Source organism: Monodelphis domestica, chromosome 8, assembly GCF_027887165.1.
Source record: "Monodelphis domestica isolate mMonDom1 chromosome 8, mMonDom1.pri, whole genome shotgun sequence".
In the NCBI taxonomy this organism is placed as follows: Eukaryota; Metazoa; Chordata; class Mammalia; order Didelphimorphia; family Didelphidae; genus Monodelphis; species Monodelphis domestica.
Window position 1 is genome coordinate 14401927 of NC_077234.1, and position 144179 is coordinate 14546105.

Genomic DNA, 144179 nt, shown 5'->3' on the forward strand with positions numbered 1-144179 from the left:
TAAATGAATTTTGTTATATTTTTCACAATTATTGAAGGACCTATAGAAATATAGACATACTATAGCACTGTTGTTGGAGCTATGAATTGGTCCAAACTTTCTGGGTAGCAATTCATATTATATCCCGATCCTCCTCCCAAAATCACTAATCTCTATCCCTTATGACATGGCAAGACAAGTACTAGGCATCTACCCAAAGGAGTAAGAAACAAGAGGAAAGGACCCATATGTACAAAGATATTGAGAGCAGAACTTGTTCCTTGAGCAAATATCTGGGAGAAACGAATATCTTTTAACCAGGGGGAGGTGATACAAATTATGATATGTGAATGTGGTAGATTATTATTGCTCTTTAAGCAATGATGAAATGTATGAATTCTGAGAAATACAGAAAGAGAGTGAATTGATGTTAAGTGAAGTAAGCAGAACTAGATCAATAATAGAAAATTTTACTAAAACATTAGGAAAAAATCAATGTTGAAAGACTTAGGCATGCAGATCTACCTAATGACTAAATAAAACTCCAGAGAGTTTATTATGGAAAGGATAGAGATAGAGACAAAAACAAAGAAGGACAGAAAGAAGTAAAGAAAGAAGAGAAAAGAAGAGAGAAATATGAAGAAAACATTTAAAATAAACAAAGAAGAACAGAGCAAAGTTCAGAAAGGGAGACAGACAAGTGAGGTAAAGTTGGTATTACCATGTTAAATGTATAATAAACATGCATTAAAATGAGCTATATATAACAGATTAATTGTTTTATATGGAATTTATTTTTCTGATGTTCTTTGGATATAGAAATATTCATGCTTGATGATTTTTTTGTCTATAATAATGGCAACAACACAGTAATAATTTTAAATCAGTCTCTTTTTAACCTACTCATCATCCTAGAGGGGTGGGTATAAAAGGGTGATCATGCTTTCTAAAGAGAATGAATACCAAGTAAACCTACTAGAATCAGTAAAATGAAAAAATATGTCTTTCAATTTGGAATAAACAAAGCATTTTAAAAGAAATTTTCTCTAAAAATTCATAATTCACGACATGTATTACTGCCAAGAATTATATGATTACTTTCTTGACTTAGAATTGGTTCATTTCAATAACTGTAGAAACGTGATAACTAAAGTGAAAAGACACTGGGACATAAAGCACTCTCTTTGTGAAATTCAATCACCCATATTAACAGAACTGAAAATGTGCCATAAAAGGAAACAAATTGTAGGAACTGTACCTTTTATTTTTATTCATTTCTGGAAGATGTTGGCATAGAAAACGTACCATGGGCAATTTGTTTTCTGAAATGCCAAAGTAGCTCTCTGGCAGACTAAGATAATAAATCTTCTCAGTGTAATATTTTATTTGAATGTACAGAATTTTTGTTGCATTTAAACTTAGTAATGCTCCATGTTCCCAACTCAGTTGGTGGTATGTACTTTGAGATATACAACTGAAGAATCCAATTATACACCTCAGGGAAAGGGCATAATGAACAACACAGAAATTGGCTTTATTTAGAAATACAGTGCACACTATTTTTACCTCTGAGAAACCGGCCCACAGTTGTGGATTAATGAGCCATATGTAAAACTTGGTGAATCATTTATTGGGGAAAATATAGGGAGCACTTGGAAAAGGCACGTGAAAAATCCATTCTGTCACATTTCCTTATTGCTTAATGCCTGCAGAGAGCTTCAAATACAAAGGGTGCTTTAGGTTTGGTGAGATGGACAGTTGGATCAGTAGAAGATAATGAGCCAAAGAGTTTGATGAGTTTTTGATAATACCAGGCTGTCAAGAGCATACCAAAGTATATTAAGAAACCCACTGGAATGAATATTCATTTGGCACAGTAAGATAAAATACATATAGACACATGCATGCAGTTACATATATATTAATATATATTTATACATTACATAATATACATACATGCATATATTTCTATATGGCAGCCATACTCACAGACATAAACACATACACACACACACACACACACACACACACACACATATACGCACTTTTGGCAGGTAGGTGCCAAATGGATACAATACTGGATTGAAAGTCCCAACGATGAGTTTAAATTTGGATTTGGACACTAACTTTGGAATCCTGGGTAAGTCACTTAAACTAGTTTGCCTCATTTTCCTTCTCTGTAAAATAATCTAGAGAAGGAAATGGTAGATGACTCATATTTTTGCCAAGAAAATGCTAAATAAATAGTCATGAAGTGTTGGATACGACTGAAAACAACGAAACAAAAGCAAAATGTATATACATATATTGTGTCGATGGGAAACTCTCTCCTGCCCATTTTCAGATTTAATCACCAGAAGCATATACACCCCACTTACACTTGAGTGGAGGAGGTCTGTGACTCACAAGTGTTAAGGTGGGTGATGAATCAGAAACCTTTGACTGCACCCTGAACAGTCCTAAGCAAAACTATAGACTATCATTTGTTTATTTTAAAAATAGAAGGCACAGGAAGTGATGCAAAGAAGCATCTTTAAAAAGGAGTTACACTTCCTGTGAGGGAATTCTTCCTTCTTCAAAACTCTGAGTTTGAGCTGGAGGCTGGTGAGAAATCTGCATATTGGACCTGAGACCTTGGACTTGGTGAGACAGTTCTTAAATCTCTCCCTTTGAATTACCACGAGGGTGAGTGAAAAAGGTTAACTCCTTCCCTGGTTTTCCTGGAGGTACCCCTCATTTTGGAGGAGGCCTCTTAGCTAAAACTTTTGTTAATTGACCCTTAGGCCCTCCGGCTAGGGCTTCTGGAGTACTTCCAGAGTTAAGCCAGGGCTTGAGCAATAGTCTAATTCTTTATGCTAGATTTCTTATTCTTTCTCAGGCTTCCAACGCCGAGAGAGTGGGGCTGTCTCTGTGCATTGGCTTTTCCACTTAAATCTCTTTCACGCACAAGTATCTTTGTGCACACTCATCTATCCTAACCCCGTCCACCCTTTTCAAGACCTGCGGCGATGGAGGAGTGACAACGCAACAGGTGGAGGTGACCACTGGCAATTGTAGTCATGATCCTGCACGTAGGCGGCCCACGGACCACTGTTCGCTCGGCCCTGTGGGCAGCAGGGATGTTTTGCAGCATCCTGGGTGACTGAGCAGCCCTCTCTAGGACAGCACTGCTCACCCTAATCAAGGGAGGGGATGAGAAAAGGTGTCCCAAACATTGCCTGCCCTACAAACACCAGGTCAGCACACTGCGGCTGGCGGGTCATCCCTTTAAGTGGTCAAAATCAAAAGAAACATAATACAAAGAAACTCCTACTAGGAGCATGGAACATCAGAACATTACTTGACAGAGAGAATACCCCAAGACCTGAGAGAAGAACAGCTCTAATCGGTAAAGAACTGGCGCGATATAACATCGACATCGCAGCCCTAAGCGAGACACGCTTACCAGAAGAGGGATCACTCAGCGAACCCACCACTGGATACACCTTCTTCTGGAAAGGTAGAGCATCAAATGAAGACAGAATCCACGGTGTTGGCCTGGCAATCAAGACCAGTTTGCTCAAACAGCTGCCAGACTTGCCTGTGGGCATCAGCGAGAGGCTCATGAAGATCCGTCTGCCTCTCAGCAAAGACCGGTATGCCACAATCATCAGCGCATATGCCCCAACACTGACCAGCACAGAGGAGACCATCGAGCAGTTCTACTCTGACCTGAGTGCCGTCCTGCACTCAGTGCCCACAAATGACAAGCTGATACTACTGGGAGACTTCAACGCCCGCGTTGGCCAGGACCATGAAAGATGGAAAGGAGTGCTCAGCAAACACGGCGTGGGCAAAATGAACACCAACAGCCTACTGCTACTCAGCAAATGCTCAGAGTTCGAACTCACCATCACGAACACTTTGTTCAGACAGGCAAACAAATATAAAACAACATGGATGCACCCACGATCAAAACAGTGGCATCTCATTGACTACATCATTGTACGCAGGCGAGACATCCAGGATGTACAGATCACCAGAGCCATGAGAGGAGCTGGATGTTGGACAGACCATCAATTGGTTAGAGTGACTCTTCAAAGGCTCATTGCGCCTCGCCATCCAAAATGCAACCACCAGTACTGGTTCGACGAGAACAACACTGCTATTGAAGACCTATTGAGCAAAAAGAACAAAGCCTTTATGGAGTGGCAAAATAACCCAAAGTCTGCTCCTAAAAAGGACAGATTCAAGTCTCTCCAAGCCACAGCGCAGTGTGAGATCAGGAAAATGCAAGACTGATGGTGGGAAAAGAGGCAGAAGAAATCCAGTGTTTTGCTGATATGAAAAACTACAAACAATTTTTCAGTGCCCTCAAGACTGTCTATGGGCCATTAAAACCCACCATCACTCCCTTGCTATACTCTGATGGTGACACTCTCATAAAAGATAAAAAAGACATCAGCAACAGGTGGAAAGAACACTTCAGTCAGCTTCTCAACCGACCCTCTTCAGTCGACCAAAGTGCCCTTGACCAGATCCCCCCAAACTGCACCATTAAAGAACTTGATGTCCCTCCTTCAATAGAGGAAGTCCAAAAAGCCATTAAACAAATGAGTGCAGGCAAGGCACCCAGTAAAGATGGGATCCCAACCAAGGTGTACAAGACCTTAAATGGAAAGGCGCTCCAGGCATTCCACATAGTGCTGACCAGCATATGGGAAGAGGAAGACATGACCCCAGAACTCAGAGATACTTCCATCTTAGCCCTATACAAGAATAAAGGCGCACGAGCAGCCTGTGACAACTACAGAGTGTAAGTCTTGAAATTTCTCAGACTTGTGAATGTTAAAAAATTTCCACATTGAGGAATCCTCCATTGGAAAAAATTCCCTACTGGAAACATTCCCCATTTTGATGTGAGAACTCGCCAGGATCAGAAATGGGAGGACCTCTACTCCACCTGTACTTAAGACTGCTTTAGAGGAGAAAACTCCTTGCTAAACAATGAAAGTACTTGGACACATGCTTATAATAAGGCAAGGAGTTCTTTGATCCATGACTGTTTTTTAGAATTGATACAATGGGATGCTAGGTACCTAAAAGGGTTGGGCAAGTTTTCTCTTAATGAGATTAGTTGACTCAGCTGTGTTTTCTCTGGTTCAGATTTACTGAGGGGATTAGTCGACATAGCAGCATTTTCTCTGGTTCAGACTTACTGAGGAGGTTAGTCAACTTAGCAGGAATTCAGATGGGCTGTCTTTTAGAAAACATCCACAGTGAGTGGTAGATGGAAGAACTTAGGGGAGGTGACAGGAAAAAACCTCCTATATAAGAAAAGGAATCTCTTGAGCAAGGGATCCTTGGAGGGTTGGAGAGGCTTGGAGATGCTTGGAGATAGATCCTTGGAGGCTTGGAGATCCTTGGATCCTTGGAGATAGATCCTTTTTGAGGAAGCCCTTTGAAGATCTCTTGAGAAGAAGTCCCTTGGGAGGCTGACTCTGGCTGGAACTCCCTCTGGGGATACTCTGTTCCCCAGACATGCTTGCTTAAGACAAATCTTGTGGTGAGTGATAACTGACTGGTTTCTCTCTTAAGGCTTAGGCCTGGGTTGGCCAGGCCTGCCCTGGGCCGACCTATTCTTTTCTCATTAATTCCTTTTCTCTCTCCTTCTCTTTTTCTTTAATTCCTCATTGTAGTATTAATTAAATTCTCTAAAAAACCCAGTTGACTTGGGCATATTCATAATTTGGGAATATATTCCCTGGTGACCACCTCATATTTGATTTAAAAACCAAGACACTGTAGTGAAACATATTTTCTATGATCAAATTTACTCACCCTCTCTTATATCTATCACAACTCATATCTTCCACCATTTTAACTCACTATCATTTACAACTTCAATCATTTTAATTATAACAAGAGGCATCTCACTATTCTCCACTGCTGGAAAGATCCTTGTCCGTGTTATACTCAACAGACTCCTGTCATCTGTTTTAGAGCAGAACCTGCCTGAATCACAATGTGGCTCCCAACCAGATCGCAGCACCATCGACATGGTCTTCACGGTGAGGCAAATGCAGGAAAAATGCCTTGAGCAGAACCTGAGTCTCTACATTGTCTTCATAGACCTGACAAAGGTGTTTGACACAGCGAACAGGGATGCATTGTGGGTGATCCTCAGCAAGCTCGGTTGCCCAGCAAAATTTGTCAAACTGATCCAACTCTTTCATGTCAACATGACAGGGGAAGTCCTATCTGGTGGAGAGACTTCCTATCGCTTCAACATTTCCAATGGCGTGAAACAAGGCTGTGTCCTCACTCCGGTACTATTCAACCTATTTTTCACCCAAGTATTATGACATGCTGTGATGGATCTAGACCTGGGCGTCTACATCAAATACCGACTGGATGGCTCACTATTTGACCTTCGCCGCCTGACTGCACAAACAAAGACAACAGAGACTCATCCTGGAAGCTCTCTTTGCAGATGACTGTGCTCTCATGGCCCACCCAGAAAATCATCTCCAAACCATTGTGGACAGGTTCTCCACCGCAACAAAACTGTTTGGCCTGACGATCAGCCTCTGCAAAACAGAGGTGCTGTTCCAACCCGCACCAGGGAGGCCAACTAACCAGCCGTGCATTACAATCGATGGCACGCAGCTTTCTAACATCAACACTTTCAAGTACCTGGGCAGCACCATCGCCAACGATGGGTCCCTAGATCATGAGATCAATGCCAGGATCCAAAAGGCCAGCCAGGCACTTGGGCGGCTGCGCTGCAAAGTCCTCCAGCACAGAGGTGTAAGCACTGTGACGAAGCTCAAAGTGTACAACGCAGTGGTGCTCAGCTCGCTCCTGTACGGTTGTGAGACATGGACACTGTACTGGAAGCACATGAAATAGCTGGAGCAATTCCACCAACGCTCTCTCCGGTCAATCATGAGGATCCAATGGCAGGACCGAATCACCAACCAGGAAGTCCTCGACAGAGCCAACTCCACCAGCATCGAAGTCCTGGTCCTCAAAACCCAGCTACGATGGTCTGGACACGTCATCCACATGGACCCACAGCGAATACCAAGAGAAGTATTCTATGGTGAACTGTCAGCTGGACTCAGGAAACAAGGCCGACCAAAGAAAAGATTCAAGGATCAGCTAAAGTCAAACTTGAAGTGGGCTGGCATGACACCAAAGCAACTAGAACTCGCTGCCTCTGTCAGAAGCAGCTGGCGAGCCCACATTCACCATGCCGCCGCCACCTTTGAAGATGAGCGACATCGACATCTTGCCACTGCGCAATGCCGACACCAGGCCACAACCGCACCTCCCCTAACAACTGGTGTGCCAGAAACTCTGCACCTCAGCCTTTGGACTCCAAAGCCACATGAGGGTACATCAGTAGATGATAATGCACAAAGACAATTGTCATTCTCGGTCACTGAGAGACTACCACTACCCTCTTTCTCATTTCTCTACTTTCACGCTTTCCCTCTATTTTATAAATAAATGGCTAAAAAATCATTTGGAATTGATGAAATCCCTGGTGTCCATACTCTTACATAATTTAGTCAAAACCTTTTTATTTTTCCCCCTTACAAAATTTATATAAATGATATGTGTATGTACATATATACCATAGTATATATACTCATATACATATAGTGTATATTTGTGAAATATCATAGATAATATAAGGAAACATGTATATAATTTATAGATTTCTATTATCCCAAAAATCTATTTAAAAATGATACTCAGTAATTTTTGGACCCATCAGGAATACTGTATGATTAAGATTATATGTGCCCTCCTTTTATTGTTCTTTTTTTTGTGTGTACTAGCCTTATAATTTTATTAGTAACAGGAATTTCCAGTGAGGAAGCTGCCCCTGCCAATGGCATTTTCCCTTCCAATTAGAGTCTTGGAGAGTTGCCTCGAGGCACTGAGAGTTTAAGTGACCTACCCAGTGTCATAGATTTGGTATGCAACAGAGAAAGAAAGAAGTTGTCTTCCTGATTCAATACTGGCTCTATCTACTACACAATACTTTCTCTCCATGATTAGATAAGATTCAGAAAAGCCATGAAAATGGTGCTCCACTTTTAGGCAAAAGATATGGGTTCATAACCTTGATTTGGCATTCATAGGTCCATTTGACCTAGGATAATCACGTCATCTCTCTGGATTTAGTTTCTTCATATATAAAAAGAGGTTGAACTAGATGACTGCTGTGGTCCCAGTTTGAAGTCTATGATGCTTTGTAGAAGGCTTTTTTGAATATCTATTTACCTGTTGGGCTTTCTGTTTCCATCATATCCCTTGTTAACACCAGTGTTAAAGTAGAAATTAATTGGGGGATCAAGTCTGGACAATAAGAATTAGACATTAAAATGGCTACATGTGGTTTAAATCTGTTTTATTAATACTCATAATTTCCAAGAGACCAGTTAGCGAAGTGAGTAGTCAAGAGCCATGCCCCTTGCAAATTCATTAAGAAAATTCTGTCTTCCTTCAGTAAAAGAACTGATAATTACTCCCTAGACATAGCTTTTGTTTGGAACTTCCAGACTTCCAATACACTGATCTAAGATCCTCTGCTCCTGGCCATCTAGTTTCTTCTGCTTCTCAGTCACACTAAAACTGCTCTTGGCTGCCATCATGACTTCTGTTACCTCAGCCTCCTCTGTTTACTTTCTTTTCGATTAACTTGATTCAGTTCACAATAATAACTCATTAGCCACCACCATAGAAGCTTCTAGCTCCTTAATCTTTCCATGACTTCAACCTGCTAATTGAATCAGGAATACACTCATCATGACATCTTAATTCAAGACTTCTCAGTGTCATTAGTAAAACAAAAGTCATTAAATTATTTGTATTTCACCCACTGTTAATTGTTATTTGTAATCCCAAATTGAAACTCACTAGTCTTTGACAAATTTCCCACTAAGCATTCCTTGATTTTTTTTTACAATTTTTCAAACATTTATCTCTTTCCTAATTACCTCAGACTATCCTAGGCCAGCCAGATAATCATACTGAGATTAATAGATAGCCCATGTATCCTTTTTCGTGAATATATTGCAAAAAGATTTCTAGGTATAGGTTCATTGATGACTCCCTTGTAGGAGAGATATGAATTGAATACGGACTAATTTAGAATAAGGTGAGCAGACATGGATGGGTTTATATAGTGGAAATAATGTTGAAATTGGACTCAAATCCTGAGTGTAGAACCTGCAATCAAATTCTGATATTACCCGTCACTTAAAATACCCTTGTCTCAGTTTTGTGATCTATAAAATGAGGGAGTCTATGATGTGGTCTATGTAGTCTATGATGCCCCTTCCAATTCTAGATAGGTAAAGATCATTATAAGTCCTAGGGGAGATTGTTTATATCTCAAGTAACTTTGACATGACAAAGAAGATGGTTCTTCAACATTAAAAATATAAAAGTATTATATTAGTATCAATTAGGATGATTAAATAATGGTAATAATAGAACCAAAAGCAATTATTGTAGCCTGATTATTTTAATAAGTCTTTTCCTAATCTACTGCCTTTCTGCATCTCCTCTACCATGTTCAATTTCCAGAATTTTCTATTCAATTTTTAGAATGCCTATCTTTGCTTATAAATTAATGAGATTTTATACCTGGATATCATTAAAGAAATGCATTAAAATGGAGGCAGTTATGATACAGCCATTACGGAAGGCAATTTGAAACTATATTCAAAGGGTTTTAAAAGAATGCCTGCCCTTTGACTCAGCCATGCCATAGCTAAGTTTATACCCCAAAGAGATAATAAGGAAAAAGACCTGTACAAGAATATTCATAGCTGTACTCTTTGTGGTGGCCAAAAAATTGGAAAAAGAGGGGATGCCCTTCAATTGGGGAATGGCTGAACAAATTGTGTTGTTCAACCAAACAAATATGTTGGTGATGGAATACTATTGTGCTGAAAGGAATGATGAACTGGAGTGATTCCTTGTGAACTGGAACAAACTCCAGGAAGTGATGCAGAGTGAAAGGAACAAAACTAGGAGAACATTTTACAGAGAAACAGATACATTATGGCACAAAAGAATGTAACTGACTTTTCTGCTAGCAGCAATGAAATGATACAGGAAAATTCAGAGGAACTTAGAGAGAATGCTGTCCACATCCAGAGAAAGAACTGTGGAAATGGAAACACATTATAAAAATATGTGATCAATCATGTAGTGCAATAGGGATATAATTAGGGATTTGATGTTAAAAGGTTACTCTACTGCAGATATGAATAACACAGAAAGAGGTTCTGAACAATGATACATGTATAACTCAATGGAACTGTTTGTCAGATTTCAGAGTGGGGAAGAAAAAGTGGGGGATAGAAGATCATGAATCATGTAACCATGGAAATATTCTAAATAAACAAAAGGATATAATAACTTGGTGCATAAAATATATCTACAGTTCATGCTAAAAAATCAAATAACTAGAATATCCCCTTTCTCCAGCCACTCCAAAGAACTGAAATATTTTAATTTTACTGTATTTGTTCACTTATCTTCTCCTTTCCTGTCATGCCTTCCAAAAGTCCCAATTTTAAAATTGAGTTTATTTTCCCAATTAATGTTTTTATTTTTTTCTCACTTCTCTGTAATAGGAAAAATATAATGTTATAATAAATATACTTGTCTTGTTTAAAAAATCATTCTGCATCTTGAGTTCATCATCTCTCTAATAGGAGGAACCTTCTCTAATTTGACAAGACAATGATTATTTTCCCCATCTCGATTACTTTTATTGTTGGCAGTTCTCTTTAGTTGTCAGTATTAATGAGTGGCTCAAGAACCTTGAGGAACAAACTGAGTGGTCACGTTTATTGATAGTAAGAGGTATCATGCTTAACCAAAGTTTGATCAAGTTTTAAACATCTCTTTCTTGGGGAACTTTTCTCTCCAATATGGAATTTCTATACCTATAATAGATCTGTCAATTTTATAAAAGCAATTCCTTCCTATAATCCTCCCTTGATCTCTTTTTCAGCTCTAAATTTAGCTATGACAAAGATAGGAGTAAGGAGGGAGGAATTAAAAACAATCTTAAACATAAGAATGGCATTTTTAGTGAAGAAATGGAAGACATCAAAAAAGCATTCAACAAAGAAAAAAATGAAATGATGGGAATATTAACCAGTATGGTGACCAACTCAGGTTCATGGCATGGTGAGAACTGGTTGAAGGAATAGGATGTTACCCTGTTAAAATTATTTGGACTAAGAGTTGTCTTCATGCATTTGATGGACTGCCATATAGAATAGTGGTTAGATTTACTTATTCTTGTCCAAATATGCAGAGCCAAGAGTGAATGTGCAAGTTTCAGGGAACCAATTTAGCCTCACTGTAAAACAGAAACCCCTCAAAATAGTCATTGCAGAGTAGAACAAGTGGCCTTAGGAAACAGTGGGAATGTTGACTGTCTTCAAGCAAAGGCTGTACACCTGTAAAGCATGTTGTTGAAGGGATTTCTTTTTTAGTACATGGTGGAACTACTTGGCTGATCAGGTTCCTGCCCACTCAGACACTGTGAATTTTGTGTGATCGCTTTTTTTGTAATGCTCATAAAGTTTCCTCCTCCCTCAAAAGAGAAAAGAAAAAGAAAAGCTAGAAAAAAGCATTGTATGTGACTTTCAATCTGCTGGCTTACTTTACAAACTGCCAATTATTGCCTTCTTTCCATGACTCCTCGGTTTTACAATAAAAATACCTGCTGGGTGTTACATGTGTAGTCTAACATTTTCTTTGCAACCCGTGTTGAAATACTTTCCAATTTTCTGTCCTCTCAAATCCAATAAAGGATGTGCCTACACAAGTCTTTCTTGCAATACTGACTACGTTTGTTATAACCCCAACTCTCCCACTCATCTGCTGACACAGTCACTGAACAAGGTTCTATCTGCAGATGTCCCTATTCAGATGTTTTAATTTATGTCGAGCTGGCTCCAAATAGAACCTCCAATGGGAATGCTCTGGATGGGGGGAGAAGTAGGAGAGAAAAGATCCTTTATTCTGGAGAGGTTTGTCCTCACCTATGTCCCCTCAATTAGGAAGGCTCGCAGGGAGAACTACCGAGTCATGAATATAGATTTGGCCTTGAAGACCATGGCATAACAGCCCATGCTGTTTCTAGTCAATATGATTCTTCTAGGAAGGGTTCATATTTTTCATCTTTCAACTCAACTGCTTAGAATGCAGCCTCAGGGCAGCAGATGGTAAGTGGGTGAACAAGACTCAAATTATAATTCCATAATTATTTTACCAAACTAAGCCTTAGACATGAGTTTTTGTAATACTTCTCAACTTGTTCACTCGTAAGGTATTCTAGAATTACTGGACTATGTTCAGATTTGGAAACTGCAATGAAAAAGGTAGCAATAATGATTATCCCTAACATACTTCATTCAAACAAATAAGCACAAATTGCCAACTCATTCTTCTTTCAGAATGGAAATATGTTTCTTGTACTAAATCACTAAAGAATTGTTTGAAGGTTTCAGAGTCAGACTACAAGGTCCATTTCGTTTTCTCCAAATGAAGGTTCCACCAAGTGGTACCTAGTGAGGGTTCAACAAATTCCAGAGTTTCGTGTTCTTTTGTCATGGAGTCATATTCAGAATAATGCCCTTAAATGAAGGAAAGAAAAAAGAAAAGAAAAAAAATTACATAGAAATATAGTTATATAAGTACTAAAATATCAAATTTAGGTCCATCAGACTGAAAACCATTAGTTCTGAGGATGCAGTGAGATTTAGAGGATGATTAATTAATTCAATGTGGGTAGTATAAAAACAGAGACAGAAAAGAATGAGGAGAAAGAAATGTCAAGGATATTTGAGTAACTTGTGAAAATGGTATTGTTTGGGGCAAACTTAGTAGTCTACCCTATGCGGTAGGAATTTGGAAAATGAAGTAAAACCAATGAACATTATAAAGTACATACATTATGCCCAGCATTGCTATAGAAGTCGAGGATGCAAAAATAACAAAATGGGCCTTACTCACAAAGCAATAATAATTCAGTAGGGTAGGAATCACTCAATAATATTAATCTGTGCTATACACATAAACAAATATCCTTTCCTGGAGTATATAATGGACCAGAATTCTTATTGATAGGAACACAAATCCCCCAGTTTGAAGGGATCTTGATTCTGAGAGGTAGGTTAGTCCAACCAGCATCTGAGTTGGAATCCTTCAAAAAATATCTCCATCAGGACTTTGTGGTGGTGTAGTTGCCTGAGTTTTGGGATTCCTGACTTCCCAAGTAGTAGTCTTTTTCTCAGTCAAGGTATATCCTGAGGTATATAATCCTTCAGTCAAGGAGGTTCCCCCAAAACTGCTTAAGCACTTAAACAATCTATGGAAAACATCATTTTGGATTCTTAAAGCAAAGCCACAATCGGGTAAGAGTTCTCTGGACTTTTATACCCTCTATAGAAGATTAGACTATCCTGAATGAACATACAGAAGTGATTTGTTTCCTACTGAGAGTTCAAAACTCTGAACAAAAGAATGTCTCCAGAAGTGTGTCTTAGAAGATTTCAATAGTTTTATTCAAAATACACAGTCACTTTTTCTTAGGCCTAAAAATGCAATGGATTACAAGATCAGACAACCATAGAATTATATCTGAAAAGAGACTTCAGAAACTATTGAGCCAAAATCCATTTTACAAATTGAGAAATTGATTCCTGAAAAGGTTGTGATCTACATAGGGTCATACAATTAATAAATGAGAGATGAGTCTTTAAATCAGATCACTTGAGTTCCCATCTTGAACCTGCTGCTCATTTCTTGTGTAATTTTGGACTTATCTTTATGCTTTTTTGGTTCTCAGTTTCCTCATCTGTAAAAGTGGGGAGCTCACATATTTCTAAGACCCTTCAACTCCCACAACTATGTTTCAGTTATTTTAATTTTCAAGGAAATTCAGTGAGTCCTTATTTCTTATACTTTCTGATGCACTTAGAATGTGTTACCCACCCTTTCTTCTAAACCTTCCAAGTATTTGACAGTATTGTAGACAAAGAAAAAAATGTGTGTGTGTGTGTGTGTGTGTGTGTGTGTGTGTGTGTGTGTGTGTGTAGGGGGTGCTTTTGTGTATGTATGCATGTGTGTACATACACACTGTAGACAACGTTTGAAAATTGTTGCCATGTGTTATTTGCTAGAGGTTTGAGCCTTGGGCAAAGTTTTCTGGCATTTAAAAATATAGGCATTTATAAAAAGAAATATTTTTAAGTGTTTCTTGAGGCACTTTTCTCTCTCCCCAGAATGTACTCTAGAACATCATCTTTCTTACCGTCCTTTAAATCTGTCTTTGAGGAGCAGCCTGTCTGTCGGGTTACATATCCCTGGATGAGGAAAGGGGAGGAAAAGAGATAGTGGCTGAGCAGACAACAGCCAGAGCATCTATGGGGGGAGAAAGGAAATGGGGCACCACTGCTGCAAGCATTACTGAGCTGTAGGTGTTTATGATAGCTGTCTATGGCTAGACATAGAGCCTGACAAGAGCAGATTCATCTGACTGCAGCCAATACAAACCTCTTGAATGTGGGAGGAACTCAGAGCAAGCCCAAACACAAGAGTTTCATAATGGGAAACACCTCACCTTATTTGTCTTCCAATGTCTCCTTACCATTCTCTTCCCTACTCCCACCATGCAACATTCCCAAGGGTTAAAAGGTGTCCAGTAATAGTTGGATGATATGGTACTGGTTGGTACAGAATGAATGGAAGCCCTGGTACAAATCCCCAAGTATAATGGCAGAATACACCAACATTGGAGCCAAGAGAACTAGGTTCAAAATTTAGCTTTGTGTTAAAATGGTCAAGCCATTTTATCTCTCTGGCTGTTTCCTCCTGTATAAAACAAGAAGATTTCTAAAGTTGATATCCATCCTAAATTTGTAATTCTCTTTTGTTCAATATATTTCTATTTGTTTTCTTTACCTATTTTGCTAATCAGATTTAATTAGTTATAAAACACATTCATTTTTTCAAGATGAATAATGGCAAAAATTAGAAGAAAATTAATGTAAATAATTAGAAGAATTAGTGAAAAGTCATATCTATAAAAGTTGAAAGAAAATTCAGTTTGATCATTTTCAAGTTCATCCCAGATCTAGAAGTAGGCTGACCAACTGTTGTTTAAATCCTTTTCAAAGGACAGGCAAGAAAGATGTATAATTAGCATCTCCAGGCATCTTCCAAGGCAGATTGCAGGTTTTTCACACTTTAGTAAAAGGTTTTTGGAGTCATTTTGACAGATGTTGGTATGATAGCATTGACCCATCAAACTTTCCTTTAGGGACAAGCAATATCCACCACAAGAATAGTTTTTGGTATGCTCATGGCTCTTCAGCCTTAGAAGAAAGAAAGAAAGAAAGGAAGAAAGAAAGAAAGGAAGAAAGAAAGAAAGAAAGAAAGAAAGAAAGAAAGAAAGAAAGAAAGAAAGAAAGAAAGAAAGAAAGAAAGAAAGAAAGAAAGAAAGAAAGAAAGAAAGAAAGAAAGAAAGAAAGAAAGAAAGAAAGAAAGAAAGAAAGAAAGAAAGAAAGAAAGAAAGAAAGAAAGAAAGAAAGAAAGAAAGAAAGAAAGAAAGAAAGGAAGAAAGGAAGAAAGAAAGAAAGAAAGAAAGAAAGGAAGGAAGAAAGGAAGAAAGAAAGGAAGGAAGGAAGGAAGGAAGGAAGGAAGGAAGGAAGGAAGGAAGGAAGGAAGGAAGGAAGGAAGGAAGGAAGGAAGGAGAGGGAAGGAGGGAAGGAAAGAAGGAAGGAAGGAAGGAGAGGGAAGGAGGGAAGTAAGGAAGGAAGGAAGGAAAGAAGGAAGGAAGGAAGGAAGGAAAGAATAAAGGAAGAAAAGGGGGGAGGAAGGAAAGGAGGGATCAAGGAAAGGAGGGAGGGAGAAAAAAAGAAAATTTTCCATCCTGCAATTTCTCTACTCTAAATTACCTTTTATTTTCTTTTATACATTTATCTCTTCTACCACATTTTCTCTCCATAACAGTATATTAAACAAAATGGGTAGTTGTATGAAAAGGGGTAAAAGGAAGAATCTTTTTTCATAAAAATTACCTTTACAGTTGAATAATTATCTTCTGTTTCAACTTTTTAACTCTTTCTGGTTCCCCATATATCAATCAATTGACTGATCTTGTGGCTTCTATCACTGCAACATTTCTTGAATTCCTTCCCTTGTTTTTAAAAGCATCAAAAGGCTACCAACCTAGTCCAGGGTCTCATCCATTCTTGCTTTGCCTTTTTCTTTAGACCCCCTATCTTTTCTCCTTAACTTGTCTTTTCAATCCATACCCTGTACAACTTTTAAAGGGCCATTAACAAAAGAGAAATGACTATTTAATCAACTTTTTTGGAAACTTCAGAAGCTCCTATTGTATGTAAGTTAAAACATGAATTCTTTTGTTTAGTACTTACAGAACCTTAACAGTTTATCCCCAACCAATATATTCAGATTAATTTTACCTTCTTCACCTCATTCATTCTACTCTAAAGAGGAAACTCTCCCTGATCTATGATATTCCTTCTCTCTCCTCTATGTATTTTCACAAGCTATCACTTGGTCCATATTTATTGGAATCTTTAGCTCCATTTAAAGTTAATTCAAATGCATTCTTGGAAATTAGACCATTTTGACCACTCCAGCCCCATTTTAGTGTTCTTTTCTCTAAATTTTGTTTGCTTTTTTATTCCTAAATACATATTGATCCAATACCTGTGCCTTATAAAGACAACTCTTGTTTATATAAGTAGAATATTCCACAGACTTCTAAGTAAATTGATTTTAACATAATATACTATTCGCCCTACCTATCCATATGACCAACATATGGGAAGAAGAAGACATGCCCCCAGAACTCAGAGATGCCTCCATCATAGCCCTATACAGGAACAAAGGCGCACAAGTAGCCTGTGACAACTACAGAGGCATCTCACTACTCTCCACTGCTGGAAAGATCCTCATCCGTGTTATACTCAACAGACTCCTGTCATCTGTTTCAGAGCAGAACCTGCCTGAATCACAATGTGGCTTCTGACCAGATCGCAGCACCATTGACATGGTCTTCACAGTGAGGCAAATGCAGGAAAAATGCCTTGAGCAGAACCTGAGTCTCTACATTGTCTTCAAAGACCTGACAAAGGCGTTCGACACAGTGAACAGGGACGCATTGTGGGTGATCCTCAGCAAGCTCGGTTGCCCAGCAAAATTCGTCAAACTGATCCAGCTCTTTCATGTGGACATGACAGGGGAAGTCCTATCTGGTGGAGAGACTTCCTATCGCTTCAACATCTCCAATGGCGTGAAAGAAGGCTTTGTCCTCGCACGGGTACTATTCAACCTATCCTTCACCTAAGTATTACGACATGCTGTAATGGATCTAGACCTGGGCATCTACTTCAAATAACGACTGGATGGCTCACTATTTGACCTTTGCTGCCTGACTGCAAAAACACAGACAACAGAGAGACTCATCCTGGAAGCTCTCTTCGCAGATGACTGTGCTCTCATGGCCCACCCAGAAAATCATCTCCAAACCATTGTGGACAGGTTCTCCACTGCAACAAAACTGTTTGGTCTGACTATCAGCCTCAGCAAAAGAGAGGTGCTGTTCCAACCTGCACCAGGGAGGCCAACTAGCCAACCATCAAATCTAATAAAAAAACCTAAAACTAAAAAGATAAGTTAAAGAGGTGAATGAAATCTTAGACAATTTAGATTTAATAGGTCTCTGAAGAAAATTGAATGGGAATAGGAAAGAATATACATTTTTTTTTATCAGACATGAAAAATTTCCCAACAAACGCAGAAAAGGAAAAATATTAAATTCATCCTTCTTAGATCAGAGTGAAATAAAAATTATAATCAATAATGGTTCATAGAAAGTACAACTAAAAATTAATTGAAAACTGAATAATATAATTCAAAAGGGGGGCAGAGAACAAATTATCTAATTAATAATTTCATAAAGAAAAATGGCAACAAGGAGATAACATATCCAAATTAATGGAATATTTCTAAAGTGTTACTTTGGAAGAAATTTATATCTCAAAATGCTTACATCAATAAAATAGGGAAAAATTAGAACAATGAATTGGATATATAACTAGAAACACTTAGAAAAAGAACAAAATAAAATTCTCCAATTAAAGACAAAATTGGAAATCCTGAAAATCAAAGGAGAAATTAATAAAATTGAAAGTAAGAGAACCATTAAACTAATAAATAATACTAAGAAAAATAAAAACAGATAGAGCACTAGATAATTCAATTTAAAAAGTAAAGAAGATCAAATTACCAGTATCAAAAATGAAAATGGTGAATTCAGCACCAATGAAGAGGAAATTAAAACAATCATTAGGAAGTATTTCACCCAATCATATGGCAATAAATCTGACAATTTAGGTGAAATTGATGAATATTTACATAATGTAAATTTCACAGATTAACAAATGATTTAATAGAATAGTTAAATTATTCCATGGCAGGGAAATAAATTAAATAAACCATGATAAAACCCCTTAAGAAAAAACTCCAGGTGCCAGATGGATTCACAAGTGAATTCTATTATACATTTAAAGAACAATTAATCCTAATATTATATAAATTATTTTAAAAATAGGCAAAGATGAAATACAACCAAAATTCTTTCATGGCAGAAGGATAGTGCTGATACCTAAGCCAGGAAAAGCAAAAACAGAAAAAGAAAGTTACAGAACAATTTCCTAATGAACATAGATGTAAAAATTTTTTAATTAAATACTAGCAAGCAGACTATAGCAATATATTGAAAGGATCATTCACTATATGTAGGTGGGATTTATATCAGTAAGGCAGGGTTGGTTTATTATTGGGAAAACTGTAAGCATAAATGACCATATCAATAAAAAATAAACTAACAGAAATCACATGATTATCTCAACAAATGCATTAAAAGTCTTTGACAAAATGCACTATCCGTTCATATTAAAAATAGTAGAAAGCACAAAAATAAATGGGCCTTTCATTAATATGAGTAATATATATCTAAAATAATCAACAATTATCATCTGCAATGAAGATAAGCTAGAATCCTTTTCTCATTAACATCTTGGGTGAAACAAGTATGCTTTTTATCACCACTACAATTTAATACTGTGCCAGAAATGCTAGCTTTATGAATGAGAGAAGAAATAAAGGAAATTAACATAGGCAAAGAGGAAACTAAACTATCACTCTTTGTAGATGATATGATGGTATATTTAGACAATCAGATAAAAAATCTTAATTGTACCAAAGTTACAGGATACAAAATAAACCCACATGAATCATCATCATTTCTATATATTACCAACAAAGTCCAGCAACAAAATAGAAGGAGAAATTCCATTTAAAATAACTCTAGACAGTGTAACATATTTGGGAATCTACTTGTCATAACAAACCCAGGAATTCTATGAACACAATTACAAAACACTTCACACAAATAAAGTCAGTTTTAAATAATTTGAAAAATATTAATTGCTCATGGATAGGCCAAGATTACACAATAAAATATCAATTTTATCCAATTTAATTTACTCAATCTTTGCCATGGCAATCAAACTACCAAAAATGATTTTTATAGGACTAGAAAAAGTAACAAAATTCACCAAGAAGAACAGAAAATCATGAATATCAAGAGAATTAATAAAAATGTGAAGGAAAGGGGTATAGCAGTAAATCCAATTCAAAATGTTTTATAAAGGCATAATTTTCAAAAGAAGCTTCTTCTGGTTAAGAAATAGAATGGTGGATCAAAGGAATAGATTAGATACATGCTAAATAGGTTAAATGACCATAACAATCTATTGTTTGGTAAACCAAACTATCCTAGATTTTATGATAAGAACTCATTATTTGATAAAAACTGCTGGGAAAACAAAAAGAGTGTGGCAGAAACCAGATATAGACCATTCTATATATCTCACACTCTAAACCAGTGATGGCAAAACTTTTAGAGACCAATTGCCCAAAACATAATCCTCATGTGCATTTGAGCCACTCCTTTACCCCAAACAGGTAGGGAGGAAAGGTTCCTATTGGACTCCTGGGCAGAGGGCTGGGTTATGGGAAAAATGTCCTCAGGCACAGTGGAGAGGGGAAGGAGAGCAATCCCCTTCAGCAGGTGTTTCCACAGGTTGCCAACACAGCTCTATATCAAGATAAGGTCAAAATGGGTATTTAGACATAAAGGATGACACCACATGCAAATTAGAGGATCATAGAACAGGGTGAGAAACACAGTTCCTTTCAGCATTCATACATTCACCTACACATTTAGCTTCTGCTACTACCTGGGGAACATCTGTCCTCAGGGCTCATTAATAGTCCATCAACCTAATCTAGTCAATCAGCAGAGCAGAGAAGAAGCCCCTTCAGGATAGAATAGCCCAAACCCACAGATCCTGCAAATAATCAGAGGAGCCTGATTACAGCCAATGACAAAGGGGAAAGAAGGAAAAAAAAGAAAAGGAAAAAAAAGTATGATCAAAAGTTTCTATCCAGGTAATGAACAAAGAACAAATGGAAAAGAGGGAGACCAAGGAACACCAAGCAAAAATGCATAAACTCCAGCAAATTGGACACCGCTTTGGAAGAACTCAAAACAAAACTCAAAAAAAATTAAGAAAGGCTGAAGACAATTAGGAAAAGAACTTGAAAAGCAAAATGAGTTATCTGGAAACAGAGGTGGATGAATTAAAATGAGAAAATAGTGTCCTAAAATATAGAATTGAACAGCTTGAAAATGATGCAAACAAAGATGACCTACAAAGAAAAAGAGGCCAGAAGGAGAAGGATGACCAAAAAGCCAGGCATGAAATTTAATCTTTAAAAATTAGAATACAACAACTAGAAACAAAGGCAGCAGGAGTCTACATAAAAAATCAAAAGAATTAAAAAATTGGGGAAAATATGAAACACCTTTTTGTTAAAACTACAGACATGGAAAATAGATCTGGAAGAGACAATTTAAGAATTACTGGACTACCAGAAAATCATGACAAAAGAAAAACCCTGCACACCGTTCTACAGAAAATTATCCAAGAAAACTGCTCTGACATTCTTGAACAAGAGGGAAAAGTGGAGATTGAAGGAATCCATAGATCACCTCCTGCATTTAATCCCCAATTGACAATGCCCAGGAATGTTATAGCCAAATTCATGAACTACCAGACCAAGGAAAATATACTTAAAGCTGCTAAGAAGAAACCATTCAGATATCATGGAACCACAGTTAGGATAATACACTGAAGGACCTGAAGGCATGGAATAAGATATTCTGGAAAGCCAGGGAACTGGGTCTACAACTAAAATCAACTAACCAACAAAATTGACTATATTCTTGCAAGGGAAAGTATGGTCATTTAATAAAATAGAAGACTTCCAAGCATTCCTAAAGAAAAGACCGGACTTTTCAAAAAACAGAAATTTTTATGCCCACACATAAAATTCAACAGAATCACCAAAAGGTAATTAAGAAAGGGAAAAAAATTAAGAAACCCATTAAGTTCAAATGATTTATATTCCTATAAGAAAAGAGAGGATGATATTGGTAATTCTTAAAAATTGTTATTATTATCAGGGTAGCTAGAAGAATTATACTTAGAAGGAACTGTAACAAACTGTATAGGATGAAATGCCAATATATATGTTTATATATATTTTAATACACACACATATATATATAAACTAGGGTTTAAAAAGAGGATAATACTAAGAAAAATAGGGAAAGAAATAAAATGAAGTAATTTTATATTTCATAAAGAAACTCATGGGGAGGGGGAGAAGATCAATATAATGGAAGGGTGAAAAAGGTTAGAGAAAATCTGAAAGAAAATTTTTATCATTACTCTGATAAGGGTCAGAAGGTTCAAATGGAATGAAAACCACCAACTCCATCATTATCATCATCAAAACCATCAACAATGACATCATCAACGTTAACATCATCATCAACATGAACATCCACATCATCATTATCAACATCTTCAATGTCATCAACATCATCAGAGTAATCATCATCATCACCAACAATATCATCATCAACATCATCAACAACACCATCAAATATATCATCATCAATGTCATCAACATCAACATCAACATCAACATCTAATTATCCATCTTTTCCTGACCCAGGAAATATTTTTGCTGTGTGGCCTAACCTAATAATATACTATGTAGAATGTTCAATGAGAGTCAAAAAACCTAAACTTTAGGTTTGAGTGCCACTATGTTTCCTCTGGGCATAAAAAGAAAACCTTCTTTTTCCTGAAATCAGTTTCCTCATTTATGTATTATTGAAGCTTACCTGGACTCTGCATTAAGTTATTCAATTAATTCAAAGAATAAACCAAGTGTAAACAAGAAAAAATAAGTTTTTTTTTGATGGAAAAAGGACTTATTTTAAGCAGTTCCTTCTTTTTTTTAGTTGAATTAATTTTTTAAAAAATTATATAAAGTAACAAATTTCCACATAAGTTTCTGAAGTTATATGACCCAAATTGTCTCCTTCTCAGAACTGGGAAGCAATTCTATCTGTGTAATGCATGTATTGTCATGCAAAACATATTTCCATGTTGTTCATTTTTGTAAGTGACTAATGTTATAAAACCACAACCCACAAACATATATCCAAATAAATAAATGAAAAATTATATGCTTTCATATAAGTTCTTCCTCTGGAGGCAGATGGCATTCTTTGTCAGAAGTTCAGGAACTTGTGAGAAAGAACACTGTCCATATCCAGAGGGGGATGTGGGAGTAGAAACACAGAAGAAAAACATTTGCTTGATCATATGGTTTGATGGGGATGTGACTGGGAATGTAGACTCTAAATAATCACTCTATTGCAAATATTAATAATATGGAAGTAAGTCTTGATCAGTGACACATGTAAAACCCACTGGAATTGCTCATTGGCTAAGTGAGGAGGGAAGGAAGAAGGGAGGGAAAGAACATGAATCACATAACCATGGAAAAATGTTCTAAAATAAATAAATAAATAGATTTAAAGATTAAAAAAAGAAAAAAAATGTTATCCACCTCCAGAAGCCATGCTGTTGGAATTAGAATGCAGATAAAAGAATACTACTTTTCACTTTACTTTGTTTGCTTGTTTTTAATTTTGAGATTTTGGTTTTAGATGATTATGCTCTTCCAACAATGATCAATATTAGGTTTGTTTTTCATGATAATATATTTATAATCAAGATCAAATTGCTTACCATCAGAGCAGGGAAGAGAGAGGGAAACAATTTAGTACTTAGATTTCAGAAAATTTATGTTGAAAATTTTTATTACATGCGGTTTGGAAAATAAAATTTATAAATAAACATTTTTTAGAATGTTGGAAACTTTTTACATGTAATTGAAGGAAAATGTTTTTGCTTGTAATTGGGGAGAAATAAAATTAACATTTAAAAGAAAGAATGGGTGATTGCATAGAGAACAGTTTAATTTGGGTGATAGAATGAAGTAAAAATTGAGTTGGTATATCATGAAGCGAAAGAAGCTTATGTAGCATTTTTCCCCCTTAGAAGTATAGAGGTAAAAGAGAAGAGAGTTATTTGATGATACCTTTGGGGATGACAGTTGAATGTGAATGGATAGTCATCTAATATATATTTGCAAGGATGGACATCTGATCTGGGATCACATACTCTATCTCCAAGGAAGACTATGATATTTCCTTTGTGGGAAGCAAGGGGAGGTCATTGACTATATGTTCACTCTTCACTTGCCATTTTTCTCAAAGTGCATCAGGCCAGAATTATATTTCTCTTGCCCCTCAAATATATGTGTATTACTGATATGCTGTTTTCTTTTAAAGGATTATAATAAGAAGTCCCTTTCCCTCATTACTCTAAAGTTAACCCTAACCCTAATATTTCTTATCTCCCTCCCACCAAATACCTTAGATAAAATAATCATAAAAATAATAAAGTAAGACCAATTTATTTACGCAAAAAAGTTATACTGAATTAAGTGGGTGAAATAATATAAACTACTCTGAGAATTCTTTGGGAGCAAGGTGAAAAAATCTCAGCTCAGTTAAAGAGGTAGCAGTCTTAACTAGGGAATCTGCTCTTAACAGCCTCTATGATGTCAGCAGAAATCAAGTCAAATGTTGGCCAGTCATATTCCCCACATATTTCTAGCTTCTGCGAGACTTCTTGTTCTCCATTAAAACATGTTCATTTTTCCTTCCCCTTTACCAACTTGCTGTATTTTACTCCCCCAAATCTCAACCTTCTCTAGTGACCTGGTCCAGAGTTCTCACTGCCAATAAGAGAGATTTTCCATGTATTCAAGTTAAAACTAATTAAAATTTAGTTTTACCTTTTTTTTAATAACCTGTAGCAGTCTATGAAGAGTATAATGATGTGTTAATGTATAGCAATCTAATAATAACTCTAATCTGGTCCTTCCAACCATAATCACTAAAAACAAAGTCTCTATAGTTTGATACTCACCAGGCTAAGTGGTTCTGATTAATAGGATGACACGATTTCAGGGGTAAATACCAGAGCCCAGGTGGAGGCTTCTGTTTATCATCTATGCAATATTCAATATTAAAAATCTATCTTTCTTACAGCAAATGTTTTTGGTTTGCCAACTTGTATTTGTATCCCCAGAACTTAGCACAGTACCGGGCACATATTCCACATTTAATAACTGTTTGCTGATTGATCTCCTTTTTTCCCTAGAATGGGTCAATTTCACCATGTTCAGAGGCTGCAGAGAAGGAAAGAATGAGAAGTTTAGAGCAAGGGGATAATCAAAGAAGTAATCTCCTAAGAAGGGTATATGATCACAGGCAGAAATGTAGGGGTATGCGGTGGAGGTGGGGGGGAAGAACCAGAAAAAAGACCACCATATCCTCTGAGATTAGAACAGAGGAGGAAAAGATGAAGGTCATGTAGAGGGGAGACTAAACTACAGAACTGACACTAAGATGCTGCTCTGTTGGTCTTTTGTCCAAGTACTAACTCAACAAAGTTGGATGGTCAGAGACTGTTTGGTCTTCAGGTCAGGCAAATGAAGTCACAGAGAAGTTACAATCTATATATGTGGGGTAAGTTTTCATAGAAATGAAATCCCAATTTTTGAAGTATTTAGAACTATAAGAATATAGAAAATGTGCTCTTCTCGTATGTGGACAGCTGCATCTCAGTGACCAGCATTTTTTAACATCAGACAAAAGAACTGTTTCAGTGAGAATTATCATTTCAAATCTCTTAATAATGTCATGTGATCTGAATTCATATTCCTTATAATATGATCCAAATTGCCTCAAATCTTCCACTATAATTGTGCCTTTTTAGCCTCTTATTTGAGAAAAAAGAAATGATCTGCTTGAGGTCTTTGTTTCTTTTGCGTGTTCTATTTGCATGCTTTTAAACAATGGTGTAATCATTTGTTATGAGCATGCTAATAGCACATCATACAAAACACATTGCAATAGAGGTCATTTTGGAGGCTGCATGAAGGAAGCCAATAAGGAATGGCTTTTAATGGACAGACAAACAAAGGCATGAGCAAAACATCCTCTGAAAGACATGGATCTGGGCTTTCCTTTACTTAACAGGACAGTGTTTATTTTGAACACCGACCGTATATTGTCTAAAGGCTATATTGAAAATCTGAGAAAAACAGCTCTGTGCAATGGATGATTTCATGTGTCTTATCTTCCTAGGATCGCAGAATTTAAGAGTCATATGCCTGTGTCAATCTGAAAGGAATGCACCTCTAACCTTTCAGACAGCCCTTGCTTGAAGACCATCAATTTGAGGTCTCCAGCTATCCATTTCCTTAAACCTCTATTTTCTATATTAGTAACAATGTTAAGAGAGAAGAACAAATCCTAAGCCAACAGGGGTCAGTGACTTGGCCAGGGTCACATAGCTAGGAAGTGTCTGAGGCTGGACTTAAACCCAGCTCTAGGCCTGGTACTCTATTCCCTGAGCCACCTATCTGCCTTCCAGCTACCTTTTTAGTCAGTCCATTTTACTTTGAAACATATCTAAATTAATTTTAAATTTTAGAATTTAGATTTAGAACTTTAGAAAGAAATTTTTTCTCCTGACCTTAATTCTAAATTTGTATTGTTTCAATTTCCCTCCATTGCTTGTAGTTTTTCCCCCCCTTTGGGGGCAAAGCCAACTGAGAGCTCTAAATACTTGAAGACAGCTATAATGCCCTTGTGTTCTCTTCCCCAGAATAAACATCACCAGTCCTTTGAACCAAAATTAAGACTTTATGATCCTTTTACCACTTTGATTGGCCCTCCTGTGGATACATTCAAGCTTACAAATATCCTTCCTAAACTATGATGCCCAGTACTGAATGCAATAATAATCTAGATGTGGGATAACCAGGACAGAGTTCAAAAGAACATCTTTATTTCTGGAAGCTACTTCTTTCATGAGAGATAGCTTGGAATAGTGGATAGAGATTTGGCTTTAGAACAAAGAAGACTTGGTTCAAATCCCACCTCTGACACTTCCTGCTTATGTACCATTAGACAAGTTACTTTCACTCTAAATTACTCTCTGCCAGCTGTCTCTGACTCTAATATTCCAGTTTGTACTGATATTGGAAGTTCCCTCATCTGGGAAATGGCTATTCAGTCACAACTCCAATGCCAATTCCTATGTTTCTCTTTAAAATTTCAAGATTTAGTATTGTCCTTTAAGAAATGAACAAGAGAATCACAAAAACACCAAAATAAACCCTGGACATTCTTTTATCAAATGATGCAAAGTGAAGGGAGAAGAACCAGGAGAACACTGTACATAGTAACAGCAATGATGTACAACGATCAGCTATCTGTATTACTCTAATAGCTACCATTACTCCCTGGACAACTCCAAGGGACTAATGATAGAAAAAAGCTATCCACTATTATAGAAGGAATTGATGATATGTGAATGCAAATGGGAGTGTGCCATACTTTATTTTTCCCTGAATTTTTCTCTATTGTAAGCAATATTTGACATCTTTCAGAATGTTTCATATGACAACATATGTACCACATATATTACCTACCAATTTGGGGAGACTGGAGAGTGGGAGAGGAGAGAAAATAGATTGTAAAATGTCAGAAAACAACTATTCAAAATTATATTGATGTGTAAAAATTAAATTTTAATTTTAAAATGTTCAAGATTGCATTAGTTATTATTTTTAATGCTACATCATATTGATGACTCATACAGAGCTTTCAGTCTATGAAGTCCCTTGGGCCTTTTATATTTTTTTCTCTCTCTCTCTTTTTAAAAAACCTTACCTTTTGTCTTAGAATTAATATTAAGTATTTGTTCCAAGGCAGAAGAGGTATAACAGCTGGGTAACTGGAGATGAGTGCCTTGCCCAAGATCACACAACCGGGAAGTTTCTGAAGTCAGATTTGAACCTAGGATCTTTTGACTCCAGCCCTGGCTCTCTATCCATTGGGCCATTTAGTTGCCCTAAGATTTTTGGATTTTTGAGAATTTTCTTTTCTGGGATTATGGAGGAGGTAGTGATTATAGTACCTGAAGAGGAATTCGATAAGTTGCTTCTATATGGAAGTTATTCTTCCAGATGATTAAAGAATATAGGAGAAGGTGAGAAACGCTGCCAGGAAGTGGGAAATCCTCCTATTTTCAGGCTATGGTGTACAGGGTCCTGGGTTGTTTCCACTGCAACTATGAAGAGGACTGATTATTGGAGTAATGGGTTTGGTTTGGCTTGGCTTGTCAATACCACCTTTTGTTGTTTCCTCAAGGTACCTTGATGATCTCACTAGGCTGGTATGACAGGAGCATTCTTCCCCAGGGACTTGCTGAACAGACTGAGATAGCATTTCCTAATGTCCTGTAACATGGGCTAGTTCTTTTCCTTAAAACATTAACCTTTGCTTCAGGGGATGCACTCAGGTTATTGGCATGGCTTCCCCTCACTTGATTCAACAGGCTTCTAGATTCTCCAGCTCCTTCTGGGACTTGTGATCATGAACTAACAGTATGACCTACTTGGGAAAATCTATGTCCAAATGATGTGTTTTCTTCCCTGAATATCCCTGCTGAAAATCTTTTCCCTAATAGGACTAAGTAAGCCTCCTTTGTATTAAATGTTGAATGACTTATCAATATTTTATTTCCTACTAGTACTAAATGACCAGGGGATTGGCCTGGGTCAAGCCCTGTAAATGCCAGCTGGTTTGCCTATGGATTATGATAAATTATACTTTAATGTTCCAATGGAATGGAGACTCCTTGAGGGCAAGGACTATTTGGTTTATGTTTTCAGTTAGGCTAGACTTGAACACAGAATGTGCATACAATTAGTGCTAAAATATGCTTGTTGAATGTCTGATGACATGACAAGAAAACACAAGGTACGAAATCCATAAAATATTTTTTTCCTTTGGATAAACTCATTCTCTCCTGTTAGGAAGAATGTAATGGCAATAATTGAGTCTGGCATTATGTGTTGTTGGATTTTTCCCATATCTAATGTAAGTATGTTTTTGATAAGAAAACAATTTGGATCTGTGACTTCATAGAGAAAAAAGCTGTCCTTGGCATTTGTCTAATTGACTACCTTGGAAAAAATAATCTATTCATGCCTTTTCTGGTATCTCTATTCAATCTTTGTTGGTACCCAGTTTCTTCTTACCTTTTGGCCAATAACTCTTATAATGTCTCAGACAGTGCTTGAGAAAGAAAGAGAGAATGCAATTTATATAGGCCAGTATTACTACATTTAAGGGGAGAAAAGAAAAAAAAAGTTGCCAAAAAAGAAAGACATTTTTGAATTACAATCTTTATAATGTGAAGAAATGCATTACCTTATATGTAACTATATGTAGACTCCGAATCAGTTTTGGGAATTTTCTATCGATTTCAATTATTTATACAATCCTTGTTTACCATTAGAGAATTGGTTGTTGTCATAAGCTGCCCTTTGTAGTTACTGAAATTATATCTTGGCATTCCAACTGCCTTCTGAAAGCATATTCTCTTGACAGTGATCCTGGCATTTTATTGATATCAGATGAACTCTGTTCCAAAAAGATGGATGTCTTCCTTGCACAGTCCAATGTGTTGGTGTCAAAAGTTAGTCAATTGACTTCAGCACAAGCACAGTACTTTATAAGAAATCAAGATGATTGTCAATCTCTCCTATGAGGAACCTGGATGCTACTAATCTTTAATTATTCATTATCATCTCAAAAGAGAAAGCAGAGTCTCCCATTGCAGAATTGTGGGAAATTAGACCCAGTCCATAAAGTACAAGGAAAATTCTATTTTGTCCTGTAGCATTATTGTCTGATAATTTATCTTTAAAATCCTACTCCAATAAGTCAGAATCTCCAGGGAGAAACATTTACAGTGGCATCAGTCATCTAAGGTATGATTTACTCCATGTTCGTTCCTGTTTGGGACAAAGGAAAAAATGAGACATGTAGGCATTCCGATTAAAAAAAAATCTTCTGAAAAAATATAGCTCACTGTATAAATTACTCTTGTATTCTCTTGCCTCCCCCATTGACTAAACCTTAGAGACTAACCTTGTGCCCATGAGCCCAAATTTCACCAGCAACAGAAGTAGAATCAGAATTGCTTGTATAATTGTTTATTTTTCAAATGGAATGTCTTTGTGGAACTCTTGTTATGGCTCATTAGATTCATCTTCTTAGCCTACTGACCCTTAGGGCAAAAGGTACAAGAGTGGATAAGCCAGACTTGATTCAATTTTATTGCATTTTTTTATTTATGGACAAATTTTGTTTGCAGATTTTATAGGTAAATTACATTTATGGCCTTTTACAATTTAGTTTAGATTAAAAAGCCATTCATTAAACAATACATAAAAATTTGTGAGAAAAAATAGAATTCTCACTTTTATACTTTCAGTATTGATAAATTAATTTTTATGAGTTCTTTCTGCATTGGCAAAGAGGGCAGGATGTTACAATAGAAGAATCACTGTATTGAAAGTCAGAAAATCTAGTTTCAGAATTTCCATTCTACTAGATACCACTTGGGAGATATAACAACAGTAATATGAACTGATCTAATCTCTGGAACAAAAGTGTGGCTCTAGATCATCTCTAAAGTCCACTCCAACTCTAAATGCTTGGATCACATGGTCCTTCCCACTCCAGCTTTCACACAGCTTCCAAAATAACCTTCCTAAGCCCAATGGAACCTTCAAAAGCAACCAGTAAATCCCTAGTGCCACAGTGATAATATATATGTACATACATATATATATATATATTTATACTTATTACATAGGCATTTAAGGCTGTCTGCAATCTGGTTAATAGCTTTCTTTCTAGATTTATTACACATTAATCCCTTTCAGAGATTTTATATTCTAGACCAATTGCTCAATCATTTGTCCTTCCCCTGAGGAGTGCTAAAAAATTAGTATTTTGTTTGTAACATTAAAATACTTAGGTAACTCTTCCCCCTCCCCATCCCTGGGGGAGTCATTTGACAAAAAAATTTATGTATATATAAAACTATGTCTTTTTGTTTCTATTTATCAGTTCTTTCTCTGGGTGTAGATATATACATGAAGTCATTCTTCAAGCAATATTTCTTTTTCTGTATATAATGTACTTTTGGTTCTGCAAATTTTATTCTTCATAATTTTACATAAGTATTTTCATGGATTTCCCCCCAAAATTAACCTGTTCATTATGTCTTACAGTGCAGTAGTATTCCATTATAATTATATACCAAATTTTTTTTGCCATTCCCCAGTTGATGGGCATCTTCTCAATTTCCAGTTCTTTGCCACCATAAAGAAAGATGCTTTAAATATTTTGGAACATACAGGTTCTTTTCATTTTTCTTTGATCAGCTTAGAAAATAAAGGATTAGTCTTTTGATAGGGGTATATTTTCTTACAGGTTATTGCCTGTAGGCAGTCTTTGAATATGTCTTTGTTCACCACCAACATTCAGAACTCCTGTCTTCCTTGGAGGCTCAAATCATGTGTCAATGAATCTCAGGATCATAGATAGGAGCAAAAAGGGGGCTCAGAGGCCATCTAGTTCTACCCCCTTCTTTTCACAGGATAGTAAACTGAGACCCTGAGAGAGACTAACCAATCTGACTAAGGTTGCAAGGCACAGAAATCAGAATTAGAAACTGAGATTTGAACCCAGATACTGTGACTTCAAACCATTTTTTTAACATTGTACTATGCTTATGTAATGTACATTATATATTTGGGTATTGATTGATCTAAGTGCTCATGACATGATGGTAGAAGTGAAATAGTGTCTGCCCTCAAGGAGCTTATATTCTATTAGAGGAAGAGCGTGCATATATTTAAAAGCTTCCTTCAGTTAGCCTTCTCTCTTCTCAATCCTGCTAAAAGTGTTCTTTCTTTTATTTCTTTGATATCCCTTGAACATTCAGGCTGAATTTTTCATTGCCCCACTCCTTTTACTCCTTACCTTATTTATTGACATTCCATACCTCACTTCCCTGGGTAGTAATAATAATAACTGTAATTTTTTATAACTTTAAAATATTTTACATGTTATTTAACTTGATTTTCATAACACTATAATAAAAATTACTGGTATTATTATTTCTATTTGATGAATGATACAGACTGGAAAGGATAAATTTATTACTCACGTAACTAGCAAGAAAAAGCCTTAAGATTTTTTTAAAGTTCATTTATTTTTTTAAAGCACAGAGATTTATTATTTTTTTCTCAAATCCAGAATCCCTTTCTTCACCTCCCCATTGAGAAGGCAAGGGAAACAAAGCCCATTATAAATTTGTATAGTCATGCAAAACAGATTTCCATATTAGCTATGCTAAAAATGAAAGAATAATGAAGACAGAGAACAAATATGAGCCAATTAGTGCTCTGGGTCTTCTTTCTATTTGGAGGTGGATGGCATTTTTTATCAGGAGTCCTTTGGAGCTGTGGTGAGTCATGGTGATAATCAAAATTATGGTCTTTCACACCTAATTACTAATGACAATACTGCTGTTGCTACGTTGTTTTCCGGGTTTTGCTTACTTTATTTTGCATCAGTTCCTATGTCTTCCCAGGTATTCTGATACCATCCCCTTTTTATTTCATATAGGATAGTAGTTTTCTATCACATTCATAATCTAGAACTTGTTTAACCCTTCCTTAATTGATAAGCATCCCCTCAGTTTCCGATTCCTTGCCACCACACAAAGAACTACTAGAAATATTTTTTTTTTATATATGCTTTGGTCCTTTCCCTCTTTCTTTGATCTCTTCAAAGTATAGCCATATTTTGCAACAATATTGCTGGGTCCAAGGGTATATAAAGATGACTACATTAGTGCACAGAGTTCCAAATTGTACTCCAGAAGTTGTGAACTGATCTGAACATTCTTGAAGACAATTTGGAACTGTGCTCAAAGGGCAATAAACAATGTATATGCTTTGATTCAGTAATACCACTGCTAGGTCTGTATTTCAAAGAAATAATTTTAAAAAGCAGAGGGAGAAGGACCTATTTGTACATACTATTTATAGATCCTTTTTTTTTGGTGGCAAAGAAATTATGCCAGTGATAGAATATTATTGTGCTGTAAGAAATAATGAACAGGATGATTTCAGAAAAAGCTGGAAAGACCTACATGAACTGATGCAGAGTAAAATAAGCAAAACCAGGAGAACATTATCCACAACAACAGCAATATTGTGGAATAATGGACTGTGATAGACTTAACTACTCTCATCAATATAATGATCTGGGACAATTCTGAGGGACTTATGTAAAAGAATGTTATATGTTTTTATTTTAGAGTTTTTGTTTTATATGATTATTCTTTTAAAAATTAACATTATGGAAATATGTTTCACATATAATACATATCTAAACAAGATCTAATTGCTTGTCAGCTCCCAAAAGGGGGAGAGAAGGGAAGAAGGGAGACAATTTGAAACATAATACCTCAGAAAACCTATGGTAAAAATTTTTATTACATGTAATTGAGAAAATCAAATATCTTTATAATAAAAAAAAAACAACAAACTGTCCTCAAGAAAGGTTGGATTAAATCACAGATATGCCAACAGTGTATTAGTGTACATGTTTTCCATCAACTTCTCTATCATTTATCATTAGAAATAGCATTAAGCTTTGAACCAATCTCTTCCTTTACCCAGTCTTGTGTGCATTCTATCAGATAATTTTGCCTTGGACAAGAATTTCATTTTTTTATATATGTTTTATCTCCAGCCACTATCACAGTTCCTTGCATTTATTTGGCTTTGAATAGATGCTTTTTGGATTAAATTGATTTATATTGCAACTCTCACTAGTATTAGGAGATTATTGGCCCTCATGAGTAGTGGGACTCAAAAGACAAATGAAAACCTGGGGACCAATTCCTTTTTAATTTTAATTTTAATATTTTACATTTTCTAAATTGCTTATAATAATCATTTTTAATATTTGTTTTCCATAATTTTGAGCTTTAAAATCTCTTCTTCCTTCTCTCTCTCCAAATATCTCTCCTGAGATATCAAAGAATTTAATAGAGGCTACCCATGTGTGATCATCCAAAACATAGTTCCATTTTGGTCATATTGTGGAACAAGACTCATATTTTTAAAAATACAGTGAAAATAGTATGCTTTTATCTTCATTCAGACTGTATCAGTTCTATCTCTGATAGCGGATACAATTTTTCATCATGAGTCTTTGGGAATTGCCTTGGATCTGGGAGTTGAATGCATTTGTTTTGAATGTATACTCATGCCAAAGGGGACTGCCCACACGACTTTTTGTCAATAAACCTAACACTGGTTTTGTTCTTTTTCTCTTTTGTTTTTCTTTATCCCCATACTATTGTAATTTCCCTTTAAAAACTGTGATAGTTGTATATACCTCTAGTTAAAGTTATTAGTTAGTTATGTTTCAATGATAAATTTGGGGAGACTGGTGTCTCAAAGGATCACATAGGGGAATGTGATATTAGAAAATTTTGTACACTTGGACTTCACCTCCCAGCATCCCTTTCCCTTTTGTCTGCATGTTAATGTTCGTTACATGTGTATATAGTTGGATGGTTTTCCCTACCCTCTCTCTCTTTTTCCCATGTGTGTGGCTGGGTGAACTCTTGCTGGTTCTGCAACCTTTTATTTTTCATTTTTGCTTCAAGTTATTATTTAATAAATCTTATGAAATATAATACTTGTAGTATTTTGGATATTAATTTTTAATCTACATAGATCATTGTATTGCTGAGAATAGCTGTCATTCATTGTTAATTATCATATAATATTGCTATGGCTGTGTATAACACTCCCTTGGTTCTATTCACTTCAATTTGCAACAGTTTATCTAGGTCTTCCAATTTTGGTTTGTTTTTTTGGTAATCATTTTGCTTGTCATTTCTTATAGTACGATATTATTCCATTATAATCACATACACCAACTTTTTCAGCAATTCCTCTTTTGATATACATCCCTCAGTTTCCAATTCTTTCCTACTATAAGAAAAGCTGTATGAATATTTTTGCACAAATATGCCCTTTTTTCTTTTTAAAAAATCTCTTTTAGGATACCGCTCTAGTAGTAGTTTTGCTGGATCAAAAGATATGTACAATTTTATACCACATTGGGGATAGTTCTAAATTGTCCACTACAGAGGTTGGGTCACAATTTCACCAACACTGTTTTAGTGTCCCAATTTTCCTCACACCCCTCCAACATTTGTCATGTTCTTTCTCTGTCATCTTAGATAATCTGATGCGTATGTGGTGGTACCTCAGAGTTGTTAATATTTGCATTTATCTAATCAATAATGACTTAGAACATTTTTCTATGTGACTATAGATAGCTTTAATTTCTTAATATGAAAACTGCCTGTTTATATCTTTTGGGAAATTACTTGTATTTCATATATTTGATTCAGTTCTCTGTATTTTTGAGAAATGAAGCCTTAGAGACATTTTCTATAATTCCTTCTTCCCCCTCCAGCTTTCTGCTTTCCTTCTAATCTTGATTGCATTAAATCTGTGCAAACCTTTTTTAATTTAATATAATCAAAATTATCAATTTCCTCTTATAATTCTCTCTTTTTATTCATAAATTCTTCCCCTATTCATAGATCTCAAAAGTAAATGATTCCTTGCTCCCCTAATGTGTTTATGGTATCACCTTTTATTTCTAACTAATGTGCCCATTTGGAATTTCTTGATATATGGTGTGATATGTTTGTCTATATCTAGTTTCTGCCATGCTGTTTTCCTTGCAGTTTTTGTCAAATAGTGAGTTCTCCCAAAAACTTGGATCTTGTTTTTCTCAAACACTAGATTACTATGGATTTACTACTGGGTACTGTATGCCTAATCTATTCCAGTGGTCTACTATCCTGTTTCTTAGCTAGAGATAGATGGTTTTAATGAATACTGCCTTATGACACAGACTGAGCTCTGGTATGGCTTGGCCACCATCCTTCACATTTTTTAATTAATTCCTTGACATTCTTAACTTTTTCTTCTTCCAGATCAATTTTACTATTATTTTGTTCTGTGAAATAATGTTAGGTAGTTTGGTATGGAACTGAAGAAATAAATTAATTCAGGAGAATTGTCATTTTTATTATATTGGTTTGGCCTACCTGTGAGCACTTAACATTTTTTCAGTTGTTTAGATCTACGTTATTGTTCTGAAAAGTGTTTTATAATTGTGTTCATCTAGTTCCTGGGTTTGTCTTGGCATATGGACCCCTGCATAGTTTATGTTATCTAGAGTTATTTTAAATGGAATTTCTTTTTTTTCCTGCTGGACTTTGTTGGTACTCTATAGAATTCTCATGATTTGTGTGGTTTTTTTTGTATCCTGCAACTTTGGGACCCATTCCTTGTTGACAAAGTTCCCTTCATTTAGCTCAGCTGGTCCTCAGGTAAAAGATGATATTTAACCAGACTGTTTCTAGAAAACTTTCCAGCCTGCTAGAACCTGCCAAAGCTTTCCATCCTTCTCCACACAATGGGTAGGCATTAGAGTGGGAGCATTCAGGCAGACAAACAACATTTCTTAGTAAATAAATGGATGCTTACTGTGTGCCTGTCAGCCTGTTGTCTGTCATTCAATTAATAAAAATGAGACAACCAGTTAGAATAGGGAACATTCTGTCATTGGGCAGCCTGAGACTAAGGCGAGTTTAGTGCTTCAATTTTCTCTGGGTAATAAAAGAAACTAAGGAGAAAATGCATTTCATGTTCTGCTTTAAGGTAGTGCTGCGGAAAAAGTTTTTAGTCATTCCACTCTGCATATGATGCTTTTTCTGTTTTCACCACAAGGGAATAAGATGTCCTGGAACCAGGTACCCTCTGGCATCTCCCTATTTTCCTGGCTCCCCTTGTGTATTGTAGGCTTCTGGGGCCTTGATTGACTACCTTGTTCAAGGGTTAAGGGGGAAAAACAGTCAATAAGCAACAAAAAAAGTTAAATATGCAAAAGTTCCTTGCAGGACAGAAATTCACATATAAATGACCAACTGCCCTAACTTCTCAGAGCTCACCTTCCTCATCTATAAAATGAGTTCTGGAGTGGCTTTATGATTCATCCAGGATCCTGTCCAAGGCTAATGTTCTTACTCTGCTTGGCCATTTGTTTCATTGCTGTTACCTTCATTTCTGGGCCACCCAATCCTTGTTGTCCAGTTGTTTTCAGTTATTTTTGACTTTGGGGGGAAATTTTCTTGGCAAAGACACTGAAGTGGTTTGCCATTTCTTACTCCAGCTCATTTTACAGTTGAAAAAACGGAGGCAATCAGGAATAAGTGTCTTGATAAGGATCAAACAATTGAGGAATTTGAACTCAAGTCTTCTTGACTCCAGACTTCATATTTTATTGACTGTTCCATGTAGCTGTCCCAAGTCTCTGCTTACATCCTATGCTTCATAGTTGGGTTACATCATATAGTCCTTTCCATGCCTTAGTTACTTCATCAGATAATTAGATTACTTCTATATGATCTATCTACATATGCATGTATATGTGTGCAAATCATGGACACATTCATATACTCTAATTTCTTGGCTCCGTATTGAGAAAATCTTCCTTAAAGGAAGGGGGAACCTAGTAAAGGATTTGCCTTATGCACTGAAATCCCCTACCATGCTCGAAATAGCTCTTTTCTTGTATAAAAAAGATATGATTACGTTCCTGCCTATTAAGGCTGGAAAGTATGTTTGTGATCTCTTCTTGTGTCCAGCAAGTGGGTCAACAGGTGAGGCATTTCAGAGGGGCGTGGCATTGAGGTTATTGGAGGTACCGGCCACCTCGCTGAAGTCCCAGAGCCTGGAAATGTTGATGTAAATACGGTCGTTTTGATGTTATTTCTGGGCCCCACATCATGACTCTTCAATTTTTTTAATGAATGAATGAATGGACATTCCATTCCATTAATGTTAGAGAATCTACTTTTGCTACATATATTACCGAATGCTTTGCCTCTTCAGAGGGATTCCCTGAGAGAATGGGGTAGTATTTAGTGGGGAAGGATCTTGCCCAGAGTCCTTGTTTTTTTCTTTGGCCAGAAAGTGTTCTAGTTCTTCCTCAGAAGCCATTTTGCAATCCAATAATTCTACTCTGCCTCTATTTTTCATACGAGTGTATATAGATATAGGTCAATAAATAGACACATAGATAGATACATAGATATGTGTATATATGTATGCATAGAGTATGAACAGATGTATATATGCATGCATGTATATGCATACAGATACATGCAAACACACACATGTACACATGCATGTATATGTATGCATGTATCTATCCAAAGAATAATGATATCTAAAGTCTTGTTTGACTCTCTCCAAAGAAAGCGACTTTTCAAATAATTCAGTTCTGTCAAGAAAGGGCTCCAAGTCTGAAAAATGAGGTGGGTGCCTTGGATAAACTCGAACACAGCTTCCAGATATCTATGATTCCGTGCCTTGTACTTGTGTACTTGTGTCGGTGTACTTGTAAAGTGTTTCTGTTTCCAAATGCAGCCCCCCTTCTACAACAAGATGCAAACGTTTTCCCGAAGTCCCCAAAATGTTATCCTTTCTTCCATGTTGCCGAGAGGGGACATGGAGGCTGAGACTCTTGTAAATAAATTCTTTGAATAAAAAAAAGAAATAAAAATGAAGCAGCAAGAACAAAAGAGTTGTCCTTTATTGCTCTAAAATGCAAGTCATGTTTCTATGGTACTTTAAAGTAGACAAATCCCCTTCTTTTCATGAAGCCCAAGAAGTAGGTAGTCAAGTATCTTTTTTTTTTTCAACTGATCATTGGACAAGATTTCAGATTTCCACGGTTTAGGTAACTTTTGGTGAAGGAAAGTTCCATCAGCCCTTTGATCCAAGTCATCTGCTGTGGAACTGACATCCTGAGAAGTGCCCTGAGGTTCCAAGGGGGACCCCCAAATCCCAGTGTTAGTACGTTTCAAAGGGAGCTCTTGGACCCAACTCCTTGTCCTTCCCAGTCAGGACCCAGCAGGCTGTTCCAGGCTTTCTAATATTACTCTCTTTTATACCTTGGCTACCTTACTATCCCATACTATTCCCCATACGTAGTGTTCCATTTCTTAACTCTGCCTGTGCAGAAATGTGTTCCCCACCTCCATTTCTGGCATTCATCCCCCACTTACTTCTGGCTCATAGAATGCTTGCTTTCCTTCAAGGTTCAACTCATATGGCACCGCCAGAAAAAGCTTATTCTGAGCCCCTCAACTACTAGGATGTTCTCTAGAAATAACTTCATATGGATTTTGCATTAAAATTTGTGTCTATAATTTCTATCACACTGAACTTTATTTACATCTGCTGCTCTATCTGGTTTAACCTCCATGGAACATGATGGCTGATTTATCCCACTTTAGAGTATAAGGTCCTTCCAGGCAGGGATTGTCTCTTTTCTTAATTATATCCCTGGTGCTTATTGTAATTTTTAATTTTATTTTGATTATCAAGAAAAACCCTTCCATATTGGTCATTGTTGTAGGAGCACACTCATGCAACACCCAAACCCCCAAATCAAACAATAAATACAGTCATAAAAGATGGTTATATTATATTATCGATTGTATTGGGTGGTTTTCTACCAATAGAATGTATGATCCCTGAAGCTAGGGAAAGCTTCATTTGGGTCTTTTCCTTCTGGAATGCCTGATACATTACAGGTATTTAATAAACACTCATTGTTAATAATAAATTAATTTATTATTAATTTATTATTAATTTATTAATTAAGTTAATAAACACTCAATTGCCCAACGAACAAGAGACCAATTTGCTTTAGGGATGGAGATCGAGCTCGTTGGCTCTCTGTTCTGATTTGTCAGTGGGAGAACAGAAGAGTCGACTAGTTACTGAAAGAAAAGTTTAAAGAAAAAATGATGTGGGACTCTGAGAATTGATCAGATTGTTTGGGATTAAAATATATTTATTCCATCTGCCTGCCATTCTGTGGCATGGTCAGAGAACATGCAGGCCTGGGTAGGAGATGCAGCTGCCACTCCTGCCAGGATCTAGTTCCTGCCAAGTTCCAAAACTGGAGATAAAGCAAAGCTGGAGCTATCTCCCCTGGGGATTGCTCATCACTTTCCTCCTGAGGAATCTGCAATCTGTGGTTCAGCACTTTTGGACCTGTGTAATTTGGAGACAGCAAAGATGGTCCTTGGGAAATTGAAAGCACAAAAAGGAATGTGGCCACTCTGGAGGGCTGACTATGGAGGTGAGTATCAGAGCATTCTTTGATGTATAACCACAGGTGAATCATCTGCTCCCTATTCTATTTCTGGGCTAGAATGTATTCAGAGTTTCCTAAGCATGACAGATGAATGAACGGACAAAGGACAGATCACAGAGGCCCCCGCACAGAAGGAGCCCTCATCCTGGGCTTTTACTGTTCAGGGTTTGCTCAGGGAATAGGAAGCAAGGCCTGTTCTGTCTAACCTTTTGTTTAAAAAATCAAATTAAATTCTTCATCTTTCAGTTGGTTCAGGCTGAGCATTGCTTTTTCAAAGCAATGAAAGAAAACCAACATGATTTTCCATGAAGTGATGTAGATCCTTTGGGAGCTGGGTCAGTTTGGGGCACAGAAAAAAAAAATCAGCATAGACCAGACAGGCAGGTGTGATGATTTTCAACAGAAAGACATTCTTCAAGTTATAGACTGAACAGGGAGGGAACAAAGGGTTCCTGAAAATCTAAAGATGTATAAAGTGAATCCAATTTCAATGGAACAAAGGAAAATGAGAGCATGTTTGTAAAATTCTACACAGACTTTAAAGAGTTCTGTAAATATCAATTAATGATCATCATAATAAAATTATGATTAATAACAATTTTAAGTTAATTAAAAATAAAATAAAATTAGTAATATAATTTAAAAAAAACATCCTATCAGGAATCTTCTATTCTGCACAGTGAAGAATATTTTCCTGATATAAATAATCACTTCCTGAGATGTATGATTTATGCATGTGGGCATAGCAAGTTGTTAGGATTTTCTTTTTAGGAGAGAGGGCAGGATAGGGTTAAATAATTTACCCAGGATCATACAGTTTGCAAATATCTGAGGCAAAACTGGAAATCAGGTCCTTCTGATTCCATGCCTGACATTCTATCCACCGTACCACCTGGTTGCCCCCATAGCGAGTATATATACAAATTTGATTGAGAAGCATTTCTTTTTATTTTTTTTATTTCTTTTCTTCTATTTAATTTAATTTTGTCAATTTAGACCATCATTCCTTGGTTACAAGAATCATATACTTTCCCTCCCTCCCCTTCTCCAACCCTTCCCATAGCTGACAATTTTATTGGGCATTACATGTGTCCTTGATCAAAACCTACTTCCATGTTGGTGTTTGCATTAAGATGTTCATTTAGAGACTACATCCACAGTTATGTTCCCTCGACCCATGTAATCAAGCAGTTGTTTTTCCTCTGAGTTTCTATTCCACAGTTCTTCCTCTGGATGTGGATAGTGTTTTTTCTCTTAGATCCCTCCAAGTTGTTCAGGATCACTGCATTGCCACTAATGGAGAAGTCTATTATGTTCGATTGTACCATAGTGTATCCGTCTCTGTGTACAATGTTCTCCTGGTTCTGCTCCTCTTGCTCTGCATCACTTCCTGGAGTTCATTCCATTTCCCATGGAATTCCTCCAGTTTATTATTCCTTTTAGCACAATAGTACTCCATCACCAACATATGTTCAGCCATTCCCCAATTGAAGGGCATCCCCTCATTTTCCAATTTTTTGCCACCACAAAGAGCACAGCTATGAATATTCTTGTACATGTCTTTTCCTTATTATCTCTTTGGGGTACAAACCCAGCAGTGCTATGGCTGGATCAAAGGACAGACAGTCCTTTAGTGCTCTTTGGGCATAATTCCAAATTGACCTCCAGAATGGTTGGATCAATTCACAACAGTGCATTAATGTCCCCACTTTGCCACATCCCCTCTAACATTCATCACTTGACTTTGTTGTCATGTTAGCCAATCTGCTAGGTATAGGATGATACCTCAGAGTTGTTTTGATTTGCATCTCTCTGATTATAAGAGATTTAAAGCACTTTTTCATGTGCTTATTAAGAGTTTTTATTTCTTTAACTGAAAATTGCCTATTCATGTCCCTTGCCCATTTATCAGTTGGAGAATGGCTTGATTTTTTATACAATTGATTTAGCTCTTTATAAATTTGAGTAATTAGACCTTTGTCAGAGGTTTTTGTTATCAATATTGTTTCCCAATTTGTTGCTTCCCTTCTAATTTTGGTTGCATTGATTTTGTCTGTACAAAAAATGTTTTAATTTAATGTAATCAAAATTATTTATTTTACATCTTGTGATTTTTTTCTAACTCTTGCTTGGTCTTAAAATCCTTCCCTTCCCAAAAGTCTGTCATGGTACCATTCTGTGTTAACATAATTTACTTATAGTTTCCTTCTTTATATTCATATCATTCACCTATTCTGAATTTATCTTGGTGTAGGATGTGAGAAGTTGATCCAAATCTAAACTCTCCCACACTGTCTTCCAATTTTCCCAGCAGTTTTTATAAAATAGTGGATTTTTGTCCCCAAAGCTGGGATCTTTGGGTTTATCATAGAATGTCTTGTTGAGGTCTCTTACTCCAAGTCTATTCCACTGATCCTCCTTTCTGTTTCTCAGCCAGTACCATATTGTCTTGATGACCACTGCTTTATAGTATAGTTTGAGATCTGGTACTGCAAGCCCACCTTCCTTAACATTTTTTTCATGATTTCCCTGGATATCCTTGATCTTTTCTTCCTCCAAATGAACCTTGTTATGTTTTTTTTTTCCTAATTCAGAAAAAAAAAGTTTTTTGGTAGTTCGATGGGTATGGCACTAAATAAGTAAATAAGTTTGGGTAGGATGGTCATTTTTATTATGTTATCTTGTCCTACCCAAGAGCAATTAATATTTTTTCCATTGTTCAGATCCAGTTTTAATTGTGTGGAAAGTGTTTTGTAGTTGTGCTCATATAGTTGCTGTGTTTGTTTTGGCAGATAGATTCCTAAGTATTACATATTGTCTAGGGTTATTTTAAATAGAACTTTTTTCTAATTCTTGATGCTGAAAGAAGCATTTATTTTTCAAAATAAAGTCTTTTCTTGACTACATAGTAGTGAGAACATTGGACTTATGGAGCCCTGAGGTCAAAATTCACTTTTACCATTTGTTAATCAGATGACCCTGGTCAAGTCACTTGAATCCTCTGAGCCTCAGTTTTCTCATTTGTAAATTAGATATTTATTACCTGATAAGTGTTATAGCATAGATCAAGGGAGAGCTTGGGGAAACTAGGTGTCACAGGAATAGAGTTCTGGACCTGGAGTCGGGAAGACTTATTTTCCTGAATTCAGATCTGGCCTCAGACACTTACTTAGCTGTGTGACTTGGGGCAAGTCACTTAACCCTGTCTGTCTCAAATTTCTCATCTGTAAAAATGAGTTAGAGAAGGGAATGGAAAGTCACTCTAGTATCTTTGCCAAGAAAGCCTCAAGTGGGGTTGAGCATGATTGAGAAAGGACTGAAAAACAAGTGAGATATTATATACAAAGAACATTGAAAAACTTAACAATATTAAGCAAATATCAGATATTGGCATTATCATTATCTCTGATGTTGCCATGCTACTTCTGACACTAAATTAAGTCTAATTAATTTGTGGTGGCCTTTGATAGAGGGGTGGATTGTTGTGGAAGGATCAATAACCAAAGTCAGTATCGCTCTGTGTCATTATTTTGAAGTTGAGTGTATGTGCCAGCTTTGATATTAATTATTGCTTTTGAATTGTGTTTGTTAGGAATATCTGTGCTAATCCATTGACCAATTTTAATGAACAGTGCTGCCATTTCAGAATATGAAATCTTTTTAAAAGACAAAGATTTGAGATATTTGAAATTTTATCCTGATAATGATTAAAGAACTCAAATAGATCATTCCTTCCCTCTCACACTGCTCTGAGATATTACAATCAGAATTCATTTCTAATGATCATAAATATTTGCCACCTGTTGGCTCAAAACTTTGTGAATTATAGACTCTGAGTTGGAGGAGTTTCCCTTTGAGGAAATTTATGGAGTCTCTTGGCCACTGCAGCAATCATTTCAGAACATCAATCTATCAGCCAGTATTTATTAAATACTTACTATATATCACAAATGCTGGGAATTCAAAGGAAGGTTTTTTTAAGAACCTGCTCTCAAGCAATTTATATTCTAAAGGGGGACAACAAATGTAGAGAAGAAGATAGATAAAAACACACATGGAGAAGAAAAGTCTTTGAGAGGAAGATTCTAGGATATGGGGAAACCTGGGAAAACCTGCAGAAGAGAACAGAGTGTGGGGGGAAGCCAGAGGTCTTCGATTATATGTTTGAACACTTTAAGTGACAGGGCAAGCCTTTCATTTGGGGGCATCTCTATGTTAGGAAATCCCTTCTGCCCCCGACCTGAATCTACCTTTTTCTTAACTTTTTCTCATTAGAGACTATTTCTGACCTCTGGAGGTACATCTCTCCCTTTTTGGTGATAGATATATTCTCTCTCTCTCTCTCTCTCTCTCTCTCTCTCTCTCTCTCTCTCTCTCTCTCTCTATTTCTTTCTTTCTCTCTCTCTCTCTATTTCTTTCTCTCTCTCTCTCTCTCTCTCTCTCTCTCTCTCTCTCTCTCTCTCTCTCTCTCTCTCTCTCTCTCTCTCTCTCTCTCTCTCTCTCTCTCTTTCTCTCTCTCTTTCTCTCCCCGTCTCTCTGAAAACTAATTTGCTTTATTATAGATATGTTTTGAAATTTCTTATTTATATACACATTATATCCTCACCTTATTCCCCCTTAGTGGTAGATGATAATCTCCCAAATCAGAGGTTGATATTGTTTGAATGTGCATTCATGTTTTAGAGCCTTCTTTTAAGCAGATAATTAGGCAATATAATTAAACCATTATAATATATACTAAGAAATATTAATCCATTGGAATAACAAATAATATAATTGTAGTAATCACAAATTATTACAATATTAGTATAGTTGTATATGTATATACTATTAATAGATACTTAACAAATGAGCTAACAAGTGAGTTGACAGCTGTCATGTGCCCCACTAACTCCTAGCTTCTGGATATCCACTATAAGTTCTCTCAATAAATCCTTACTGAACAATACAACTTGAAGTGCCCTCAGTATCTTCAGAAACAGTCTAGTTACTCATTGTTCTTTTTAAATTCTGACAAAGACAACTAAAGCTACCTCCAATCAACATCTAATAATTAAGTGCCTGTCATATGTGCTTTGCTAGGTGCAAAGGATCTAAGATATGAACATGAAATAGAATTTTACATTCTACTATTGGAGATAACAAAGGAATCACTGAATTATATAATAGATATAAAAGATGAAACTTAAGGGCCATAAGAAATTGAAAAAAGTGAAAATTACTTTTGGCAAAGGGGACTGAAGTTAAAGTTGCTCAGAGAGCAAGAATGATTTTATGGGGGCATTTAAGGCACTCAGTGGAGTCAGCCGAGAGACGGAAGTTCCTGGGTTCAAATCTAGACAGGAAAAATCCTAACTGTGTGATCCTGGATGAGTCACTTAAGCCCAATTGCTTAGTCCTTTCCTTTCATTCGAATTGATACTTAACATCAATTTGAAGATATAAGGTAAACGTTTAAAAAAAATGGTTCATAAAGGAGCTGCTTTGCCCTTGAAGGATGGATGGGATTTCAATGGGGAGAAATATTAGGCTCTATAGTCTGAGAACTGAACAGGCATCAAAATATACAGACGTAGAAAAGGTCAGAATCAGTTCAGGGAAAGATGGGTAGCCTCAATGAGCAGTGCTCTAGATGAAGTTGGACTAATGTAATTTGATAGGAATTATTGCCTCTCTTGTCCTGCACAACATATTTCTATTAGGGCAGTCTAAGAGAACATCAGCTTTTCTAACAGCAAAGTTCCATTTTTGATTCTTCTTTTACATGAGTTAATAATGATTCCTTTCATCTGTGATCCTCTCTAGATGCAGAAATCACAGAAAGAAAGGAAAAGGAAAAAGGACTGCCCTCTGTGACCCCTTCCTCCCAAAGAGCTAGGAATGGAAAATGATGTTGTGAGGAAGGGCTGTTCCCATGGCTACCCTAGTCTTTCTGCTCTAGCTATAATGCTCTGGCAAAAATGTCCAATTATGGAAGAAAGAGATGAGAGAAACAGAGAGGTTCCTTTAGAGATCAACATTCAGAAGAGAAGATTTCCCACTTCTATTCTGTCCTGATTAGAGCAGACCCAGAGATGAGGAAGAGGCACAGGTGGGGTGGACCAGTTGGAGTGCAGTCCCGGCTGATAAGTGCTCCACCCACACACTACCACTTCTTTCTGTCTGGTGAATGTATGAACAAAGGAAGAAGGCATTTAGTAAACACCTTCTATATACAAAGCACTGTGCAAAGTATGGGTGATACAAGTACAAAAGTGAGTAGGTTATGTCTTCAAAGAGCTTTGATCTAATGAGGGAAGGAAGGTTTCATCTTGGAGGAAAATCAGGGGTCTTTTGCAGAGGCAATGGTAGTGTTGATTTGATGACAGGTGTGAGGGCAGGAGGATGATGTGGGACTTAGGAGTGGGGGAGATGGGAGGAATGGTAAGCACAAAAGCTAAAGGAGTAAGAAGCAGGACTTCAGGGGGCAGGTCAGAGATGACTAGTTCAGCTCCTACTAAGCATGGTATCCAGAGGGTCTGTTTGGAGAACGGAACAATCAGTGTCAGGACAGAAAGGAAACTGACTTTTTCTGGCTGAATCTGGCTGAATCTATTGTAGTTCAGTTGTTTTTCAGTCATGTCTGAGTCTTTGTGACCTATCTGGAGTTTTCTTGGCAAAGATACTAGAGTGGTTTGCCATTTTTTTAATCCTGATTTTACAGATGAGGAAACTGCAGCAAAAAGGGGAAAATGATCTGCCCATGGTCACACAGCCACTTAATGTGTGAGGACAGATTTGAACTCAGGAAATATCTTCCTGACCCCAGTCTGGGCACTCTATCCATTGTGTGACCTTGTGCAGATCATAAAACAAATCTTGAGGAATGTCCTCAGCAGTCTCTACATTAAGTAAGTCATAACAATACTTAAAAAAACCCTTTATCTTCCATCTTAGAATCAATGCTGTGTATTGGTTCCAAAGCAGAAGAGCAGTAAGGGCTAGGCAATGGGAGTTAAGTGATTTGCCCAGGGTCACACAGCTAGGAGCATCTGAAGTGAGATTTGAACCCTGGACTTACCATCGCTAGACCTGACTCTCTATCTACTGTGCCACCCAGATTCTCTCCCCCATTTTTTTTTCTTTCATAGTTTTATGCTTTTTGTTTTTCACTTTGCTTGGTCAACCTAAATTTGCAGTCAGAAGACTGGAGTTCTAGTCTTGGCTCTTAACCTTCTGTAACTGTTTAATCATAGACAAGTTGTTTGTCCTCTCATCAGCTCAGTTTCCCCATCTGTTAAATGAAGATGGACAAGTTTTGTTTTTTTTTTCTATTACATTCCTTCTATGACAAAGTAAATCCTATGGCTAGGTAAACTTGGGCCCTGGTTCTCTGAGAGAAATGAGGGTGAAGAGTTATTGGAAGTGGCATATAATGGGATGTGTGCTCCAGAAGTGGAGGCTCATCACGGTGGAACATTGTACATATTGATGGATTGTTGGAGATGCCACTAATTTTTCTAAACTGCTTTTTCATTCTTAATTCTCTCTTACAAGGGATGGATCTCTAGTAAAGGGATGCTGAGAGGTATATTTGGAAATGGAAGTGATAGTAAAACAAAAGATTTCAGTAAAATGAAAAAGATATATCAAGTATTGACAATTTGAGCTTTATTTAGCCAACACTCTCTGCAGTACAAATTACATACAATACTAGAGGAGTTACTACTTTCAAATATATGTATACACATATACAGATTATGTATGTAGATATTCATCTTTATCTATAGAGATATATAGACATCTCTCCCTATGGTGATATCTATGTAGATAGAAAGATAGAGAGATAAATAGATAGATCTCCATATGTATAAATTGATTCCATTGTGGTTATTGAAGAAATTCACTTAAAATCATTACTGAATTATTATTCTTTTGTTATGTATTTTCTCAATTAATGTACTTTACCATCAATACAATCTCTATTGTACTAAATTCTTTGACAAGTTTTTGACATTAAAATGGTGCTCTCCTACTTGAAAAGGGTGGAGATTACTCTTCTAAAATGGCTAGCACAAGAATGGTGAATTGTTTCAAGAATTGCTGAATTTTGAGATAACGCTATAGATTCCTTAAATGCCTTCTCAGGTTCTATTATATCGATTTCCAGTGTAAGATGGGAAGATTAGCTCTATGATTAGGAGTTGGTGCCAAAGCAAAATTAGCTTTTTTCTGTCTTCTCTTTCTTGTCTGCATGTGTCAAATTCTGGACTATAATAGCAACATACCTTACAAGTTTCAAATAGCAACCTTGATATTATACCAATTTTTCTTCCTTTGCTCTTGTCTCTGATGAAAATGTGACATTCTCTTCACTAAGATCAAATTTTCTACTTGTACCCATCAACAATTATCCCTTGCCATCTCCTATCTGAGTTTGCTGATTTGATCATCCCATCTCTCTTCTCCTCTCCTTTATATTTGGAAGAGAATTTCATATATATATATATATATATATATATATATATATATATATATATATATATAATGTATCTTTTTGATCCTTCCATGTTGTCTACAAGACTCTTTCCTTTAAAAAAAATCACTGGATTTGCTATCTCTTCAAATTACTAGACTATTTCCACTGTCCATTTCCTGGCTCAACTCCAAGAAGAAAAATAAAAAAGAAAAATTCATGAATGGCAGTTCCTTGTCTCCCAGAGATCTCAGACTCTGAATGCCTGGCTTTTCATTCCACCACTGGACTACCCTCTCCAAGACCATAAATATCACCTCAATGGCTAAATTCAAAGAAATTTATCAATTTTGATCTTTTTCAATTTTTTCCCCTTTTGACATCTCTGAATACTCTTTCCTATCATTTATTCCTTAACTCCGAGGACACTCATCTCTCTTTATTCTCCTCCTACCCATCTACTTTTTTTTCTTTGCCTGATTTTCTGGACCATCTTGTATGGTTTTATTTTGAACTACAGGTGTCTTTCCCACCAAGTTTATATTTCTGAATTTAACTCCTGTTCACTAACATGTACCAATGTTGCATTTCCTATTAGAAGGTCTGATCCTTGAGGGAAGGGTCCTAAATTATTTTTGTTTTTATATGCCCAGCATCTACAAGACTGATTTGAACATAGTTGGCAAGTAATAAATATTCTGTTAAATTGCTTATGGAATAGAATTTAAAGGAAAACCTATGAATCTAAGTATTATTGGATATTTATTTTGTTTTCTGTGTTGGGCTTATTTTCATGCAATCATGCTAATTAGGATGTCTCCCACAACTGAGTGAAATCAGAGAGTATGATTAAAGCAATTCAATACACCCTGTGCGGCTGTTTTTGGCAAAATTGCTTAAATAGTAAATAAAGTAAAGATCTGAGAAGATATATGGTCAAAAAGAACTAAATGCACTACCCTTCATGGTTTTTTTCAGAATGATTTTAGTTTCCTCATCTGTAAAATGAGGGAGACTATACAATTTTGCTTCTGGCTTTAGATCCAATTGCCAATCATTATCTACATATATAAATTCTTAGAATTCTGGTCTTATGACAAATCTCTTATCTAAATCAATTTTAGGTAAAATAATAAAATAAAAAATAAAATAATAAAATAAAAAATAAAAAAATAAAAAAAAAAATAAAAAAAAATAAAATAAAAAACAAGGGGGCTTGTTTTTTTAAATGTTTATCTAAGTCAATAATATTTTGGCATCATCCTGTTGGTTACTGAACTTCCAAGCTTTATAGGAAATAATGTATTATTTTCATAAGACTATTTGATTCTTTCTGCAGTGGATAGAGTGCTGGGTCTGAAGTCAGGAAAACTTATCTTTCTGAATTCTAATCCAGACTCAGACATTTATTAGCTGTGTGACCTTTGGCAAGTCATTTAACCATGCTGATCTCTGTTCCTCATCTACAAAATGAGCTGGAGAAGAAAATGGCAAACCACTCTAGGACTTTTGCCTAGACAGCCCAAATAGGGTTATGAAGAATCAGACTTGACTGAAATGGCACAAAAGAAAAATTTACTCTTTAAAATGAAACAAAATAATTCCTTTTAAATGGGACACACGTTTTAGAGCTAAATGGTACCTAAATGACTATTTGGAACTATTATCTAATTTTAGAGATTAGATACAGGAGGATTTCTTGGAATGAAAGGAAGTTTCAAAAGTTTGAGAGGGGCTTAGTCTCTCTTGCCCTGTCTCCTACATTTAGCAATACTTTCTAAGTAGATTGCCATGTGGTTAGAGTTATGACTTTGTTTCTAAAAAGCAAAAGCAAAAAAAAAAAAACCTGTGAAGCTTATGTATCCCAAAATGGGAAGTATTGAAGAACAGCACTGCCAGTCAACTGTCAAGATGATGGAGAATGGCGCTAAAACATGAATATTTGCAGTGACCTCATGATGGAGCAGATTTGGAGTTGGAGGAACAGCACAATTTAAGGCAGAAATATTGGGAGAGAACTTCTTTTGAAAGGGGGTGCCTCATTTGAAATTTCTTCCCATCGTTATGACCGTGAAGGTTTGAGAATGTTCATTGACATAGCTGAGCTTGCAAACAATTATTCTGAATTCATGATCGATATTTTAGGCAGCTTGGAGTTGGTTCACATTCAAGACCCAGTGGCCTTAGACACTTAGGTGGCTATTATCAGAGTGGGAGGCCTGCAATGTGCAAGTTCTCATAATTAGCCTAAGGATGACACACATTAGCAGTCTTAGAAGGTGGTTTTTATCTTACTGTTGGCAACCTGCCTTGTGCAGGTGCTAAGAATTATACTGCAAATGGTCTTGGAAGAAGCTGTCATTATCTTAAGAGTGTGTATGTGTTGGAGGTAAAAGGGGACCCTGAGAACGGGGAGAGGAGCACAGTAAGCTTCCTCCCAAGTGAAACAGAGAAGACTAGGAGAACTTTGAACAGGACAGTTAAGAGGTTATGAGCAGTTTTGATCTGATGCAAAGAAAGTGATCTATCTCAGCAAGCAAACAGAAAGGGTTATGGTATGCTAAATGTATGGCAAAGTTTTTTACACAAGTAGGTGTCTCCCCAAAGGTGCTATAATAATGGTTTTGGAATATAGCAAGCAAGAAATAGATCCCACTCACTGCACAAAGGATTGCAGTCCATGATGAGTTCATTTCCTTTAGTCAGAAATTTCTGTGGTTCATAGCACCTTGGGCCTGCAGTGGGCTGCCACAGTTGCTGCATAGGGCACCAGCCAATAAAAGATCTCTGAGAACACTGGCCCAGCCAGAGGAACGGGACTTTCTTCAGTTCACACAACTACTTGATGGCAGATCGGAGATACTCAAACATGGATCTGCCAGGTTTTAGCAAGATTCCCTTTGCAGTAATAGATTTATAAACTACAGGGAGGGAAGGAGCTGGGAGAGAAAAGATGGGGAAGGAGAAATAGATATAGAGACACAGAGACAGAAAGCTAGAGACAGAGATAGACAGAAGCTGAAAGTAGAAAGAGACATAGAAAGCTATCCCATTAGTAGCAGTGACTTGCCATATTATCCCCAGTTTCCTGTTCCTCTCCAATCTTTTTTCCCAGGCATTTCTGTACCTAGTTATTGCCTGAGAATTCTTTGTTCTTGTACTTTGACCTTGGGGTACTTAATTTCCCTCCTCAATCTCCCCAGAGAAGCATTTGGGATGGGATCTGACTTACATCTGGGTTTGTAACCAACCCTTTCTGGCTTCTACCCCCCTGGCCTCCAGGGTACTCATGGGGTAAGCTGGAGGTGATGTATGTCTTTGGGGATGCCATTACTCATCCCTGGGTTTGTAATAAAATCCTTCCTCTCTCTCTTTGGGGGAATTTAGCAAAATGCTGAAGCAAAAAGGGGCAAAAGAAAGAAATAGGGAAGAAACACAATTTTGCCATGAGTGGAAAGTTGTTAAAATGTTAACAAGATATACCATTTTCTGTTAACAAATTAATTTGGTTGATTGGAGTCTAATATTGGGCTCAGTTTTGAGCACCTTATCATTCTTTCTCCATGGCCGCTCCCAGGGATATTTGTATTAACTGGGTCACTACATTACCTTCCAGCTGCAGTATGTAGGAGGTGTGGATCACATTTGCATGTTTGTGCAAATATCAGTTATTCTCCCTCCCCTGATCCAAATGAAGTATAATTTTTAGCTTTTGCCTCTAATTTCTATGGTTCCATTTCTGATACAGAAGGAACAAAAGATTGGTATTTAGAAAGAAGACAAAAATATGTATTGAAAACACTCATGCTAGTTAACATTTTTGAAATTCTCCAGCATGTTAACTCTTTCTAATATTCTTATTTCAAAAATAATAATAGTAAGGAAGAGGATGATGATGATGATGAAAGAAAATTATGAGGCTATTTTTAAAGAGGAAAATGATTTGGATATCACCAATAACAATGGCAATTTTTACGATAATCAATATTATTATGGCATGTTAAAAACTTCAGTGTTTTACATATGTTATTTTATTTGATCAGACTTAGAAATGATTATTCTGTAGTATAGGAATTTGAAAGAATGGGGCCAATTAGGAATTGGTACTCTAAGTGCAATCACAGTTCATCAAATTGAAATAAACACCCATCATTCCCATGTGTTCTTAGAGACATCAAGTCAATCAAAATCCAATGGGAAGGAAAACATTTCTTAACATTAATCAAAGTATACCAACAGTGACAGGTGTGTGCTTCTAAAATAAAAACACACATGTTAATGGGAAAACAAGCTGAGATGCAAAACTCTAGAATTCTTCAGATAATTAATGTACCAAATAATAAACACTGCCACTTCAGCATACATAATTTTGTAGTTTGATTATCATACAATTGCCTGATTGCATGCATTTTTTCTTTCCTTTTAGTGTCTGGGCCAAATGGAATTACATGTGCAATAGTGGATCTCCTTCCTACTTGAGGATAAATCTCCAGTTCATGGTACTCATCATCCACTCATTTCTTCTAATATTGGGCAATTCTCATGCATGTCATTTTATAAATCCTTCTTAGAAGACCTATCCAATGAGCTTTCAGAAAGCCTTCTCATGTTATTTGTACACTGATCATTGGATATACTGATAATGTTTAGGTTTACAAAATGTATTTCACTCTCTCATATCTGACTACCCCTATGCCTCTTGTAATCAAGTATCCTTAATATTGTCTTTCACTATATTTATTGATCAAATATTTAGAGGTAAGCATGGGAAAACTAGTCCAATACCTTCATTTTACATAAAGGGAAACTGAGAACTGTAGAGATTGTAACTTGACCCCAAATTCACACAAGTAGTAAGCATCATAGATACGATTTGCCATCTAGACCTCTTATTCCAGAACCATTGTTTTTTCACTAGTTATAGGCCACTCAAATCAATCATATGATTCTTTTGTTGTCCTTGGGGCTCTGTTAGATTCAGTTAAATTTGCATTTATTAGGTTCCCATGAGAATGACAATTCATTAGTTACTTGGATGGTGTGATGACAAAAGAGAAATGGTTCCTTCCTTCCTGGCAATGAATGGATATAATGTATACACAAATAGCTAAGTACAATGGAAGATGGGAAAATACAACAGAATGAGTGAAGGTTTCAGATCTGAGACAGTCTAAGAACTAAGTCTTGCAGGGAATTCAAGATGTAGAGATGGATGAAGGTGTGTGCATCTGCACAGAGATGAGAAATCCTGACAAATTTGTGGCATGATTTTGAATGCAATTTAACTAGAAATTATTGAACGTAAAAAAGAATAATATGAAATGACACTGGAAAGGTAGGCTGAACCAGATTGTAGAGTTTTAGCATTAGAGAAAATAATTTTTATTTTATTCTATAGGCATTAGGATGTCACCCAAAGCCTCAGTTATTTTTGTTTGTTTGTTTTTTACCTAGATGAAGGATAGATCAGAGAAGTAAATGACTGAAGACAACAGTTAGGAATGTGTTGTACTTTTCCAGGAAAGAAGTAATGAGTGTTGAATTAGAATGATAAAATTGAGAATAGAAAGGAAAGTATAGGGGCAAAAACTGGTACAATTTATGAAAGCTGACAACTGATAGGAATGGGGAAATGAAGGAGAGGGAAGGATAAGAGGTAACTTGAATACATCAATTCCGAGCATTTGGAAAGTTTGTATTGACAAAATAGGGAAATGGAGTGAAGAAGAATGTTAAGGGATAAGGGTGGGTAATATAATCAATTACATGTTGGACATGTTGAATTTGAGATGCTTACAGAAAGTCAAAGGGACATGCTTAGCAGGTAACTTGGATGTAGAAGAGGAGTTCTGGGCAATTGTTAGGGCTGGATATATAGATATAGTAATCATCTGCCTTGAGATGTTCGTTGAACCTATGAAAATTGATGAAATAACTAAGAGAGAGAATATATTCACTGGAAGTCACAGGACAGAATACTGACCGACACTGATTGGTATTAAGCCTAAGGAATGGATGATTCTCCAGAGAAGAGTGAGAAGGGGTCAGAGAGGGAAGAAAACCAGGTGTTAGGAAAAAGCAAATATTTGGGAATGGCCTATTGTTTCGAAACATGCAGAGAACTCAAGGAAGATAAGAACAAAAAAGGCCACTGTTTGACTAGGATATGTTCCAGCTCCTAGTCCTAGCAGTCAAGAATAAGAGAGAATATCCAATTAGAAGAATCAGTTTATATGTAATAATAAATGAGCTCAGTAAAATTAAGGCAGTCAAGGAATTCAATATAATCCTTTCAAAGGCAAAAGTAATCTAACCAAAAAAAAAAGACAAAGAAAATAGAAATAAGGTAAGCACTTGAACATAATTTTAGGAAAGTTATGGAATGATTTTGAATGCAATTTAACTAGAAATTATTGAACGTAAAAAAGAATAATATGAATAAATGAGATATTTCTAGCATCTAATGAATGAAAATAGGAATATGTATACTTATGCTTAGCTGTGAAGGGTACTTTTATAAAATATGAGCATGGATTGGGGCATGTGCAGAAAAGTGACAATAGTAAATCTATATTTTGCAGACAAAATGCTATAAAATGCATAATTAATAAAGAAATTTGAAGAAAGAATTAAACATTAATTGGGGATTTAATACCTGAATCTTGAGCATAGAAATGACAGAAAAGTTATTTAAAGATGATAACACTGAGGCAACACACCAGCATTTGAGGCATATAGCTAAAAAAGTCCTTAGTGGAAATTTTCAGTTTCTAAATACTTTTATTAACAAGAGAGAAAGAATAGATTCAACCAACTGGCCATGTAACTAAAAACAAAACCAACAAAATTTTAAAATCCAAGTCAAATACATTATAACATAATGCATAAATATTATAACTAAACATAAAAATAGAAATCCTGAAAATAAAAGTAGAGATTGACCAAACTGGAAGAAGAACTGCATTAGTAAATGAAACTAGGAGCTCCTAAAAATTAATGGTAAAACCTTTGACTAATCTGGCTTTTATAAAGACAAGAAAATTACCTCTAAAAAGGAAAATAATTCACAACAAATGAATAAGAAATAAAGAATGTTATTAGAAATGATTTTGCCTAACTAAATGCCAGTATTGCTAATGGCACATGAAATGAATAAACATTTATATATATATATATATATATATATATATATATATATATATATATATATATATATATATAAAGAAATAAATAGATAAATAACCACTCCACTCCACATCTATAGTTCTGCCTAATTTCAACTCTGAACAAAATAAATGCTTTCTGCAGGTTAAGTTCATCATGAACCATGCTGTTATCCAATCTTGATCCGCACCCTCTTCCTGAGCTTCTTCTCCTAATTAGAAAGCTTGAGGGTAGAGTGTCAAATCCATCTCAAAGACTTCTTTTATAGTGGGCAGAAATTAAACTTTGCTGCTCTGTATCTGCTGCTGTACCTAGTTTCAACTCCATAAACCAAGATGACCCATAGTGTCACCCCTCCTTACTTCTACCAACTGTCCTGCTTCCTTTCATGTTTGGTCTTTATATTAATTGCATCCATAAGGCTTAGCACAGTGCCTGGAACATATTAGGCATTTAATAATATGTTTGTTGGATTGGACTGGAAAAATGCATGCATGTATCTCTCCTCCCACAAAAAGAGGATCAGATAAATTTAGAAGAATTCTATCAAATATACATAGAATAATTAATTCTAATATTTTTAAACCCTTACCTTCTGTCTTGGAATCAATACTGTGTATTGGTTCCAAGGCAGACGAGTGGTAAGGGCTAGGCAATGGGGGTGAAATGACTTGCCCAGGGTCACACAGTTGGAAAGTGGCTGAGGCCATATTTGAACCCAGGACTTCCCATCTCTAGGCCTGATTCAATCCACTGAGCTTCCCAGATTCCCCCAATTAATTCTAACATTAAAACATTTTCAACAACCAATTAAGGAAGTCTATAAAATTCTTTTTTTGAACCAAAATCTTAAAATAAGATATTATTAACAGCGGAGTTGGAAGAACATATGAGGATTATTACCTCTGACTCAGGTTTATTCCAGAAATGCATCATTCACTGATATTAGGAAATATAAATATAATTGACCACATTAATCTTTTAAAGCATGTGATCATATCAGTAGATATAGAAAAAGTCTTATAACACATTCCAATATCCATTTCTGATAAAAGAAACAAACTAGAAAACATAGGATTAAATGGATCTTTTCTTGTTATAGAATAAATGGGTTTCTAAAACCAAAGCCAAATATCAGATATGCATAAAAAGTAAACTCTAGGAACAATTATATGAGGAAACAATAATTCATCATAATTTAATTCAACATCCCACACTTAGCATATGGTTTTTTGAATGAATAATTTTTTCTTGTGCTCTAAAGCCTAACTCTGTTGCTGCCTACTGTATAACGTCTTCCCTGCTCCCTACTGTTTTTTTTTAATTATGCTCCCCCATTTATGTCTCCCAATGCATTTTTTATCTTTCCCATGCACTTACAAGTTATGATTGTGTATTATGGTAATTTGTACTTGCCAACCTGTTACCAAATATCTATTCATTCCCTACTATGTGCCAGGCACTGTGCTGATCATTGGGAAAGTGAAGAAAGATAAAATATATTCCCTGACCTCAAAGAACTGAAAACAGCATGCAAATAACTCTAAAACTATAAAGAGGAAAAATTGGAAATGATTAACAGAGGGAAGGCACTTTCAATAATGCCTATAAATAATCCAGGACTTTCCTGAGGGACCAATGAGAAAGAATTCTATTCCCATGGAGAGAAATAACTTTGGGAGTAAAAACTCAAAAGAAAAAGTTATGGACGACGACTTATCACTTGCTTATATGGGAATATGACTGGGGGTTTTGACTTTCAAAGATTACTCTATGATAAAAATGAATAATGCGGAAATAGGTATCAAACGATAACATTGGTACCACCCAGTGGAATTGCTTGTCATCTCTGGGAGTGGGAAGGGGAAGAAAAGAAAATGAATCATGTAAACATGGAAAAATATTTTTAAAAAGTAAAACTTAAATTAAAACAACTTAAATGCCTGTAAAATGACTGTGAAAGCTGGTATTACAAAGGATTTTTATAAAAAAATGTCCATTGACCACAATTGAGAAGGAACTTTTCAGTTAGAAAGATACCATATTTCAGCAAGGAAGTCTATAATGGCTGCCAAAAAATATGGCTTCATTCCAGTTGCTGGGAAGGAGATCTTGTCAAACTGTAAAATAACACTCGATCAATAGGAAGCAAAAGGTGTCCATCCACATTGCTAGCAATCAATTGGACCTTTAAGCAAAACAGAAACTGTTCAATAGAAGCAATTCCCTAGAGAGTGAAGGGCAAAACAAGTGCTGTTATTTTGCTGCCAACTTATAAAGTGTGATTGAATACTCGTCTGTAGCCAATAAAAAAAAGTAACATAAAGACTGCCATCAAATCATGGTACAAAAAGTCAGATTAGCTTGCCAAGGCTCTCTGAAGGGATCACCATTTCCTTTGCATGCTTGAGAGCTCTGGTTAGAATTGGATGCATTTTTTAGAGCAGAAGATAATTTGGTAAGTGTCTTTTCTTCTATAGTTAGTTGCACTGGCATCGCCTTCCCACCTCAGCTGTTAAATTAGCTTTGAGGACAAGGAGTAGGCTTTATTCATTGCTGTATCTTCTCAGTTCTAGTAGAGTGCCATATATAATACATTCACAATAAAAGCAAAATAACATGTAATTGAATGTGGATTTTCATTAAATTATTCATAACATCTTCTTTTAAATTTCTCATGTCACCAAGAAGAATGTGATGGAAAAAAGAAAAAAATACAAATGTAGTCTAATTAGTAAACCAGCTACAATAAGAACAACAATAAAGCTATCCTTTACTGGGAAAAAATATTTTTTATACTTTTCTAACTCATTCTAGCTAGATCATTTGCATTTTGTGATTTAGTTGGGTAAAATGCTAGGAAATACAGAAATTTTCTCATCTTCATTATGATAGTCATGAAATATAGATTAAACATGAAAGAAATATAACTTTGTCTTAATCTAGGGAGAAATGTGCTCCGTTGTTATTGTCCTTCTTATAGAGGGAACATCTCATTTTCATTCATTTATCGTACTGGCATTGTCTCTGGTGTTTATTTAGAACTTTTTCCTAAAATTTTGAAGTGCATTTCTTTGGATGTAACTATTGTTTTACTAAGAATCTTTTTGTCATTGTCAACAAAAAAAGAAAAATAACTGTATGGAAAGGTTAGTAAATAGTTTTTGTATATGCAATTAAAATTCATCAATTCAGCTTCCATCCAGTTTCAGGCATCACATTTAATGTTTCATTTCCTCAATGTAGTAGAAGCATGTCCTTCAACTGGTCTATGGGATTTTTCAATTTTTCTTTTTAACAAAAATCAGAAACATATTCCTGGAATGGATTGATTTGATGAAATAGAGAAAAACATATATATGACATACACATCATATATATGTAATCTAATATATTAAGAACCAATCTTGAAAGTAATAACAAGTAGAAAGGAACCACTGAGCACTAGAAGTCCATATAGATCGATCCACTAAGTCCAAATCATGCCAAATCCATTCTAAGGAACCAAGAAATCAATCAACAAACTTTTATTGAGCAGCAATGATGCACGAGGCATGTAGCAAAACTATAGTCTCTATCTTGGGGAACTTTAATAAGTTTGTGTTCAGATGTTAGAGGTAAGATATGCATGCATGACTCAATGTGCCAACATTCCAGGTATGGATGATTCCTTTGAGTTCATAAATATGTACAAAAAAGAAAGTGAGAGACGTAGAATGGGATTATTTGTTGATCCATTCAGAGCATTTTCTTGCCAAGCTCACTTGATACTAGTTGTACAAACAGAATGGAGTGGGTGACAGGTAATTTAGGAGCATGGGACCCTTAAGGTATAGGGTAGGTCTGGGTAGCCGATCACAGTAAGGGTCTGAAGCCACCTGCTTCAAGGACCCAAGATTCCCATTTTTACTGTTAATGTAAAATGCAATACTATTATGAGTTTGATAGTTTTATGAGCTTACCTGAGAACCAAACCACCCTCGAAACCTTCTTCATATGGGTCAAAGTTGCAAATTCCAAATGACTTGTGAATGGTCTTTCGGAACAAAGCCCAAAGGAATTCTTGTGCACATGAAGAGAAGGTCAACCCTACAAGGAGTGGACATGCTAAGGACCAATGGAGTCATACAGATAATGCACTGCTCCTACAATGCAAAGGGGGACAAGCATATAGCCGGAGGGTTGGTTTTCTGTATTTGCCAAATGCTCTTCCTAGATAATAAGGACCAAGATAGACCTTGTTTTATTCAGGGAATACTCCATATATAAAATGTGGGAGCTAGACCTGTGATTTCTTTGGTGCAAGGAACTCCTCAGTGATCAGACTCCTTCTATCAGTGTAGGTCAGCACCTTTTCTGTTACTTATAGTCTTACAGAGTTGCTGAGATCCATGAATCAGTCAATCAGTGAATCAATAAACATTTAAGTGTCTACTGTGTTCTAGGCATTGTGTTAAATACTGAAGATACATACAAAGGCAAGACAATCTCTACTTCCAATATGAAGCTAGCATTCTAATGAAGGCAATCAACATGCAAAGAATTATGTACAAATAAGTTATACCAAGATAAACTTGGGTACAATAAACAAAGGGAGGAACTAGAAGTAATTGGGATTGAGAATATCTTCTCATTGGAAGTATTATTTTAGCAAGGACTAGAAAGAAGCCAGGGAAGATGGAAGATGGTTAATGCTGAAGAATTAAATGACTGTTAGCCCAGAGGAACATAGACAATATGTATCATAAGCAGGATTTGAACCCAAGTCATTCATTCCAATTCTATGTCCAGCTCTATAGTATTAAAGGTTTATAAAAAATGGAATATTTTAGGATGGAGAAAAAAAGATTAAAATGAAAAACACTAACTTTCTGCAAGAACATTAATTCAATTAATCCAAGTGCAATAATTCCATAAAATAATTAATTATCTGAGAGGATAAATTATTAGAGTTCCCTCTGATTGGCAAAAAGACTAAGGATTATGACAGCAGGATGTTGCATACATTTTCAGGGCCAGTCATTGCATGGTTAGTTTGATTAGCAGTTTCCTTTCTGCACAGGTTCCTTTTGGGGTAGCAGAAAGAACTAGAAAGAACTATGTATGCTGTTTACTCAAAAAGCATCACTAAAACTTACATTTAAAATGATAGTCAATACAGCAGTTTCACAAATATTTAGTAAGTATCTACTGTTATGTAGGAAATAAGGAGCCAAAAATTTAAATAAAAGATGCTCATTTTCCATATGAAGAATTGAGTTGATTTAGGTGATGAATTAAATAAAATAACTGTAATACAAAATGTTATATGATAAATACTTGAGAGCTGTGAGCTCCAATTTTAGGGGCAGAATCAAGAGAGACCTCCTGGAGCCTCTGCCATTTATATTGAGATTTAAAGGATAAGAGAGAATTCAATTTGGGGAGAGATAAAGAAAGAAGAAAATTGTGATTAAAGGCAAAAAGGGTAGGAAGTGTGGTGGAAAGAATAGAGGAAAGCAAAGGATCCATTTGGGTCAGAGTCAATTAAGATGAGAATAGTATAAGATGGGAAGGTTTTGGAAAGGGTGAAGGGGAGAAGCAATTACAAAGCAATTATTATTTGTGAGACATAATGTTAAGTGCTGTACAGATATCATGTTATTTGATCCTCAAAATATCCTGAAAGCTTGGTGATGACACTGTCTTCATTTGAAGGGGAAGAAGCTAAAGCAAGCAAAGTTTAAGTGACTTAGCCAGGGTTAATAAGTATCTGAACCTGGGTTCAAACTCAGGTCTTCTTTATTCCAGACCCAATGCTCTATCCACAAAAAGGAAAGATGGTGGTATATAGTCAAAGGTTGTGAAATGAAATTAGAGGAGCTGATCTTTCAATATAGATCCTGGGTATTTTTTCAGTGCTTTATTTCGCAACCCAATCATACCTTCTCATCCTTTAGAAGATTTCCCTATGCCCTCCCATAAATCTTCTTATGAAGAAGACAAACCAAATATGCTAGAAGCCCTCCTTTTAGTTATGTTAACATTTTGAGGTTCCAGTATAATACCTAGGCTGTCTATTTCTTAGCTCTCACTCTAAATGTGTGACTTGTATTCCACTTTCTCAGAAAATTTTCCAAGATGATATGCTAGTCTTGAAGGCAAGTCATTAACAGTAATATGTTTCAATCTGATCTATTCTTCCATGGGTCTCTCTATGACCCTTTGGGTCATGTACAATTTGAATCTTTCACAGATTATGGTACTTGTGATTCCATGATTCTATTCTCTCCCAACTCAAAAACTATCAATAGCTCAGTAATGCCTATTGAGCAAGAAGCTATTTACTCATCAACTCTTGGTAGTTAAGGGCCTTTAAACTCTGACTCCAACAAATTTTCCAGACTCACTTTACATCATTATCTTCTACATCCTCTATATTACAGTCAATTGAACCCTAAGCTATTACCCCAACTGGCCAGGCTACCTTCTGCCTTCGTTCACTCATAGAGTTCCTCCTTGCAACATATCAAATTTCTTATCATCCTTCAAGGTTCAGTTCAAGTGTCCTGATTTCCTTGGTATAGTTTTTCCTCACCCCTGAAACTGTAAGTACAGGTATCCTTTCAGCATCATGACTTTCCCCATAAGTTTCAATATATTACAGGTCAACAAATTAAATGAGAATTCTGGAGGAGTTTTCCAGAAGCCAAAGATCTCATGCAAAGGCCAATAGACAGAACAGAAAAAGTTTAGAAATTCAGAAATGCATAAAATACAGGTTTGATATCATATAATATCAACACACTATATTTTATACCACAAACATATACAATTTCTTTTTAAAAATTGAAATAAGGAAAAAGTTAAAGTTTGCAAAAAGAACACAAAAGCCAGCATATGACACATAAAGGCTAGAAATGTTAACATTGATTTATAGATAGTCTTTAACCAAATACATAAACCAAATTTTGTAAGAAGATACTATAAACACCCCATAAAAGAAAAAAAATCAGACTTCTTCTTTGGTTTAAAAGGAAGGCCATAAATTTTAAACAGATTTTCCAGATCACAGCAAAAGTGGATCCCTTAGGAGTGGATCCCTCCCACTCCTAACCCTTGAAATGTGGAAGAGATATCTGTATATTTCCTCTCCCCAGATATTTCTAAAACAACATATCTGACCTTTCCTTTGATATTTCCACTGTTCTCCTTCAATTATATCTCTATATATGCTGTATTTCTTGAGTGGACTAAAAGCTTCTTGAACATAGAAATCATTTCTTTTGTTTTTGTCTATATCCACCTAGATTCTCCAAGCAGATTCCATCTATCAAACCCCTAATAAATATGAGCTGAATTAAGCTGAAATGAAATCTGGTTATCTATTGCATCACTGGAAGAATGTGCTTTCTAATTCTTGAATTGGTTATTAGAGCACCAAGGAGTCTGGATTTTACTTAATTCAGTAATGAAATATTGGAGATCCTTGAGTAGAAAGGTGATTGGACCAGACCTAAGTCTAAGAATAGGTGTAATGGAATACCATAAGTATAATGGGGAGACAGTGAGAGAGGAAGGGGACCAGAATAAGTGATTGCCATAGTTCAAATGGCTAGAAAGAAGGACTCATCATGATCCTAATAAACAACTAACTCATTATCCAGTAAGATGGAAGATAGAGAGGAGGAACAGTGCAATAGATAGTACTAATTTGAGAGTTGCTTGGATATGAGAAGTGAGAGAAAACATACTGTTTCCATGCCAACATTTCATACATGTGCCCTGCTAAGAGACTGATCTTATCATTTAACCTCCTCATAAAAATCTTGATTAGCACCATTTTTTCTAGTCTTGATAACTGATGTCAACAATTCAGATATTTGTCACAAATGGTCTATTTCCCTTCATACAGCCCAACATCTTGTCTTAAAATCTGCCCTCCTCTTCCTCTTGATCTCTCCCAATATTATAATGAATTTAATGTCAATAAGGGAATAGCTAGTTCCTCTCCACAGTCACCCCCCCAAAAAAAAGCATTCCTCTATCACAGAAGCTGCATGATAATGTGTGGCACGCTTACTTCCCCAGGGATACATGCTTCCTTACCTAATCTGCCTCAAAGGTGTAGGACAGAATTTTTAAGACCAACATCTCACACTGCTCAAAGTGAACCCACGTCAGTTCCATGAGAGTGAGCTCTAGCATATAACTGAACATTACTGGTGTAAAGCTGGGCAAAGTTATCTGGAAGGGCCATTTTGTTGCTACTCCAGTTTGTCTATCACTTACACTTCCTGTTCCACAGTTATTGGGGAAAGCAAATGCAATGTTATTTCTTTAACACTTATGTGATTGCCCATAATTAGGTGATGGAAAGTGGGAGAGAGGGAATCTCAGCAATGGAGGATGAAATACATGATGCTTGGTCTGAATGAGAGGGACACAGCTCATGACTACTCCTTTTTAGTATACTTGATATACCTGGCTCCTCTCCAATGGTACAAGGTGGGTCCCCTTCCCTCTGCCATCGTAAGCCAACATACTGCTCAAAAGTAGGGACGCCAGACCATATAAGACACCAGAGAAGACAGAAAAGAAAAGCTGTAGACACAGACAGCTGAATTTTGAAAAATGTTTATTATCCAGCCTACTATCTACTTCTCAACTTTCTCATTCACCCAATCAATCACTTGTCCAAAGTCTGAGTCTGTCTAGCCAAGGTACACCATCATTGAAAATAATTCAAAACCTCTCAGAGCATGGTTCTTGCTCTTCTGCATTTGCACAGATCCCTGGGTACCCATTTCTTTTTTTTAAACCACCCTTACCTTATGCCTTGGAATCAATAGTGTATTGGTTCCAAGGCAGAAGAGTGGTAAAGGCTAGGCAATGGGGGTCAAGTGACTTGCCCAGGGTCATACAGCTAGGAAGTATGTGAGGCCAGATTTAAACCTAGGACCTCCTGTCTCTAGGCACGGTTCTCAATCCACTGAGCCAATCAGCTGCCCCCCCCCACACACACACACCCCTGTACTCATTTCTGGTATAACCTTCAACTAAACTTCATTTACAAATCTGCTATTTATCAGTTAGGAACAGCTATCTAGGTGGTACAGCAGATAGAGTACCCAACCTGGAATCAAAAAGAGTCATATTCTTGAGTTAAAATCTGGCCTCAGCCTCTCACTAGCCTTTGAGCAAGTTGCTTGCCCTTGTTTGCCTCAGTTTCTTCAATTGCAAAATGAGCTGGAGAAGGAAATGGCAAACCAAGTCAGTATCTTTGCTAAGAAAACCCCAAATGGGGTATTATAAGGATATAGGGATTAGCTCCTTGCTACAAAGCCAGAGCAGAAATCTTTTAGGCAGAAGAGCAAGATTCTGGAATTCTGAAGAAGATACAGACAGTTTCTGCTCAGGGAGAAACAGTTACTCAACCAGGAGCTGAGTCTGAGGCTAGTCTTTCTATAGATTGGACCTAGATAGCTAGATCCTCACTATCCTTTGGCTTTTCCTTGTGATCCAGTCCATCCCTGTGAATCCCACTGAAGCTGAGAGTGTTTTTCCAACAGAGCTGTTCAAGGCTTCAAGAGGACACCTGTCAGTGAGACTTCCTTTGACCTTTGTTCTTGCTACCTTCAAGTCCTTCCCAATTTTATATTAACTAAGGAGGGGGTCTTAATTGAGTAGTTGTAGGAAATAGATTTGTAGGTAGAAAAATATTAGATAGAGTGGGTAAACAACTAGGTTTTTTGGGTTTTAGATAGATCATCCCAATTCCCTTCCCTTCCTTCCCTTAACCCAAATTAAACTGTTACTTAGTTATATTCATAGTTTATACCCATTATTTAATATACATATTTCAGGGGTCACAAAAATCATATATAACTGAAAAAAAGAACTGAATAGCAAATAATCAGTTAAACTGAATAGGCAGGACAGAGCAAGAAAGCATAAGGAATGTGCCAGGAATAATGACTAAACTAGTTTGACTAGAGGGGAAGATACATGTCATCAGTATATTTTGGGCAGAAAGATTTGGGCCAGACTGTGAGGAGCTTTGAGTACCCGACTAAAGACTGTTCCTGTTTGACAAAACTATGCTTCAGAGAACAGATGATGCCTGAGACACTAACAACTTGACATATGAAATGAGAATTCTTGGTTAGAAGACGATTTACAAAAGAAAATATAAATGGGATGATCATCACACTACAGGTGTCTCTTTCTCTTCTACCTTGCAGGGCTTGGGGACTCTGGGCCCTTCTGATCGGAAAAATGCACATCAAAATTTTTGATCCTCCCTTTGTCCCAGAGGAGTCAGAATTTTTGTTTTCCTTTTGTGGAGTGTTTATAGAATCTTATGTGCATTCATGAGTTATGAAACTTTATAAACTATCTTTCCATTCCTACCCTTTGTGTATCATCTGTTGGCTTTCCTGTTCCTCTCACAAACATTAACTTTGTGATTAATTTAATTTAAAAAAAGAAATTATGTATATTTATGTCATTAAAAGATATGTTGATATTATACAATACTAAATATATTTTTATATATTCCTGAGTTTCTAAACTTTTTCTGTGTCATCTGTTGGCCTTCCCAAGCTTTGTCGCTTCTGAAAAACTCCCTCCAAATTTCCATTTCATTTCTTATGCCAAATTGAGACATATGAAAAACTAAATAAGGAAAGTCACACTGTGGAAGTAATACTTGTATATTTTTATTATTAGCATTAAATAAATTGAAAAGTTTTTTCTCTGCCCCCAACTTCCATAATCAAAGTATTTCCTATACACTGTGGTTCAATAGCTCAAATAGAAAGGTCTCATATTAACTTAGAAAACCACAAATTAACATCATCTATGTCGTATTCTATTTTTTTATCTCATTAAACATTCCACAATAACAATTTGATGTAGTTTCTGGCACTTTGGAGACTTGCTGGTGGCAAGTTTGACGCTTCTGCTATAAACCATTTAAAAAAATAAGGAAAACCAATTCCATTCAATGGTGCCTTTTGAAAATATAACATATATTATACTGTTATCACAGTTCATTGATTTTAAATATTCTAATATATATAATTTAATTATATATTTATTATATATATAAATAATTAATAATATAATATAATAATAATTTAATAATATAAAAATAAATATTCTAAAGATTTAATTTTTCAGGTTCTCATGAATTAAGGTACAAATAAAAAAATTAGGTATAAAATGTCAATTAGTCAGGTGATGATAAGCCCACCCAAAGTAAAGACAATGATATATAGAAGAAAGAACATTGGATGTGGAGGTAGAGGTATGGGACTCCAATCCTGGATTTACCTTCTCTGGAAAATGAGGAGGTTGGGTTTATTTACCTCCAGGGTTCCTTCTAAGTCTAAATCTATGATCCTAGGAGCCTATGTATAAAAGTTTACATATCTATTTTAATTCCTATGAACAATAAAATGGTTAAAGTCCCATAGTTTCATGGAAAAGAAAATTGCCCAAGAAAATGAGGCTATATATGCATATATGTAATATAATATAGATTTCTATTTTTATGTTTGTCTTTAAAAATGTAACCTACCAATTTGAGGATTTGAATGCTTGATTCTTCAATTGTGCTGTTTACCACACATTTAATCTCAATTCAAAGCCAGAAGGAATCAGTTTGTGAATCATATTAATTTTGCTTATAAAAAAAATTCTTTGCAGAAGCCAAATTGTGAGTGGGATGAATTAAAGTCATGTATATCTAAGCTTTGTGAGATGACTCTTTAAACCATGCAAAACTCATTTTCTTTTGTGGTTCAGGCATGCATTAAATTTTTTTAAGGTTTCCTTTCATACATTTTCAAGAGGAAGTAAGAAACAAACAATTTTGAGCTTAGCTAAGTTCTAAACCAACTTTTCTTTCTTTGAATTAGAATGAAGCCTTTCTGAAAGCTCCTATTTAAATTTAAGGAAGAGGATTTTAGATGCTGGAAAAATGCTCATTGTTGAGAATTTCAAGTTATAATATATTGCACATTGAGGAAAGTTTGAAAATATTTAAGAGCTTTAAAAGAGTAAGAGAAACATGAAACTGCAAGAATTTCTCAGTACTGAAAAGAAAGGAGCCTGGGTAATTGATGCTTTGTCCTAGGACACAGAAATTTAGAGGACCCAAAACTTTTGTATATGCATAGGTTAAGGAATTATGATGATCCCAATTTTTAGGTAAAGATAATTGATCTGTAAATTTTTTTTTCTAACATGGTTGGAAGACTGAGGAAAGTCCTATTAAAATTCTCCATGGTTCCATGAGCAACAAAATGGTGGCTATTTATTCCTTGCTATGCTGTATTTATGATTTCACAGATTTTAGAGTTAGAAGAAATCTTAGAGAACATAAGTTATTAGGATCATAGATTTATATCTAAATGTATCATCTTGTCCAACCTCTGTTTTACAAACGAAGTTAACTGAGGCTCAAAAAAGAGTAGTAAATTGGTCAAGGTTACACAAGTAGAGGGGGATAGTTAGATGGCACAGGGAAGAGAACACTGGGTTTGAAGTCCAAATCTACCCACAAACACTTACTGATTCGGTGATCCACACAGGCAAGTCACTTAGGATTGTTTCAAGTTCCTCATCTCTAAAATTATCTGGAGATAGAAATGGCAAATCTTTCCAGTTTCTTAGCCAAGAAAACCTCAAATGGGGTGACAGGGAGTCATGCAAAACTGAAAATATTAACACCACCACAAAATGAGAAAGAAACAAAGTCAATATTTGAACCCAAGTCTAGTGATTATAGATTTAATATGCTCTCCTTAATACCATGTTCCCTTGAAATTCTGCATCCCATAGCTTTTCCAATACTTCTTGGTTTCCATCTCTTGTCAGTTACCAATGCAAAGCCATAACCACTAGTTGTTTAATGAAGGGCAAGTACCAGGAACTACATCTGCAATAAGGCTTCTTCAACATGAGTTGAAGAAGAATTGAAAGAGAATCAAGGACATTGATGAGACTACTACTGGGGAGGTAAATCTAGGTGTAGAACAGAATGGGATCAAATAAGGCACTGTTCAAAACACCATATGGTCATCTAGTCTTTGGGTTGCTTTATATTTACTGAATTATTCTTATCAGCTAGGAGCTTAGTTCTACTGTTTCTATACTCCTGAAGAATTAAAAATATAATAACATCATTATCTAAGTACCCTGAAGCTAAACCTTAGTCACTCTACCCTTGTTATAATTTTGTTTTGTCTCTCTCTGTAAGTAGTAATATTTGGGTATGAAGAGGACTAAAAAGAAATTCTGCCTTCTCTCTTTTGACCTATATAGGTGGGAACCTCATGGATATCTCCCTGATGAATGAAAAGGGATATAGGCACCCTTTTAAACCTACTTCTCCTACCCACTGTCCATAACATTACTTTCTGTTTCCTAGGGTTCTATCCATCTTGCTTTTCCTGTTATACAATCCTATAATTCCAAGATTTTGCACTTGTTTTAGAGTACCAAAAATTCCTTCCCCCATATCTCTGCCTCTGCTCTCCCTCATTATCAATCCCAAGTGCCACATAGGACATGAAGTCTTTTCTCATCCTCCCAACTTCTACTGTCTTCTTCCCAAATCATCTGGCTACCTGGCATTGATTTTGTATATATCTACATATTCACATGTTGTCTACCGATTCAAAAATATAAGCAATTTAATGGTAAGACTGCTTCATTTTTGCCTCTGTATCTCCAAAGCCTAATCCAAACTTTAGATAAAATTTGTGCTTAATAAATGTTTGTTTACAGGTTATATGATTGACTGGTTGGAGGAAATAATAGCCATGTTCCCATACCACTTTATGAAATTTTATCTAAATAATTCTTCCTCTGCTGAACTGAATTCTTCTCAATTATTTTTTCCATTAGAGTTATTTTGTGAACCCCAGTGTTGTTTTGGGAGTTTATTTTGCTCTCCTTGCCCCTAGTGTTGGGCTCAGTCCTCCTTCTGTCCAGAGTTGTGTCTAAATGACAATTGAAACACCCTTTGAGATCATGGAATTTTTTTTGTTTCATCTGAATATGATCTGCATATGAATATTGCTTCTTTTGAAAATGGGTGTGGATGATTTTTCATTGGTGGAAATGAGTGGTAATAATCCTTCAGAAATGTGACAATTTTTTTTACATGGAGAAAATTCAAATGCATTGAAGCATTGATAATTTTTATTGATTACTGGCTTCTCTTCCATATTGTCTTAAAATCAGAATAATATATTTTTTCTTAGCATATAGGTTCACAAGATTATAGATTTCGAGCTAGAGGGGATCTTAGAAGTTACATAAGCAAATCTACTCATTGCATATACTTGATCGAGATTACAAGGTTATGGGCAACAGTAGTAGATAGAGTGCTAAGCCTGGAGCCAGGAAGACTCATTTTTGTGAGTTCAAATATGGCTTCAGACACTTACAAACTCTATGACCGTGTGCAAGTCACTTAACCCTGTTTGCCTCAGTTTCCTTATCTATAAAATGAGTTAGAGGAGGAAATGGTAAATCACTCCTGTGTCTTTGCAAAAAAACCTCAAATGGAATCATGAAGAGTTGGGCATGACTGAATAACCACTGGAAAATGACACAAAACTAGCGAATGAGTATGGACTTGTGCTAGCTAAAACTGCTCCCTTACTTATGAGAAAGAACACTATTCATATCCAAAGAAAGAAGAGGGGGAGCAGAAACATAGAAGAAAAACAATTGCTTAATCACATGGGTCAATGGGGACATGATTGGGGGTGTAGACTCCAAATGATCACCCTGGTACAAATGTCAATAATACGAAAATAGGTCTTGATCAATACCACATGTAAAACCCAATGGAATTGCTCTTTGCCTATGGGAGGGGGTGAAGGGAAGGGAGGGAAAGAACATGAATCTTGTAACCATGGGAAAATATTTAAAATTAATTAATTAAATAAAATTTTCAAATCTAAAAAAAGTGAAATAAAATAAAATTGTTCCCTTAAAGTTATGCTGAAAGGGTGGAAGCAACTAGGTGACTAAATGAATTGATCCCTGCAAGGCTGTAAATACTGGTGCTCAGGGTATCAGGCCCTGAGGCTCGCCAAAGTGATATTTATAATGAAAATGTTCTATTTAGTATTAGTCTGAAACTCTGAAGGGTCTGGAACTGACATGGGCAGCCTTCCCCTTGGGTTCAGCAAATCTGTGAAATTTGTGGTGGCTTCCCAGATAGCCATTAGCAGTTGGGAGCCTCTAATCTTCCCATTTCCAACTTGTATCTAGTGATGTACTGTGAAGAGCAACACCTGATGAGTTGTACTTGAATTCAGAAATTCACCCTTGTGGATGCTGTGATTGCTTGTATTCTTAGACTAATTTCTTTCGAGGTTGGGTCCTGCCGACCCTTGCTAATTGGTATGGCAGTGATTAAGTGTTTGAAATCAATTCCATTTCCTATAATAGTTTCAAAGCAGCATTTGAGTGGTGCTCCAAATAATAACTATCTGAGACCCACAATCCATTTGTTGATTTGAGTTAGTTGAGCATCATTTTTTTGTATGTGGGTTCAAACAATGGGTGTTCAGAAGATGATAGAGCTAGAGGAGATTTCACAAAAAATCTAATCCTCCTTCTTAATGAGGAAATTGAGATTCATAAGAGTAAAGTGGCTCACCAAAGTCATAAACTAGGAGGGAACAGAGGTAGGATCTGAACCCAGATTATCTGACTCAAAAGCTAGTATTTTTCCCCTGTGCTAAGTAACTAGGTGGCACACTGGATAGAGTGCCAGGTCTGGAGTCAGGAAGACCAGAGTTCAAATCAGACCTCATCAGTTACTATATCTGTGACCTCAAACATGCAACTAGATTTCTGTTTGCCTCAGTTTCCCCTTCTCTAAAATATGGATAATAGAAGCACTTACCTCTCAGGGTTTGAATTAAGCTTACTGCAATGCCTAGAACACAGAGTAGGTATTATATAAATGTTTTCTACGATGATGATGGTGTCTTTAATTTTCCTTTAAATCAAAGAATCCTTCATAGAAACAGAAATAGAATTGAACTCATAATTGAACATTTGCTTCTAGTTCACACATCACACTTGTTTAATAGGAGGGAAATTTATGTTCCCACATTTTGGGAAGCAAAAGGAAAGGGCCAACACATTCTAGTGGGAGAGTAAGAGAATTCAAGAATTTTGGTGTCTTCCCAACCTTCAGAGTGATATTCCAAAGCAACATGAAGGTGAGCCTGAAATAGATATTTAGGTCCTACTAGTTTGTCCACAAATGATCGCAGTGCTTGAAACATATAGCACTCACTTTACAGAGAGAACACGCGGCATTTTGGACTGAGGAAGTTTTAATTGGCTGTCTGCAGAGGCAATTTACACATATTATCATAAATGCTAGTCTACATTTTTCGTCTACAGTTTATGTTGTCTAACCCTGTAGGTTATTACTTGATAAATTCATTATCTTGTCAAGCAATCACTTTGCCGATGACAAAAAGCAATCACTGTGGTCGAGCCTTGCTGGTTCAGGTTTTGACAAGAACATTGTCACATCTAGTAATGAGACCGGCTTGAGAACATCATTCCTGTTTAGACCAGTTAAATATTTAATCTTCTGGCTTACTGTTTACATGGCATGAATTCCTTCCTTCCTTCTTTCTTTCTTTTCTTTCTTTTCTTTCTTTTTTTCTTTCTTTCTTCCTTTCTTTCTTCTTTTCTTCCTTTCTTCCTTTCTTCCTTTCTTCCTTTCTTCCTTTCTTTCTTTCTTCCTTTCTTTCTTTCTTTCTTTCTTTCTTTCTTTCTTTCTTTCTTTCTTTCTTTCTTTCTTTCTTTCTTTCTTTCTTTCTTTCTTTCTTTCTTTCTTTCTTTCTTTCTTCCTTCCTTCCTTCCTTCCTTTCTTTCTTTCTTTCCTTCTTTCTTTCTTCCTTCCTTCCTTCCTTCCTTCCTTCCTTCCTTTCTCTTTCTTTCTTTCTTTCTTTCTTTCTTTCTTTCTTTCTTTCTTTCTTTCTTTCCTTCTTTCCTTCTTTCCTTCTTTCTTTCTTTCTTTCTTTCTTTCTTTCTTTCTTTCTTTCTTTCTTTCTTTCTTTCTTTCTTTCTTTCTTTCTTTCTTTCTTTCTTTCTTTCTTTCTTTCTTTCTTTCTTTCTTTCTTTCTTTCCTTCTTTCTTTCTTTCCTAAAATTCATCTCTCTGAGATGGTGACTTAAAAAAAAAACAGTCTCTTGGTCTAAGCAATGCCTTTGTAACATTTGCTTTCTTTGCCTGCCTGGGCTTTAGGGGAAAATAATATCTCACCTATTTGTCATTGCCTCATAGTTAGAATATTTCCATTAGACAGAGGATTAAGTTTCAATGTTTGGCTACAGACACCAAAATGTCTGGGAACTGGAAAACCATATTGAGCTCAATTATTATTATGGAGAACTTCTTTTATTAACTAAACTTTATACTGTATTTGCTTTGGTTTATTTTTATAGAAAGGACATGTTAAATTTTAGTATTTATATTTAACTACAAGTGGATTTCCCCAGAGTTACTGCCATTCCACTTTTTCCTTCAGTTACAGAGGGACAATGAAAAGATTTGTATCTGGACCCCTTACTACAGCCCTTGGAATGTAACAGGTGTTTATATAATGCCTGCTGATTGATTGCCTTCTGCTGCATTTGTTGAATCTGGTATCCCTAATGAATATTGACTACACCAAACAAAGCCTCTATTTCTTGTGCTTTCTTTTCCAGAAGGGGAAAAGGCTTTACCCAAACAATGGAAGCCCAACAAGAATTTGTTGCCCTTTCTTATTTGTCAGTACTATCTCTGTAGCTATTGCCAGGAAGTAGGGATTCAACAATATTGTCTAATGTTTATCCCAAACAAACTATGTCCCTCTAGCAGTTCAGATAACAGGTGAGTTCCTTATATTCTTCCACTCTGCAAGTTGGATACCTAGGACCTTAGAAGACCAGTGTCTTAGAGTAAGAGTTGAGAGCAGATCTACAAAGAAATAGCTATAGTTTGGGAAGAACATTTTCAGGAATTTGGGTCATTTGTGCTATATAAGTGAATATAGTGAGATCTTTTGGGAAGAGGAGAGGTTTTCTCATATTCCTTCACTGGTTGGGCAGAGGACCTTCCAAGGTTCCTGATCCAATAGAAATTCTTCACTGAGCTAGAAAAATTTAAACTATAAAGGAAAGGGCTGGTTCTCTACAAAAATATATACTGCCCAAATTAACAAACAATAATATAAAGATCTTATGCAATGGAATCTCAAAAAGTAAAGTAAAACATTATATAACTGAATTATTAAAAGAAACTAATTCCTGGTCCAAAAGAATCTGTAAATGAATGTTTTCAAAAGCTTGAAGAGTGATGAATATTTTTGAAAAAATATTTTCATCAATTAGATCCCTACCAGTTGCCTTTAATGATGAATATAAACGTAAAAACTCAAGCACAAAGGATAAATCAGAAAAAGAAACACAAACAAAAAGCACAGCATTTTAGATTTTGAAGCTATCTCAGCCAGCATGTACTGAAAGAAATCCCTGCTAAGCATTTGGTGCTCAAAGACCACTAATGAAAGGTTGCAGCATATGGTAGCTTATTCCAATTTTAGACAGCTCTAATGCTAAATCTTTTCTTTTTTCATGAAATAACATTTCTTTTTGACAATTTCCATTACTTGATTCCTGGTTTTGTCCTTTGAAATTGGATAGGGCACCTCTAATTCCTCCAGTTTGAATTTTCATTATAATTAAGGAGTTATTCTGTAGCCCTTTAAGATATGCAAATCTCTTTACCTGCATGATCTCCTTTCTAGAATATGCTTTCCCTAAATCCTCCACCTAATCTTATCTCCATGAATATCATCTATAATTTCTTAAGTTGGCAATGATATGATATGGGCACCGGGCTTTTCATCATCCTGATTTCATTTCAGTGGAACTGAGTTTCACCACAGTTTTTCTAGATTCTACAGGAAGATTGCAGAAACAGACACATTGCTTCAAAGGGTGCTTACAGCAACACTAAGGGAGATTGACATGAAAAAATACAACCTAGGGGGCAGCTGGGTAGCTCAGTGGATTGAGAGCCAGCCCTAGAGACTGGAGGTCCTAGTTTCAAATCTGACCTCAGACATTTCCGAGCTGTGTGACCCTGGGCAAGTCACTTGACCCCCATTGCCTAGCCCTTACCACTCTTCTGCCTTGGAGCCAATACACAGTATTGACTCCAAGACAGAAGGTAAGGGTTTAAAAAAAATACAACCTGAGTCTCAAAATATTGAAATATAATTCTAAGATCATTCCCCATAACAAAGACAAATTTATACAGATGATGAATGGACAGAAAAGTATATACAAAGCAATGAAAAAACAAACAAACTAAAAAAAAAGACATGATTTTGCAAATAGGATTAAGAAGAGTTATTTGATATAAAACTTTTTTTAAAAAGCATTTAATTTACAGCAGATGATTTTTTATCTGATAATGTTCCACATTTAAATCTCAAAATATAACCATATTTGTAAAGGAGAGATGATAGAAGATTTCAAAATAAATATTTAGGAGAATCAATATTAATAAATAAAGCAAAAGATAATGAAATTAATGGTAGGTCCACTAACAAAGAGGATGCAAAGATTGTTTCTATTTGCAAAGGATATGACTATGTAGAAATTTCAAGAGAATATGAAAACAAGCAAAAGGTTTGAGGTGCTCAAAAGCTTTAGTAAAAGTTACAGAATGCAAAATAGATCAACTCTCTCCTCTAACTCAGAAGTATTTCTATATACCAATAATAAAAACCAGGAATAAATAAGAGGTGTCCCATTCAAAATAACAACCAAATTCATAATCTATCTGGGAGGCAATCCTCCAAGTCATACTGAAGGTGTATATAAAACAACTTTAAAATACTTTTTTTTTTAACCCTTACCTTTTGTCTTAAAATAAATATTGGGGATTGGTTTCAAGGCAGAAGATCTGAAAGGGTTAAGCAATGGGGGTTATGGGACTTAGCCAGGGTCATAGTTAGGAAGTATCTGAGGCCAAATTTGAACTCAGGATTTCCTCTATCTAGGCTTGGCTCACCTAGCTTCTCCCTTAAATATTCTTCATAAACATAAAGGAAGATAGATATTTTGAGGTACATTCATTGCTCATGGTTATATCATACAAATTTAAACAATGATGATACTGTTGAAATTAATCTAGAAATGTAGTTTTATGCCAAGCAAAGTACCATAGGGACATGCAATAATCCTAGATGAAACAAATGCAAAATTCATTTGAAATAGCAAGAGGTCTGAATATCAAGGGAAATAATGACAAATTATCCAAAAAATGAAATAGCATTTCCAGGTCTTAAATTATAATGAAATATTAATTATCAAAACAATTTAGAGCTGGTTAAAAATAGAAAATCATATCCATAGGATAACAGGAAGTTTTCAATGGATACTCTACCTAAATATAAAAAGGCACATCAAGTAGACAGAGATGATGTTTTCATCAACAATCCATCATCAGGGCCATGCTTGACCCTAAACAACAATTACACTGCCTTCTTTTCTTCATCAGCACAGAAGGGCTACAGCTTTGAATGACTGCTTATACCGCTGGATGAGTTTGTGCTGAACTTTATTCTTTTTCCCCCCTTTGTCTAAAGGGATGATTTTCTGCATGAGGAAAAGATAAAAGATTTACTTGGATTGTGAGATAGATGCATATCCAGGACCCTCTGTTAGAAGGTTTACAGACTGCCAAGGAGCTCTGACATTATCTCTACCATTGGTTAATAGAAGTTTTGTTGGGTTTTCTTAAGGCTGAATATCCCCATTTCCAAATAGCAGTGGTCCTAATATTTAAAAACAAATAATATTAATGATAAATTGTTTGCTTAAGAATAGGTCTAGTTGGACTAGGATCATAGATATAATGGAGAAAAGAATGCCATCTAACCCTTTATATTACAGACGAGAACTCAGGCCACTGAAAGAAAAAAAAATGAATCACTCAAGATCACACAAGTATTAAGTAACAGCATTAAGAATTGAATCCAGGTCATCTGATTCTAAATATAGTATGATATTCACTAAATTGCTGCTGTCCATCATTTAATTTCCTTCAGGATTCTGACTAATAGGTCAACAGAACTGTATAAGAATGATCTACATTTTATAAAAAAATGAAAAAATAGTTTTTGCTTTTCTTGCCAAAGTAATGTAGACAAGATGATAGATAGCCCAACTGTTCAGTTATAATATTATCTAAAGAGATAGGTATAAAGAGTTATCATTAAAATCAGGTGCCATCTTGGTAGATAATCTTTTATAGCATTCAGAGATCAGTGCTTTGTTTTGGGATATATTTTTAAATGATGTGAATAGAGGAATGGTGATATGATTGGGGGCAGTGTGGTATGTTTACCAAATTACCAAATAATATTAAACTGGAGGTATAACTAGTATCTTGATTGACAGATCCAAGATCCCCTGAGATCTCAATAGTCTAGAATTTCCAGGAAAATTCAATGAAATGAATGCTGATGGGGGTCAATCTTTTCTTTAAAAAAATAGCCACCTCACCTTCCATCAATATTAAGTATGAGTTCCAAGACAGAAGAGAGTAAGCATTACACAATTGGAGTTGTTACTTGTCCAGGGTCACACAAAATCCAAGATAAAACTTGAACCCAGGGTCTCCCATTTCCAGATCTGACTCTCTATCTGCTGATCCACCTAACCTCCCTTGGATCAATGTAGTCTTACACTTGTGCTTGAGAAATCAGCTTCAGAAAGACAATATGGTAGAGTCATGGTTAGACATCCATTTATCTGAAACCGATCTTGGTGCTTTGAGTACAACCAACTCAATCAGTATTAGCTGGCAATGTCTTTTGGAAGGCACAAAAAGAGAATGCCAATTCATGCTGTAATAAGAATGACAGTGTCAAAGATTTAAAACATAATAGTTTGCCTCTCCTCAGCCCTGGCCAGTATTTTTTTTTTAATTCTACATATAATATCTGAGAGAGAAAATTCACAGGATGGAGATCATTCTAAGCCATAGAACTACAGAAAAACTTGAACATCTTAAGTTCATTACTCAGTTGACAAGCATCCCCAGTTCCCTAGCATTATCTATCCTTTGGTCTGAAATTTGCTACCTCTTCCTACCCTCTCTGAACTCCTCCTTCCCCTAAACATGAGCAATCTCCAAATATACCCAAGGTTCAGTAAACTATTGATCAAGGGAGAAGCACCTACTATGTGCCAGGTACTGAGCTAGGCACTTAGCATAAAAATTCAACAAATGAAATAATTCCTACTCAATATCTATACAAACAGGCTTACAGAACTGGAGGTGTTTATCTAGAGGAGAGAAGCTTGAAGGGTTGGAGGAGCTACATTCAAGTATTTGTCATATAGTAGAATTAGAAGTGTTTTGCTTGACTCCAAAAGGTCGATCTAAGAGTAACAAATGGGTTAACTTTCTTGTGTATAGTGGATCTCTTTGAAAACTCTAGTGAGCAGGGGTTTTTGACCTGGTATTTCTGAGCTTTCATGGAGTCCATGGATAGATTTCAGGAATTCTATAAACTTGGATGGGGAGAAAAAGCATCTTTAATTTCACTGCTTTGGCCTTCCTTTCCATTATACATGTGGTCAGCAGCTTTTCCAGATTGCCAAAGACGCCTATGATGCACAAAGACCTGCTATTGACCTAGATTTAGGCTTCATGTAAGGGAAAATATCCTAGCAATTAGAAATCTGAAAGTAGAAGGCACTGCCCTAGAAGATGCTCGGGTTTCTCTTACTGAACATTTATGTGAAGACTGGTCATAGAAGCCATTGTGGGGGATTCTTTTTTTTTTTTTAATTTTAATATTATTTTATTTGGTCGTTTTCATACATTATTCACTGGAAACAAAGATCGTTTTCTTTTCCTCCCCTCCACTCCCCCCCCCCCCCCGCCTTTCCCTCTCCCATAGCCGACGCATGATTCCACTGGTTATCACATGTGTTCTTGACTCGAACCCATTTCCCTGTTGTTGGAGTTTGCATTATAGTGTTCATTTAGAGTCTCTCCTCAGTCTTATCTCCTCCAACCCTGTAGTCAAGCAGTTGCTTTTCAGCGGTGTTTTTACTCCCACAGTTTATCCTCTGCTTGTGGGTAGTATTTTTTTTTTAGATCCCTGCAGATTGTTCAGGGATTGCATTGATACTAATGGAGAAGTCCATCACCTTCGATTGTACCACAATGTATCAGTCTCTGTGTACAATGTTTTCCTGGTTCTGCTCCTCTCGCTCTGCATTACTTCCTGGAGGTTGTTCCAGTCTCCATGGAACTTCTCCACTTTATTATTCCTTTTAGCACAATAGTAGTCCATCACCAACATATACCACAATTTGTTCAGCCATTCCCCAATTGAGGGGCATCCCCTCGTTTTCCAATTTTTGGCCACCACAAAGAGCGCAGCTATGAATATTTTTGTACAAGTCTTTTTGTCCATTATCTCTTTGGGGTAGAAGCCCAGCAGTGCTATGGCTGGATCAAAGGGCAGACAGTCTTTTATCGCCCTTTGGACATAGTTCCAAATTGCCCTCCAGAATGGTTGGATCAATTCACAACTCCACCAGCAATGAATTAATGTCCCCACTTTGCCACATCCCCTCCAGCATTCATTACTTTGCATAGCTGTCATGTTAGCCAATCTGCTAGGTGTGAGATGATACCTCAGAGTTGTTTTGATTTGCATCTCTCTGATTATAAGAGATGTAGAGCACTTTTTCATGTGCTTATTAATAGTTTTGATTTCTTTGGCTGAGAATTGCCTGTTCATGTCCCTTGCCCATTTGTCAATTGGAGAATGGCTTGATTTTTTGTACAATTGATTTAGTTCTTTATAAATTTTAGTAATTAAACCCTTGTCAGAGGTTTTTATGAAGATTGTTTCCCAATTTGTTGCTACCCTTCTGATTTTGGTTACATTGGTTTTGTTTGTACAAAAACTTTTTAATTTGATGTAATCCAGATTATTTATTTTGCATTTTGTAATTCTTTCTAATTCTTGCTTGGTTTTGAAGTATTTCCCTTCCCAAAGGTCTGACATGTATACTATTCTGTGTTCGCCTAATTTTCTTATAGTTTCCTTCTTTATGTTCAAGTCATTCATCCATTTTGAATTTATCTTGGTGTAGGGTGTGAGGTGTTGATCTAAGCCTAATCTTTCCCACACTGTCCTCCAATTTTCCCAACAGTTTTTATGAAATAGTGGATTTTTGTCCCAAAAGCTGGGATCTTTGGGTTTGTCATATACTGTCTTGCTGAGGTTGCTTGCCCCCAGTCTATTCCACTGATCCTCCTTTCTGTCTCTTAGCCAGTACCAAATTGTTTTGATGACTGCTGCTTTATAATATAGTCTGAGATCTGGGACTGCAAGACCCCATTGTGGGGGATTCTTGCCCAGATTTGGCTTAGTCTGGATAGCCACTGAGCTCCCCTTCAGCTTAGAGCTTCTGTGATGTTCCTGATTGCTAAGAATTTGAACTAACAATAACTGGCTGGGCTTTAGCTTTGTAAACTACCTGAATTAGGTATCTTTTTTTTTCCTTTTTCCCATCCAAATTCTATGCTCTGCTATACTGTTTCACCACATATCCCCTGGACAAGGTATGTTGTTGTCTAAGAACATAGAAAATGGAAAGAAAATTACTGCAGTCTTCCACCTTGGGGAAAGAAGACACTCAATTCTGGGAGTTCTACTAAGAGGATGAGATGGAGCAGCTAGAAAGCTAAAGGAGGAACCATTCAAACAAGACCTGGACTTGCAAGGGGTAAGGAAAAAGAAAATGGTGTTATAGGCCCTGAGAGACCAAAAACCAGAGATACAAAGAATCTGAGATGAAAATAGAGACGGGAAAATACAAAGTAAAGAAAAGATAAAAATGGGGGGAGGGGGAGGAGAGAAATACAGAGAGTTGCAGAGAAACCTAAGGAAAACGAGACAGACAATGGGAAAGACAGAGGAATGAGAAGAAACAGGAAGTAAAAGAAAGGCAGATAGAAAAATAGAGGTAGAGAAAGGAAAGACAATAGAGTCAACAGAGAGGGATGGCCAAGAAAAAGAGAGAGTGAGAGACAATGGGAGAGTCTGAGAAACAGAGAAAAAGGCAAAACAGAGAAAAAAGAAAGAGAGATAGAGACAGTGAAACAGTGAGTGATAGACAGAAAATGAAGAAAGACAGAGAGATATAGACAGAGCAAAGGTAGAAAAAATATAGACAAGGAGGCAGAGAGACAGAGACAGAAAAAAACAAAAAGGTACACAGAAGGGAGAAGCTATTCAGGCCTAGAGATGGGAGATCCTGGGTTCAAATCTAGCCTCAAACACTTCCTAACTGGACAATTCACTTAACCCCCATTGCCTAGCCCTTACCACTCTTCTACCTTGGAACCAACATACAGTGTTTGTTCTAAGACAGAAGGCAAGGTGTTTTTTTTTTCTTTAAAGAAAGACATTCAGAAAAAATAGACAGACTGACAGAGGAAGAGAAAGAAACAGAGAGAAAGAGAGAGCGAGAGAGAGAGACAGAGAGAGACAGAGAGAGAGAGATTTACTTGGTTTGATAATAAAATCTCCAAACTCATTAAAAATGAGTAACTATAGCAACTCTAACATCACATCCCACACAGTTATCTGAAAAAGAAACAATGGATAAAGTACATTTGAATTAAGGCAAAAGGAAACAAGATGAGAAGTCACACTGTGCTTTAGCGTGCTCCAGTTTGTTCTATAATTCTGATCCATGGTATAAAGTCAAAAGTGTACGTGGGGCCTAAGCCGAACTCCTTTTGTCACTGGCTTTATTTTTTCTCTAAAGTACCATTATGGAATCCTCTCAACACACACACACTCTTTCTTGGAACTGTAAAGCCTTCTTGACCAATCCTTTTTTCTCCACTGTGAACATGGCCTTAGTACAACCTCAGGAAAAAGCCCTCTCAAATAACTTACCAGCACCCTCACTTCTACTTCCTTATCTTAAAAATAGACCAGTTTCATCTTCCATCTATGGCAGAAAAAGTGAGAGAAAGAAATGTGCTATTCTCATTCCACGTCCTGCTTGAAGACTTCACCTGATCAGGCAGAAGGCATCATATATTGTTCCCAAATCCAGGAGATGCTGCCACCTCCCCATTCTGTTCCCAGAGTGAAATGACAATCTTCCAACTTACCTGGAACCTTCCAAGGTCCTGAGTGTGGTGATGTCCTCCACCTCTCTCTCCCTGCTTTGAGAACTGCACCACTCAACTCTGAGGCAGATTGTGTCTTAAAAACCCAACCTATCCCTTTATGAATCTTCTCCCAGGGTTTCTTCTAAGATCCCATTCTGAAAGTCCTGAAAAAGATGGCTCACCCCATCTTCCTGGACATCTTAACGGCAAATCACTCCTTCCTTTCCTCCCCAATCACATTCTATTTCATGTCAATCTCATTTGTAAACATTTCTCATCATCTCCCATGATAGTGTAAGTTGCTCAAGGGCAGAGATCACCATCCTTATGCAGAATGATATCCCCAACATTTGTAACTTGCATACAGTTAACACCTAATATCATTATTTTTGGTTATTTTCAATTGGGTTTGACATTTCATGACTCTATTTGGGGTTTCCATGGCAAATATCCTTGAGTGATGTGTTATTTCCTTCTCTAGTTCATTTTACGCATGAGGAAACTGAGACAAAGGGGATTAAGTGACTTGACCAAGGTCACACAGCTCGTGTCCGAGGCTAAATTTGAACTTGAGTCTTCCTGACAACAGTCTTTGGTTATTCATTGTGCCATCTAACTGCTTTGAAACTTCATGTGAAATAATTCATCGAATTAAATCTTTTGTGGGAATGTAGTTTCTCATTCATGACAATTTGGAGATTCCTTTTTAAATAGCCTCCTTTTCTCCGGGTATCTTCTTTGAGCTTTTACCAAGCTTCTTGTTTCCACAAACTGTCTAAATCTTCCACATTCCAAGAACAGCGATAGAGGGGATGGGATATGACGATTTCTATAAGACTATCTAATAAAGAGCCCAAAGCCTGAATGAGAGGACCAATGTCTCTGCCCACGTCAGGCAGAACCTGAGGAGGACACCCAGGAGTGCCACAGTGCTGGGCACCTTTGATATGCTTCCCTCCCATTTCAGGAGCAGGATTGCTGGGCACATCCTTAGGAAGGATTTCTAGACATCCAGATCTGTACTATGTAGTGAGGGAGCATCTATGCAGGGCTTTGCACTCGCTGAGAGACAGTCTTCAAATGCCACCTATTGTGTCTTCATTTTTCCAAGTATTTTCATTTTGAAGATTATCGCTTGTCTTTGTAGATAACATTACGTTGACGTCAGAAATGAATCAATGAATGAAAATGTTTCCTTAAGTACCTGCCATATGCTGAGTACCGAGTTGGACCCCAGAGATACCAAGACAAACATGAAGCAGGCTTGTCCTCAGGGAGCTCACATTCTAGTGGGGACAGGGGAAGATAGCCTATGAAGGAAAGAATGGAGAAGGAACGAGTGTATCAAGAAGCCAGTCACTGGCATGTCCTTATAAGAGTCAACAGTAGCATTGCATGGATTATAGTAGCAAACCAAGCTCCAGAAGGGAGCCGGGCATGACCCACACACAGCAGTAGGACAGACGGCAAGATGTCCAGGGTAGATACATCATGGAGTCTGACACATTGGTCTGTAACCAGCCAGATAAACTAGAGTCATTTGTTCAAAAGAATTCATCTGAGCTCTCATGGAAAATGGACGCAGAATGTTGATTGTCCAGAGTATCATTGGCAGCAGAATACACAGACCACTGAACTGCTCTATTACTATATACACTTATCATTGGATCATAAGGTCAAGGATTTCTAGCCATAAGGGACCTTAGGGATCATTCAACTTAACCCTTACATTGCCATTATTATTATTAATATTTAATTTATAATTAACAACATCGATGACAATGGTGATGATGATTATATTAATTTAGACCCCTGGGTGAAAAAGTGGAAACAGAACTGAATCTGAAACCAGACAGAACCGAGTTCAAATTCTGCACCAAACACTATGTATGACACATAGGCAACTCACTCATTCTTTCTGTGTGCCAATTTCCTCATCTGTAAAATGGGTCGATTCGTGACACCTACTTCCAAGAGTTGTGGTGAGGATAAAATGAGATAATAATAATGAAGAATTTCACAAAATGTAAATATTATATAATAATTAGTGGAGACAAAAAAGGAAAAGACGATGACCCAGTTCCACAACCAGAGGGAAGGATAACTGTTGGAGAAGCATCATGCTTCATTAACATCCATGGCATGAGAGGAGAATTAGAGGAAGACCTCAAGTATGTCAAATGCATGCTTTATGGCTATGGGAGGGAGGTGGGTGGAGGGGATGGAAAGAACAGGATTCTGGTAACCATGGAAAAATATTTTAAATTAATTAATTAAATAAAATTTTCCAAAACTTAAAAAACAACAAATAGATGCTTTATGGCGAAATATATAGGGGCCAAGAATGATGGATGCATGGGCCATGAAGGTGTTTTTTGCTTATGACCTCCCTACATCACAGGAGATGGCAGGTAGGAGTACCCACACCAGTGAAGCCACACTCATCATGGCAATAAAATAAGTTCTTTGAAGCCTACCTAAGTATAGTTTAATTTGGAGGATCATAAAAGGTGATTAGGTTGGAGTCTAACTCGCCACAGACTGAGATGTAGAATTAATCAACTTTGCTATCGACTTCAACTCTTACTCTTGGCCAGAGAAACTGAAGTGAATTTAAGAGATTTCCTCGAGCTCATTCAGTGAACCTGTGATAGAGACAGAGTTTGTTAGTTGTGTTTCTGTAGAACAATCTGATGCTATAGTTAGCGCACACAGTTCACCAAAGGTTGATCTTAGCTGCAGTTTAGATGGGCCGTCACCAATACGCTGTTATTTGGCAGATTCTGGAAATCCTCATCCCATAACCAAAAAAATAGCCACCAGAAGCCTCCTCCCCTTATAGCATATGGAGAATTATACTATTAGAGACCAATACTTGGGGGTTACGGCCACATTGTTAAGGGTCTAATGTATGTAAAAATTCCAAAAAGAACCTGAACAAAAAGTTTCTAAAGAAGTCCTTGGTGCAGTCTGGAGTTGAGGGTAGATTTATCAGATTAATCATTTTGAAGTTCCAATGCTTGTAGAAAAACACATTTTGTTTAGCCACCACATGAGTCTCTTCAGCCTACTCTAAAAAGAGAATAGCTTCTTTCTTTGGGATAAAGAATTAAGTGATTGGTGGCAGGAGGGGGAGAAAGAAGGAGAAGAAAGAGACATGAAAGACTACCAACGTCTCTCTAGGTCTCAAAATGACCGAAGTATATTTATCTGATCTGGGGGCATTCCTCCTCTTTTGTAAAGTAGCTAGATTCCTTTATAGTCTCCTGAAGGTTTTACTGCCGGACCACTATGAGAGAATTCTGTTGGAAAGAAACAACAGAGAAAAGAAGTAATCTTGGAATCAAAACAACTGGGGAAAATCACCTTTGATGGTGGCAACAGCATTCTGAATGAGATCTTTGGAAGGAAAGATATTAGAGATGAAAATATTCACTGCAGCTGTTTAGGTGACAACAACCAACAGGCGAGAAAATGGGTACGTACTAATTGTGGAAAGGTTGAACACATCATTGGATTTTATTCGAACTGGAAATTCTTATGCACTTACAATCAGCAAATATGAAGACCAAAGAAACTTGGGAAAATTCCTATGAACTAATGCAATGCAATGTAAGGAGAAACAAGAGTCCAATATGCACAACGAAAACAATAAAATAAGAGGAAGGGTACCAAAGGGCCCTAGAATTCAGATCACTATAAAAGGCAAGAAGATCCAGAGGCCAGATGATGAGTATCTCTTGGGAAAAGAACGATGGGTTTGCGTGTGCAATGAGGCATAGATTGTCAGACACTGGCTTTCTTCTGGTTCTATATTCCATAGTTGTACTTTGGTACAAAGGAGCCTTTGTGCCCATGATTAGCAAATGATGATAAAGTAAAAGGAATTACTTTAACATTCTGCTCTTGGTAAACAGAGAAAACAGGAAGCAGTCCTGGGAGCACTGTCGTGGTGATGTTTCTTCCTACCATTTCCTTGTGGACGCAGGCAAATGGAATTTGTATGTGGAAAAATCAGTATAATAGTGTGACATAATAAGAAAAGCTCTCTAATAGAAGTTGAGACTCTATTCTCAGCTCTGCCACCAACTAGTTTTCTGAAGTTGAAGAAGTTAGTTGATTACACTGGATCTTAACTTTTTTATCTTTCAAATAAAGGCATTGGGTGTCATGATTTTTAAGGTACTTTACACCTCTAAAATGTACATTTTAATTTAACTAATTTGATTATGAAAGGTCATACACAACAATATTTGAACATTAATTTAATTAATTTAACATTTAATTTTATTTTAACAAAGAATTTTCCTCAGAATAACTTAGGAACAAGGTAGGGGAGGGTTTATGACTACCAACCAGAGATGAAAAAATAGTCAGTACAATTATAGACTTGCTTCAGAACTTGGAACTCAGAATTCTCAACTAGGTTTCCTGCTTCCAAATCCCTGGTTTTCTTTCCATGATGCCAAATGCCCTTTGCTGTTAGCAGTAATTTATGACTTGATAATAATTCATTAGAAATTTAATGATAGCTAATGATTTTATATCACATTAGGATTTGCCCAGTGGTTTACAAATATTTCATTTTAGTATCAAATAAATTGTGAGATGGAGATACTACTGTAATATCGTTTTACTGATAAGAAAACCATTTGAGAAATTTTAAGTGATTTGCCCAGAGTTACATGGCTAGAAAGAATCCAAACCCAATTAGAACTCGGGTCCTCCTGTCTTCAGTTGTGCCACCACAAAATGAAAAGAAATGGATGACACAAGTAAATTTACATTAATGTAGAAGTGAGGGAACATGCCTCACTGTCCCAGGAGGTTTATAATTGTATGGAATACCAATGGGGTCCTCAAAATGCCAAGGAGCCAAGGAAGAACAATGGACTCTCAATGAGGGCGTGGAGCAAAGAGGGAGGAAAAAGGAAGTGTGAAAGCTCTAAGGATAAATTTTGCTGACTTCATAGTTTAGCCTTGGGCCCACTTTGCCTTCATGTGGGAGAAGGAAGCTAAACTGAATCTATTTAAAGATCTCAGAGAAGTAATCTAATTACTAATGTCCCACCTGGGAACATAGTAGTGTGGATGATAAATGGGACATGGTTAAATATTAGCACATGAAAGTATGGAGTGTCACTGTGTAGAGGACAAAGATTTTCCATTTGATTTACAACTAATTGGTTGGCAAATTAATGTAATGTTAAAACAGCAATCCCATGATGATAAATAATAGAGGATGTACAGAGCTTGGCTGCTAATTCATGTTCTTGTGGGAGATACAGAAGATAGCAGCAAAGATGATTATATATTAACTCTCACATTTTATTGGGTACCACCCAAGACATGTGGGAAATTGTGCTTGTCTTTGACAAATATTTCATACTGAAGACTGGGCAGGAGCATCTTGTCGAAGTACAAACCCACAACTCTGCTGGGTGTTCTGCTTCTCCCTATACTTCATTGAGGAAATGTAAGATTTTCTAATATGGAAAACATCACTTAACGTCCAAGTTGGACTCTGGGCAAAAGACCGAAAAGACCAAGTGAGCATGGAATACATTTGATCCAAAACTGACTGTTGTGAGTTAGGGCTAAGCAGGTGAGAAGAGAGCATGCAGCTTACATACCCCTCAGATTGCATATCTGCTCACTGGCTTAAAAATTGAGCGAAACACTCTACTTGGCAAAACGTGTTTTGGGTTTTCCCTAAATGGTTGAGAAATGATCTAAAATTCTTGATTAATTCAAAACACAGCTGTTAATACCTCATCGTATGCATTCGTAATCTGGCCTTATTTTTATGATTGTTAACATGTATTTACATAGCACTCCAAGTGAAGTTACTCTACTGGAGGTGAAATGGGAGCAGAGCAGATGGTGAGTGAATCCATGCGAAACAAGCCAAACTGAAGTCATCTCTGAGCCCCACCCCAAACCACCTGTCCTAGGCTATCAAGTCCTTCATTCTCATGGCTCGCCATGTCTTAGATGGCTTCACACCATCAAAGATTTGGAGCTACAAGGAACCTTAGAAGTCAACAACTCTGATGCTTTCAGTTTAGAAATGTGGAAACTGAGGCCCCAGGGGGCTAAGTGGATTGTCCCATGTTACTTACATAGTAAGTGGAGGGCAGGGTAGGAATTTAAATCCAGATCTCCTTTTCACAAGGGCATCCCTCTGTACACGAAGCCATTTTATTTCCTGCTTCTTCCTTATATTTGTCTATTGATTTCTTATCCATATTTTTGTTGAGTCATTTTTTTCAGTCATGTCAAATTCTTTGTGACCTCATTTGGGATTTTCTTGACAGAGACACCAGAGTGCTTTGCCATTTCTTTCATCCCTATTCTGATCCAGATTCAAATGTCATGAACTTCAATTTGCCTGGGAAGCAGCATGGAATAGTGTAAATGGCACAGGTTTGGAGGCAAAAGACCTACATTTGTATCCTAACTTTGTCATTTATATCCCTTATGACTTTGAACATACCCTGTAACCTCTCTGGGACTCAGTTTCCCAGTTTCCTAAAATGAGGAAGAGGTTGAATTAGATGACTAACTCTAAATCTATATCTTATGGGCCATCTTAGATCTCTCCCATACTCCCCCTACCACCATCATGTAGAGTCCTATTCAAGAACATTTGTAATACATTTCAGCAATCTGTGTATCATTTCAGTATAATATTGATATAATTTTGATATAATATACCCAGAGGGCAGTGAGCTGTGCCTCCTTTATGCTTTGTGTCCTTGTCTCCATCCTCTCATCAATGATTTGAACAATGCTCTGCATATAGATAATATTTGATGTTTGTTTAATAAATGTTGGATTGTTGCATATGTGAAGATCTTCTGTATTAGAATCAATATTAAGTATTGGTTTCAAATATATGATTTAGATATAAAGAATGATACCATAACTAAATTAGGGGAACATAGAATAGATTACCTGGCAGATCTCTGGAGAAGGGAAGAATTTATGGCCAAACAAGAGATAGAGAGAATTATAAGATGTAAAATGAATGATTTTAATTATATTAAATAAAAAGCTTTTGTACAAACAAAGCAAATATAACCAAGATTAGAAGGGAAACAACAGATTAGATTGGGGAAATTTTTATGATAAATTTCTCACCTAATTTCTCAAATATATTCATTTTTTATTTATTTTTAAACCCTTACCTTCCGTCTTGGAGTCAATACTGTGTGTTGGTTCCAAGGCAGAAGAGTGGTAAGGAATAGGCAGTGGGGGTCAAGTGACTTGCCCAGGATCATACAGCTAGGAAGTGTCTCAGGCCAGAATTGAATCTAAGACCTCCTGTCTCCAGGCCTATTTCTCAATCCACTGAGCCACCCAAATGCCCCCTAATTTCTCAAAAATTTCAAAGAACCAAGTCAATTTTATAAGAAAACTATCCATTACCCAAATGAGAAATGTTCAAAGGATACGAACAAACAATTTTCAGATAAAGTAATCAAAACTATTTTAATCATATAAAAATGTCCTAAATTACTCAATTAGAGAAATGGAAATCACTGCATACTGAGGTATCACCTTACACTTACCAGATTGGCCAATATTTTACTGAAGAAAAGTGGTAAATGTTGGCAGGGATGTGGCAAAATTGGGACACTAAACCATTTTTGGTAGAGTTATGAGCTGATTCAACCATTCTGGAGGGCAATTTGAAATCATTCCCAAAGAGCAATAAAACTGTGCATACCCTTTGAACTGGTAATACCACTGTTGGGTCTTTTCCCCAAAGAGGTAATAAAAAGGGGGAAAGGACCTACGTGTACAAAAATATTTATAGCTATTCTTTTTGTAGTGGCAAAGAACTAGAAAGTGGAAGGATGTCTAACAATTTGGGTAATGACTGAACAAAGTGTGGTGCATATTGGTGATACAATATACTATTGTAACATAAGAAATCATAAGCAAGATGTTTTCAGATTTCATTTCTGAAAATGATTTCAGATTTTGGGAAAATCTGTAGGAACTGATGTAGAAAGAAAGAAATAGAACATTGAACACAATAATGGCAATATTGTATGATGATCTTTTTGCTGTCTACACACACCTTCATTTCAACTCCTTGGGGCAACTGGCACATGTGGATGGGATGAATAATTTTGCTTTGGAGTACAGATTGTACATACGGCATTTGACTTTTTCTGTTAAAATTAAGTGGATATTTCATCAGTTTCCTAATTGGTTTCTCAGTTACCAACTTCTGCCTCATCTTCCCAAATCTCCTTCTCTCTCTCTCTCTCTCTCTCTCTCTCTCTCTCTCTCTCTCTCTCTCTCTCTCTCTCACCAAGTAGTACAGTATGCCCATTTAATAGATAAAGAAACTGAGATACAAGTCAAAGAAATGATTTCCCAAAGTTTACAAAGTAAACTTAGCCAAGCTCAGATTACAGTCCAAGTGTTCTGTCTCATGGATTGATGTTCTTTTTATGACACCGCACTATATCCACTGAATATGTCTTGTTAATTGTCCTATGCATACATCAGACTGGATTTCCTTTATACTTGTTTGTTGGTTTGTATCTCCTACGGCAATAGTGCTCTTCTAAGGACCCAAAAGAGACTGCAATTAAATATTTGATTAACTGAATAATAAAAATCATATAGAGTCATTGATTTTGTATTATTGGGTGATTCCCACATGCTAGGCTAATTGCAAAGATAAAAGGATGTGAAATTAGTGAAAGACATCCACAAATCCATATAGGCAACAAATACCCCAATTTTACAATTTATGCATACTAAAAGTACAACTTGAATCACAAAATTTTTCACCATAAAAATTCTAATTTATGAATGATATAAAGATGGATAGAGAGCTAACACACTAGTTAAAAGATTATGAAGTTAAAAAATAACAACCTGACTGGCTAGAATACTAGGCTGAATGATAATAATAATAATAGCTAACATTTATATTGCACTTTAAGATTAGCAAAGCGCTTTCAAAATATCATCTCATTTCATCCTCAGAATAACCTTGTGAGACAGATACTATTATTTTCGATGTTTTTATATATAAGGAAACTGAGACCAGCAAAGATTAAGTGACTTGCTCAAGATCATATAGCTTGCCATTTGTTAAGATTTTTTAAAATTTAATTTTAATTTTAAAAATTTTAAATTAAAAATTTTAAATTTAAATTTGATTTTTAAAAATTAAAAAATTAAAATATTTATTACATTTATTACATTAAATTCCCAGGTATCTCCCTCCCTCTCTCCCTGGAGAGGGCATTATCTGTCTTTGTCTGTCTCTCTGTCTCTATACATATATACATCAATACATGTGTGAATATATGTATACATATATGGGTATATGTGCATATGTATATGTTTGTTAATATTTTATATACATATATTAATTTTTGTGTTTATTTATAAAACCATCCTACTTGTTTCTATCTAGCAGTCATTTCTTTGGAGATATATATATATATATATATATATATATATATATATACATATATATATAAGTTATTCTTTGAATTATATTTATATGCTCTAGTTCATGTTCTCTTGGTTTTTCTCTTTTCAGGCTCCATAATTTCTTGCATGTTTTGCCATGTTTTAAAAAAATTAACCTGATTGCTATTCCTTATGATGTAGTAGTATTCCATCACAATCATGTGCCACAATTTGGCTAGCCATTCCCCAACTGATAAGCATTCCTTCAATTTCTAGTTCATTGCTACCACAAAGAGAGTTTTAGAACATATAGGTTCTTTTCCATTTTCCCTGATCATCTTAGCAAACATATCAAGTCGTGGCATTACTTGGTTAAAGATTATACAGAGTTTTAGATCTCTTTGGTCACAATCCCAGATTGTTCTCCAAAATAGCTGGATCAGTTCACAGTTCCATAAGCAGTGTCTTTGTGTTCCCATTTTTCAACATCCCCTTCAAAATGTGCCAATTTGCCCCTTTATCATTTTAGTCAATCTGATGGTGTGAGATGATATCTCAGAATCATTCAGATTTGCATTTATCTCATCAGTAATGATTTAGAGCTTTTTGTGACTTGTATAGCTTTGATTTCTTTATCCAAAGATGAAGATCAGATTTAGACATAGGTCTCCCTGACTCCAGTTTCAGTGCTTTGTCTACTGGACCATTTAGCAAGTGACTCGAATAAAAGGAAACATAATGAGGGCAAAGGAAAACTTCTACGTTTAGCCTCAGCAAATCAACTTCTATAGTACAGGATTTGGCAAATATAGTCAATAGCTTGTTAGAAATGTATTTGGTCTCTTTATTTGACAATAAGCTCAGTAAATCAACAGCAGGTTATGGCCACCAAGAAGGTTTTCAGTAACACGGAAGGGCTAGTCCTTCTGTCATCTGTTCATTTCTGAGTGCTACTTTTCTTGCTCTAAATAAGTGAGCTCTTTGAGGTCAGTAGGATAGGGGTTAAGGTTTGATCTAGGAGATCCTTTTTGATACAGGAGAAACTTCAATCAAGAGTGTCATATTCAAGCTGGGGCAGTGTGTCCTAGCTGGGAGAGCTAACTGCCTAAGTGATGTGATTTTATCTTACGTGAACGCTCTGAACAAAAAGTGCAGGTTTGGAACAAGAGTCTGACATTTAGCTGATATCCACGTGCATTTATATCTCAGGAGCAATGGGCCATACTCTTATCATGAAGAGGGAATTTTCCCAGAGCTTTAAGCAAGTTGGGGGGTAGCAATAAGTAGCTGACCTTTTGTGCAGGACATGAAAGAAATTAAGAAAGAACTTTAAAGGTTTTTGCAATGAGATTGGCATGGAATTTAACAGACTCTGTCTCTCCCCAGGCAGTTTGTTTGATTTTCATGAAAATCTGTGTATAACGATGTGCTCCAAATAGATTTATTGCTAACATATTTGTATACAGTGAGACCTTATTATATGAATATGGGAGACAGTAAGGTGGGAAGAAAAGAAGGACAAGAGTAAGTTATTAGCAAATGTGAGTGAAGTATCTTGGTTTTAAAGGTCAGGTAAGATTGTAGTAGGTCAGACGGTTTGGGGTGAAACTTATCACAGGGTGATCGTGTCTGTTGTTAGCTGACACATTTCTCTTCTCATTTCTGTCAAGCTTTTCCATTTCCAATCTACATGTCCTTGACATACCTAGCATACTTATTATAAGGAAGTTAACAAGATACTCCCTTTTGTACATAGTTATGGATGTTAATTTTTTTCAATTGAGAAGCATTTAATTTCTCTCAAATGATTCCAAGTAAAATATGACTATAACTGATGTTTCAGCCCAGCACAAATAGAAGCCTTCTCTGATATTTTTTATCATTTTTCAGTGCTTGTCTGCTCATTTGAAAATAAAATATATTAGCCTGAACTCTGTTTCTTTTACATATATTAGATCATTTGATGGTTTCCTCCAATCCACAAATATAAAGATAGCATCCCAAGTACAGTAAAGGCAAAATAATTTGATTTAGAACTTATTTTCTCAAGCTGGAGTTTCCCATAACTTTAAGAAATCTACAAATTGTGAGAGAAGAGTATAGTTTCATAGAACTGAGCATAGTAGAATGGGGGTCAGGGGAGGCTATGGATTCAGGAAGAGAACACATGAGTCCAAAATCAAGCTCTGTCAATTTATACCTGAGTAACCCTGAGCATGTCACCTCAGGTAGAAAATGATTGGATTGAACTAGATGGTCTTGGAGGTACCTTTTCAACTCTACTTCTCTAATTTTATTGGAAATTAATAGATATATCCATTTAGCATTTATTATTGTCATATTATTATATTATATTATATTATATTATATTATATTATATTATATTATATTATATTATATTATAATATTGGTTCCAACACAGAAGAGAAGTAAGAGTTGAACAGTGGGGTTATGACTTACTTAGGGTAACACAGTTAGGAAATGCATGAGAATATATATATATATATATATATATATATATATATATATATATATATATATATATATAGAGAGAGAGAGAGAGAGAGAGAGAGAGAGAGAGGGAATATGGCCCATTTGTATATAATATATCTATTGTATAACATAAAATTTTAGGTCACAAATATTCAAGCTGCAAATATCCTGGACTCTGCTTTTTAGCAAAAAAAGATAATATTTTTGTTATAACCAAGGTAACTGAAGTTCATGGAGGATAGATAGAGCTAGTTCCTGGTTCCTGTGAGTACATAAGGTCCTGAAATGATCACTTGTATTCAAATGGACACTATGTAAAGTTATTATTATAAACAATATTGCCAAGAAAACCCCATGGATAGCTATGCTTCATGAAGGCAGGAAGAGTAATATGTGGCTGAATAGTGATAACAATAATTGTTCAGACCCAACAGAACTATTCAATGCAAACTAGAATGATGTCATCAATTCAGGGTGACTCATTATTTGCATTAATAAGAACGTAATTATAATATTACAAACAGGAATAAGAATCTCATTACTAATACAAATAAGGCAGATCTTGAAACGTCAACATCTAGTTCAAAAGAAGCAAAATTTCAGAGATGCTCTCTGATTATGTAATCATTTAAAGATATATAGCAATACTCCTGGAATAAGTATGTAAACTCCATAGAACAATAGAAAAACTGGCATAGTTACATACCATCAAACTTAATGACTGTCATTGATAATGGATTATCTTTCTAAGGAGATTACAAAATGACTAAGATCTGAGTGTGGAATCGAAAGATCTTCCATTTACAATGTCTATATGAACCTATTCAATGATATGTCGATAAAGATGTTCCAATCAATGACTCAGTTAGACAGATTTGTTTAAAGAAATAGAGGGCCTCATGAAAATGGTAAAAGGACATGTCATTGCTACCAGGAATTATTGGAAGGCTTATATATATATATATATATATATATATATATATATATATATATATATATATATATATATATATTAATTAAGATGGATTTTCAAGGGAATTGTAGACATAGCAAAATATCATCCTACTGCATGACTCCTTAGCTATTTATATGTAGATGACTCTCAAATCTTGATCATGGCCTTTAATGTCTCCCCAGAGCTCCAGTCCCATATTTCCATCTATCTTCTGCACAAATATCTTTGGATATCGTCTTAAAGAAACAACAAACCAAACCCATCTTTATACTCTTCCCACATATACATGTAAGAGATCCTACAAATACCAGTCATCCTAATGCTGTCTATTAAATTCTTTTATTTTTCCTTTCAGTAAGCAAATCAATGCTAATGATGTCTATTACACAATTACTCTGATTAATCTCCCAAAAGACACCATTATCTAAATCACTCTGGCTTGTATTAATTCACTGGCAGGGAATTTACATCCTTAATTTTTTTTTCATTAACCACAAACATATTTACATTTCCTTTCCAGATATTTAAATGTTAACCTCATTTATGTTAGTCCTCATTATAGATATATTCCAGCGCATTAATTCAGCAGCTAAATAATATTAGCAAATGAATAATAACACCTCACAGTCCAATAATTTAACTAAGTTATTGACTAATGTGCTGTAGCATGTCACTTCTCTCATTATTAGATCATTTTCTTTTCTTTTACCTAGGGATATTATGGAACATGCAGATTTGACATGATTCTGATTTTAAATCTTAGCCCACTTGCAAACTTCAAATACAGAGATAATGAGAGAGAGAGAGAGAGAGAGAGAGAGAGAGAGAGAGAGAGAGAGAGAGAGAAGACAAAGATTACATGGGCTATGATTAATAGCTTTTGCTACAATTATGAAAGGCAAAATTGCTAGATTTATTTTGTTAATGCCTTATTAGGATAGAAATGGAGATTATCAATTAATTCCTAATTTCTGGTTAATTATAAACAATGTGAATAGTAAGTACATTAAGTTCTGCTCATTTGATTTTCAGTACCAGGGATGCTGACTTGACTGCTGTCCCAGGTCACTGTCTCAATATCTCATGGCTGCCAATGACAGCTGATCAGGAAGTGGTGGCAAGAGACTTGAGGAGAGGATTCTTTTTTCTTCCTTCTGGTTCCTGCAGGAGCACAGATCTGCTAAAGTGATTCCAGAATAAATGATAATATCTGTCTTTCTCCCATAAAAGAGGCAAAGAAAATGTTTGAGTGATAGAGGTTGGATTATCATACGTTACTTTCTCTTCTCCATGGACATGAATTCAAAATGAATGTAGTTTATACAATCTGCTCAGGAATCTGTGAAAGACATTAGACATAATTCCCAAGATTTGAACCCTACCCCAGGGTCAAAGCTATATACCATGAGGCCTTTCCTTCTCTTTCAATGGATAAAAGAAAAACACCGTCCTCTATTTTTTAAGGTTCAGAGATATTAAATGATGTGCCCAGTGTGCCCCATCTCAAAAGAAGTTAAGATAAGTTTTGACACCATTTCTTTCTGATTTCAAGGATAGAATTCTGTGTTCTGACATATACTTCCCATATGATTGTAGGCATTACCTTTTAGGATGCCAGGAAATTCTCTTATGCTATAAATTACAGGTTAGAAACCGATTGTCCTTGGTAAAAAGGAGTTTCCTCATCAGAATTCCCTGTGTCAATGGAATTACAGTGTGTTCTGTATAAAATGACAGTTTTTCTTTTTTTAACTTAAAAATATTTTTACTGATTTTTACAAACATGTGACCTAAATTTCTCCCAGTATTCCCTCCTTTCCCAGAGAACCATCCCTTATAACAAAATTTTGTTGTTGTTGTTGAAAATTGTATTTAATTAGATGATTTGGAATATTTTTCCATGGTTACAAGATTCATGTTCTTTCCCTCCCCTTGCCCCAACCACCTCCACGCAATTTCACTGAGTTTAACATGTGAATGCCACTTTTTTGATGGCTCTATTGCCAACCAATCCTGGTCAATTCTCCCTTTCTCATATGAGGCATAATATAGGAGTAGCCCATATGCACCTGGCCATCCATTCCTCTTTCTCAGCTTTCTCAGAAAAGACTGAAGCATTTTGTGAATTGTAGTCATAACATGTCAATAGAACACAGGTATTTAAAAATTGGGTATTCGTTTTAGGGAGCAATGAGGCACCATTCAAAAGATAGTGCAATTTCCTCCATATAATGAATTCAACTGTTGGCCAACCTTTCAAGTCAGATTGCAAGTTAAGTTCATCTTTCATTTGCAGTTTCTTTGTCTTGACTAAGGAACTCTAACTGCATAACACATTCTGGACAAAAGGAATTCTTTATCTACTTTGTCTTTCTCCTAGCCCTGGTTGATGACTTTCTTTAATAATTTCCTGTAATATAATGTCAAGTCTTTTTCTTTTGTCATGGTCTTCTGGTAGGCCAATAATTCTTAAATTGTCTCTCCTTGAATGATTTTCTAAATCCTCTGTTTTGTGAATGAGATGCTTCATATTTTCCTCAATTTTTTCATTCTTTTGGTTTTGCTTTACAGTGTCTTGCTGCCTTGTGAGGTCGTTCGATTCAAGTTGTTGTATTCTGGTTCTTAAAGACTGGATTTCATCCTTAGGTTTTTGGTCGGATTTTCTTTGGAGGTCATCTTTCATCTGCTTTGCCTCATCTTTCATCTCCTTTGCCTCATTTTCCAGCTGGTTGATTTTGGCTTTCAAGACACTATTTTCTGTTTCCAGATGACTTATCTTAGTCTTTAAGTTCTTTTCCCAATTGTCTTCAGCCTCTCTTAATTGTGTTTTGAATTGCATTTTGAGTTCTTCCAAAGCCTATATCCAATTTGCTGGGATTTCTTATTTTTCCTTTGCTGATCCCTCCCCCTCTGTTTCATTCGCTCTTTGCTCATTACCTGTGCAGAAGCTGTCTATTGTAATTTCTTTCTTCTTTTTCTGTTGTTTGCTCGAGTTTATCCCTTCTTTGCTCCCCATATTTGGCTGTGCTCTTGCTCCTCTCATTTTGTTTTGGTTTTGGGGCTGTCAGTCTCCCCTCTTGGAGCTTTGTCAGATCTCTTGGTACAGTCTCTAGGGGAGGAATGTTAGCTTCCCTGTCCTCTGGAGGCTTTTGATTGGATTGAGTTCAATTGGGTTGGGCTGTATGTGGTATGAAGCACTGAGGCTCTGAAGACTCCTGGAAGGCTGGGCCGCCCAGGCTCTCTCCAGTTCTCTCCAGCTGCTTCTCTGCTGTCTGCAAGTGCCTTTGCCCGCCTCCCTAAACTCTGAGGAGTTCTGATGGGATTAGTTCAACTGGATTGGTCTGGATGTGCCCCAGGCAAGGGTGAGACTGGAGCCACTGGAGGGACCCAGCCACAGCCCATTTCTCCCTGGCTTCCTCCCCGCTGTCCAAGCTGGATGCTCCGAGCCTGGAACCCCGCTGCTCCCAAGGTAGACCCTGCAAACCAGCACCTTTGCCCACTCAGAGGTTCCCGCTGCTGCTGGGGGCTCAGCCCTCTGGGTTGTGGGGGAGGGGTCCTGGGACCTTCGCTCAGCCTTCCCCTTAGCCCTGAGTATTCTTGGATTCCGGCTTTTGGGGGGCGTACCTTTTGATTTGAATCCAGAAGGAGGGTTCCCCGCTTCTGTCCTGTTGTTCAGATTGAATTTCAGTGCCCTAGGAGCATTCAATCTGTATTGGTAAGGAAGGGTCTTCGCGAGGTCTGAACTTTTGCTGCTTGCTAAGCTGCCATCTTGGCTCCGCCCCCCCTTGATGATTTTTAAAAAGTTACTTTCTACCTTAAACACACTAATGTGTCCTCATTCCAGGCAGAAGGTGGGTAAGGGCTACACAATGGAGGTTAAGTGACTTGTCTAGGGTCACAGAGGTAGGAAGTGTCTGAAGCCAGATTTCAATTAAGCACCTTTCATTTCTAAGTCTAGCTCTCAATCCACTAAGCTACCTCAATACACTGTGCCTTGATGATTCTCTTTTATATTATATCTCAATATTCTGGGGCTTTAGGCAATCAACAAAACTCCCTGAGGAATAACTATAGAAACTTTCTATTTATCATTCAAATCTATCTAGAAAAGAAGAATTAATGATTAAACAAGAAATAGAGAACATTACAAGGTATAAAATGAATAATTTTGACTTTATTAAATTAAAAAGTTTTCATACAAATAAAACAAATGTAACCAGGATTAGAAGAAACTGGGAAACAACAAACTGGGAAAATTTTCTAACAAATTTCTCTAATAAAGGTCTCATTTCTCAAATATATAGAGACCTAAGTCAAATTTATATGAATACAAGTCTTTCTAAAATTGACAAATGCTTAGAGGATATGGATAAGCAGTTTTCAGATGCAGAAATCAAAGGTATCAATCATTATTATTATCATTATCAATCAATAATTATATGAAATCCCTCTTGATTAGAGAAATGCAAATGAAAATTACTCTCAAGTACCACCTGACACCTATCAGATTGCCCAATATGACAGTAAAGGAAAGTGATCAATGTTGGAGGGGATGTGGCAAAATTGGGACACTCATGCTTTGCTGGTGGAGCTGTGAACTGATCTGAGTATTCAGGAGGGTAATTTGGAACTATGACTTAAGGGCTATAAAACAATGCATACCTTTGATCCAGTAATTCCACTACTGTGTCTGTATCCCAAGGACATAAAAAGGAGATTAGAGGTTGAAAACTGTTCTTTTGTGATGGCAAAGAAATGGACATTTAAATTGAAGGGATGTTCATCAATTGGGGAATGGCTGAACAAATGGTTGTATATGATGGTGATGGAATACTATTGTGCTGTAAGAAATAATGGAGGGGGCAGCTGGGTAGCTCAGTGGATTGAAAGTCAGGCCTAGAGATGGGAGGTTCTAGGTTCAAATCTAGCCTCAGACACTTCCCAGCTGTGTGACCCTGGGCAAATCATTTGAACCCCATTGCCTAGTCCTTACCACTCTTCTGCCTTGGAGTCAATTGACTCCAAGACAGAAGGTAAGGGTTTAAAAAAAAAGAAATAATGGATAGGATGATTTCATAAAAAGCTGGAAAGACCTACAAGAAGAGATGCAGAGTGAAATAAACAGAATCAGGAGAACATTATACACAGTAACAACAACATTGTGGAATGATCAACTTTCATAGGCTTAGCTACTCTCAGCAATACAATGATCCAAGATTATTCTGAGGAATTTGTGACAAAGAATGCTATCCATCTCCAGAGAAAGAATTTTGGGAGTTGGAATGTTCATCAAATCATGCAGTTTTTCACTTAAGTTTATTTGGGTTTTGGTTTTATGTTTATTGTCTTTAAAAATGAACAATATGCAAACATGTTTGGCATGATAAAACATTTATAACCAAGATCATTTCTTGCCAGCTCTGGGAGGGGGGAGGCAAGAGAGGAAAGGAGATAATTTGGATCATATAACTTCATAAATCTGATCTGGAAATTTCTTATTACATGTAATAGATGAAATCAAAATGTCTTTTTAAAAATAAAAATAATAGTGGAACTCACCACCTTTGGGAAATTCCTCTCCATCTGAGATTCTATTCAACTTCTCCTGATTGATGGTAGTAAATTATGTAGGTTTATGTACATGTTGAGTAGGTGGATTTTTTTGCACAAATAATTTTGTTTATATGGGAAAGTAAGGAGATAGGAAAAAGCTGCTAATATTCTCTTGGCTATTTTTAAACACTAAAGTCAAACTTTATTTATCCCTGAATATTTAGTATCCTTTTAATTCCTTGGTACTTTCCAGTAGCATCGCAACCAGAATAAGCCTCCTCTGAGTAGGCTTGTTCGAAGTCAATGGAGTATCATTTTCATTTGCTGTGTTGGTGCATCTGGAACTGTCATGTTAGAGTCCAACTGTCATAGATTCATTCCTGTTTATTTTATCCTTTTCCATCTGTTCATTATCATTCAATTTCTAATCCTTAAACCATGTAAAATTATTTTTCTCAGGTGGGTTTATTGTCAAGTTTTCTTTCAAAACCTGATTTCCCCTTCCCCTGTTTCTTGATTCATTTTAAAGCTAATCCTCTTGAAACCTTCCATTATTTACATTTTACAAACTCTCAGTCATCACTGAACTTCATAGTTAGGGAGAGTAAGGAAAGAGAAAATTGAAAAGACAAAAAAGAGACAGAGATTCTTTTAACCTGTGCTGTTGTCTGCATTATTATATTAAATTGTAGGGAGAAACTAGGTGACTCAATGGATTGAGAATGAGCCCTAGAAATGGAAGAGTGTGGATTCATATGTCACCATAGACACTTCCTAACTGTGTGATCCTGGACAAGTCACTTAACCCCCATTGCCTAGCCCTTACCATTCTTCTGCCTTAGAACCAATATATAGTATTGATTCTAAGATGGAAGATAAGGTTAAAAAAAAAGAATATTAACTTATAGGGGTCAGCAACTGTTTCTGCCATTCATTGTATGTCCTAAGCCTAGTAAGTGTTCAGTAAATGCGTGTTGACTAACTGACCCTCAACAATATGTGCAAAAAATATGCAAAAAGAGGCAAACCACAATAGAACTTGGGAATAAGTTGAGATGGGGATATTAGGAACTCAGAGCCCTCATTTTCCAGAATGTATGATTTTGAAGAATTACACACAACTTCAACAACTAATGGATGTCCAGTCACATTTTTCATTCAAAGGTCTTTTTTTTCCCTTTACCAATTCCTTCCAACATTCTTTTGTGATTCCTCAAGGACAGGCCCTGTCTCATTTTTTAATTAGTATCCTAGCAACTCCATCCTAGAAAAATGCCTTACTACAATGGAGGAGCTATGCTGCCCAGGGTTACCTAAGATGGACAGTTCATCGTGGAGAGTTCTGAAAACCAAAAAGTGATATCCTAGGGAAAAAATGTAAAACCACTCCAGTATCATTGCCAACAAAACTCCATAAAAACAACAAATTATTTTTAAAAAAAAGATATGACACTGAAAGACGAATCCCTTAGGTCTGAAGGTATCCAACATGCTACTAAGAAATTGTGAAAGATGACTACAAAGAGCTGATGTACTAATAAAGTGACTGGGCCACAGGTGAAAGGAAGCTCAGCTGTGGATGTGTCTGATGCTAAAAAGGGATAGTCTGATGCTATAAGTATCAATATTACATCAGAACCTAGAATGTCAGATTCATGAACCAAGGTGAGCTGGATGTGGTTGAACAGGAGATGGAAAAATCAGACATCAATATCTTGGGTATCAGTAAACTTACATGCATGGGATTGGGTGAATTTAATTCAGGAGATCATCACATATACTAGTGTGAGGAAGAACCCCTTAGAAGAAATGCAGTTGGCCTCCTGGTCAATAAAAGGTTGAAAAACAGAAAAAAAAACATTACTGAGAATAATCTCAAAAATGACAGAATGGTATCTCTTTGAATCCACAGCAAACAATTCAAAATCACAGTACCACAAGTCATAGATTCAACCATTGATGCCAAAGAGGTCAAAGTTAATCTGTTCTATAAAGGGCTACATCTTCCAGAAATAAAACCAAAAAAAGTCACATTTATCATGGAGGGACTGGAATGCTAAAGTGGAAAATAAAAAAATAATTGGAATAACAGGAAAGGTTGTCCTTGGTGTATAAAATGAAGCAGAGAAGAAACGAATGGACTTTGGACAAGATAACCCCCTGGTCATAGGGTCCCAAGAATTTTATACTGTTATTTTAACTGTAATTTTTCTATCTCTTTTGTTGGTGATCTATAAAATGCTCATAATTATATAGTATTGTTTTGTTTTTTATATACTGCAACTTTCCTGCAGTTGTTAATTTTTTACTAGTTAACTAGAATGTGAAGGAGCACACCATGGGCATGAAGTCCATTACTGGCTGAGTAGCCCAGACCCTGTTTTGGATGGAGGTCTTCTGAGGAACCTGCGCCATATACTATTCCTTTGAGAAGGGTCCCCTGAGCCCACACTTCCTGGGGAGCACGCCTTGAGGCACTACCCTTCAGGGGAGGAGCATTGTATAGCCTGCAAACTCTGCAAGGCCATCTGCCCTACCCAGGCCATCATTATTGAAGCTGAGCCCAGGGCAGATGGCAGCCAGAGGACCACTGGCTATGACATCAACATGACCAAGTGCATCTACTGTGGCTTCTGATAGGAGGCCTGCTCCATGAATGCCATCATGGAGGGCCCCAACTTTGAGTTCTCCACAGAGACCCATGAGGAGCTATTGTACAACAAGGAGAAACTTCCCAACAATGGGGACAAGTGGAAGGTCGAGATCACTGGCAACATCCAGGCCATCTTCCTGTACTGGTGAAGCCAGAGCTCCCATCTGGCCCCGGGGGAAATAGCACCCCCCCATCCTGAAATAAATCCTAGAATTGTGAAAAAAATTTCCTTGTCATAGGAAATAGTCTTTTTTTTTTTAACAACCCAAAATGCAAACCTGTACATGGACATTACCAGTAGGATTGATTATATAACTTGCAGCCAAAGGTGGGGGTTCAAATCTGGCCTCAGATACTTCCTACATGTGTGATCCTGGGCAAGTCACTTAACCTCCAATGCCTAGACCTTACTGCTCTTCTGCCTTAGAACAAATACACAGTATTGATTTTAAAAAATCTGGAATCATCTATAACTAAGATTATGAGCTACTTACTATAAAATTCAGTCTTAAATGGAAGAAAGTAATGGAAAAAGACCATCAGACTATATAGGAATGATCTAAATAACACCTCCTGTGAATATATAGTCGAAGTGATAAATAGATTTAAGGGATTAGATATGGCAAATGCAGTGCCTGAAGAACTTTGGGCAGAGGTTCACAATATCTTACAGGAGGCAGCAGCAACAAAAATATTTCAGAGGAAAAAACAAGAGCAAGAAAGTAAAATGGCAATGTGATAAAGCTTTATAAATAGCTGAGGAAAGAAAGACAGTAAAACGTAAAGGAGAAAGGGATGAATGAAGAATTCCAGAGGATAGCAAGGAAGGACAAGATGATATTCTTAAATGAGCAATACAAAGAAATAGAGAAAAACAAACAGGAAGACAGGAGGAATCCTCAAGAAAATTAGAGATATTTAGGGAATATTTCGTTCAAAAATGGGCATGATAAAAGACAAAAACCGAAGAGATTTAATAGAAGTAAAATGTTAAGAAGAGATGGTAAGAATAAATAGAACTATACAAGAAAGATCTTAACATCAATGATAACCATGATGGTATGGTTGCTAATCTAGAGCTAGACATCCTAGAGAATGAAGTCAAGAGGGCATTGGGAAGTCTTGCTAGCAGTGTGGAGGTGATAGAATCCCAGCTGAGCTATTTGAAGTCCTAAAATATACTATAAAAGTGCTGTACTCAATAGGCCAGCAAAATTTGACAAGTCAAAATTGGCCAATGTTTGGGAAATGATTAGTTCATGTTCTAGAATGTTAAAGAAGGGCAATACCAAAGAATAATCAAATTATCAATTGTGTTTGTTTAACATAATGAGTTATTGAACTCACTAGAAAAGATCTCAATGTAGGGTAAGATTGAAAGCAAAAGAAAAGGGAATGGCAGAGGATGGCAGATAGATAGTGACATGGAAGCAATGAACATTTTGGATAGACTTCAGGAAAGAGTGGAAGATGGAAGGGGCTGACATGCTATGGTTAATAGGGTCACATAGAGCTGAACTTGACTAACCCACACAATTATAAAATTTCAGCATCTGGTATAGTAAATAAATAAACTTTATCCATTGAAGGATTGATTCAATGTTATATGCTGGGGAGTAGACTAAGTTCCAAATGACTGAGAAAATATCCCCAAATTTCTCTGACTCAAAGGTTTGGTTTTTGTAAAGCAAAGTCTTCTCATATATCTTAATAAAGATTGCAAAGTCTTCTCATATATATTATCTTACTGGGGCTTTGTAAGACCTTTGAGACTTGGGCAGGACAGAACATGGCATCATAGAGAAGCAAGAAAGTTATTTATCTGGATTTCACAGATAGGAATACATAGATTTCTAAAAAGTTTTTACAAAGAATTAGAATTGAAGGGTTGTCCACCAATGGGGGAATGATTAAACAAGTTGTGGTATATGATAGTAACAGAGCATTACTGTGCTATAAGAAATGACAAACAGGATAATTTCAGAAAAAATATGGGAAGACTTTTATAAACTGATGCAAAGTGAAGTGAGGAGAACCAGAAGAACATTGCAGACAGGGACAGCAATATTTCTTGATGAACAACTATGAATATCCTAGTTATTCTTAGAAATTCGGTGACAGTCCCAGAGATTCATGATGAAAAATGACATCTGCCCTTTAAGAAAGGACTGATGGAGTCAGAATACTGATTGAAACCTACTGTTTCATTTTCTTCTTTTTTCATTTCAAAATGATTAATGTAGTAAAATTATTACATATATAAAATCTATATCATATTGCCATCATCCCAGGGAGGGAGGGAGGGTCAAGAGAATTTGGCACTCAAAACTTTAAAAATGAATTGTAAAATAATTGGTTTTTACATATACTGGGGGAAATAAAATAATATTAAAAAATAAAATGTTTCAAAGTTTACAAGGTGATTGACTTCCACCAACCTTTTGAGACATCTATACAAGAATGATCATTTCTTTGAGAGTTAAGTATTTCCCCTGGATTTTAATAAAGAGCTCTTGACTCCTAAGGCCATCTTCATTACAATACATTAAACAAATGGAAGCTTAAAAGAGTTAGATAATTTGCCCCAGGTAATAAATGGAAGACACAGGCTTTCTCCATCACTTTCATCCTTTTCAAACTTGTCAAGTGCAATGCTTAGAAAGCTTGATTCTTTTAATCTCTTGATTTCAGAACAACTCAAGCCTCACTACAAGAACTATATATAAACCTCCAGCTCCTACAACCAGAACTTGGTGTCTTCCCTTGGGTCCCTGGGTCTGGAGAGACTATGCCCTAGCTATGTATATACCATATCTCCTGAACTCAATCTTCTCCTTTTCCAAATCCCAGAACTTGGCCTCAGTCTATGGGATCACATACCCATTTATCTAGAAATTTAAAGAGCTCCAGTAACACCTGATCTACAGTCTTCATTTTGTAGATGTGGAAAATGAGTCACTAAAAAGGAATTTTCCCCCCAAAGGATATAACAACATAAAGAAAAATTTGGATGTGATAGAAGATAGCAGGATATTACACATTGAGTCCATGAAACATATGAGACTCTTCCTAAGAGAGATCAAATTAGAGGGTGCATCAGTTATTGAACTAGAAAAATTCAGAGGAAGAAGAGAAAGGTAATTATGCTTTAGGTAGGCTTCTCCTCTTTCAGTTTTTTAAACTCTCACCTTCCATCTTAGAATGAATACTGTGCATTGGTTTAAAGACAGAAGAATGGTAAGGGCTAGGAAATGTAGGTTAAGTGACTTGCCTAAGGTCACATAGTTTAGAAAAGTCTGAGACCAGATTTGAGCCTTGACTCAATCCACTGAGCCATCTAGTGGCTTTCAGATGATTTCTCTTAAAACACTTCTCAATATTCTGGGGCTTCATGCAATCAGCAAAAATTTCTGAGGAATTCACCAGCTGCTCTGGACCCCTTTTTCCCTATCCCTCCTCTTTTCTCAGATATACTTGGATGCAAGGTGGGTAAAAACAACCTCCTTTCTATTTGTTTGTTAATTGTAAAACAATTAAAATGACTCCAGTTGAGAGGTCTCCCCTTTTTTATATGATACTACTGCAAGACAGGTGTTGCTTGGGTAGTAGTTAAACCATGCCAGGAAGTAACCCACACAGAAATCATGAATCCCAATATGTAGTTAATTCCCACTCACTCTAATTAGTGGAAGAAGTCAGATATTTCTAAGGAAAGGGAATATGCCCATTTCTGTGCCAGTTGCATACCAAGAATAAACATTACAAAGGACTGTTTCTTATGACTTGTGAACAATCTGCTCAAGAAATGAAAGACAGAGCATGGAGGATCTTGTAGGTTTCAATTTTCACAAGGGTCTTTGCTAATAATCTGTGATCTTGGGGTAACATTAAAGAAAGAAATGGACTAGGCCAAATTTTCAAAGTTATTTGGAGCCAAGCAAGTATTTGAGACTCTTACAAAGAATATCCATTTTGTTGATTCAGACTTTTCCTTCTTCCTAACACAGGTGATGCCAGCTTAATGATGTACTATAGAAGAGGCTTAATTGAAACCATTTTTATAGAGAGGGTCACATGAAGCTTAGGTAGATTGCCTTTAGTTTTGCCCTTTCATTGGGCACATTACTAGCTGGAAAAATCACCATGTTCCCTCTCATTTGGTGTCCCATTCTGAAGAATAGTTTACATGCCTTGATTTCTCCATTCTGGAACATACACTACAAATAGGATCATTCTAAAGCTATCCTAGGCAGGAATCATTATGGCAAGTGCTATCTTAAAGATTATAATAGAGAGAATTTTTTCCTTATCTCCTTTCTTTTTCTGGTCAGAAATGTTCCCTGGAAATTAAATTTTAAACCCAGATATCTTGGAAATAGACATTTATAACACAACATTCAATCTGTTATCTCTGTTGCCACCAGACTGCCTTTAGAGTCACCAATTTGCTCATGCCAAAGGCCATTATCATAGTGCTTACTGGAAATAGAAAGACCAAGTGATATAAGAAATAATGATCAGTGTGCTTTCAGAAATACATGCAGAGACTTACATGAACTGATACAAAGTAATATAAGCAGAACCAAGAGAACATTGTATACAGTAATAGCAATATTGTATGATCAACTATGAATGACTGCTATTCCCAGCAATACAGCAATCTAAGACAATTCTGATGGATTTCTAATAAAAAATACTATTCAATTCCATAAAAGGAATGAATGGATTCTGAATATATATTGAAACATACTTTTTAAGCTTTCTTTATTAGTGTTGGTGGGGTTTTTTTGGTCTCTCTTTCTATATCTATATTTTGCAACATGGATAATATGTAAATGTTTTGCATGATAGCACATGTATAATTCATATCTTATTGTTTGCCTTTTCAAGGAGATGGGAGAGTGGGAGAGGGATGGAGAGAATCTGCAATTCAAAATTTTGAAAAAAAATATTAAAAATTTTTTGTTTACATGTAATGGAGAAAAATATATTAAACGGAATTTTCTACCAGCAAAAAGGAAGGAAGGAAGGAAGGAAGGAAGGAAGGAAGGAAGGAAGGAAGGAAGGAAGGAAGGAAGGAAGGAAGGAAGGAAGGAAGGAAGGAAGGAAGGAAGGAAGGAAGGAAGGAAGGAAGGAAGGAAGGAAGGAAGGAAGGAAGGAAGGAAGGAAGGAAGGAAGGAAGGAAGGAAGGAAGGAAGGAGGGGGGAGGGAGGGATAAAGAGAGAAATATCAACACTATACCAACCATCTCAAGCTGACATTTCTAGAATGTCATATTCTGAAAAAAAAACCTTCTGATTAGATCACACTGTAATTTTCATGCCCACCAATGTAGTGACCCCATTTTACATGCCTTTTAGAAATACTTATTCATTCAAAACTCTTAGGAAAAAAAATATAAACCTCACAGGATTGGAATATAAGACAAATGTGAGAATGAGAGACCTGCTTTCTCATTAAACTTCATCTTGGCTTATTGTACAATGTGATTGTTTACTGCAATCTATTAATTCATGTTTATATAGTGCTTTAAGATTTGGAAAGAAGTTTATTCTTTATTTTTCCTATTTTTCAGAAAATTGAAATGATATGAGAATGTCAAAAGCATTTTGCACTGCCATCTTTCCAGTGGCACAGATTCTGTACATACTAATTAGCATGAACTTGATTTTCATCTGGTTTTTCCTTTATGTTTCACTCTGATGCTTGACTTAGCACCCTCACTGCCCAAGTCAGGTCCCTAGAGCATACTAAGACTTGACCACCTGTCCAACTTTTGCTCATTTGATTTCTTTAAATATAACTCAAACCAGGCAGCATTTATTACATGATATTATGCGGACTTAAAAATATTTCCCTAAAAATGAGTGAAAGGTATAAAAAAAGAAATAAGGCTCAAGCAATAGATGCTCTCATTCAACCACTTTGCCACAAAACACACTCTTAAGACACTCCTAAGTGTCTAAGAAGCCTAGATTGCTAGTCTAGTGTCATTTTGTGCTGGCTAATCATCCAAGATACAAAGGCAATTAGGATGAGGATGAATTTATTTGTACACTCCTTTGATACTTCCAGAATTGCTATATTATCATGCCTCAGAAGTCTATGAGAGGATAAAAATGTGTTAGTAACTTGCCCAGTAATTGAATTCTGGGACTTCTCAGCAGCAGGTGTGAAGTATAGGAGTTTTATAAACATGGTTTCCTGGTGGTGATGAGGGAAAAGTCTCCTGTTTTCTGTAGTGTCAGGACATTTTTTTGTCCTTATTTCTAATTACCTCTTTTCTCCCTTAATCTCGAATCTTCCTGCATCATCTTCCTTTTAAGAGAGTTTGTGCTTAGCCTCACACTAGACGTAATGCTTATATTTGATTGCAATTGGAATTTGGAATGGAGTGATAATATCCATGGTGTAGTCCCCTACCTTTGGGGTATGATAGTTCCCAGAAAGAACATCTCCCTACACACACACACACACACACACACACACAAGAGTCTATACATGAAGGGAAAGCAGAAAATATTAGTTGAGCGGAAACAATGGGATATATGAAAGATTCATAGTTTTAAAGCATTTTTCAGTCATTTATGTCACTGATACACATATGGTTTTTACAAGCTAACCCAAACTGGAATAGCTAGATAGCACATTGGATAGAGTGCCATGGCTGAAATTTGGAAGAGTTGGTTCAAATCTGGCCTTAGATATATCCTTCTTGGGTGATTCTGGGTGTCATTTAACCCCAATTGCAAAGATGATACCATTTTTATGCCTTAGAATAGATACTTAGTTTGGATTCTTAGACAAAAGCTGAGTTTTAAATAATAATAATAATCATAATAAACTAATTAAAAGTTCTTGGCCCAGAAAACTTGCTCACCTGGTCTCATAAGATTATTAACAGTGCCGTACTCATATCCAGAACTGTTTATGGAAAATCTGTTCAAAGTATTTGTTCACAATATCTGGTCAAAGACTGTTCACAGTATTTTATTTTGATTTGAAAGGAATTGTGCGTCACCAACAAATAAATCTTCCCTTCAACTAAGGTAGTTTACAAAATAGCTAAGTTAATTTTTATAGGATCAGGAGCCATAATTTTTTTTAAAAAGTATTTTTCAAAGAAATATTCAAATGAACCATGACTTTAAAAATCCAAAAAAGAGCAAAACAAACAAAAAGAGAATGCCTGGCATATAGCAGGTACTTAATAAATAATTGTTGTCTTAACAATCATTTCCCCAATATTTTATTTTTAAAGTTGTGCCTTTCTCTTTTTTCTTTCTCTGCGCTGTCCTCTACATTATGTTTTAATCCATTTCATCTGTTTTCCTTGAATAGCAAGTTTAGAAGGCATTAGCCTTAGTATGTTTGATTCCTTGCCAATTTCAAGCAAGATTTCTCCTATCAGCAAACAACCTTATCCAAATGAGGATTTTAAAAAATCCCTGTCAATTAAGAAAGGAAAGCAGAGAAGTTAAAATTCTGGGCTTGATATTTGATTCTTATATGTTGTTTTTCTCCTCTGAAATATCTTTGAAATGGCAAAAGGTAATCACTTCATCAAATCTGAAATGAGACGATTTTTTTTTTTGTTTTGAATGAAATAAAGCTGATTTAAAGGCACACACAGACGCTTTTTCCCTATTGAATTATTTGTTGGATGTTAAAGTAATTCCAGATATCCTTTAAGAATCTAATGAATTCAATTTTAAAATTTTTCAGATATTTTTCAACTCTGTTTTGTTTTTGGGGGGGATGAATTTATGATTCGTTTTCTTTCATAGAAATATTTTAGAATTTTCTCTCTCCAAGTCAATGGTTATTGATAGTGTTGCTGGCTGTTTGTTGTATTGCTTGTTTATAAGCATGTGGTGTGACCAAAGATTTTTTTTTGTTGTTTTACAGAAAAGCAAAAATTCCATACTGGTCGATGGAAATAAGCACAGTTAGAATTGCCACATTTTCTATTCCATTGAATGAAATCCTGCAGGAGACTGTTGCTGGATAGACATTTGCTACTGTTTTCTGCAAATGAGTTTTCTTTTTCTCTCTCCTTTAGAAGCTATTTCAAAGGAGTTAAAAATAGCTTTCCTTTTATGATGGGTAATAATCCATTATACATTGATCTTGATAATCAGATTTTGGCAGAATGCTTTGGCTAGACATCCTTTGGTCTTTTCCTGAAGTATAGGAGAAAGAATGGTCATTTTGTTACAGTCCTCTAAATATAGCCATACCCCCCAAATTCTGACAGTTAGACACTTTTTAATAAACCACAACAGATAGAAATAACATCAAGGTCTATCCATCATAGGGCAAATCCCCAGTGTAATGGCCTCATTAAAATATTTTTGGATATAGAGGTTATTTGATGAAACAACAAAGGAATCTATCTTTCGCAGACCCCAAAATAGATAATGGCATTTGAAGTCTAAATGTGATCTTTCCTAATCATTGGCTTTTGCTCATGGTGGGGAGGTCAGAAAATCATATAATACAGTGTAGAGAACATCAGATTTTAGATCAGAAGACCTAAGTTTGAATCCTGGTTTTTCTATAGATAGCCTGGATTTTCCAAGACAAGTTCTATAAGTCCTCTCTACCTCAATCGATACATCTGCAAGATGATGAAATTAGATTGGATAATCTCTTATGGTTTATGATTCCATGAAGTTACTGAAAAAAGTCCTAAAATAGTTGTATAACAATGGCTTCAAGAACCCAGACTTCCTTTGCCTATACTTCCCGCTGCTATGAAGAATTATAAAGGTTTTTTATGAATTATAATAATGTCTATAAAGAACACACTGTAATATACTTTTTATGTTATAGGCACTATCCAAAACAAGGAATGACAAATAAGAAACTTATTAAAATTATGATTTGGTTCATAATTCTATTCTAAGTTAATTATTATATGACTTAGATAAGCCCTCATTCCAAGACTGGATATTTATTAGTACATAGAAAACTTATTTGATTGAGATATCGATTTTTGTAATGAAAGGTTTGTGAAACTAAAGTATATTTATGAAATACAAACAGGCTTTCATTTACTAATTAATAATACTCTAGGCAGAAGAGATTTGCACACACATCATAGCATTCATAATTTTCAGTCCTAAGACAGAACATAATTATAAACAACTATCTGCTCGTAAGTTGCTGAAAAAAATCAACCCATGTCAAATCACACAGTATATATGCCAAATTGCCAGTGTGACCTGTTGGTTCCAATTTCTTCAGCCACAGTAGCAACTTCTTCAATGAGGATGTATCCACATGGTTTCCACATCTGCACATCTCACCAACTCTTTTAATAACCATGATGCATTTGCATCAGAACAGATGGTATCCAGTAAGAACTGGCCCTCTGATGATCCGAAGAGATGTCTCAAGGCTTGGAATTTTCTATGGAAGGGCAATTTTCTGTAGACATGATCCAAAAGTAGTTAAATATATTGAACACTGGTATTATGATGTTGGTAGAGACTAACCCAGATGATGCCAAGGCAGGCATCATTCATAGGGCCTTTGGTCTCTGAGTTAAGAGAAATTCTATAAAATAAAAAGATTTGTAGTTATAAGGGAACTTAGACGTCATTTAATCTAAAATTCCCCACCCTACTATTTCCTAATCAGGAAACTGAGGCCTATTGAAAGGATGTAACATCCAAGGTCATATACTCTAAGATCACTAAGACTTGCTAAGTGTCCCTATTGTTCCCTTGGGACTTTTTGGTCTTCCCATTTTCCCTGCAGCTGAAAAAAATCATATATATGTTGTATACTTTAGTAAAGCCTAAATTCCTTGACAGAAGAGACAATCTCATTTTTTTTTCTGCATGTATTCTCAGAAATTAGCACAGCTCATGGTATATGGTAAATGCTTGATTTATTTTTTCATCCATCAATTTTTTTTCATTCATTCAGAAAGAAAATGTCAGAGCCAGGATTTTTACATTGATGTAAAATTCAGGACCCTTACTACTGTCCTGTAGAAAATTAATGAAAAAGAAATCACCCTGTGATTAAGTCAGAAGATCTGGTGAGTTAGAAGTTTTATTCTCTTGATTTGAAATCATTAAAAAGCAAAGGCATTCCCTCTATCAGTCATGTGTGCTTGTGCAAATGCACAGTGTTCATGAATGCAAGTGTATGTATTTCTCAAACAACTTTTCATTCCTTAGGGATCAGAAGAAATAAGAGTCAATCTTAGGTTCAAAAATATATTCATAGCTGCACTCTTTGTGGTGGCAAAGAATTGGAAAATGAGGGGATGCCCTCCAATTGGGGAATGACTGAACGCATTGTGGTATCTGTTGGTGATGGAATACTATTGTGCTCAAAGGAATAATGAACTGGAGGGATTCCATATGAACCAGAAAGACCTCCAGGAATTGATGCAGAGTGGAAGGAGTAGAACCAGAAGAACATTGTACACAGAGACAGTTACACTGTGGCACAATCTAATGTAATGGACTTCCCTACTAGCAGCAATGCAATGACCCAGGACCATTCTGAGGGACTTGTGAGACAGAATGCTATCCCCATCCAGAGGAAGAACTGTGGGAATAGAAACAAAGAAGAAAAACAACTGTTTGGTCACATAGTTAGTGGGGATATCATTTGTATTATAGACCCTAAATGATCACCCCAGTGCAAATATCAATAATATGGAAATAGGACTTGACCAATGACACATGTAAAACCCAGTGTAATTGTGCATAGGCTATGAGAGGGAGTTGGGGAGGAGGGAGGAAACAAAACATGATTTTTATAAATGGAAAAATACTCTAAATTAATCAATTAAATAACATTTTAAAATAAAATAAAATAAAATATAACTCTGTTATCCTAACAGAAATGTCACATTAATCTTCCTAAACCCCAGGTATCTTTCTACACTCCTACACCAAATCCTTCATTGACTCCCCATTGTCCTTCAGATAAAATCTAGACTACTTAACATGACATTTAAGGATGTTTAGAGTCTGGATTCCATCTACTTTCTCAATTACTTTATATCATTCTGCTTTATAGGCTCCATATTCCATGCAAAATAGGATACTTCTATTTCCTGATCTTAATATTTTGTCATCTCTTGCCTCAAATCATTCAGTTCAATCTCCAGGGCTTAAAATATACTCCTCTCTTGTCTTTGTCCCATAATGTCCTTGTCTGTGTTCAAGACTCGGCTCAAATTCCCTCCTCGATAATAACTTTTCTGATCCTCATAGTTGCTCATGTTCTCTCCATGCCTGTGTTTCTTTATATTGTATTTGTTTGTGTTCATGTTGAATCACTAATAGAATGTATGCACTCTGAGCACAAGGATGATATTATTTATGACTTTTTGTCCCTGGAACTTCACTGCATATCTACTAAAAAGGAGACACTTTAAAATGCTTATTGAATTGTTAAGGATGAAGAAAATTCAGATTAAATATTATTTTCATTCATAAAAATGAGAATAATTTAAAAATACTTTTATTGAGATGAAAACAGTTCCATTAAGTTCCATTAAGCTCTATTTTATTAACTCAATGTAAGATTTTTTTAAATTTAAGGTCACTGTGGACCCATTAAGAATGTTCTTGAATTATTTTTGTTTTTTTTTAAAAACTCATAAAAATGAACTTTTTTATATTTTTAGCCCCAAATAAAACTTTTATCTTAAAAAAATGATGATTTGCTTCTATTTCTTCTAACTAGATAATAAAATGTGAAGGTGGGCACCAGATCAAGGGTACTATACAGGGCCAAATTATAAGTCCATTTGGGGAAAAACCTAGGGAATGGGAAGATCCAATATGGGCTGAGGGCCAGCCATTGAGTATATGGGTAGTCAGTAAAACAAGCATGAATAGAAAACATCAAAAGAAGCCAGAAAGCAGCCATAGAGAAATCTGGAGATATTTACTAAGAAAGTGGCATCCATTACATTCATCTCAATTTTAGCATGGTGAATTTTTATTAAAAAATACTTGGTATTGTCTACATCACTACATTACAGGAGAAGGGAATTCACTCTATCTGGACCACAGATACTCAACTCTTATTTTACCCTTCAAAAATTGTTGACAAACGCCACAGTGAGAGAGTCCTACCACATCCATGTTAATTTCAGCTCACTATACTTCCTCATGCTATGGGAAGTGCTTAATAAATGCTGATTGTTTGACTGGTTGTCTGATTATAGAGATATTTTGCTGTGAAAGACTTGGTATTGTCTACATTTATGTTTCAAATACAGCTAGAAAATCAACTGACAGAAGGAGAAAATGACTTGAGATTCTTCCCCTAAAGAGACCATCTAAAAATACCAATAACTTCAGTCATTCCACAGCATCTCCTAGCTGAATAATTCAAAAGCCACATTGCATGAGGCAAAATATCTCTCCATGGACCCTTCAAAAAAGCCTCCATTTAAAGTAAGCACTTGGAATTAAAAGTTACTAAAAGCCACCAAGCTCTTTGATTTTTATCTAGATGGTGAATGGAAACCAAAGACAAAAATGAATATACATATCAGAAAAAAACAGTTAATTCCATAAAGAAAAGTTATTGGAATGGTGTCTCTCTCTCTTTTTAAGGAAAAAGTGAATTTTGATATCCTGCTATAGAGAATATAGTCTTAGCAGTCCTAGCTTTTATATTGATACAATTAGTACTAGCCTGGGGCAAGTTACTAGAGGAGACTGTGACCCTCAGTGAGACAAAATTAAAAAAAGTTCCACTGATCTCAGTGTTAATTTGAACAGACACACAGGAATAAAACAAAGGTTTCTGAGACAGGAGCCCCAGCAGTGCAAATGCAAATGACTCCTGGGGTCTGAAGACCCATCTCTGTGTCCAGGAGCTGGAGTTGTGATGGAAGGGTGTGTGAATGGCTGCCTGTCACAGCATTCAGAGGGAGACAGTTTAGAAGGTGGTTTATGTGGCAGAGCTTTGCATTCAGAAAAGAAGGAAGAGTAGGAGGCAGGGAATGTGTCTGTGAAATGAAGAAAGTGTTCATTCAGAGCCCTGCACAGTTACAAAAGATTCTAACATCCCCAGAGGGCAAGGGAAGGGAGCAAAGGATGAGCTCCTTTGGCTTCCCTCTTCACTATTTGAGCTCTAGAAGCTTGAGAAAGTGTGGAGGAAAATGAATGGGGGAAGGGGAACCCCACCAATGAAAAATGACATCTTTCATGTGCTAAGTGATGGCTCCCTTAGCTATTTGCTGGTTCATGGTGTGGCTGGAAGAAGGTTTCTTTAGAGCATTAACTGGGTCATTTTGTATTTTAGATTGTTGCAGTAAAACTATATGGGAGCTGATTGTCCCTGTAATTTTCAGGTTATTAGATGGTATTACCTAAATGTCAAATCCTCAATCTCTTTTTTCTTCTCTCCCTCCTTTCATTTTCTTTTATTTTTCCCTTTCTTTCATGTCTCCCTTCTTCCTCCCTTCCTCTTATCTTTCCTCCTTTTCTACCTTCCTATTTTCCTACTTCCTTTCTCTCTCGCCTTTCTTACTGCTTTCCTTCCCTCCCTCTTTTCACACTTTCCTTCTTCCTCCCACCTTTTCTTCTTTCTTTCCTACCTTTCTTCCTTCCTGCCTCTCTACCTCTCTTCTGTTTTCCTTCCTTTCTTTCTCTCTTTCTTCCTGTTTCCATCTCTTTCTCCCTGCCTCTCCCTTTCTCCTTCCTTTCCTCCCTCCTTTTCAGTGACAGCATCGCAATTGTACTTAACCATTTAATGCCAGGTCATTTTTACAAATGTGTATTTTATGAATATAAAAAGAACAAATATTTAGACATTTTCTAAAAACACATAAAGAATATTATCTTCCTAATACCACCTCATTCTCAGCCAGTGGAAGGGATGGCAAATTACACAATTTAATTCAGTTCCTACATAGCACTAGTCCCACATGTTCCACATCCAAAGGTAGCTTGCTGAAGAAACCAGAAAGGTATCTTTCTGGGCTGGGTTCAGTCCTTGCTTATTGAGGCATTGATGATGGGCTAACTGCAACATTTTCCTAATGTTCTGACTCCCAAATTGCTGTAAATCATGCTCTTGACCTTGACAGCTGACTCTATGGCCTGCTTTTTGATGGGAAGTGAATGAAGAAAAAAGATTCCATTTCTCAGAGACCAGATGCCCAAGGTCCCATGGTCTTTCTCCCTACAGAATTTTTCTCTCACTAGACACTCTCAGTGAAAGAGTCACCTTGTTCCTCCAGAAGATAATGCATCAAAGTGACAACTGGAGCTGACTCAGGCCCTTTGGTAGATACCAACAGTCCTTGTTACATAGTCAGCAGAAAGAAAGCTCCTCTCAACCATGTAGTAGACCAATCAGATCCAGTTGCAAAATATCCAATCATGCTTCAGTTTCTTCAAAGCTCTTTGCTCACAAATCCCAATTCTTCTGAAAGTAATTTATTATGGAAATTCTGTCTCAGTAACCTCATGTCTGCATATATACCCCCAAACTTTAAACCCCTTTTCCTAATTTTTTCTAGCATTTCATAAAATTTCCTGGTCAATTAGTATTCATTAAGGACCTGTTATGTGCCAGACATCATAAAAGAAGCATCAGGATAAAGAAACATATAATCAAGAATTGATCTTGGAGCCACAAAGACCTGAGTTCAAATATTGCTTCAGAAACTTCTTAACTGTGGGACCGTAGCCCACACTGAAATTTCTCCAACTCAGCTTCCTCATCTCAAAAATAAAGATAACAACACCTCCCTCTCAGAGTTTTATCAAAGGAAATACTGTAAAATACAGCACCTAAAAGTGCTATATTAATTTTAGGTATCACTCCTTTTAGACAACATAACATTCTTCGCATGTAAGCATCAATGGTAATATGCCACAGCTTATTTACTCCCCCCATGAATCCCTGCTCTCAAGACATTCACAGTCCTCTGTTGAGGAGACAACATGCCAACAATTATATAAGGACAATATTTATACAGGCTACATTGAAAAGAAAGCACTGAGATTGAGCACTGAGAAAGGCTTCTTGCCAAAGCTGGGATGTTTTCTTAACAGCACAACATCATGGATTTCATAGAAAAAGAAAAGACAGATCATTCTGGAGCAAAAATCTCAGTAGATGCTAGGTGAGAAGCACTCTATAAGAGGGCCTTAAGAAACTGAAAGGTAACATGAACTTTTGTAAAAGGACATCAGAGGGAGTCAAACTTGGAGGAAGAAGTGGGCAGTGGCTTCCAAAGAGAATAGTCATCAACACTCCCATTGTTTTCATTGCTGGTTGACCATTTTTTCTCTTCCACTTTCAGGATATTAAGTTATGAAACAAAATTAGATGAGTAGTGAGTCTTTTTGAATAATTATGTTATTAAAATCAGTGGGTGTTCATTGTCTTCATTATGTCTTCTGGAAGCGCAAGTCCTTTCAAATGGGGAGAGAAAACATGTACATATGTAAGAGGAAGCCAAGTAGATCAATGACAATTTTGTGTCAAGGGAAGCATTAGCTGTGGAAGGAGAGAGGAAGCTAAGAAAGGCTTCATTCAGAAAGTAGAACTTGAATGGAATCCTGAAGAAGCTCATATTTCTCCAATTGAGAGGCAGCTGGGTGGCATCACAATGCCTAGAGTGCTGGGTGTAAGTCAGGCAGACCAGAGTGAAAATTGGGCCTCAGGTACTTATTTACTGTGTGTGAGTTGGGAGAAGGCACTTAATTTCTTCCTATTTCAGTTTTCTGAATTGTAGATGGGGATAATAATAACTGATTTTCCAGAGTCATTGTGAGAATCCAACATGACAATGTGACACTAAGCCTAATGTCCAGCAATATTAGGTGATGAATAAATGTATGCTTTCCCTGGATTGAAATGCATGGGTGAGGTCAGGTTGTGAAAGATTTCAAATGAAAAACAGAGGAATTCTTACTCGTCTGTAAAGTATGATGTTAGAGAAGCCTCTTCACCTCTGGAACATCACTTTTGCCCTCTGAAAAGTGAAGGGTCAGGCTATCTGGGTGGCTCAGAGATCCAAGCCTGCAGATGAGAGGTCCTGGGTTCAAATCTGAAACTTCCTACTTGTATGACCCTGAACAAATCTCTTAACCCCAGCTGCCTAACACTGATGGCTCTTCTGTCCTAGGAAGAATTATTTAGTTATCAACTCTAAAAAGGTAAGAATTTTTAAAAAATGAAGGGTCCATCTAGGTGAATAATTCTTAAGCAAAGGTCCATATACGTCTAAAAGATTTTGGAGAGATTTCAAGAGGTTCTTGGAGTTGAATGGGGGAAAAGATTTACACCTTTATTTCCATATACCTAATTTCCTTTGTAATTAGATATATTTTTATTCTATATATTTAAGAACCTTCTTCGGGGAAAGGTAAAGGCTTCACCAAACTGTCAGTAGGGTGTATGACAAAGTAAAAGGAGTAAGAATATGTAGTGTAAATGGTTAACACCCTTTTTATGATTCTATGAGTCTCGATCAATGACAAGTAAAGCCCAGTGGAATTGCTTGTTGGCTTTGGGAGGGAGGTGGGAGGAGAGGAGGGAAAGAACATGAAGCATGGAACCATGGAAAATTTTTCTTAATTAATCAATTAAATAAAAATTTTAAAAAGACCCTATAACAAACAACCATTGTTTTAAAGAATTCATTTAGGAATAGGCCATGAAATTCTGAGAGGGTCTTTGGAGCGGTACAATTTCATAAGTTCCATAGCAGCACAAGCATTAAATGGCAATGAAAGTGTCCAAAGACATCTTTCATATTCCCTGTGCCAGATGTTTGCCTGCTATTGGTCCCTCCCATTATGGCAGATCAAACATAGACCCACAATGTTTTACTCTTAGCATCAGTTTAGGGAATTTTTAGTTCATTGAAGTGATGTGTGTTTGCCTAGATACATATTAATTGCAACTCTCTCTATAAATCCCAGTAAAAAAAAAAAGGCACAAGTACATACTCTCTTGGGCAATAGAATGGCTGATGAGTTCTATTAAGTTCTATTTAGTTATTCCTTGGAGAAATATTGGGTAAAATGGCTCCTTTGACTTAGTAAGTATATTTGGAATTTTACTAAATGCTGGCATGTACAGACAGAGAGAATTAGCCCAGACCCACTATATGGAAGATACATGTATTTCAAACATTACCTATCCACAAAGACTAGATTAGCTCATTGAAAGCTGCATTTTGAATCAATAAGGCCCTGTTTTATCCAGTCACACATTTGTATTATTAAAAATTTCCATTTTCTTTCATAAATGTTCTTTAGGATCTCAGAGAAATAATCCATCCATGCATCTATCTTTCATAACCTCTATGTAACGCCAACTGATTTATGTGGGGGAGTGAACTGAGTGCTGGGCCCAGAATCAGGAACAACTGAGTTCTAATGGAGTCTCTTGTTATAGTAAGAGGGTTATAGAATGAGACGTTGGTCTACAGGGGCAGATGCAGAGGACGGAGGCATGAGACTGACAGGGAAAGAATTCTAGAATGTTGAAAAGCGGGTTGAGCTGAAAAACCGAGAAGCAGTTAGTCTCTCTGGGGTTTGCTGATGGTAAGCATCTGGAGGCTTTGCTGCCAAGCTCCCTGGTGGATTACCTGTACTTGTCCATTGCTGTCAAGACCTGTGGTTCCTGAGAAGAAGATCCTTGAACTGATGCTGGCCTGACTCAACATCCAGTCAAGTGCAGCTGTTACTGAGTGTAACAGGTGAGGCCATCTGGACTTGGGGTCTTTCCCTGGGCCCTGCTAAGCTTACCACAGACCAGTACCCTTTAATACTAACTAGGGGGTGGGGTTAGTGCAGAATTAGCTAGAACAGAAACTTGGAATTTTTGGTCATTGAGGTGAGGGTTAGAGTGGACCATCAACTCTGTGAAGACTCTCTGTGAGGAGACATTTAGACTCTTTAGTCTTTAGTTAGAGGAAATTAAGCATCAGGGTTATCCTATTTCCCTTTCAACCTTTCCCCATTTAATTAAAATACTTTCCCAGTTTCCTAGTGGTCTGGGTATTAATCTCAGACCAGGCTCTTCCCTGGTCAGAGTTAACTGTTGGCTTTCAACCAACACTGTAACCCTTTGTTACTGGCCCAGTTCAAGCCATCTCATCCCATCCCCCAAACTACCCTAATACACTCTGCATTCCTTACCAGTTGTGTGACTCTAGTCAAGTCACTCTGCCTCAGTTTCCTCAACTATAAAATAGGAACAATAAATAATATCACCTACATCTCATAGTTGTTGTGAGTACTGAATGAAAAAAAAATATTTTAAAATACTTAGCAGAGTAGCTGGAACATATTGAGTGCTAAATGATTAGCTATTCCCTTCCCTTGCTTTTTGTTTCAGGAGATTGTTGTCTGAGAGAGGAAATGAAGGAAAATGTATTTAGTAAGGAAAATGATACTAAAATAAAAGGATTGCAACTAAAGGTTTAAAGACATCATATTATTAATTCATAGAAATCATTTTGATGATTTTTAATCCTTATAATGAACTAGAAATTTTCTGGAAAGTCCATGTGCTTGCAAATGTTCAGGTGGGTTTCTGTATACCTCTTTGTTGCTGTCTCTCTGTCGCTTTTTCTGTCAGAACATTATGCCTGTTATTGAATGAGTTTGAACTTGACCCTGCCCTTATGTCCAATAATAGCCAATTGGCAATTTGTTAAAGATCCTTCAAATTTCTGATCAGGAAGAGGGATTAATTATACCTCAAAATCACTTCCTAGAGTATGTTTTATAGATAAGAATAACCTTGTGATAAAGTTTTTCATACAGATCATGACATGTTGGCTTCACAATATTACAAAAGGGATACTCTTGGACAATGTGTTTTTTAAAAATTATTGTCATATAGCAAAGGGAGCATTATGCTACTTTATGCCTAAATTAAGAGCTCTAGATGACTTTGTTGCCAATTAATGAAGTTAAATAAGGACATGTAGCTTTCTTAATAGTGATCAAAAAGTGTTAGTTCAACAGGGAGATAGATGTTAACTCTGAATATTATAATTTTCCTAATATTTTCTTTTCAACAATGTTCATGCCACCATAGGGGCCCTTGCAGAGATGCACATTGCCTAACTTGCTGTCACTGTTGATCCTTTATGGCTCTCTTTGAAATGGACATATTCCTTTCATTTTGGGAGAGAGAGATGCCTTGTTTTAATTGGACGAAGTATATATTGTATACTGTATTGATATACAATATCCATTAACTTCTTTTTAAAATTTTATTTTTATTCTCTTGCAGATCACACTTCCATATTGGCTAACTGTTTTAAGAGCAAACTCATACATAATCCAAACCCCAAAATAAAACCATAAATACACTGATGTGAAAGATGACTAGAGCAGTTTTTTCTCTAGAGGTGGAGAGTATTCCTTGTCCTAAGTCTTTCAGGATTGTCCCCTATCATTGCATTGCTAAGAGTAGCCAAGTTTTCACAGTTGATCATCATACTATATTGCTGTTACTGTATACAACATTAGCCCAATTCTTTTCATCAGTTCATGCATATTTTTCCAGATTTTTCTAAAATCACCTTGCTTATTACTTCTTATAGTACAATATTATACCTTTACAAACACGTACCAAGATTTGTTCAGCCATCCCTAATTGATGGACATCACCTCAGTTTCTAATTCCTTCCCACTACAAAAAGAGCTGGTATAAATATTTATGTACAACTGGGTCCTTTCCACATTTGTTATTATCTCTGGGATATAGGCCCAGAAATGGTATTACTGGATCAAAGGGTATACATTGTTTTATAAGCCTTTGGGCAAAGTTCCAAATATTCCTCCAGAATGATTAGATCAGTTCACAACTCAACCAACAATGTGTTAGAATCCCAATTTGACCACATCCCCTCCAATATTTACTACTTTAATTTACTGACATATTGGCCAATATAATAGGTGTGAGGTGGTACCTTAGCATTATTTTAATTTGCCCTAATTCATGGTCAGTTTTTGTGTAGGAGCATATACTGCTGAAAAGAAGGTATATTTCTTTCTATTCCTATTCAGTTCACTCCAGAAATCTATTAGTCCTAACTTTTCTAAGATTTCATTTACTTCCTTTATTTCTTTCTTGTTTATTTTTTGGTTTAATTTATCTAGATTTGAAAGGGGAAAGTTAAGGTCCTCCATTAGTACAGTTTTACTGTCTCTTTCTGACGTTCAATTAATTTCTCCTATAAAAATTTAGAGGTTCTATGATTTGGTGCATATACATTTAGTGCTGATATGACTTCATTGTTTGTGGTACCTTTTAGGAAGATGTAATTTCCTTCCTTATCTCTTTTAATCAGATTTATTTTTGCTTTAATTTTGTTGAGATCATGATTGCCACTCCTGCTATTTTTACTTCAGATGATGTACAACAAATTCTGCTCCAGTTCCTTAGCTTTACTCTTTGTGTGTCATCTTCCCTCAAATGTTTTTCTTTTAAACAACATATAGCAGGCTTTTGGTGTTTAGCTAACCATTTCCATTTTATGGGTGAATTTATCCCCTTGATATTTACAGTTATGATTACCAATTGTGTATTCCCCTCCATCTTATTTCTTCTTTTGATCTTGCTCTTTTTTTTTTCACTTGGTCCCTCATCTCCAGTTTTTTGCTTTATCATCCCCTCCCTCCTATTACCACCCCTTCCTTTGTCTTGTTCCCATCCTACTTCTTTATAGGGTAACAGAGGATCCTATAACCCAATGAGTATGTTTCTTATTCCCTCTCTGAGTCAATTTCAATGAGAGTAAAGTTAAAGCATTGCCTGTCACCAACATTATCCTCACCTCCACTGTAAAAGCTTTTCACAATTCTTTATTTGAGATAATTTACCCCATTTCATCTCTCTTCTCTTTTTTCTCATTTCAATTCTCCTTTTCACCTCTTGATGTTTTTCATATCTTCTTAATCAGCTTATTTCCACATTCTCTGTTTATGCATACCCCCTCTACCTTCCCTACTACTAGTAAAATTTTTAAGAATTATAAATATCCACTTTTCATGTAGGAATACATACAGTTTGACCTTATTGAGTCTCTTAAATTTTCTCTTTCTTATTTAGCTTTTTAGGCTTCTCTTGAGTCTTGTGTTTGGACATCAAATTTTCTGTTTAGGTCTAATCTTTTCATCAGAAATGCTTGGAACTCTTCTATTTTGTTGAATGACCATTTCCTACCCTGAAATAATATACTCAGTTTTGCTGGATAGGTGACCTGGATAGTAAACCTAGATTTTTTGCCTTCCTGAATATCATATTCCACATCTTCCAGTCCTTTAATTTGGAGGCTTCTAAGTACTTCCCACATGTTCCTCTATAGTAATTGAGTAGTACTGCACAGGATGAAAGTGGCATTCAGGTCCTCACCACAAGCCTGGGATTGGACTCCTGACATTGCTCTGGGCTCTCAAATATCAGGCTCCCAATATAGATTGCCTAGGTTTGGAATTCTGGACCTCACCACAGGTTTGCTTAGAACCTAACGAGGAGTGCATTGGGTTGTACTGCCACAGACATACACAGTCTCAATGCTGGCTTGGGTACAGGTTTAGAACCTTTCAAGTTGTTCTCTAAATGAAAGTTGCTTCACTTTGTCTCCTTGTTGGTTCTTTCATTCCTTTATTCATTTTATGGCATTATTTTAAGATTGATTGGAGAAGATTCTCATGGTGGTTTTGAGCTTCCCTGCTTCAAGCATCTTGGCTCCACCTCTTGAAACCATACATTAGGAAAAAATCATGAGCCTTCATAGGCATTTAAAATCTTAAAAAATATCATTTGATACTGGCATGGAAGGGAAAAAAAGGCAGAGTGTAATAATTCAACAAGCATTTATATTAGTTATCTATAGATTCTGTATTTAGTCCCAGGGATTTTTTTGTAAGACCTTTGATTTCTCTACAAATGTATTATAGATAATCTCAACTGTGACTTCCAAACTGCACCTGAATCTCCAAAGTCTTCTCTAATTGGCTGGATAATGGGCCACACAGTAGCAATTCCACCGCTTCTCCCTTTCTTCAGGCCTCTTAAGCCACCTTCTTCTACACTACTCCTGTGTTCCTTTTGGTAGCCTTTTACTTTACTGAGCAAGCAGGAATTATTTCATGAGTTCTCTCTTTAGTCACTTTACACATCAAAACTATTCTTTACATTCCTTCATGATCACCTTTGCTCTAGTCTCAGAGTTAAAAATAAGCATTCTTGTCAGTGGTAATTTTCCTCCCCATTTTCTTGCATGGCCCAGAAGCAGATTCTGAGTTCAAACAATCCTGTTCCTGACACTTCTGACTTCTTCCTTCATCATTTCCCAGCATATATATCACACTAAAAGATGACTCAACACTAGTGTCCTCTTCTTTTAATAGGTCCATTCCTGTTTGAACCTCCATTTTGAGCAAGAGTCTCAGGTCAGCCATGTTTACTATTTCATTCCTCTCCAGGCTACTCCCAACTCTTTATTGTTATTTCTCCATCATGACTCCAGGTTGGTATCTCCCCAATTTCAGCTTTTCAGCATTCTTTTATGTTTCATCTTCCTCCATTAGACTGAAAGTTTCTTGAGGAAAAATTTTTATTTTTCTTCATTTTACATTCCCAGCACTTGCTCATTGTCCCTTACCCACCGACTCCATCACCACTACTTTTCAATATATACAGATTTCACTCATCCTTTAAAATTCTTCATTTGATCCATACATTTCCTCAAACTATTCTCCTCTATCACTTCTCTTCTAAAAATCCATATTCCAAGGAAGAACTGCCTACATTTGTAGCTTAATTTTGTTTCCTCACACTAAATTCTCTGTATCTTATAATTCATCTTTTGCTCCTATGACTCTCCTAAAACTACTCTACCCAGGCTTACCAATGATCTCTTAATAGCTAAATAAAATTTCTTTGGTCCTCATCATAATTGACTTCTCTATAGATATTAAAAAAAAACTTACCTCCCATCTTAGAATCAATATTATGCATTGGTTCCAAGGCAGAAGAGTGATAAGAGTTAGAAAAGGGAAGTTAATGACTTGATCAATGTCACATAGCTAGAAAGTATCTGAGGCCAGATTTGAACCTGGGACCTCCCATATATTATATATGAAAGTCTAGCTCTCAATCCACTGAGAAAACTAGTTGCCTCCTTCCCTATAGTTTTTTAAAAATATTGTCCATCATCCTTTCCCCTGGATCCTTTCATCTTTCTTGACTTCTTTATAAGATTGCTTTCTCATAATCCTTCCTACTTGTCTGACAACTCTTACTCAGTTAACTTTTTTTTAGATTCTCCTCCTACCTTCCACATAGTATCAGTGTCCATCAAGGTTCAATCATGCACCCTCTTCTCTTTTTTTCCTCTATTCTTGTCTAGGCACATTATTATCAAATCTATATATCTGTTCCTTTTCTGAAATCCAATGCCAAACTGATAGCAAATTGTGGGGTATCTCCTGTAGGTATCTCAAATTCAATGCATCCAGAATGAAATGTAAATTATTTTAGTTCTGTCCAAACCATTCACATTTCTTTATTTCTTTTGAAGGAATTAACATCATTCACCCAAGTCTTCAATCATAAAGTCATCATAGTCTCTCCTCTTACCCTCACATCTGTATCCAGTCAGTCAGAAAACTTCCTAATCGGTCATCCTGCTTCATATTTGTTTTCTATCACATCAATTCACTCAGGAGGTTGGATTTTGTCTAGCCTTCCAGGGTGGACCTAGTGAGCTGGCTGGCTATTCTCTGTGCTGTGGCTTTCCTGTTGATCCATCATAACAATTTCTTGTACCTGTGTGTCCTGTGGACTGCCTGTGATATTGCTACAGAACTGCTTGAGACACCTAAAGCCATATGTTAGTGAGACCATCCCTGTGAACCCTGCTCCTGCCTATCTTCCTAACCTACTACCTCTATCGCCATGCAAGGGGGTTGGGGATCTGGGTTAGTGAAGTGTGTTTTATTATAGGAACTGGGACTTTTAGGTAGAGACATAACTGACAGTGTAGATACCATCACTCTGAAGGTCCCAGCTTGTTTTGCTGGGATGTTTAATCATGTACTTTAGTGTAGCTATCCCAAGCCCCTTTCACCTTTCCTTTAGTTATTAATCCAAACTTTCTTGTTATTATACAGTATCTATACTTATAATCTCAGGGTCTGGCTCTGCCTGCCCTGGACTGGTACACCCTTCCCAAACCAGATTATTGGCCCTATAATAACACCCTTGAACCTACATAGTTATATAAGGGTCAAATTAGGTATTTCATCCCCCATTAAAAATAAGCTTTCTGAAGGCGGGGACTCAAAATTCTGCAAATGTGTAGAAAATTTGAAATTGAAATAGTTACTCCATCCAAGATTCATAAGACATACATATGCAAAAATCAAATCCAATAGGTTGTCATTTGTATGGTTTTTTCTACACTTTATAAAACTTTACATTTGCAAAGAGAAGCATACTTCTAAGGTCTTGTTTGAAATATTCTAGAACTAATATTGGAAATGATTTCTAAGATCTTTTGTCATCTAAAGTGTTTAATTCTCTTTGCTTATGGTAAAACGATCACAAATTACTTCTATCTTGAGAGAGAGAATTCTATTTCTGTTTCTAATTCTAATTCTGCTTAAATTCCCTTCTTTGTTGTGTATTGGGTTCTGAGCAGATTCCTGGGTTAATATTATGGCAGTAATCACTAATAAATCCTATCAATTAGATTCCATTGAAAATGAGATGATATAAAAGATCCAAATGCTGTTCCATGTTTGAAACTTCAGGGGAAAGTGCCTTGGGAGAGGAATTGTAAGAGGTAGTATGACAGGACTGGAAGACAGAGAGTATGAATTCCTGTCAAGTTCTGCTACAAGCTAGCCATGGGAACTTGAAGAACAAATCATCTAACCTTGTGGAACCAGAGTTTCTTTATCTGTTAACATAAGAAGTTTGGACTAGACCATTTCTAGAGACCTTTTCAAATCTAAAATTATTATTCCATTAACCACAATTGGTTGAGCTTAAAGCAATGCTGAAAACAAATAGCTTTTAATGGCTTAGATTTGTAATCCATTGACTAGAATTTTTAGTTGCTTATAGAGAAGATCCTAGAGTTTCCTTAGTTACTTTTTTTATTTTCTCATGTAAAATATAAAGAAATTTTGATGATAGATAGAGAGTAAGTCACAAAAGAAAGAAGGGAAGTACTTTAAAAAACTTTACTTCCATTAATGAGGCATGGTTGATTCTTTCACAGGGTTGTAATTTTCCAAAATGCTGAATTTAAGTGGCCACCTTCAGTTATCACAAGTGATATATGCATTCGTTTACTTTGATCAACTGCCAACATAGATGTAAAATGGCAAACAGGAATTGGAGAGTTTCTTTTTCTCTATAAATTGAAACTCATTTTTTGGTTTTGTTTGGAATAGAAGAGTACTTGACAGCTTTTTTTCCCTCTTGATTTTCATGTTCATTGTGCAGCATGGAGAATAACCCAAGGAAGAAAGGATTTCACTTCTCTTCATGGTAGATGCTTTTCATTTTTATGTTGTCTGAAAATGTCTGACTGAAAATGGCCAGTCTTGCCTATTTTCCTCTGAGCCCAGAATCAATCTCCAAATAGGCATTAATGTGGACCTTGGTACTTTTTCTTCTTTCTACTCTGGACTTAGCACTTTCAGAGAACATGCATATTGTTTTTGTTGTTGTTGTTATTTAATAATATCCCCAGAGCATTGATTCAGACCTTTCTTTCTGTTTTCTGCTTTCATTGTCAGGAAACAGTGGGTTTGGATCCTATTTTATAAAGTCTCAGAAGACTCTGTTGCAGGCTTTTTTATTATTTGAAAAGACAGTTTGTTTTCATATTAGTCTTTCTAGTGGACTTATTTTTTTTAATTACTTGGTTTCACCAGTGTCCTATTTTATATTTCTTGTTTTTATGTCATGTATATAATACACATATTATATATGTATGATTTCTTTATTATTTGATTTCAAATATTCATAAAGTTCTATGCAGCAGATAGTCAGGTTTTTGTTTATATATTCATTTTATCCTTATTACTAAAAAAAAAGACCTTTCTTCTTCTGCCTCCCTCTAGATAGAGAGAAATACAAAACTGTCCATATTTATACCCTATTGCAAGAAGACAAAACCTATCTTTTTTCTTTCTGACACTTCTAAGTTTCTTTTCCATGAGAAAAGTCTTAGAGAAAGGCATCATCTTTTGATGTTTGTTTACTAGGTCTTTCAATAGAGGACTTTCATCAGATATTTCCTTCTCAGAGAAAGTATTAATATTCACTTTGCAATTTCAGAAATTAATAAATTTCTCCTATGAATTCAAAGTTCTAGTGAACATCATATTGATGTGCAAGTCACATCATGATCAGGGTTGACTGAATTTAGATATTAAGACAATGGAATGTTTTACTAAATTCAAGAAGCCCTTATTATGCTTTTTCAGACTCTGGCAGACTGCACTTAAGGTGACTTTTGGTTTAGATTCAAATGAATACTTATGCATAATTCTATTCTCATTTACTATTCTTCCTTAGGGAGACTATCTTGGCATACCATATTGAGAGTTTCAAGGTTCACATTGTTTGAGGTGATCAATAAACTTGGCTTTCTTCTAAATTTCCATAAGCTTTGGAAGAAAAACTCAATAGGGGAACATTCTGGTTGTGAAGACCCTTGAAAATTGCTTGTGAACATTTACCCATTGAAATTATATTAATAGTCATAATTATTGTATAAAACCATTCGATTTTTTTCTTCCTGTGTTGAAGATTAATTTGAGATGATAAACAATAGCTGTAGGGTTTTACATCTTTTATTAATAAATGACTTTTAACTCTCCTGGCATCCAGTGATTGTTGTATTTACATTGAGAAGAGATTATAAAGATTTTTATAGTCAATAACATTAAAGATTTACAAAGCTGACTGCTTGATAGAGGCTTTGAAGGTTCTCCCCAACTTCTAAACATGTGACTTCTTTACAGCTGATTGATATAAATGAATGGAGAGGAAGAAGTAGATTCTCGAGTCCTGCTCCATCACCTTTCCCCAATTTCCAGTTATGGTAACTACCATTTGTTCCCCTTATACATAATGCACAGAGAGTAATTGACTGAGCTATATGTAGAGACGTAGCTTCTTTTATGTAAATACAAAGCATAAAGATTTCTCATTTTTAAGATGTGAGAAACCAAAAGTGGGGAATGTTGCATATGAGCAGGCCAAATTGCTATTTGCTATGTACGTTTGCTTTGTTACAAGGAGAGCCACTCTAGGAATGGGGGTCTTAAATGACCACAATGTTCTAAGGAAAAGGATATGAATTAGACCAAGGGTTTCTCAGGCATAAAAGATTTCTCTAAAGAGGAAACTTACTCAAGGAATGCATATCGCCACATTCTTTACAATTTAGAGTCTAAAGAGGTGCCCAAGGTTACAGAACCCCTATGGGTCAGAAGAAGAACTTGAGCCAAGGTCTCAGACTTCCAGGCTCACTTCATCCACTACCCCAAATTGTGCCTGGGGTAATATTATGTCTGTTTTGTAATCATCTTATAATAGGTGCAACTTAGAGTTAAATAGCAGAAATTGATTGTAGATATAGTCAATAAGATTTGGAGACTGCTTTATATAGTGTTTGTTATATTAGGTAGGTATCAATATGGAGCCAGCTAGAGGGTTCAGTGATTGGGTCTAGAGTCAAGAAAACATGAATTCAAATCTTACCTCAGATACTAGGTATGTGACACCAGGTAAAGCACTCTCATGTATAAAATGAGCTGTAGTATCTTTGCCAAGAAATCCCTATAGGCAGCATTAGTGTGCTATAGTCCACAGGATCACAAAGAATCAGGCACAAATGAACAACAAACAGCAATGTCAAAGTCAAATGGGAGGTGAGGATCTTTTTCAGGTCTGGGAATTAATGGATTTGGGACAGTGATAGGTGAAAAAATGAACGGTTCAAGGTCATATTTGAGCTATTACCTTCATTGTCTTCTTGTTACTAATAGGAATCAGAAGAGAGGTATTTTGGTAGACTGGGATGTACCCCGAATTTGGAAGGAGATTCGTATTTGAGGATGGGAGAAGTTTCTCTTCCATGTTACTGTCTTCTCAACTCTCCTTCTCTGCAGATATACAAAGACATATATATGAATATATGTGTAAATGCAATGTCTATGTGTATATATGGTATGTATATGTATCGAGTTTACAGCATGGAGAATACAAGTATTGTGCACAGTACATGTGAATATGTTTAGGTAGATTACAGAGGCAAAATCATAGACAATGTGAATAAGATGTCAGTGTCCAGAAGGCAACACCCAGATTTATTATACACTTATTATGCACCAAGTAAATATAAGCAGAAAGAAGACACTCCCTGCCCTCCAGGAGCTTATACTCTAATGGGGAGAAGCACCTAAGAGGGAGTTGAAAAGGTATTGAGAGGGAGATGGAAATAATCAGTTCAAGGCTAGTGTACAGAAAGTGCTGGAAAATATAAGTACTTCCTAGAGACAAATGAAGGAGCCTTTCTCTTCCAGCAACATCCCCTTTCCAAATTGAGGGTTCGGTTCTTTCCATGACCTCTCATTGCCTTTAACTACTTTTAACAATAATAATGAGAATGAGAACTTATTTCTGCCTTTGCATTCTTCATTTTCGTGACCCACCTCTGTCCTAGAATGTCTGATCTCTAGCATTGAGTAAGCTCCATCATCTGCCTTCTCCATACCTTACCCTTCATTTTCTCAACACTGCATGAGCCAGGCACTGAGTCTGACTGATTGGATTGGATGGAAAACTTATTACTGAATCACAGCCACTACAGTAGGACCTCATTTTATATGAACAATATATTCCAGGACCCTTTGCTTAAGTTGAAAATCTTACATAATAGCAAACCCCATTTTTAGAAAGTAGTTTTATACAAACATACCTAGGCACATTATGACTTTTCTTAGGCATATCACAGCCACCAGGATCACTACTCTTATACATTGGGGACATCCTTAATAATTAAATAATATTAATGAAATAAAGGAAAGCAATGTTCTGACATGGACATAATTTGTTACAAATAATAACTGGACAAAAATCGATGCAGGAACTAATGTTTGGTGCAAAACAATGTAGTGACTCATTCATATTAACACTTCTCAAAGTGAGAATGAGCATGATGTGGGGAGCTGCTGTAAGACTTGATGCTGCTTGGGAAAATGGTCCATATACATGAATTCAAGAATGTTGAGTTTGAGTAAAATGAGATCCTACTATATATTATTTTTTAATCATTACAACAAAGCTGTCTTTATTCATCATTTGTTCCTTATCATTTTCCCTATGATAGCTTTTAGAAGTCATTTCTCTATCCCACTCTTTGTATATGACCTTCCCTTCTACTTTCCTGGTAAACATTTTCTTTCTTCCTTCCTTCCTTCCTTCCTTCCTTCCTTCCTTCCTTCCTTCCTTCCTTCCTTCCTTCCTTCCTTCCTTCCTTCCTTCCTTCCTTCCTTCCTTCCTTCCTTCCTTCCTTCCTTCCTTTCTTTCTTGTAATCCCTTTCCTTCTATCTTAGACCAGTTATTACATATTTGTTCCAAGAAAGAAGAACAGTAGGGACTAGTCATTTGGGGTTAAGAAACTTTTTCCTCTAATTATTTGCTTTTGCTATAAAATGTGGGTTCTCTTTTAAATAGGCAAGTATAATGATGCTGTCCCTGTAGACAGCATGCCACTGCAATATTTTAATTTTGAAAAAGAAGAGAGGATGAATTTAAAGTCCACTACATTTTTAAAAATAGGAAAACAACATCCATCATCTGAGTAATTCATTTAGTTTTCTTGCTTTCAGTTAATGAAAAAGTAGAGAGAGTCAGCAATTCAGGACTATAGACTGAAGAGATCTATTTTTATAATCCTACCCAGTATGATGAAATAGTCATGGTCACAAAGTGAGGAATCTGAGGCCAAATTTGAACTCAGGACCCCCATTTCCAGATCTGTCTCTGTATTCACTGAGCCACCTAGCTGCTGCACACATTCTTTTCTGCAACCCCCTATATCTGTTCTTCCATGTCTCAAACTCTTTCTTTGTTGACACCCAGTTCTCTGTTTTCATTCTTTCCTATCTCAGAGGTACTAAGAGTAATTCATCCACCATAGCCTTAGGAACCATTTCCTTCCATCTCCCCAGGGTCTTGCTCAATCTATCATCCCCACAGCTTCTTCCATTAATATTATCTCCTGCTTCAGTGTCTCCTTTCTTTATAACTAAAAACCCATCCTTAAAAGAAACAAATAAAACAGAAAATAAAATATTTTCCCATCATGCCATATATTCTTTTCTTTTACTACCAAAAAATAAGATGACTCAAAATTTTCCAAATATATGTTCTCATCATAGACATACTCCTTGATCCCTTGGCATCTATTATTCAGCAGCCTGGCCACTCATTCTAGGGCAACTAGCCCATGCAGTGGATAGAATACCAGTGCTGAAGTCGATAAGACTCATTTCCCTGAATTCAACTCTGGCCCCTAAGACTTACCAGTTGGGTTACTCTAAACCAGTGATGATGAACCTTTTAGAGATGGAGTCCTGGGTCAATCCCTACCTCACTCCCCAGTCCGAGTGCCTGTCCCCACAGAGACCAAGTACCATGTCACACCCCAATACCCCACCCCACTCTGCCTCACCACCCCCTTAAACCAGACAAGGGAGGGATTGGGCTGCTGGTCAGGGGGACAAGTGATGAGAGACAAGTGTAGAGAGGGGAAGGAGAGTGTCCCAAGCACTCTACTCCCCTCTAGCTATGCACCACACTGTGAGCTATACTTCCCTCAAACCTAGCTTCTTCCAACCCCAACATGGGAATCACCTTCACCACAGACTCAACAGGCTGCCATCTCCACTGGACCCTCATGTAGTCTGTGAGCTCCCCCACTTCCAGTGCTTTACCCTAGTCAGGTGAGGGAGGAAGTGATCCCACTGGACTGTTGGGCAGAGTGGTGGGTGAAATGAGGATTGTCTTCAGGCAAATGGAAAGGGAGAGGGGAACATCTCTGCCCTGAGGCCCTCTGGCTTTGCAGTTAAAAAAAAAAGCAACTGCAGGCATGCCCACAGAGAGGACTCTGCATGCCTTTTTTGGCACATGTGCAATAGGTTCACCGTCATGACCCTAGGCAAGACAGTAACACTGTTTGCCTCAGTTTTCTCATCTGTAAAATGAGTTGGAGAAGGAAATGACAAACTAGTGTTTTTGCCAAGAAAATCCTAAGTGGGGTCACAAAGAGTTGGACACAACTGAAATGACTGAATATCATCATCAACTACTCATAATATTTAAAATTCTCTCTCACATATCCAATGGTAACATCATTCAGGAATCCATAGGCTTTAATGAATTTCTCACTCTCCTGTGCAATATTTGGTGCTGTAAAACCATTTCTTCTTAATATTCACAGGGTCCTTGTCTTTAAAATCATTGCTCTATCCTGACTTTCCTAATCTTCCAAAGAAGGCTGCCTACATAGCTGTTTTAGGTGATCTTCCTTTCTATCTTTGGGCTCTTTATTTTATTGTCCTCAGCCATTTCCCTGACTTCAATTATTACCGTTGTGTGCATGATGTCCAAATTTGTAATTCTAACTCTAGCAGATCCCATAAACTCTGACACCAACCACATAACATTGCTAGATAACTCCCTGAATCACAGGAGAGCTTGGGTGACATGTGACCCAGAAATAGCAATGCCAAACCTAAGAATTAGAGGGACCTCAGAAATCCTTAAAAGACCACCTTTAGGCTTTAGTCTCTGACTTCTAAATGAATCTTGGCATCTATGTTGTCTCCTATTTCTTGGAAAGCAGAAACTGTCTTGGTTTTCAATTTGGATATATAGTACTTTGAACAATATAAATGCTTAATAAATTCCAATTCATTCATTCTTTCAGTGATTCATTCTTTTTTATTCATTTATCTGGTTCAAATAAAAACTAATTAAAATGTTTTCTCAACAGTGTCCAAAAATGGTCATATAGTATCTCCTTTAAGACTTCCAATAAATGGGAACCCACTAACTATTGAGATAGCCCTTTCCTCCTTTAGATAATTCTTTTAACAGTGAAGAAGATTTTCTCTGTATCAACCTTAAATTTGCCTCTGAAATTTCCAGCTATGATTCATACCAAATTCTGTTCTCTTAGGCCATCATAACAACCCTAATCTTTCTTCATTCCAAATTCTTTAGGATTATTAAGTTTCTCCTTTTCAAGTTAATCATGATCAGTTCCTTCAACCAGTATTCATATGGCTCAAATCCCCAGTCACTTCACTATATAAAATGTCTTTTTCTGGGCATATTTTAGATTGCAGCACCCAGAAATGAATATATTATTCCAGATATGGCAGATTTAAGGGAAATGAGTACCTCCTGCATCCTGGATATTGAGTCATTCTTAATATATCCTAAGGTAGGATTAATTCTTTTGGACATAAAATGATAGAGATGATTTCTATTGGGTTTACTTTCAGTTCACAAAAAAAGAACAGATCTTTTTATATACTTGCAAAACTGAATTTTTGTACTAAAGAGTAAAAATATATATTTGCCATTGTTAGGTTTAATTTTTATTAGAGTATCATAGGATCCTCTTATTTTCACACTTTTTTCTATTACATGTAGAAACAATTTTTGGCAATTGTTTTCTGAGATTTTGAAATTCATATTCTCTCCCTCCTTCACTATCCATCTCCCTCAGGCAATAAATATTTTGATATAGCTTACACCAGTGCTGTTTTCATGCAATACGTATTTCCTTATTTGTTATGTCAGGAAAGAATACAAGTCATATACAATTTAAAAAATTCATTAAGTAAATAAAGGTAAAGATGGAATGATTTGATCTTCAATCAGATTCCAACATTTCCTTTTTTGACTTTGGATAGAATTTTTTTTAGGGACTTCCGGGTAAACATGGCTGCAATCTAGATGCGAATCGCTTCCTCTCCCCAGCACCAAACAAAATAGACTACCTCAAAAGAACATAAAAATCACCTTTGGAAGAATGGAGGAACTCTTCAGCACCCCACAGAAATGAAGGTACATGGGGTTTGAACATTGCTACACTATAAGAAGGAGGAAAAGCTTGCACAAAAACATTAACTGAGCTGCCCTTCCCCCTCATCCCCCATGGAACCAGAGTAAGAGCTGAGCACTCACCGGGACAGCAAGTGAGTGAGGAACATCTCTTTGGGGGGGGGGGGCACACCAGGGTCCTTGGGATCTAAGAACTGCTAGGGAAAGACCTCTCAGGGAGGCTTCACTAGAGAACCCTGCGCACTGGAGAGCGCGCAGACCACAGAGCCCCTGCAAAATGTGAACAGCGTGGAGTCTCCAGAAACTATAAAAAATGGCCTGAGACCAAAGCTCCACTCCTTGCTGTAGTGAGGGGGGAGCTATGCCAGGGTCCTTGGGAACTGAAAGGGACTACCAGACATCCACCCCTCAGAGCAGTTTTACAGGAGATTCCTGCACACAGGTGAGAAGAGACCAGAGAATGGGGGTGAGTGCTCTAACAAACTGCAGAGGCTGGGAAGAACTTGTCTTAGGCAACTTAAATCCACAGAAAACCCGCCCATATCACCCAGACCTCTGACCAAAAAGGAAAGTGGGGGAGGGGAACCCACCAAAGGGAGGGCTCACACTGCCCAAAACAAAACCTCCAAGAAGAAAGGGAAAAAGTGACTATTGAAAACTTTTATAGGGGGAATACCCAAGGGGCAGAAGAGAAAGAGAATGAAATCCAAACAAAATCAAAACATGCCCCCCAAAATGAAAATTATCAACAAGCTCTGGAAGAACTCAAATTGGAGCATATCCAAAAAATGGAAACCTTCTGGCAAGAAAAATGGGGAAAAAATTCAGGAAGAGGTCAGCAGCCTGACAGACAAAACCTCACAATTGGAGAAAGAGCTGGAAGCCTCTAACAAAAGGGTAGACCACGATGAAAAGCAAAATCAGTCCCTAAACACCAGAATTAAGCAACTGGAAGATAGCGATCTTGCAAAACAGCAAGAATTAATAAAGCAAAGTAAAAACAATTAATGAATTAGAAGAAAACATAAAATATCTCACTGACAAGGTGACAGACCAGGAAAAAAGAAAGGAGAGGCAACTTGAGAATCATTGGTCTGCTCGAAAAACCAGAGATAAACAAAAACCTCGATGGTATAATATAGGAGATTATAGAAGAAAATTGCCAACCTGTTCTGGAGCAAGGGGGCAAAATAGAAATGGAAAGGGTTCATAAGAACACCTTCTACACTAAATCCCCAAAAGACAACCCCCAGGATTGTAATCACCAAATTCAAGAGCTTCCAAGCTAAGTAGAAAATCTTACAAGAAGTCAAGAGGAGCTTCAGATATAGAAGAACCCCCATAAGGATCACCCATGACTTACTTAGCAGCAAACATGCTAAGAGACCACAAAGCATGGAACACGATATTTAGAAAGGCAAGAGAGCTAGGTCTCCAACCAAGAATCAACTACCCAGCAAAACTGACTATACACTTCCAGGGGAAAATATGGCCATTCAAAAAACAGAAGATTTCCAAGTATTCGCTAAGAAAAGACAAGAACTTAGTGGAAATTTTGATATCTAAACACAGAGAGCAAGGAAACATGAAAAGTTAAATATGAAAAAAAGGGAAACAGAGAAAAATCTTATCTTTTTCTTTTATTCAAACTCTCTTGTATAAGGACTACATTTATATCAAATTATATATATTAATATGTGGGGAAAATGTAATGTGTAACTCAAAATTGTATGTTTCATTAGAGTAGTTAGAAGAATCATGCATAGGGAAAGATTGGGGCATCAAGACAATATGGTGAAGAGGGGGGAAGAAAAAAAGGGAGGGGGGAATGGTTGATGGTACTAAGATCCACTTCAAGAAATAGAGGGGAAAAAAACAACTAAATAGAACAATTTTCCCACACAAAGATACATATGGAAAGGGGAGGGGAAGAATTTTCCTATGAGAAGGAGAGTAAAAGAGTGCGAAGTGGTATTACTTATACCTCACTCTCAGTGAAATCAACTCTGAGAGGGAAGAGCATCTAGATCCACTGGGATCTTGAATTCTATCTTATCCAACAAGATAAGAGAGAAGTGGAAATTAAGGAGGGGGAGGGGGAAGGGAGTATAAAAAGGGAGGGAAGGAGAAGGGGGAGGGAAAGGAAACAAAAAAGGGAGGGGCTAGAAAGGGAAGCATATCAAGGGAGGGGACTAGGGGGACTGATCTAAAGTAAATCACTGGTTTAAAAAGTTATAGCAAATGAAGAAAGGTCAGAATTAGGGGAGGATAGCAAAATGCTAGGGAATCCACAAGTGACAATCATAACTTTGAATGTGAATGGGATGAACACACCCATAAAAAGTAGACAAATAGTATATTGGATTAGAACCCAAAACCCCACCATATATTGTCTTCAAGAAACCCATATGAGGCAGGTTGATACTCACAAGGTTAGAATTAAAGGATGGAGTAAGACCTTTGGGGCCTCAACTGATAGAAAGAAGGCAGGAGTTGCAATCGTGATATCTGACAAAACCAAAGCAAAAATAGACCATATTAAAAGGGATAGGGAAGGCAAATATATTCTGTTAAAAGGGAATATAGACAATGAGAAAATATCACTAATCAACATGTATGCACCAAATGGTATAGCATCCAAATTTCTAATGGAGAAACTAGGAGAATTGAAGGAGGAAATAGACAGTAAAACCATATTAGTGGGAGACTTGAACCAACCACTATCAAATTTAGATAAATCAAATAAAAAAATAAATAAGAAAGAGGTAAAAGATGTGAATGAAATTTTAGAAAAAATTAGAGTTAATAGACATATGGAGAAAATTAAATAGGGACAAAAAGGAATACACCTTCTCAGCACCACATGACACATTCAAAAAGATTGATCATACACTAGATCACAGAAACATGGCAAACAAATGCAGAAAAGCTGAAATAATAAATGCAACTTTTTCAGATCATAAGGCAATAAAAATAATGATCAGTAAGGGTACATGGAGAGCCAAATAAAAAATTAATTGGAAATTAAATAATATGATACTCCAAAATCAGATAGATAGAGAACAAATCATAGAAAGAATTAATAATTTCATTGAGAAAAATGACAATGGTGAGACATCCTTTCAAACCTTATGGGATAAAAGCAGTACTCAGAGGAAAATTCATATCCCTGAGTGCATATATTAACAAATTAGGTAGGGCAGAGATTAATGAATTGGAAATGAAAATCAAAAAACTTGAAAGAGAACAAATTAAAACCCCCCAGAAGAAAACCAAACTAGAGATCCTAAAAATTAAGGGAGAAATTAATAAAATCAAAAGTGATAGAAGTATTGAACTAATAAACAAGACTAGAAGCTGGTACTTTGAAAAAACAGACAAAATAGACAAAGTACTGCTCAATCTAATTAAAAAAGGAAAGAAGAAAACCAAATTAACAGCATCAAGGATGAGAAGGGGGACCTCACCTCCAATGAAGAGGAAATTAAGGCAATCATTAAAAACTATTTTGCTCAACTATATGGCAATAAATATGCCAACCAAGGTGATGTGGATGAACATTTACAAAAATATAACTTGCCTAGACTAACAGAAGAAGAAATAGAATTCTTAAATAATCCCATATCAGAAAAAGAAATCCAACAGGCCATCAAAGAACTCCCTAAGAAAAGTCCCCAGAGCCTGATGGATTCACAAGTGAATTCTATCAAACATTCATAGAACAGCTAATCCCAATACTATACAAACTATTTGAAATAATAAGCAAAGAATGAGTTCTACCAAATTCCTTTCATGACACAAACATGGTACTGATTCCAAAGCCAGGAAGGTCAAAAACAGAGAAAGAAAACTATAGACCAATATCCCTAATGAATATAGATGCAAACTTAAATAGGATATTAGCAAAAAGACTCCAGCAAGTGATCAGGAGAGTCATTCACTATAACCAAATAGGATTTATACCAGGAATGCAGGGCTAATTCAATATTAGGAAAACCATCCACATAATTGACCATATCAACAAACAAACAGACAAAAATCACACGATTATCTCAATAGATGCAGAAAAAGCCTTTGATAAAATACAACACCCATTCCTATTAAAATCACTAGTAAGCATAGGAATAGAAGGGTTGTTCCTAAAAGTAATAAACAGTATATATCTAAAACCATCAACTAACATCATCTGCAATGCAGATAAACTATATGCATTCCCAATAAGATAAGGAGTAAAACAAGGATGCCCATTATCACCTCTATTATTTAACATTGTACTAGAAAAACTAGCAGGTAGCAATTAGAGAAGAAAAAGAAATTGAAGGCATTAAAATAGGCAAAGATGAGACCAAGTTATCACTCTTTGTGGATGATATTATGGTCTACTTAAAGAATCCTAGAGAATCAACCAAAAAGCTAGTCAAAATAATCAACAACTTTATCAAAGTTGGAGGATAAAAAATAAACCCGCATAAGTCATCAGCATTTCTATATATTTCCAACACAGCTCAGCAGCAAGAATTAGAAAGAGAAATCCCAGTTAAAATCACCTTAGACAAAATAAAATACCTAGGAATCTATCTCCCAAGACAAACACAACTACAAAAAACTCTCCACACAACTAAAACTAGACTTGAATAATTGGAAAAACATTAACTGCTCATGGGTAGGACAAGCTAATATAATAAAAATGACCATCCTACCCAAGCTTATTTATCTATTTAGTGTTATACCCGTTGAACTTCCAAAAAAATTTTTTACTGAATTAGAAAAAAACATAACAAATTTCATTTAGAAGAACAAAGGATCAAGGATATCCAGGGAAATAATGAAAAAAAAATTACAAAGGAAGGGGGCCTTGCAGTCCCAGATCTCAAACTGTATTATAAAGCAGTGGTCATCCAAACAATTTGGTACTGGCTAAGAGACAGAAAGGAGGATCAGTGGAATAGACTTGGGGTAAGTGACCCCAGCAAGACAGTACATGACAAACCCAAAGACACCAGCTTCTGGGACAAAAACCCACTATATGACAAAAACTGCGGGGAAAACTGGAAGATGGTGTAGGAGAGATTAGGTTTGGATCAACACCTCATACCCTACACCAAGATAAATTCAGAATGGGTGAAAGACTTGAACATAAATAAGTCAACTATAAGTAAATTAGGTGAACACAGAATAGTATACATGTCAGACCCGTGGGAAAGACTTTAAAACCAAGCAAGACATAGAAAGAATCACAAAATGTAAAATAAACAATTTTGATTGCATCAAATTAAAAAGTTTTTTTTTTTTATAAACAAAAACAATGTAACCAAAATGAGAAGGGAAGTAACAAATTGGGAAACAATTTTCATAACAAAATCCTCTGACAAAGGTCTAATTATTCAAATTTGTAAAGAGCTAAATCAATTGTACAAAAAAAAATCAAGCCATTATCCAATTGATAAATGGGCAAAGGACATGAACAGGCAGTTTTCAGCCAAAGAAATCAAAACTATTAATAAGCACATGAAAAAGTGCTCTAAATATCTTATAATCAGAGAGATGCAAATCAAAACAACTCTGAGGTATCACCTCACACCTAGCAGATTGGCCAACATGACAGCTATGGAAAGTAATGAATGCTGGAGGGGATGTGGCAAAGTAGGGACATTAATTCATTGTTGGTGGAGTTGTGAATTGATCCAACCATTCTGGAGAGCAATTTGGAACTATGCCCAAAGGGCGATAAAAGACTGTTTGCCCTATGATACAGCCATAGCACTGCTGGGTTTGTACCCCAAAGAGATAATAAGGGAAAAAGACATGTATAAGAATATTCATAGCTGCACTTTTTGTGGTGGTCAAAAATTGGAAAATGAGGGGATGCCCTTTGATTGGGGAATGGCTGAACACATTGTGGTATATGTTGGTGATTGAATACTATTGTGCTAAAAGGAATAATAAAGTGGAGGGATTCCTTGGAGACTTGAACAACCTCCAGGAAGTCATGCAGAATGAAAGGAATAGAACCAGGAAAACATTGTACACGGAGACTGAAACACTGTGGTACAATAGAACGTAATGGACCATCTCCATTAGTGTCAATACAATGTCCCTGAACATTCTGCAGGGATCTAGGAGAAAAAACACTATCCACAAGCAAAAGACAAATTGTGAGAGTAAAAACACCAAAGAAAAGCAATTGTTTGACTACTGGTGTTGAGAGGACATGAATGAGGAGAGACTAAATGAATACCCTAATACAAATACCAACAACACGGAAATGGGTTTGAATCAAAGACACATGTGATGCCCAGTGGAATTGTGCATCGGCTAGGGGAGGGGCGGTGGGAGGGGGGGGAGGAAAAGAAAATGATCTTTGTTTCCAAGGAACAATGTTTGAAAATGACAAAAAAAAATAATGTTTAAATTGGAAAAAAAAGAATATTTTTTTAAATAATGATTCCCTTGTGTTATCTTGGAACCTTGTTTTGCTGATAGTTTAGTCTTTCACAGATGCTCATTATCAATATTTCTGTTGCTATATACTTAGTTCTCCTGGTTCTGTTCATTTTACTTTCATCAGTTCATAAGAGTTTTTCTGAACTCATTCTGTTCAGATCCTCGCTTGACATTCAAAGCTTTAACAAATTCTCCCTCCATATTATCATTCTTAACAAAACTTTCAAATTTGATAGTCATGTCATATATACCTTTTTTTTTAACTAATAAACATTTAAACAAAAGAAGGTTAAGGGAAGACCTCAGAGGTACTTCATTACAGTCCTTCCCTTAAAATTAACATTGAATGATTAATGAATACACTTTTGGTCTGTTTTTTCAACTGGTTCGACATCACAGAATCATGATTTTGGACATGTGAGGGACTTTAGAGACAACCTACTATAATCACATCACTTTCTTTGAATAAGGAAACTGAAACTCAGAGTTAATTCTAATGCAAAGTTGTAGAGATAGAAGGATTGGAGACAGCATTTGAATTCATATCCTTCAACCCCAAATCCAATATCCTTTCAGTTGCATCACATAATCTCTCCATCCAAATAAATCTACTTGAACAAATATTCAGCTAATCAGAGAATCATACAATAGAATTTAAGAGTTGAAAGAGATCTCAGCAACCATATAGCTAAATCCACATTTAAGAGATATCCCTACAACAGACTAGCAAGTAGCCAGAATTCAGCTTCTCTTTAAAGACTTCATTAATGATCTCTTCTCAATAAATGTTCTTCCAACTTTGGAAGTACTCCTCCCATTTCTAAATGTTCATAAACCACCCTTTAGATATTGAATTCAATTAAGCTTTTCTATAAACAGAAATCAGGCTCACTAGTATATTTTGAAAGATCTACTCCTACTCTATTGATTTATTGATGATATATTAAATTTTTTAGGCTCAAATCTGCTGATAATCGTATTTTGCTCAAATTCTTTCATGACTTCATATATTATCAACTTAATGAAGCCCAAATTCCCTCACCTGTCATCCTATTCTTACTTAGTATGTTGTAATTTAGGTGCATTGAGTCAAATTGGGATGGAGTAGAGAATGTTGGAATAGGAAGAAGAAATATTTGTTTGGAAAAAGGGATGCATGAAGGAGATATGGATATATCCTTAGATATAATGAGATTGGAAAAATAGTTTTATTTTTCACCTTTATTTTTTATTTTATTAATTTGTTTTACCAGTTGCATATAACAACAAATTTCCACATAACTTGATAAAAATTGTATCCCTCCCTTCCTCACCCACATTCCACAGTTGGCAAGCAATTTGATCGGGGTTATACATGTATTATCCTACAAGACATATTTCCATATTCTTCATTTTTGTAAGTGAATAATCAAATTATATAAAAGCAAAACCCCAAACCAAAAACTCAAGCAAAAAAATGTAAAATCATATGTTTTCATCTGCATTCTGACTCCATCAGTTCTTTCTCTGGATGGGGATAGCATTTGTTGTCATAAGTCCCTCACAATTGTCCTGGATCACTTTATTGCCAAAATTAGCTAAGTCTATCCCAGTTAATCATTCCATGATTTTGCTGTTACTCTGTACAGTGTTCTGGTTTTGATCATTTTATTCTGCATCAGTTCATGTAGGTCTTCCTCACTCCTTCTGAAATCATCCTCTTCATCATTTATTACAGCATAATGATATTCTATCACCACCTTATTGGAAAACCAATTTTAAAACATTTTTGAAAGATTTTAAAGGTGAAATGAAGATGTGAATTTTG

General features: G+C 36.3%; 1 pseudogene; it reads left to right on the forward strand.

Moving 5' to 3' along the window:
• The first annotated feature begins 21931 nt into the window (after positions 1 to 21931).
• On the forward strand, positions 21932 to 102933 carry LOC130455948 (NADH dehydrogenase [ubiquinone] iron-sulfur protein 8, mitochondrial-like; annotated as a pseudogene).
• The last annotated feature ends 41246 nt before the right edge of the window (positions 102934 to 144179 follow it).